Source organism: Melanerpes formicivorus, unplaced genomic scaffold, assembly GCF_026170545.1.
Source record: "Melanerpes formicivorus ecotype bairdi unplaced genomic scaffold, bMelFor1.0.p_v2 SCAF_75, whole genome shotgun sequence".
NCBI classification, from domain to species: Eukaryota; Metazoa; Chordata; class Aves; order Piciformes; family Picidae; genus Melanerpes; species Melanerpes formicivorus.
Genome location: NW_027142427.1, coordinates 2,422,440 through 2,566,618, shown reverse-complemented (window position 1 = coordinate 2,566,618; position 144,179 = coordinate 2,422,440). Strand labels below are relative to the sequence as shown.

At 41.0% G+C, this 144,179-nt stretch overlaps 1 protein-coding gene across 6 annotated transcripts; it reads right to left on the bottom strand.

The window, feature by feature from the left end:
• Positions 1-52,415: 52,415 nt before the first annotated feature.
• ELAVL4 (ELAV like RNA binding protein 4) lies at positions 52,416-136,418 on the bottom strand. 6 transcript variants are annotated; one of them, XM_068163896.1, is made up of 7 exons: positions 136,348-136,418; positions 96,767-97,007; positions 73,157-73,260; positions 62,872-63,025; positions 62,256-62,481; positions 60,439-60,477; positions 52,416-56,205 (listed from the first exon to the last, which is right to left on the bottom strand). In XM_068163896.1, the coding sequence occupies exons 1-7, from the start codon at positions 136,363-136,365 to the stop codon at positions 55,878-55,880; spliced, it is 1,110 nt and encodes a 369-aa protein (XP_068019997.1). In that variant the 5' UTR covers positions 136,366-136,418; the 3' UTR covers positions 52,416-55,877. The 6 variants fall into 6 exon arrangements, with proteins under 6 accessions (XP_068019997.1, XP_068019995.1, XP_068019994.1 ...); XM_068163894.1 differs by lacking the exon at positions 136,348-136,418 and adding an exon at positions 118,736-118,755; XM_068163893.1 differs by lacking the exon at positions 136,348-136,418 and adding an exon at positions 118,300-118,431.
• Between the last annotated feature and the right edge of the window lie 7,761 nt (positions 136,419-144,179).

The window sequence follows — 144,179 nt, the reverse complement described above, 5'->3', positions numbered from 1 at the left end:
TTGTGAAAGTCATCACAGTAACAAAGGCATTTACATACCTGTGTCTCCCTATTTTGGATTTTCTTCTTTGCTCTTTTTGAAGATTTAATTTACCTGCCTGAAGATCATTCTGAAAATGGCTGCAGGTTTTGCAGCAGAATCCTATATCCTAATTCTTGCATCTGCAAAGTGAAGCAGCTGTACATTTCTACTACTTTGCCTTCAGGCCATGACATCTTTGCTATTGGTAATCTTTAGGCATTAAACATATGGATAGATTAAAAAAGAAAATATATGTTTTTTTTCTGTAGATAGATACACAATTTAGCTTTGTGGTTCTGTGACTGAAATGGAGGTGTAATGAGTCCTGTGTTCAAGATCCTGAGCACTATTGTATGCAGAGGTCTGAGGATATGCTACCCTCATCTGAGTAGCTTTTAAGACTGACCTGCTTGCTTGAACCAGCTGTTATGAGTTCTGGTTACTGAACAGGGAAAGCTGAATGGTTTGCCCCATGGTGTGTGTGTTCATTTATATCCATATAAATTCTGATCCAGTCCCATTTTTAACTCTTCATACAGGTGCCAGTGATGTAACAAGGTGTTGGAAACCTGGCCTAAACTCACCAGCTCTTTTGTTTGTTTTTTAATTGCCTTCCACAGCAGACTTGAACAAGGTAACAAAATCGGGGGTTTGGCACATTTACTCTGCTGAAAGAATCTGGGATAGTGTACCACAGGCAAACCAGTCCTTGGACATCACCACTTGCAGCTCTGTGCAGTTTATAACGCACAGGTACAAGCCATACATGCTTACAGTCTCTGGCAGATTAGGCAAGCCAGGTCGAGTTTTCCTCTATGTGCAGGAGGAAAGGGGAAGGTTGCAGTTCCATTGCATAGGAAGTTGTTGCAAGCCTATAGTGCAGTGAAGTGGAAAGCAGGGGGAATGCACAGAAGGGAAAAATCCAGCAAGCAATATGAGGGCTTGAGGACAGCCTAATGAATGGGAAATGGTCTAGGGACAGGAAACTAGAGAGACAAGCAAGAGCTGGACCCTTCCTTTAGTGTTTGGTTTTGCTAATGCCTGCTTCTGGAGATGAAAATCCTGAAACTAAATTCCAGATCAACTGAACTAAATATATGCCCAAATCAAACATTTTTTGAGGTCTCTTCCTTTGGTATCTCACCTCTGAACTTCTTCCACTGACATGCTAATGCCCTTACATAACAAGCCTGGGCTGCATAGGTGCACTTCTGCTTGGAGCTGCACAAGTGACCCTGCAGTCCCCGGGAGCAGATGGCACCTCTGGGGCAGTGTCAGGTGCCTGGCCAGGCTGGGTCCTGTGTGTCCGGGAGAGCTCTGGTGATTTGCAGGAGGTTTGTAATTACAGTGTTTTGAAACAAAAGGCTTCTGAGCAGGAGCATACAGCTGACTCCACCAATTGAAATTCAGGTTTTCAACCAGCAGTAATCTGATACTCTTTGCCTCTGCCGTTCTGAGCTGCTCCAGCACGCACATCAGAGCAGTATACAAAAAAATCAGACAGAAACCAGCTTCTCAGAAAGCTTTCTTTGTTCAAAGCTTTTTCTGTTTATTTTTCCTGCACGCAGTGACGATTTTAGTTAAAATAACATTGCATCATTTGGTGCAGGTTACCAGATAATTGGGGAGTCTTTAAAGCGGATTTTCAAGTTGAGAGTAATGGAGACAATTTATAGTAGAACAGATGGTTGGCCTTCATTTGCCTGTTGACAGGTAGCGTGTTGTCAGCACTTCAGGTTGTTATCATACAGAGAACAGCAGTTCAGAATCTTAATTGGGACCCAAAAGGATATACTCTACAGCTTTTTTTCCTGGGCATTTACAGGCACAGGAAGATGTACAAAAGAAAATGGGGAGAGGAATGAAAGCTGATGTAAAAATATGATTCAAATGCAAAAACGTTGAGTCTGTGCGTGATGATTTCAGCGTGCACATCTTTTGATGAGAAGAATGCAAGGACAGAGAGAATGAAAGAGGTCAAAAGAGTACTTTTTCCTGTGCAGGAGGTATTGCCAGGGTTTTCACATCCTCACACAAGTGCTTCCTATTGTAGCAACCACAAACAGTTTGTCAAAGCAGGCGGAATAAGCTGTGCAAGCAGCTATGCAGAGCACCTGGAAGAAATTTAGGGAAAAGGAGAGATTTCTGAGTGAATTTTTTTCCACTGTGATTCGGATGTTCACTACATCAAGCAGGAAGCAGATGAAATCGTGTTTTCTGAGGCAGCAACATTGTGATTACTTATAATGTGCTAGTCCTGGCAGGCAGAGTGTGCAACAAAATCGGTAGCACTTTTTAAATAGCAAGGTTTGCAGTAAGTGTTACAAATCTATCTCTGGCTTTGTTGTCTTCATAGTTTATTTTATGTATTTACTTACTTTACTTGTTTTGATAAACTCCTCCTGGGAGTTTGTGTTTTCAAAAAGTCAATGGTTGCAAAGAGTTTGAAGAAGAGATGCTTGTTTGGATAACTAAAGTACGTGCTGGCAGGAAAAAAGCTGGAGGTGTGGTCTGAAGGGAATAAGTTCCTCTCATACATGCTACCTAGAGAGATTGCTCTGAACATTGTCAACCTTTCCTCTTCAAATATTCTTTACCTCACACATCCAGTTGTGAACTCCTTTCACAACTCATTATTTTTGAGGGCTAATGTTGTGCTCAGCCCGAGTCACTAGCATGCAATTCCTGCTAAAGAACTAACACGCTATGGAGGACTGCTCTCGTTCAGAAATGAAATCAAAGTCTAGAAGCCCATCACATCCCAGCTGTGATATATTCCCAAGGAAACCATCTCAGTTAAGCATACAGCTGAGGCATATTCTCCATCTGAGAGGCACATGCTGCTGTATTATTTGGGAGGGGAGTGTTTTAAAAAGCTTAAATCAATCCTAGCCACTGCCTTCTCAGGTCTTGGAAAAAGAAAAAAAAAAAAGAAAAAAGTTAACACCCCTAATACAACTTTGTTTTTAAGAGTAATGAAACATCAAAACATGTCCTTATAAAACTCTTTGAGATGCTACAGAGCAGTACAACAAACACCTTGTGGTGGGGTTGATAGGGTAAGGCCAAAAAGCCTCCTCCCTCCCCCCTGAAAAGTAAAGGGAAAAAAAAATTGAAGGGAAAGGGAAAAAAAACTCACAGCTGAATTAGCAAAGCAGTGGAGCTGTATATTTACAAAGCAATGTAGGATATGCAGGGAAATATATACAGATTTACAATATTTACAATATATACAAAGATATACAATAAAGTAGCACAGAAATGAGAGTTCCCCCCTCTGCTGATGGGGTTCCCCACCTCCGCTCTCCCCCTCTCTCCTCCTCCTCCCCAGAGCAGGTTAGAAAGAGAGAGAGAAAGAGAAAAGGTTAGAAGCAGTTTTGTGTTAATTGGAAAGCAGTTAATACAGGCCTTTATCAGTTTTCAAGGCCAAAGCCTTGGCCGAAAGCCCAGGAGCTGCAAGCTGCTGCCCGAAGGAGAAGCGGAAGAAAGACTGAAGATAAAGTGCTGGAATGCCCAGGATACCCTCCTGCACTCCCAGTTCAGAAGGTGCTTCCTCCCAATCTACCAATGAAATTAGTTTAGATTGTTCTTTTCATTTACCAACTTCCGTCCACCATATTCCCTTTCTTAAGGGGACAGCCTCAACCGGTCACACACCTATTGCTGCAGACATTTCAGGAACATGTGGGAGATGCACGCAAGCTGGATTAGAAATAGAATCTCCTCTAGCAAGCTTAATTTCTTTTTCTCTTTTTCTTTTGCAATCCACAAATGATATTTTCATCCTGAAAAAAAGAAAAGAGGGAGGGAACTTTACACTGGCTGAGAAGCATAAGAAATTCACACCACTGTCCCTTGCTTTGCAGATACAGAGCTGACCTGTGCTTTCAGCAAGCACTGCTTCCTCAGCTGGGCACAACGACTGGACTTTGCATATTCATTCTACAGCAAGGTTTGGACACTCCCTCTTTTGCCCTTGCAAAAGATTATCATGGCCAAATCATCACTAAAAGCATATATTTAGTTGGCTTCCACAGACAAAATGTTAGAGGATTTTCTTCTAAGTCAGTGATATAGCTTCTCTTCAGAGTGTTTCTGGAGCAATTCTGAGTCCCCACAAAATTACAGTACAGTTACTGAGTTTACCGGTCTGTGCAAAATAAAGTGGGTGCCAAATTTTGGACTGAGAGCCATAGCATCAGTGCATGGGATCAGTGACACTCAGCTCTAGGCAGATGAGATGTACCATGAAATTATCAGGCTTACTCATACTGAAATCTGTGCATGCCTTGGTGTTTTGAGTGATTGGAGCCAAACTTGTGTTTTGATGCACAATGCGGGTGTAATAAAAGTACCTGAAGGGGGCTTACAGGAAGGATGGAGAGAGAGTGTGTACAAAGGCTTGTGGTGACAGGACAAATGGCTTCAGACTAGAGAAGGGCAGATTTAGACTGGATATCAGGAAGAAGTTCTTCATTATGAGGGTAGTGGAACACTGGAACAGATTGTCCAGGGAGGTGGTTCAGGTCCCTTCCCTGGAGATATTTAAGGTAAGACTCAGTGGGGCCCTGGGCAGCCTGGTCTAGCTGGGGATGTCCCTGCTGACTGAGGGGAGGTTAGACTAGATGACCTTTGGAGGTCCCTTCTGGCCTGGATCATTCTATGATTCTAAATAAAAACACTAACAACTGGTCTGCTCTTCCCCACTGCTGCATTTGTTTGTGCATCTGGAAGGTCATGAGTAGGACAAAAGCATCACTTATTTACTCGCTTTCTCATTCAGACATTGGAAACTTTGCTGAACCTGAACTACAGAAATTAGCTGAGCTCAGGTGATGCAAACACATTCTCACCAGGAAGCAAATGAAGGCCTCCTGATGATGTTTCTGAAAAATTGGGTCGAGATGAGCTCCAAAAGTGCTGTTGATTTTACATCCTTTATTGGCCTTTCTGCCATCACTGCTCTCATTCAGTATGCCTGATTGTATTAACCTCCTACACAGGCCCCCCCATCTGACACAAAACTGTGTATCTTGCAATCTTTGCCAAAAACTTGTTTAATTTTAGGCACCTCTAACAGCTATGTGCACAGTGTGATGAGGTAAACAGTTGTAGAAGTCAGATATATGGGAAAAGGACTAATTTCTGTTTTATGGCCAAGAACAGATGAAGGATCTGTGCTAATACTAAACACAGTTATACTAAACCTGTCTGCTTTGGCTGCTCTTAAGCAATTATCCTGTATCTGGTGTTCTATCCTTTGAGTTATTCTGCCTCAGCTGCAGAAGTATGAGCAGATGCTTGAAGACTACCTTGCTGAGAGGGATGAAAACACAGAGAGGGTGGTATTTGACAGGTAGCTCACCAAGAGTGTACCATTGAGTACTGTGTCCAGTTCTGGGCCCCTCAGTTTAAGAAGGACATTGAAACACTTGAACGTGTCCAGAGAAGGGCAACAAGGCTGGGGAGAGGCCTTGAACACAAGCCCTATGAAGAGAGGCTGAGGGAGCTGGGATTGTTCAGCCTGGAGAAGAGGAGGCTCAGGGGTAACCTCATTGCCCTCTACAACTACCTGAAAGGTGGTTGTAGCCGGGAAGGGGTTGGCTTCTTCTCCCAGGCAACCAGCACCAGAACAAGGGGACACAGTCTCAAGCTGCGCCAGGGGAGGTTTAGACTCGAGGTGAGGAGGAAGTTCTTCACCGAGCGAGTCATTCGTCATTGGAACGGGTTGCCCAGGGAGGTGGTTGAGTCATCGACCCTGGAGGCGTTCAAGGGGAGATTGGACGTGGCACTTGGTGCCATGGTCTAGTCATGGGGTCTGTGTTGATAGGTTGGACTCGATGATCCTCGAGGTCCTTTCCAACCTAAGTGATACTGTGATACTCATTTGCTACTGAACCTCAGGGACGACATAGAGCTCAAGGATTTGTGAGGGGTAGGAACGTAATACCTTGTCTGTAACACACCAAGCCCCTCTCAGCCAGTGCACAAGTGCCCCTGGCTCCCAGCTTCCTTGGGGAGCAATGCATGGAGTATGCTGGAAATGTGTAAGGTCAGAGAGCCAAGGGCAATGCTTCACATGTCCTTGTGCCCCTCCTGCACTCCAGGCAAGTCAGGTATATTCTTCGCCCCAGTTATCCTCAATTAATAATTAAGCAGTTTTGTTTGTTTGTTTGTTTTTTTCTTTCTTTCTTTCTTTTTTTTTTTTCTTCTTTTTTAAAAAATCCAAATGTTTGTCTTTCCCTTCCATTTTCTTTCCTTACTGTAACATTTTCTCCTAATAGTGGAAAGCATTTCTTCATTGTTTGGACTAATTTCCAAACAGATTAAAAACTGTTGTAGCAGTCAAGCTTCAGTTCCTTCGTTTATTAGATTCAGAAGACAGCAAATTCCTTAAAACACAGATATAAACAATTATGGTAATGCCTTCTGATTTTATAATTAGTTTTCATCACATGAAACATATAGGTTTGGGCTTAGATTATTTTTATTTTAATCTCCTCCTCTCCTCACAGCTTTGAGTTTGAAGTTCACACTTTGCTTGCTCCCAGTCCTTTGTGGACCATGTAGTAAGGAATAGAAACTTTCAGTGACACCACGACATAAAAGAAAAGGTCACAGGTGCTGAAACAGAAAATATTTTGCTGTAAAATGCATGCAGTGTATCTGGTCATTGGTTTAATTATGCATCTTTAACAATAAAAATTAAAGAGGAAATTGCATAAACCTTGGACTGCCTTCTCAAAATTCCTGTTCTCATTCACAGCGAGACCAAAGCAAGAGCGAGGTAACTCACACAACCATGCAGAGTCCAGGTGAAATCATTCACAAATGGTACTAGTGTCTGGAGGAGAAGACAGTTGCTCTTTTCACAGTGAGAGATAGAGAAGAAGGTTTTGCCTACGGATATAAATATGAAATTCTCAGCTACTTCATGGTGAGCCTGACCTTGCCCAGCTAGAGACAGTGAGATATTTGCTAGTGACTTCTGTGGGCACAGAATCAAGCTGTCAGAGCTTTGCTGAAAGCTGAATTTGGACTCTTGTTATTACATACAAGAAGACCTTCTTCATTTTTGTTTTAATTACCTTTGTCTTGCATATCCAGAAGGATGGGAAATGAATTTTATTAATACATGGAGAGTGTAATGATCATTAAAGAATAAAGAAAGGATTATAGTATTCTGGTGCAGTCCTCCCACACGGAACCCCGAAACCTAATTGTAGCCCTTGAGGGTTTGAGCATTGCCCTGCTTAATGATAATTTGTGTCACTGCTCCAAAAAAAGAAGTGGCTGTTAGGGCAGAAATAAAAGCTCTGATGAACAATAGGAGAGATTAAATTAACATGAATGGGCAGAAGCCCCATATGTGATCATGGGATCCATTAATTCCAGGAGAAAGAGGGAAGTATTAAGACCATTGTACAAAACACTGATGAGTTTTGAGCAATCTCATCTGTATAATTCTCATCACTTACCTTCAATGAAACTGAAGTCTAGCTGAAACAGGTGCTGGAAAGAACAGTGAGGTGACAAGGGGGAACTGCAGAGCATGGCTGACTACTGGGAATATTCTGTGTATTGTGGTACAGCAAAGAAAGCCTTGAGCTAGCACCTGCCTGAGCTAGTACATCCAGATGGTGCACTCAAATGTGGAAATTGCAGCATCAGTGTAGCCCTGAACCTCAGCTGAAGCACCCTGCAGTGCAGGTGTGGAATGGAATGGAACGGAATAGAATAGAATAGAATAGAATAGAATAGAATAGACCAGGTTGGAAAAGACCTTCGAGATCATCAAGTCCAACCTATCACCCAATACCATCTAATCAACTAAACCATGGCACTAAATGCCTCATCCCATCTCTTCCTAAACACCTCCAGTGATGGTGACTCGACCACCTCCCTGGTCAGCACATTCCAATAGCCAATTACTCTTTCTGTGAAGAATTTCTTCCTAACATCCAGCCTAAACCTCTCCTGGCACAGCTTGAGACTGTGTCCTCTTGTTCTGTTGCTCAGGTGGAATGCTGTGCTGAAGCAACTTTCCAGCTGTCTAGAACTGGATGTGGCTCCTATGGAGGCCAGTTTGGACACAGATCTTCTCCTTGGGTTGTGGCACACCCTAAAAGCTTGCTGAACCTACAAGTCTAGACTGAATGGATAAATGGATATCATTTCTCTCTTTGTAAGGATATATGCTGAATTGTGTACACAAGCACACAAGGGTGAGTGAAGAATGGAGAAAGAGAACTAGTTAAACCTGGGGCAAGAATAAATGTATTTAAACTGGTGATGACAGCAATAGGAGCTCTAATTGGCAGAGAAGCAGTTTTACAAGGGCTTTACATTAAGTACATTGAATCTGGTTCACAGCAGATGTTGGCTGCCTTCATGAGTAAGTTGAAGAATGCACTGGCCAACAACTGAAGATTCACAGATTCCAATTCTGTATCCCTCCTTTGGACATTTGTTGGATAAAATAATCCACTTGGAAGTAAGAGCTGTGCAAGTGATGTCACATTTCCTGGGTAAATCCAAGTCCCCAGTGAGTGCCAGAATGCACAGTAAATTCCTTAGGGGCAAGAATTCACAGGGTCTCCTGGGTGGCATAGCAGGGTCTAACATACCCATTTGGATTTTTTGGCTGAATGCAAACAACACCTATCACTTTTAAAACATTTTATAAGCATATCTCAATGCAGCCTAGAAAGAACATCTGCATCTCGTAGATAAGACAAATATTTTAACCAGCAGGCACAGAGAAGTGAAATGACACAGCTAGGGCTGCAGAGCAGGCAGAGGACAAAGCTGGAAAGAGACTCCAAGTTTTTTGTGTTCCAGTGACAAGAGGCCAGTTGAAAACAGCATCTGCTTTGCACCAGCTGGCACTTGAGAGGGTAAATAAGGGTCCCACATGTCTGTGCCTTTTAAACACATGTCTGCACATGCAGGAGGCAACTACAGTATTACCAGTTACAGTTGTACAGTCACTTCCGGGAGAGAACTGTGAGGTGGCAGTGATTTATAGCATATGGTGATGTCTGTAAAGCCTGGACACAGGGAGTTCCAACCACCAAGCTGTGGTTCTGTGGTACACAGTCAGTGTATATGGCACAAAAAAAAAGTACAGTGTGAATTTCTGAAAGCTTCATTGAACTTATCCAGTGCATAGTATTACCTCTGGCTGATGTCTGCTGATGCCCTGAGATCTGCACTAGAGCACTGGTTCAGCATGAACTAAATCTCTCCTGTATGACTATGATCTGAACCCTTACCTCCCAAGTTGTCACTGGTCCTACATCTGATCTCGATTAATTTATGATGGGTTTGAATAAAAGTTCTTACAAGTACAGAACATGATAGCTCCTTATCTGTGGCAGTAAATAATCCTGCATAAAAGGCTGGTTAGTGTAACACTGTGAAGAACTGAAGCTCTGCTGATATGAAGAACTTTGTATGCTTGTGTAGGGCAAGGCTTACAAGGTGAGTCAGTGTTGTGCTGATGTGCATGGGGAAATAATCAGACTGGGGGACAAGACCCATCTGAGATCAACGTTAAGGTATGCTGAATATAAGCTGTACATGTTTAATCGCTACGCCAAAGGCAGTATCTATGTATTTGTTTATTTTGCACTTCAAGGCACTTTAGACAGACTAGAAGAGACAGAGACAGTAAGGTTAAATATTGAGGGTGGAGGTTTAGCTGTGTGGATCCTATTAAGGTTAATGGAAGTTGTACCACAAAGTCCCTTCATGTCATCTAGTGAATAGTCAGTAACCCTTGTACAGTATGCCTTAACAAGAGTTTAGTCATGAGCAGCAGCAGTGCTAGACATAAAACTCATTTGATGAGCTAAATGATTATTTTAAGGACATCAAGTTCTGTCATAATTGGTATTATGGTCAGAAACTGAGACAAATGAAGAGTTAAAGGAGGAGATTGAGTTTCTGTTTTCCCATCTGAGATAATTTTATAAGCCTTATGATGCATCAGTTTTCAGTATTATTCCTAGGAATATATAATCAAATTCTTATCCTCTCCTGTTCCAAATAGTTCCTGAGAAATGTAGGCCACCTTATCTACACTGAGAGCTAAAAATGTTGAACCTTTGGCACAACCTGTGCTGCAGCTGAAGTCCAGTTGGGATATGACTTTACCCTTAGATGTGGTGTTCTGAGGTCTTAGGCCTGAGATGCTGTTTCTGTACTATCTGCGTGCAAAGTATTCTCACATGCGTTGCATTGCACACTGGATTGTTAGATTTCTTTCTGGTGTGCCACAACAGAAGACACACAGGCACTTTTATGCAATAATCAAATCTCATTGGAATGTAATGAAGCTGCAGAGATCCTTGATTGAGCAAATTTAAATCCTCCAACATTGGAGCACCCATAGTTCTCCTGAGAATCTCTTCACATTATAGAACCCTTGCCATTTCAAAAGTGGCTTTTAAATTCTCTATTTCCAGCAACTCTGTTCACCTGTGACAAGATAAGGGTTAAAAAGCCTTCCCACCTGTAGAAGAAAACAGTAGATTATCAGCCTTCTCCTTCTCACAAACATCCAGGACAGAGGTCAGCTGAACCTTTATGTGAGTCAGGGCTCATTTTCTCTAACATAATCATATGTTTGTTGATGGATTCAAAGAAAATTGCCCAGTACTTGCAGGGTTAAATCACTAATAATGATGTTAGTAGTGATCTGGCTGGCAAAGTATAATTCCCCTGAGATCACCTTCTCTTAAGAAACACAACAGCTTGCTGTGGTGCTTTTTGAGTAGAAGGCATTATGCCCTGGTTTCCTTGTGGATTAGGTGACTGCTTCAGCATCTGACCCTTTTTGTGGCACATAAAGTTCACACAGCTTCTCAGTGAGGTGATAAGAAGGGGACATTTGCTGTTATCTGACTATCTTTTGTCTTTATTTGTCTTCATTATCAGTTTTTGGTAACCTTGGAGAAACAAGTTACAGCAACTATCAGCCCAGATGACAAATTTGCAAGCAGGCCAGTATGAGAGCTGAAGAATCTCATCTGAGGTGAGTCCCTGCTCCTCTTGAATAATGCACCTTTGCAGACTTCACTCTTCAGGATGATTTCATGTAGCAAAAAGGTGTGGAACAGGGAAATCCAGGCCCAGGTAATTCAGCTCACGTTTAAAAGGAGGTTTTGCTTGTTGATTAGGTAATCCTTCTCTAGGAAATGCACGGCACCAACTGCTTTTCATGCTAGATTAGTGCTCCTGTGGTCAATTTGCTTTTACTAATGTCAGGGCCCCATGGAGCAGGTTCATCTGTCGCATAGCAACTGCTTCAGCAGCAGTGGAGGTAGCCATGCATAAAAGATTACACATGATGGCAGGGCACAAGTGTGAAGATTTTCAAAATTAGATACAATCTCAGCATGAATATGAACTGCAGAATTGACATGGAAGGATTTTTTTTTTTCAAGTCATCAAGTTTCCATATTTACCAGGAAAAAAAAAAAGAAAAGAAGTGATTTAACTGCAGTGCATGTAAGAGGAAGAAAATGCAGAGGGCAGTAATTTGGAAAAAGCAGCAAACAAGCCAGACTCTGTATACAAATAAATGTAAACAGAAAGCCCCACATAGTTTCTGCCAACTGTGAAGCCACCTTCAGTTCCATGCCATGGATGCCCTCAGGAGAGGAGAGGATAGGATCTGCAGTACATTTCAAAAGGTCACACTCTAAAACGTCCCACATTCACTAGTAAGAACAGGTGAGATAACTTACATGACTTCATTTACAGCGGACCTCTGAGCAAAATGTAAAGCTCCCACATCCTGCTCCGGGACTCTCGTCTCCCTTGCTACCCTCTTCAGAGGAGCAGGGACATTTCCAGCTTTCACTGTTTGCTTTACACGTGGCTTCCACTTTGTCACACAGTTGAGCTTTCTTGGACATTTCTTTTCAGATTACACTCAATCTTTTCTCTTAAAAGATGGACATAGGGAGAGAGAGATTGATTGATTAGTCACTTTAAAAGTGGTATGTCAAGGACTGTGTTGTTTTGTTGTTAAACCAGGTTTTTCTTCTCTGTCTCTAAAATAGAGGAACAGTGAGAATTTGAAGATCTTTGTATTTGAAGAGCCTTGCTAATTTGACACACTGCTTTTGCAGGGAAGGTTTGTTTTTGTTTTGTACTCTTCTTTATGCCCTGTTACTGGGAGGACAAAAGACTCAGCTCATGCTGCAGAGTACTGTGGCTGATCCTTTTGTATGCAAGACTAGCAGACTTGCTTAAAACAGGAACCTTGGAGGTAAATCAGGCTAATGAAGCAGCTGTGAGAGGCAATGTGCATTATTTTGTATCCCACAATGCTTTTAAAGTCAACACACATACAGTACCAAGTATTTTGCAGCCTAAGATACCTTGAGGAGCTCCAAGAGAAAACTGTTCATCTAGTTTCCTCAGTGCTTTCGTTTAACTGATAGCAATTAACTCTCTTTTCATAGTAAGGAATGTAGGAGCCATTTCATTTTCTGGATAAATTTTATCTAGGCAAGAAATTGTATTATGACAGTTGCTATCCACGATGCTAAAATGCTTTTGTTAGGACAATTACAGCTCTTTTTACTCTAGGCTGAAAGAGAAAGTGAAGAGCTAGCTTTGAGAGAGAGAAAACAGTTTGTGAGGAATGGCCTTTTGCTGCAATGAGATCAGGGTCTTCTGGATTAATCTTTGGATTATACAGATTTTCCAAGGATAAGACAGCTAAGTCATCCTCCGTCTCTAAGGAAGGCAGCATTGTAGCTGCTTTGGCTAATCTAAGACAACAGCTTTTCCCTTGGAGGGTGCCAGTAATCCACAAGATTGGTAGATAAAATAATTGAAGTTCTCAGGGGTTAAGTTTAGAGACTGTAGCCATGTTTGCAAGAGCAGCAGCTTATTAAACTGACAAAACCACACTTCAGTACCCACTGGCTCTTCCTCAGCTGCCATCACAGTGTTATTTCCTTGGCATGTGTTTGGGGCATTATGAGTGGAAGGGAAGGCAGGAGCAAAAGGTTAGAGCCCTGTAACAGCCAAAATTCCTCCTTGACATGTAAGATTGATGGTACTGTACAGTTCAGCTGTGTTTACCTACTTGACACATCAAGGAACGTTCCAGACTGTGATGATGAGGGTTATCCTACTCCACACAACAGAAATGCTTTACTATCCTTGTTTCTAAGTGGGAAACTGAGTAGAGAGTATAGAGTATTTATGCTTCCTTTCATTAATTGCATAAGAGGGAGGAAAATTCCCAAACTTTATATCCCATTTTATACTTTAACCAGCCACAGCATTTTCTCTTGTACCTGGCACAGGACTTTAGAGTCCAGTAGCTGGCATGACTTCATAGGCAAGGTGATTTCATAGATATGAATAACTAACTGTGTGCTTGTGCCCATAGCCTGAAACACACAACATAAAGCACATTTGGACCACAGACCCAAGGGCCCTCCATCCCTCTTTGCAACACTGTCTTTGTGAATGAGCATGAGCATGCCCAGTCTTGTAAGCCACAGCAGTATTTCCTGTGATATCTGGTTTTTGACTCTTCCCTTGCATGCACCTCCGGAGGCCATGGAGCAATTTGCCTTGGGAATAGAAAACTATTACTAAACCAGCCATTTGTTGAGGTTTGGTCCTGTGAAAGGTGAAAGAAAAAGACTCTCTCAGGGCCCATCCAGCCCTGAATCTTTTTGTGTTCAAAGAACCTCATCATTAGCCTTCACTGTTTGTGGACATCTAACAAATTTAGACTATATTTTGAATAAAATACTTAAATAGTTTTCATCCTCTCCTTATAAGATATTGCCAAGGGCTTATTTTCTATCCTGCACTTGGACTGCCAGCTGTATAAGACCAGCTCTAACTTAACTCAGAGCACATTTGGCACTCAAGTCCTTCCCTGTCAGAGTGAGAGCAGAAACATGCTGCCATTTCCCTGTAACTATTAATAGGAGACTTATCATCATCTTTCTTCTCCTATGGGGAGGTGAATATAAGGATAAGAGTCATGCCTTGCTGTCTAAATCTATTTAAGTTCATAATTATTATGCTGCCACAACAAACCCCAAGTGCTTCTTAAATGTATATACATTGTACAAACACATGCAACATAGATGGATTCTTTAATTCCTCTTTAAACGTTCCTTTATTCACACACACAGAGGAGAAAAGTAGGAAATACCTAGACTGACTCATATATAGATTTACATTGTCCAGTCCCACCTTTAACAGCAATCTGTGCCAGTTCCAGAAGGGCAAGATGCTGTGACCTTTCCTACTAGTCCTGCTAGTTGAATGTTGGTGCAGGCTCTGAAGCAAGGTGCCTCAAAACCATTTAAAGAAATCCCAAACCAGCCAAGAAGCTGGACACGAGCCAACAGTCTACACTTGCAGCCTGCAAGGCCAACCTCATTCTAGTCTGTAGCAAAGGAAGTGTTCTGCGTGGAAAGAAGAGACATGATCCTGCTGCTTTACTCTGCTCTGGTACTCTTCATCTGGAGTACTGCGTCCAGCTCTGGTACCCTCAAAAAGAGGCATATGGACCTAATAGAGCAGGTCCAGAGGAGCACCACAAAAATGATCAGGGGGCTGGAGCACCTCTCAAGATGACAGGATGGGGAAGCTGGGGTTGTTGAGCCTGGAGAATAGAAGATGCTGGGGAGACCTAATAGCAACCTTCAAGTACTTGAAAGGGGGCATGCAAGAAGGGAGAGGGACTGTTTACAAAGGCCTGTAGTGACAGGACAAGGGCTGATGGTGTGAAATTAGTGAAGAATAGATCTGGGTTGGACATTAGGAACAAATTCTATACCATGAGGGTAGAGGAACACTGGAACAGGTTGGTTTTAAATATTTGCCAGCACACCATAATCCCTTTTCTGTCAAATTCTTAAAGATAATTAAAAAAATGTATTCTGTGTTCTTAAAAGTCTGACTGTAATATGAGTGCTACATGATGCTACTATCTTTTTCTTACAAATATTTCAGATCTAATGGTATGATCACTGAATTAGAATTATTCAGAACCTTGTTTGTTATTGATCAGCCTGGTTAATTTTTTGAAGCAATGTCCAGGACAATTATGATCCTTTCAGATCTCAAACAGGTGGTATGTAAACCAAATAAGTTCTGAAAGAGAGCAAGTTCAGCAGAAAGTATGCTTTTGCTCCTATTTCCCTCCCCCTGCCTCCCCCTCCAATAGAGTATTAGTATCATAGATCAACCAGGTTGGAAAAGACCTCAGAGATCATCAAGTCCAACCCAGTACCCGATACCTAACACCTCATGAGAACTAAGCTATGACTTCAAGTGCCATGTCCAATCCTTTTTTGAGCACCTCCAGGGATGGACTTTCCACCACCTCCCTGGGCAGCACATTCCAATGGCCAATTACTCTTTCTGTGTAGAACTTTCTTCTCACCTCAAGCCTTAACTTCCTCTGGTGCAGCTTGAGACTGGCCTCTTGTTCTGGTGCTGCTTGCCTGGGAGAACAGACTGACCCCCACTTGTCTACAACCTCCTTTCAGGTAGTTGTTCTTACAGAAGAGGGGCAAGGAGGCCCATGGACGACCCCAATATAGGAGATGTATTCTTCTCAAACAGATAAATCTTTTATTTGGGTAAAACTTGACCATCCTGTGTGATACATTTCTTTTGTTACCTGCAGATCTGTGTATATATTTATCTTCTGTTCTGGACATCTAGTTAATACATATAACTTTCCTCCTAGTTCTTCCCTCCTACTTTCTCTTTTTCCATCCTGCTTATGTCAGTGTTGTGAAATCCATCACTTTGACTGTTTTTTTTGGTCACTTTAATGGATTTCCATGATTTAGTCAAGTCTATATTATTTTGGAAAATTAATATTGTTCATTTTTTTGACTTCTTAATGCAAAAAATACAATTCAGGCAGTATACCTACTGTACAAAATTTGTTTCAGTACAGAAAAAAATAGGCTCTGCTTAATTTTTTTTATTGATAATAACATTTTCTTGCTGGAAGGAACAATCAGACTTTCCATTTTCTCTTACTTTGTTTTCCTCGTTATACTTTTTCAGACTAATAGTATTTTGCTATCACCTACTTTCACTTGAGATTTGATGCTTCCATTCCACTGTATATCCATCCAGTCCTGCAGTTAGCATTTGCTAATTAAAGCCATAATATTTCACTGTTAATGGCCACTGTAGCCTCTTCCTTTCTTTCTTCAGGTGCAGTTTATTTTTCTTAGTCTGCACTGTTTAAGTACCATGACAGGACTGTCTCAGTACAGATTCAGAGCCTTCATCCATCAGTGACAAACTGAACTGTTTGTTCATCAAAAATTTTTGCTTAACTCCTAGCTTCTTGAATGACTATAAGTGAGCTTGAACTCTTTACCTTTCCTCATCATCTCTCTTACTTTACCCTGGGGACTTAAATCTTGTCTTCAATGTCTTCTACCTGGTCTAAAAGCTGGTCCCCTATTCTCCATAGTTTCTATTTTATCTGTATGCTCATGGCTCCTAGTATTCATTTCATAACTCAGAGACATGATGGCAATGGTTGCTAAAAAGGTACCTAGCCTAGTTGGATTTGAGGCTGCCAGTAGAAACAATGGAAAGAGAAAGGCACCTCCAGAAAGCAATTAATTTTACCTGTTTTGGGAACAAGCCTGAGAATAGTCACAAACCACTGTGTTGACAGCATCTCTTCCTCTCTCCAGTGACCACAGTGGCAGCTGAGAGGAGTAGCTTAAAGTTGGTGCTTTGCCTGACCTAAGTTGGCTGAAGTGAAGTGAGATGAATCACACCTTTAGGTTCAGAGTATGAGATCCAAAGAGGATGCTGAACATGTTATGTCATAAATTGTCCTGTTGGCAGAGAGCTAGCCAGTCCATTTGGGAGCCATGTATTTAGCCACTATGTAGATATGAAAAGAAGCAGGCAGCTCCAGTTCTGAGTGGATATGATCTGAGCAGAGCAGTCTCTACCTACCCAGACTTCTGCTAGGAGAGGGCATTTGCTGCTGATGCTGTAAATGATCAAGCCTTCCGCTCTTACCAGTTATTCAAAGACTCTGTGTACCTTTATGTTGTAGCAAAAAGATTGTAATGCAGGTAGCTTATGCATCTAACTTGTGTACCACAGAGACCTGTGCATTTTGTTCTTCATCCCTTATTTCTGGTCTGTCAAGGAACTTCAAATTGATCCTCAAGCTTAATTTTATAATAACCCATAGGTAGTTTAAATATTTCAGTCAGTTCACCTCCTAATCACCTTTCCTTCAGGCTAAATAATTCCCATTTCATCATTCTCTCAGCTACTGTGTTAGCCTTCTCCAGTACATTAATCATTTTGGTTGCCCTCTGCTGTACTTTCTCCATTTTATTTACATCTGTCTTCCGCTCTCATGACCAAAATTGGACATTATATTCCAAATTTGGTCTATCCCCAGAGGGTCTTATAAAGTAAAAAAGTGAAAGTATTGGCTTTGTTACAGATATGCCTCTTTCTTGATGTGTACTGGCACCTTAGAAACCTTCTTCACTGCTGCTGCCTGTTGAACTGAGAGTGTGTGAGCTGGATTGATCAAACACACCGAAGGCTTTTTCCTCTCTTATGTTAACTACTTCATTAGCAACTCCTCTCATTTTAGTCTTAGTGCATGCCTTTTTTAACATCAACATTGTTTACTGTCTGTATGCATTGTTTTTTCTTTTTGTGAAGAGGAAAGGGGAGGTGAGCATTGTAATAGGAAATGAGGGTGCTGGCACTAGTCAGTAAACCTCAAATATCTTGTTGTGTAATCTTCCTAGGATATCTTACTACCTTATATTTACACTGATTTAGAATGATGGACCTTATCATATATCAAGACACTTTGGAGCAGTGTCTTGTACCATTTTAATAACAGAGTAAAGCAACAGAATAAAATATCATGCTGGATAAATATAGGGAATGGTGGGTGTAGCATACCATTTTCTTCCAATTTTCTTATTGGTTTAGTGACAAATGATTCAGGTAGTTAAGTTGTCAGGTTGGAACTTAGGAGGTTTGAGTTCAGTTTGAGTTCAGTTGAGTTCAGTTACAGGGCAAGTAATTTATCTTTGCCTCAGTTTCTCACTGATGTCAGATTCTGTGTAAATGCTGAATGCACTGGATACCATGGTCATAGAGACCATATGTAAAATAAAGGTCTCAAATGACAAGTCCATCCTCATTCTATTTCACTGGAAGCAAGAGCAATGCTTTTATGCAGCACCTAGACTTGATCTGCTAAAGGCCAAATCCTGAGATCTGGTCATTAGCCCTGACTTTAAATATGCTGGACAGAGGTGGTTTCTGGAGCATTCATACATCACTGAACAAGTTTGTTGGAATTATTAGCAGGAAAAATATGACATCCAGATTTCTCAGGAATCCTTGGAAACAAGTGAAGCCAACACAGTATGAAAAGGATTTACCAGGACTAAAAACATGGGCCAGAAATCTCAGATCTAAATTGTGACTGGGCATTGTATTCTGGAAAAATATCCTGTGTTCTCTGAGAACAAAACTAATGCTAAGCTTTTCAGGGGGGAAAAATATACCTTTTGTATGAAATGTTCCAGGTGAATTGGATTGTTTGGAGATGTAAAATTGTACAGTTTGATACTGTCCATCTTAAGGTCATTGTCTCCTGCTTTATGCTGTTCAGATTGCACACACTGCTTTTATTTCAACCTAGGTTTCATAGTTTTATAGTTTCATAGTTTCATTCAGGGTTGGAAGGGACCACAAGGATCATCTACTTCCAACCCCCCTGCCACGGGCAGGGACACCCCACACTAGATCAGGCTGGACAGAGCCTCATCCAGCCTGGTCTTAAACACCCCCAGGGACGGGGCCTCGACCACCTTCCTGGACAACCCATTCCAGGGTCTCACCACTCTCATGGTGAAGAACCTCCTCCTCACATCTAGCCTGAATCTCCCCACCTCCAGCTTCATTCCATTCCAGGTACCAAGATGTTGTCATTGCAAGGTGTTTTTAATGCATATTAAGTAATTATACTCATTTAATAGTTAGGGGCCAATTGATGCAATATGATACTTAACCACATTCAGGTGGTGGAGAATACCTGAGAAGTCCTGAAATCCTCTGCCTACAATATTAGACAATATTTCAAGAGATGTAAAATCAAAACATGGGTGCAACTGACTCTACATCTGACCAAGCAATGCTCGTTTACCCCAGATGAAGACTTGACTCCAGTGTTTAGACTGAATGCATATGATGGTATTTATTTTTGCCTAGGAGCAATCAGAGGTAGGATTTCCAAACAGAAATTGTACTGGCATAATCCATTTAGCTAGGATTTAAGGATTAAAAAAAGAGTAAGAGAATGACTTGGATGCCCATGATGTAAATAAGATTAGATAATGAATCATTTCCTAATGCGTTGAGAAAATAAGATTAGACTGTTGTTGGTCATGTGAACAGCTTTTTCACTGATGGCCAAATGCAAGCCTCTGAAAATAATCCTTTGCTTGTCCTCATCTCTTACATTGTATCAGTAAGATGTCCTTAATGATGATAATTTTAGACATCAAGTGTGAATACTGCGGTTTTGTGTGGCTCCAGGATATGATGACAGAGAGCCGGTGGTCCACAGTTTACTGCAATTTCTGTTGCTCAGTTTCTGTCATTAATGTTAGTTTATGAAGGTTAGAAGCAAGCTGAGATCACAGAAAATGATGGGGCTCTGCCACCAGTTTCAATACAGCCAGAGTTTACTTGGGAATTTTTGTGTAGCGTCTGCCTACCATATGTGGAGCTGGACTTGAACAATTCATTGTGTGACAATAACTAATAGTCCCAGAAAACAGCACTCATGTTAACCATCAGCTAAACCTGTAGAGCAGAAGCAGCAAATGCTTTATACGTTGACCCTCCATGTTTTATCCTTTTCAGGTTTCAGCTGTCATTAAACCCTTTTTTACCAAAGTAGTTTTAAATTACCACATTAATTTCAAAATCAAGCTAAGTTCCTCAGTAAGTGAACCATTTTCAGCAGTATCTGAAAGAATTCATTATAAAGTTGATTCACTAAGAGCTCTCAACTTACTATATCAAAAGAACATTACAATTTTCACAATTCATTATGTTTTTACAGCAGAGGTTAAAAAACATTTATTGAGCTCCTGGTATTGGGGGATTCATGTAAAACATTATGAAAGCATTGCTGAATTTTTCTGGTAGTAATTTTCTTCCCAAATACACATATGGGGCCAGTATGCCACGAGAGATTCATATCCAGCTGTTGTAAATCAGTACAGCTCTATTGACCTCCTCCAAGCTGCTCTAATTCATTGAGATCTGACCTATTAAAAATCTTTATTTCTGTGTTTGCATGTTTATCTCCTAGTCAGTCTTCAGTGATGGGAAAGGTTGAGATGAAGGAACAGATCAATGAGAAACCAATTGTTAAAATTTTAACTGTGTGCATTGGTAGAAATAAGGCTGTGTTGTTGCAAGGTTTATATAACACATAACACAGTGGGGGCCATTTATGAGATGAGCTCTCGTGTACCACCACAACACAAATAAAACGCTTCCTTTTCCCAGCTAGCAGCAGCAAGGAATAAAGGTGAAACTATAACTGTACAGCTGAGAAGGGAAACAGAAAGGGTTTGGGCAAGAGCTAACCCAGACTCTGAGGTCTGGGGTGATGTGTTTGCATCAGCCATCTTTTGTTGGTTGCTTTGTATTATTCTTATTTGGAAGGGAGTTTTGATGTAGTTTCAATTACCTGCGTCTGGCAAAATCGAGAGTATACTCTGTGGAGTAAACAGGAAAAATCTTGATACAGTCTTGTTGGGTAAATGAAATGAAGCCTTCAAGATGGTTGGTGTTGCCTACTGTGTTTAGCCTCATGTTAAGGTAAACAAAGTTAGAAAGTTATGCTCAGATCTAGTAAGCAGCTTTCAGGGAAATCTGATTTTGTGTTTGACATGGCAAAGTGACTTCACCAAAATAACAAAATCACAGTACTGCCTGTCTCACCTTTCCTTTAATAGAGCTTTACTATCAGAAAGCAGATGGGAGATACTGTTCCCAGAGATAGCCTAGAGGCTCCTGGCTTTAAAGATATTGGTTTAGACCTCTGAATATCCCTTTTCATCAGGTTTTATAGACAGGAACTATGACTTGTTCCAGTCTTTATTGGTAGCATGTTGCATATGAATTATTCCTTTGCTTCTGAAAAGCACGGCTTAGGGGAAGTTTGTAAAAGAAGAGTTTCAGAGGTTTTAATTCCTGCAGAAATTCCTTTCCTGGACTTTTTCATGCAAAGAGATGTTTAGTTCCAACAACTCCAAAAGCAGATCAGTATCTACAAAAGCAATAAAACACCTCAGCAGAAGAACAGCAAATGCAGTTTGAGAATGATTTGGCCCTGCCAGGAGAGCCTAAGGCAATAGAAAACTTGGTGAGAAGCAGTGGATCACAGTGGCACAGTATCACATACCCAACAGTGACAGAGCACAAAGGACCAGAGAATAGGGTACAGCCTACGGTAAAAGGCCTGATTTACAAAGGGGAGCCAGGTATAGAGCTATAAATACCGGGCCAAAAAGAGATGTTAAACCAAGAGTTAATGAATCACAGAAATTATCTGTTACTCGGTGCTCAGGATCTCCAGAGCAGTATTGCTTGGATGTCAAGTGCCCACGGAGACAGTAGATGTTAATTCACTCATCTGGCCTCTGGATCATCAGCATAACTAAGAATACATTTTGCCTTCTAGAAGAACTAATGGTCCTGACTTTCCTAATTCTCCCCAGCAATGCTGTACAACAAAACCTCCTAGTAAGTAACCAGTTCTTCCTGAAACCAGAGGTCTACAAGAGTCTCAATGTTGGAATCTTTTTTCAGTCATGTTAATAATACACTTTCAGATAGGACATCTATATGCAGGCTAGGTATCCATGTTTTGATATTCTCTGGAAGAGAAAGACCCAGGGAATTTGTTTAACTACTTGATGCCTCTGGTGCTTATGATTTGGGTGCACTGTGTGTTCTGACAGTGGGATATATACTTACAAAAACTCTCAGCTGTGAGAGCAGCGTTTGCTACTTTGCCTCCGTAAACAACTGAAAGGAAATGTGCAAAGTGTGCTATGAACCTGCTTTTAGAGAAATTATCAAAGAACTTTTGGGCTATTCAGGCTACAGAGATGAGTTGTTCTGTCACAGCACCTTCCGTGGGGAAGTCACCGCAGGTACGTTGCTGTTACAATACGTACTTGTGATTATCAGGAGTTAGATTAAAAGGGCTGATTTAGGGATTCTTCAGGAGGAGCTTGTACCTTCCATAAAGGTTAACTTTGACTTGTACAGAATGCATTAAAGATGAACAGTCTTCAGTACTACACTGGTCAGAAATTTACAGTGAATGAGCTGCATGTCATCGATTACTTACGGAGCGCTCCACACCATAGTAATTCCAAAGTGATACCAAGATATATGTATCCTGAAGCCTGTTGGAATGGAAAGAGTGTTACCAGTGATATTTTGTAAAGTAAGTACAGTATAAAGGTCATTGTAGGGAGGTGTAAAATTGCAGGATATCTTGGCCATGAAATTCAGCTGAAATAAGTTCAGAACTTATTAATCTGTCCTTAGAGTGAAATGATGCATTGGCAAATCTGCAGTGAACTGAATTTCACTTAGGTTTTTGTTTTAAGTGGAAGACTGAAGGGAAGAGAAACCCCAGCTGCACAAAGATTTTCGATTTCACCATGTTCCCACAGAAGAACTGCAGTTTTGACAGGGCTTCAGCTTCAACTGGCAGCACGTCCCATAAGAGATTTTTTTCCTTTCCTTTCTTAGACAAAGGCAGTGTTTAGTATTGTATCTCTGTGTGTTTGCCTGGAGCGATCTAAGGTACTATGGCTTTTCTAATAGCAGTTCACATTTGATTTTCATATTATGGCTGTTCAAGGTTTCCACTAGTGTTTTGGCTTTAATTTGACAGAAATTAATAAGGAGAACGCTATCATACATCAGCACTGTACAGTGCTATTGTCACACTTCCTAATTCATTAGACAATAAGAATAATCTACCACTTCCAATTTAGACTCAGTAAAATAAACACATGTATATTAATGATTTTAAAATATTTCTGTTCAGTCAAGCATGTCTCCTTCATGCAGAATAGCATCAGATCAATAATTAGTTGCCATGCATTTTAATAACAAGAGTTTTTGGTTAAGATTGTTTTTTTCATAATTTTGCATTTATGTTTGACAAGTTCAGGAACTTGTCTTATTTGAAAGGAAAAGAAAAATATATTAATGCAGAAATTGCTTCTCATTGTATTATTGCTTGCCAAATCTAATATGTAAATACCCAGTAGAACTCATGGTTATGTTAATGGGGAGAGGATCATAGAAATCTTGTAGGCAGAGTCTATTTGTCCCACTTTGTTCCACGCATTAGTATTCTCTATGGTACTTAATTATTCAGTGCTTTAATTTTAAATTAAAAATAAACACTCTACATGAATGATAATTTGAGTGAAATGATAGGAAAACACTGTCACAATGAAATGCAAGATGAGTTCCCTTACGGTGGTGTTCTGGCCAAAAAAAAAAGGAGAGTCATGAAGAACTGCTTGTGTATCCTAAATTTAACTCCCTGCTATCATTATGGATCTAAGGAATATGCATCAGTGGCTGGTTGTAATGGAGAAACGAAAGCCAGCTGAAACCATTGTATAGCCAAAGGCATAGTGAACTTGTTATTTAATACTGGATTTATTACTTCTGTGCACATTTTGTGGAGTATGAGGATTGTCACCTTTAGTTACAAAATTCATGCCTGGCATGAGAAGTAGTTTCTATGTATGGATCTTCTTTTGTCCTAATGGCTTTTCACAATTAATTAACAGCAAGCTTATAGCTGACAATTTTGCTAAGACTTATTTGACCTAAAGGGTTGCTCTGACTGTAGTTACTGGGCATCATGGTAGACTGCAGTACCAATATGAAACACGAGGAAGCTTTTATCTTCTGAATGGAAACGGGTGCAGAAGTGACGCTCTTCTAGAAAGCGGCTTTTCTGTTTACATGAAACACAGTGGTTGACAACACCACTAGGAAAAATAACATTGCTACAGATATGTGAAAGAGCTAAAAACTGATTGACACCTTTAATGTGATACCAGAATGGAGATGAAGCTTGATCACAGGAATAAGGAGCAGAGACATCTGCTTTCTAATACACTTTTGGCTTTTTGGCATGTCGACAGTGGCAACTGATGCTGATCAGTGCCATGAGGTTGTTGCACCAATATAATTCTCCTAATTATCCTGCTATCACAGTTATGGTGGCTGAAATACAACATGATCTAAGTATCAAAATTCCTCAGTTTCCATACTTAATACAGCAGGAGTAACGGTGCCTTTTCCACCTCTGCTTTGAATATAGTATTTAAGTAGTTGTAGCCTTCTGTGTCATACTGAAGGGAATACTGATTTGGGTCACCTTTTGATTAGAAACTGTATTTTAAAAAGTATTAATAAATTACTATTCAATATAATAAGCATGTTATAGATGGGGGTGTTGATAAATGCAATCAGATCTTCAATGGCTTTGAAATATCTTTAATTGCTTGCTGCTAGGTTTGAGAACATTTTAAATGAATCTGTCATGGAAATAAGGCTAGAAGTAGGAGGATCTGTATGGGTTGCTATCAGGATTTCAAAATATTCAGCTGTAAATTTAGAAGACAAATTCAGGTGCCAATTCTTTTTTAGAGCTATCATGTGCTTATTCTACAAAGCCTCAATTGTGTTTAGGTTACAGTATTGTTATCCAAGATACACAGACACCACACAGAGCTACAAGTGTTCAAGAGGGGATTGGATGTGGCACTCGGTGCCATGGTTTAGTAGTCATGAAGTCTTGGGTGACAGGTTGGACTTGATGATCTTTGAGGTCTTTTCCAACCTTATTGATTCTATGATTCAAAGTGATGATCTGTATGTTAAACCCCTTGCCTCCATCCTTCCTGAGAATGGAAACCTAGGCTCATTTGTAGAAGCAACATTATTTCACAATTACTTTATTTCACTTTCTCCCTCTCAGGTGCCTGACTTTGTGAGCAGGCTCCACCTGAAAAATGGGTGTTTTGTGACCAGGGCCCTCTCTCTCTTTCTCAGCCATGTTCTGACAGTTACTCTAGAAAGCTCTATGTTTTCCTTCTTGATTATGACTGAAGATAGTTTTCTTTGCTCTCCTTAAATTAGGAGCCATCTTGGAACTTTGCTTTGCTGTGGTTGGCATCCTTTGCTTCCCCAGACAATCTTGGACCTGCAGTAGCTTGAACCTGAACTGAGCTGTGGTTCAGTCACTTTCCACCTTATTCCTCTTCAACGCATTCCACTTCAACCACATTTTAAAACTCACCAGCTTGATAGCTGCTTTTATACTCATTGCATTTACTTTGGGGAGTTTGGAAGAGGCTCTCAGCCCTAGAAATACACAAACCATGTAAAATGACACATTGTTATTGATAATATAGTTCAAGTAAAAGTCTGATTGTTGCATTGTTAATTCACAATGGAAACAAGCAGGCAGTCCCATCTCCTGTTGTTACTGATTCTCAGATCATATAATCCTGTGCATTTATATGAAGCTGCATTTTACAGGCAGTTGTGTTTTTTCCCCTCACTATTCTTACTGGAAGCCTATTCTAGAACATCTTTGCTCTTATGATTAGAAAACTCCTAATTTCTAGTCTAAATTTATCCTACTTATACTTTTTGCCTTTAGTGCCAGCAATCACCTGTAGCACAGCTATTTTTTTCCTCGCTGAGGTGTTTGTCTTGTTCATCAACCAGTAATTTCCTCGCCTTCAGCTTGCTTTCACCCCTCATCCCTCCTCTTTCAATTGTCCCTTGCACCTGGTCAAGCTTTTAGTTCTTGGATCTGAAGAGCAGAATTATTCAGATTACAGCAGAGAAGGTGATACAGATTCCTTGTGCAGTGGTGTAAGTTCTTTGCATTTAGCAACACCTTCCTGGAGACATCCTAAAGTTGCATTTGTCTTTTTGACACCTGGTCAAGCTTTTAGTTCTTGGATCTGAAGAGCAGAATTATTCAGATTACAGCAGAGAAGGTGATACAGATTCCTTGTGCAGTGGTGTAAGTTCTTTGCATTTAGCAACACCTTCCTGGAGACATCCTAAAGTTGCATTTGTCTTTTTGACAAGTGCATTACACTGACACCTCACACTGTCTGCAGTCATGGGGGAGCACAGGCTGGCAAATTCAGCAGCTACTCTGACTAACCTGGGCAGATGCTGGCTGCCTGTGACTGGTAGGGATGCGATTATTTTTTGGTAATAAACCCACACTTAGCTGTTCACTTTGAAAAAGTATCTGTCACTTCGAATTGGTAAATTTTAATAGTTTGTAGGCTATAATTCAATAATCAACGGCTGGGACTTCTAAATGAAACAGAAGATGAGAATCAAAGTAGAACTCATGACAGAAAAAAAAAGATACTGCTTAAAGTCACATTACCCGAGTATTACTTTATTTTTGCTTTTGTTTTTTTTAAATCCATTTATTGTATGTGGCCATGTGGTTATCTGAGTTAAGAGTCTTCCTTCTGTGACAAGGATCAAACTGGAAATGTTTACTCGAAATGTCAAAGCGTGAGATACTGTATTATTTTTTGCCATCTTATTAACGGAAACAAGATAATTCTCAGTTTAGGAGAGCCACATTTCTTCACCTAGAGGCCAGTTCAATAAAGAAAAGGAAAGAAATAAGTCGCTTACCTTAGTAACATATTCCTGTTAACTGGGGCAGCAAATCAATACTGCAGGACCAGGGATACAGGACATAAATAATCCTTTCTAGATGTTAGGACAAGAATAGCCTTTTCTGTTGTACCCAACCTGGGATACAGCTGTGTACTACTAGAAAGATACTTAAAATTCAGACTGGAGTGATATTTAATAAGTTAATTCCTCTAGCACACAGAAACTATAATCTGAATTTCCAAGTTAGTTTTAAAATGAGTTAAAGGAATATATCATATTGAAGTGAGCTGTCAGTGTGCATGAGGCTGAAGTGGTGAATTCGGTTTGGACTTGGCAGCTGTATCTTGATCCTGTCCTCAGATAAATCATTGATCCTGTATGTTTCAATTCCTATATATGAAACCTGAGTATGACAATTATCTTCCATAAGATACCAACAGTTACAGTCAGACCTCATCTATGTGTAAGCATTTGAATTGCACAGATGTTGCAGCATACAATATGAATATGAAATTGCTACACCAAAATATTTTAGTTCTACCTAAATGTGACTTTTAATTTTACCCAGACATGACTTTAGTCTAACAGCGCTACTCTCAAGATAATCTTGATAGCTGTTCATCATACTCTTTAACACCATTGACTACCCCAGCCATGCCAGTTTTGCTGTGTAGTCATGATTTCATCTTTTACATAGCACTTGGGAAGTTCAGACTGTGCTTTGACACAGCATTTGATTGTGGATTTACATGATGAAATTCAGTGGTAGATTTACATTTAAGCACAGGCTTGAGACAATTGCTTTACCTTCTAGTGCAAAATGATACTGAATACTGAAAAGGAATAGGGGGATATATTTTTTACATATATAGTCCAGATGAACAAGTGGCAAATGATGGATCACCCCACAGCATGTATCATATATCCAGTATTAGGAATAGAATGGATTAATATTATGAACAGAAATATTGGATGTACTTTTGTTTTTCTGTGAAACAAGACCTCTACTGTGGTTGAGAACACTTGAAAATTTTTAGCCTACCTCTTATTTTGATATAAACAACTTGGAAATTCATGGGATTGCTTGTACGATGGGAAGAGCAGGGTGGTTCTTTGTGCACTGGAAAGGTATTTTCACTTCCAATACCTGTAAAGTTCCCCAACTCTGTACCTTTCTAGGGATGACTATATTCAGAGAAAAAGCTATGCTGATCTGGAGCATTGCAGTTTAACTTGAATGTTTGTCAAGTGTATATTCTAGAGAGCTGTTTTTCTCTGTCAACAAAAAACCCATTAGACTCCTCAATATAGTTTTAAGCTCAGAGCCCTACAAAGTAAGAATTACTATGGAGAACGTGGATGAATTGCCATATCCCTTCTGCAGTTCCAATTAAAAGGCCTGATCATCAAATGAACTCACACTTTGGGCTTTGCAGTGGGTCCCGAGTTGTCATTCACTTGCTAATTATGCAGTCTGGTGCTGGTGATTAGGGAGGAGGAAATAAAGGCAGAGTTTGATGGTGGATCTGCAAGTGAGCTTTCAAAGGTGGTGATTAGAGAAACCCTCTTTTGACTTGCAAACTTGATAGAGAGTCAGGGAAAGATTAAATCCAGATCCAGGAGCTTTGTTTTGACTGAGGGACGTTTCCAGCTGCAGCTACACTTTGCATGGTTACATTTATCCCAATCAATATGCATAGCGGGTGGGCTTTACAGAACCTGTGATATCAATTGCTTGCAGGGTTAGAAGTTTGCTTTCTGATCAGACGTGCATGTTAGCCCTCAGTAAATCTGCTGTACTGAATCTGTGAAGCAATGGTTTTCAAATGTAAGGCACTGTTGAAGTCAATAAATATAAAGAAATGGTTTTACACTGTATGAAGGATAATAACTGATTTTGGCAAGGCTTTAAATAAATGTTCTTCCGTTATTGTTCCACTTCAGGTAGTTTTACTGAGAGGAATTTCTGAGGTTTCAGAGCAGTAGGGTCTTCTAGGAATGGAAACAGAGCACCCAACACAAAACCTAAGATCCAAAACCATGGAGAATTGAAAATGAGAACTGAAGCAAAGTTAGAGCTTGCAAAAGAAGTTAAACCAAACAGTAAGTCTTTTTTTTTTCAGTCATCAGAATTAGTGAACAGCAAGGAAAGCAACAGTGAGGTTGGCTTACGGGAGGGTGAGTTTATTGGTTGGCATAGATGCTTTCCAAAAAATGTGATGATTTTTGTGCCTCAATGTTCAGTTTGGTCAATGGCTCTAAACTTGGATAGGAGAAAACTGGCTTTATGGGAATGAATTTGGAAGGATGGATATGACGCGTTTTGAGGCAGAAGTAAAATTCAAGGAGTGCTGTTTCAGGGGATCTGCGTCACAGCAGTCTGCAAGAATTGGCATTTGAAACTGCATTTCTACATGAAGGATATTTAGGACTATGTTAAAGTAGGAGTGTTATGAGAAATTTCAGATATTATTCCTATAGTTCACATAGGAAAAAAACCTGTGATCTAGTTAAACGTAGTCATATTAGCATGACAACTGTAGCATGCAAAGCATTAGAGTGCTTTTGGAAGGAAGAGTAATAGTGGAGCATGGCAAATGGGAGAAGCAGGATAACACACAGAATAGGTTTACTGAAAGCAGATTTACCAGATTAATTTGATAATCTCTCTTTAGATTATCCTGATCTTTGGAGACAAAGACCATGGCAATAGATGTGATGTACATGCACTGTGAGAGAAGCATCTGACACAGATTTTCATGGACAATTGTTTGATTGGAAAAGATGAAGATTAGACCCAGAATTGTAAAATAAGTAGAAATTGGCTAAAGGAGATAATAGCAGATCATGCTGAAAGAAGAAATCCCAGGTTAGAGGGAGCTAAAAGTGGAGTTTCTGAAGGCACAGACTGGGGACCAGTATCGCTTAATATTTTCATTAATCAGCTAGGCACAAAAAGAATAAGAACCTGCTGGAGAAAAGCGCTGATGTATGAAGGTGGGAGGGATTGTCAATAGCAAGGAGGATCACAGCACACAGAAAACCAGAATATCCTCAGGGACTGGGGATATATAAATGGGATTACATTCAACAGTTCAAGTAGCAAGGTCAGGTAGCTGGGAACTAATGACAGTTTTGAATATAAGGTAAGTCTTGCCAGTCGGACTGATACAGAAGAATTAGGCACATATTTGGCAATGTGTGAAAAGAAGCATTTCCAATTGATAGGGGGAAAAACAGTAATGACCTTTAGAAGGGTTTAGTAAGACTTTTTCAGGAATGTGGTGACCAGTTGTAACCATTTGTGTTTGAAAGAAATAAATTTAAGCTAGAGCAGAAGAGGAAGGTGAATAGTTTGATGGGAGAACAGGGACTGTGCCTCAGCATAGTAAAGAAGGCAAGGAATCAGCCATAAACACAGTAAGAGTGAAGAGGATACGTTTAAGCTTTGACAATATTGTTACATAAACAAATAACTGTGAACTGGCCATTAATAAGTCATCTGGAACAGCTTTGCACAGCATCAGTGGGGAGAACCCTTGTGACTAATTCTGATTGAGACATGTATATCTAGGGGCTTCAGCAGCATGTCTGCGTGCTGTAGCAGCAAACTGGGCTCTGTGATCAGCAGACTCTGTCCCATCATCCTGTTCTTACTCATTCAGGTCCCACATACATATAAATCCATTCCAGTTTTCACCCTGAAGTCCCCTCAGATAAACCCCCAGCGCCGCTGATCCAGAGCAGGGTTGTGCCACTTCTACAGCTTTGGTGAACAAGGGTGGCAAGGAGACTCTCCAGCCTTAGGAAATTGAGGGAAGACGGAAGAAATGATTTGCCTTTGGCCCTGAGAAATGAAGGGGAAGCAGCCAGCTTTCCTGAACACGATCTGAAATGGAGCTGCTCATGTATAAGAGGTGGCTTTCTCCAGCTATTCTTTTGCCTAGTCAGATCATCATTATTTTAATCCAAAATGATCAGCTCAAATATCAGCTTCTCATTGATGAAATGAATACTGTCCCCTCCCCCTGCCATTAGGGTTTCTGAGTTTCTGCTAATATCTTTTCCATTTTCCATATTTAATTTGTCTAGCAGAATGAAATAAAAACATGCTGACATTTTCAAGGAAATCAGATACTTCCCGTGAAAGTTTGATGGAAAATTTTCAAAGCGCCCTGAGGCTCAGGAGCTGGTTGCATCAGGGCGTGGCCAGCTAAATCTGCTGCCTGCATCAGTGGGGGCAATGCCTGAGCATCTCAGACCCTCCAGACTTTCAGGTGATTACTTCTAAGAGGAAAACATTTTTATAGCAAGCCACGTGCTCTGGGTGGCACTGACTTTGCTCTCGCAGCTGTTCTGACTGACCTTGATGTGACTGGTGCAGAACGCTGAGACGCGGCTGCCTCCACCCTCCCCTTCCTCCCCCTCACACTGCGGAGGCACATGAAAACTGACCACAGCCTAGCCCTAAATGTTTTATTTTTAACTTTTGCCAGACAACACGTGTATCTAAGGCCAAACATAAAGAGCCAGAGAATGGGGTGTAAGTGCTTGTCAATGTCAGACCCAATCATTGTCAAAGAGGGGCTGGATTCTGCAGCTCTGCTGCATGCGGAGCTCCCGTTTCCTTCAGTGGTGCTCTGAAGCCACAGCGATGAATGCCTAGAGAGATGGATAAAGGCAGACAGACATAGATACAGACTGACAGAATCAACCCCCAGATGGAGGTTGCTTGAATTTACCAGAAATTAAGATGCTGTATTGCTTAAGAAAGAGTTCCATGATCTTATTAAGTCTCTTTTAGGTCTCCCTTTTTATTTTATCCTTCACCCTCTACAAAACAAAATAAAACAAAACAAAACAAAACAAACCACAAAACCCACAACCTAAACCCCCAAGAACCCAACAAAACCAAACAAACCAAAAAACACAACGCACCATACTACCGACCATAAAACCCACCACCACCACCACAACAAAATAAAACCCCCAAAACTTGGCTGAATTAGAGGAAAATTGTCTAGGGACTAAAAAAAAAAAATATGTTTGCATTCTTTTGTGTTAGCAAAGCCCTTCATTGAAGGCTTCTGTTTTCTAAAGGAGAAGAAAATGCAGCAGGACATAATGTCATACATCCTAGCTTGCTGTTGCAAATCAGGACTTCTTAACATTTTTCCTTTTAAATAAAAATGCCATTTATCATTATCAAACGAAGTGTTAATGGAATCAAGTCACACAAACTCATGCATAAATATAAAAATAAATAAATAAAGATAATATACACATTAAAAAAAAACCCACAACCAAAAAAAAACCCAACCCCTCCTTGCTGCAGAGAATGATCAAGTACCTTGTCAGCAATCCATATTATATTCGTTAATTTGATTCCTGCCAAAAAATCACTTAAGTGAGACCTTCTGATTTCTTTCTTTAACGCTTGAGGCTCCTTTCATCTAAGCAGTGTTTATTAACCTATTTCTGAAAATCAGCATAAGCACAAGCTATATTTAATCTGTTCTTTTCACGTGCTTTGGTTTTGGTTGGGGGTGTGTGGTGGGTTTGTTTGGTTTTTTTTAATGTGTTCTGTTTTGTTTTTCATTTCTGTGTAAGCAGTAGAGGCAGAGCGTTGGTCGCTATTGGAAAAAACCCCACTGACTCAGAGCATTGACAGCTGAAAGGATAAAAACTGGGGTTTATTATGTTCATTTATGTTCTTTAGGGGAGACTGACTCTGCTCTCATTTCAGGACTAATTATAATGCCAGCAAGAGAAGTGTACCCGCTTGAAGAATAGCACAGTGACCGAAGACTGAGGTTTGGGGTACAGCTTCAAAACTCATAACATTCTTGCACTTCTCTGCATCCCCATCAGAGAGGTGGGTGGAAACTTATTGAACTTCTTGGTTAATTTTAAATCTGCCGATTAAAACTGTTACATGAGTAGATATTCCTGTTAATACTTTTACACTCTCTTTACACAGAGAGAGTGATTGCCCATTGGAATGGACTGCCTGGGGAGGTGGTGGAGTCGCCGTCACTGGAGGTGTTCAGGAGGAGACTTGACAGGGTGCTTGGTGCCATGGGTTAGTTGATTAGGTGGTGTTGGATGATAGGTTGGACGCAATGATCTTGAAGGTCTCTTCCAACCTGGTCTGGTCTATTCTATTCTATTCTATTCTATTCTATTCTATTCTATTCTATTCTATTCTATTCTATTCTATTCTATTCTATTCTATTCTATTCTATTCTATTCTATTAACTTAAAACCCCAGTATCTAATAAACTCTGTAGCTCCCAGAAACCAGATTCTGTTAGGAGATGAGTATTTAGTATAATGTTTATGGAGCTGGCAGATACACCTGTAGCTGTGTGGAAGAAATCCTGGGGGGGGTTTTACCACTGAGAAGAACATGCCTAGGATTTCACTCAGAGTTTTTAATATCTAGGCTAGAATAAGGGGCACTGGAACAAGGCAAACTTGTAAAAGCAAAGTAGCTCAGGACTGATTTGTGCATTCAGTCACAGTGTGGGTATACCTTCATTCACCAAATGCTCCACCTTGACAGTATTTGAGACAGATTTTTTTCAGCTCCAAGGAATTTCCCCTAACAGATTATGTGGTGATACTTTTGGTCCTCCCAGCTCTGCAGCCAAGGATAAAACACTTGCCAAACCCAAACCATCTCTTGTAAAGTTGAACGAGGTTTCTTTTGCTTGATGTAAGGTTGTAGCTACAGATTTATATAGGAAGGAGTTGTCCTGGCTGCACACCCCCAAAATTCCTACCAGGAAGCCTGAAACTTGTTTTCCAAGCTGCTGTAAGGAGATGATTGTGGTAGCGAGATAGTCCTTATTAAAATTATTGTAGTCTGAGAACTGAAGCAGAAAGGTACCAACAAGGAGCAGGTGAGAAAGTTATTTTGCTTTTTCATCCTCCTTTTAGACCAGTGAGTGCCCTCCAGTCAGGAGGCAGATGTCTTTGTGTCCCTTAGAGAGAGTCTTTTGCCTTCCCCATCAGGCAGGCAGGGAATGTAATAGGATAATTTGTTGAAATTTAGAGACTGAATCAACCTCATATTCTCTGAGAACCAAAAATAAATAAGGTTTGCTCAAGCCACTCAGTTCAAACACATTCCTGAAGGATGTTAAACCTCAGACAGTATCACTTGCATTTGTATACACTGGGAAACACAGGGGGCAATAAATCTTCTTACTATTTATTGCTCTGCCAATACGTATCTTGGCAATATTAAAATATATGCATGCATGCTTATGAATTTTATTTCTCTTCAAAGCAGCCAGCTCCTTGTGCTAACAACCACAGCTATGACTTGATAGACTCCTCTTTACCTGGCTTGCCTATAGAAAGCTCTGGAGAATTAGAATTCTCATTAAGTGCAGTGGAAAGCAGAATTTAATCAAATGCATGCCAAAGCTTGCTGTTAAAAATACGCAACTATAAATTGCACTTCTGTAGAAGTTGTTGCAGTCCTACAGTGACCACTGAAGTCTGTTTTATTTATTGTTCCATGAATACAAAGCAGATAAAATTAAATCCTTCATAATCAATGGCTCCCACTTACACACACGTTGCTTGTCAAAGTGACTTTCTCTGGTCCCCACAAAACGCTACAAAACGTGACACCTCGCAAGTCTTCAGGAACATCCGGAGACGAGTCTGAGAGATAAATATTGCAGTTGTGAGTCTTTCTGTCATGACTCAAATAATTTTAAAATTGCAGAGATGTGTTCCTCCAACAATGTTAAAATTGTTCTAATGCAGGATAAAATGGTAGTTTTAGTCTCTGTAATTTTTATAGCAGCTTGTAATTTCCATGCACTCGTTACAATTCTCAGATCAGGAAAGATTGCAAGAGAAAACGTTTCCACTGGAAAAAAATCTGCTCTGCTGTTCATCATCCCTGTGAAGAATGTGCCCAATATTTAGAGTCTAGGAAGGCTTTTATGAGTTGTTTGATGCTGTAAGTGTCAAAGTTAGACCCTTTGATTTGGATTAGTGTCATTTCTGGAGTCTGTTAAAGGGATAAGTACGAGCCCACCTCCTGGTTTCTCCTCAAAACACACTTGATGCGCTCGTTTGGCTCTATTCTATTTGAGGCCACTCGCCAGCAGGCTGGGAAATGTTTGAGAAACATGAAATGTCAGAGTGAAAATTTTGTGTCCTTTGCTTCAGCTTTGAATTGGTTTTAAGTCTCCAAATTAGAAGAGCTGTGATTACCACAGGAGGGATTTTAGATGAAGCATTTGGACAGGAAAAAAACAAAACAGCACAGAATGTGGGTACCTTAAGTGCACTGAGGTCTGATGGAGTGCTGTTGAGACCTGTGACTGTTATTAAAGACACTGCACTGGAACTTAGGACTGGTTTGGTGGTATGTACCCCAGCAAACCTTTCAGGCTGCCTTTGGCTTAGGGTGCTGCTGTGACTCTAGCTGTGACAATATGATAGGAAGAGCAGATATTTTCTAGATAAACTGGCAAAGGAGGAGAAACAAAACCACCCTTCGGGCACACACAGAGGTTGGAAGAAGAGGAGGACAAGGTGTACAGAGAGAACTGTGATGTGGTTGCAACAAGTCGTGGTGAGTTTGCATCATGAAAAAGTGTCTGTGGATGTTAATGCTGTGTCAGTCTGGATATCTACAGGCAGCGTATCAAAACATGATTTTCCTTTGAGCTGCTGCTGATAGGTTTTGGAGAGGTATGAGGAAGAACCTCTACATGGGTGTTTTGATACATGTCTTCACATGGATGGTGCACAACAGTGTTGCTCCTGGGAGAATTCAGGAAACAGTTTGGGCAGTTCAGGAAGGAAGAGGCCTTCTGGAGACCCACCAACATACAGGGGAACATTTGGACTTTGTATACAAGGTGACAAACAGGCAAATTGCTTGTCATGGGAGTGGGCCAGTAGCAGTGTGCCTCTCTATAACTTTGGGAATGTCTTGGGTTTCTTAGATGGTGAAGGGACAGCTATGTTTCATGTCAATGGTTGGTAGAGAACTGCCTGCATCCCTCTTCCCTCTTATATATCCCCATAACACAAAAATAACCCTGCACTTTGAGAGGACAAGACCTTGCCCACAGAGCAAAAAGGGCAGACTCCACAGAGCAGAATGTGGGACCGAAATGGCACATCCTGTTCTGTATCCTTCAGGCTTGAGTTGAAGGGAGGTACATTATCATGGTCTATACCTAGCTGAAGAGAGCTCCATCTAGGGATTTCACATTGGTGAGGGGATGAATAATGAACACTAATTACTTATGTTTGACATTGAGAAATGTTTTGCAGCAATGAAGCATATTTTGAGTGGCTTTTTATTTGAGAGGGTTTTTTGAGATTTTTCTCTTTTCCCCCTCCTTCTATGTTGTGTGTTAAACCCTATTCTGGTACCTGAGCAAGGGTGGTATGAGATGGGGTTAAGACCAGACTCTCTGTGCAGTCTTTGGCCCTTTGTCATTCTCTGGCAGCCAAGACTGGCTGTCAGGACACAGGACACAGAGCTCTAAATCACAAGCCTAAGAGAGGAACAAATCTGGCCTAAAGCTGCCTGTGCCTTTATACCCTCAACTCTGTTTGAAGCAGAGCCCAAATAAACACCTTTATTTTTCAAAGGGAAATTGCTGGAGCACCAGTGCTGTAGTACCCGAGAGGGCAGCTGGAGTGAGTGCTCAGTGCTAAACCCAGCCTTTTGGTACGAGATGATATCTTTTTAACCCATTCTCCCCATTCTCAGTGCCTGAATTTCTATAATCACAAATGAAGACAGTGGCAAACACAGACTTTTGTGCCAGAAACTGGAAGATAAGCCTCAGTCCCCTCTTAAAACTGATGCTCTCACGAAGAGCTGTTATTTTTCTCTCATGAAGAGCTGTTGGATACAAAATCACCTCAACTGTAATGAAACAGCAAAGAAATTCCACGTTGGGAAAGATTTTTCTGAGGGTATAGTCTCAGTTCCTGCTGAAGATTAAAAATAGCCTTCTCAAGCAATAAATTGGTTGAGACAGTAACAGGACAAAAATCATAGTGAAATCTAGTAATGAAATATTAATGCTGCCATGTTAAGCTGGGAAAATAATAAAAATTCATTTTGCAGAGCTGCGTAGATCACAATGCTGGTGTCCCGAGCTGGCTAAGATTTCAATGTGCACTGCTTTCTGCTCCTCCTATATACAATTCCTATTAGCAGAAAAGATGACCAAACTCTCAAGTCATGTAACTGCTTCAGGAAAGCAAAGAAACCCTGTTGGAGTACATGGCAGTTAGCTCTCTAGAATTAGAAGGCATGTTGCGAGTGACACAAAAGAGAGCTGTCAAGTACCTGGCGCTTTGCTTTGCTGCTCCACTGAATGGCCATTGTGGAGCTGCTGCAGACATGTGGGGAAATTTCATTTCTAGGGCAACATTATTTTGCGTGAACCTGAAATTAGATAAAAACTCGCCGTAAAGGCATGTTTGAATTTCAGTTGGCGCTTGATCTTTGTACGCCAAAAGGACCTCCCCTGGATAACTCAGTCGAGCTGCAGGCCTTCTTTTAGGTCCTGGAACCCGCAGCTTTCAGAAGTCAGGCCAATTTAAACTGTGTAGATTTTGCTGCTTTACATAACCTATTTGAATTCGGTGGGCTTAAAAACCTGCAAGGTAAATAGGTACATTCTGCATATGCCTGTCCTACTGGCTTAGGAGGTAGCTTTAATGTCACACAATTAAACAAAGTGGTGAGAGGCAGCCTAGCAAGATCTACCCACGTGGCATTAACTGCGCACGGCGTTTTCCCCAGCAGAAGGGGTGAGTGATTCACTGTCCAACCAAGGTTAACTCCATTGTATCAGTGTCCCTCATCCTCCAGCTTGTGTCAGCTATGGTCCCTTTCTGACACACTGCAGAGCAGCTTGTGTATCGTTAGCAGTGTCTGTAGCTCAGCTGGGGGTGACTGCATTAAGCTCGTGGAAGTAACGAGGGCTGTATTTGTTATATTTTGTTCAGCAGGTTGGAAGGAGGCTTATGAGGCTTATGAGCCTTGCAATCAAACTGGCTTCCTGTGCCCATGAAAAATGACTCCCAGAAACACCCTTGGGCACACTGAGGCACTGAACAGAAGAGCACAGGCAGCTTCCCATGGAAAGAGATGTGCCCTTCCAGGGGTGAAACGGCAGTCACAGCCCTGGAGCAAGAGCAGCTGGAGCAGCAGACCTCACCAGAGTCCATGCCTGATGTTACTGGTGGGAAGACAGAGGCATGGTACCACCAGAAAGTCAATGTTGGAAGCCAGGTGCTGAGCCTGTGATGGGGGTGGGGGTTGTTATCAAAGGAGCAAGAAAACCTGCAGGTCCTAGCCTTGTGTTCAGGACAGAAAGGAAGACCTGTAACTAAGCAGCTCTAAGGAAAGGTGTGTAAATACCAAAGACTTCTTCCAGTGGCTTGCAGAAATTCTTCTCCTAGCCTCAGGCTGGGGTCTTTCCTAATGGCAGGTAGCCACTAAGTTTCAAGGTTGAATTAACTCCAGGCCATAGCTACTATGCATTTCTTTTTTCCCTTTAGGGCCTGAATACTGTAGGCGTTTGCTCCTCTTGAAGACTCAGAGGAAGGTTCAGTCAAATCAAATACAGAACTGCTCTGCTGCCTGTGTGCCGAGGATAAGAAAGAGAAAAAAACCCAGCAGCAGCTTCCTGGCCTAGCCTGCCTGTAAGCATCACCTTGCAGCCAGGTCCCTCGGCACACAGACCTCGCTGTCCTGAATTTTGCCTGCCCCTTTGCTGTGCACATGAGCCTTGCAGAGCTGCCAGGGGACACTCCAGGGTGACTGCAGAGTGCGGAGTGCACGTGCCCTGGGGCAGCCCCTAGGCAGGCCAATCCCACAGGATAAGTACCAAAACGGAACAGAGAGCATAATCTGTTTTAATAGATTCTTCTGCTGCTGCTGAACAGCTCTCTAGTTCGGATTACTTTTGCTGCAGGCACGATTAGTCAGCAATTGACAGGGCAGGGGGTCTCGGTGGGGAGTCCATAGCTAGCTAAGAATATCAACCAAACAAACATTATTTTCAGACTTATTGGGAGAAAAACCTGCAGAGAGCAGAAAGTTTGTCCCTCGCTGTTTTCCTGGGTAGGGGTGCAGTCTCGAAGGTGATGAGAAAAACACTTGAGGATGGCTGATAGCAGTGGAGTGCAGAATAAACAAGGAAATGATACTGAATCCCAAGGCATATGAAAGAAAAGAAAAAAAGAAAAGGAGAGAGTCCTGCTAAAGAGAGCTCAGTATCAGAGAGTGGAAAAGCTTCCTAAAACCATGTAAAGTCACTAAAACAAGTGTCTGAAATGATGCAGAAATTGTTCTCACCTCCTTCCACCTGAGAGAACCTGGTATGTTCACAAAACGCTTCTTCAGCGTTGGCCTTTGAATAATGAAACAAAATCTAATGGTCAGTAAAGTTAAACCATTAAGAGTAATTCAGTTGTGTTTCCAATGGAAAGCAGCCTGGAGTACCCTGTAAGACTGAAGCCATCTGTGATTCCCACATGGGTTTTGCTCTCTGAGGCGCTGAACATCCAAAATCAGCAGGCACCTTTGTGTGCTCTCGCAGCCACATGGAGAAAATAGATAAAAGCCCTCTGGGTCCTCCGGTGTGCCTATGTGCAGCCTCACCTGTGTGACACCTGGCTGCGCTCAGCACAGAAATAAGCACAAGCAAGCTGGGCAGCCTGCTGAATCGGCATATTTGCTGTGGAGGAGAAAATACTGCCAGGAAGCTGTGACCTGCCTCTTTTCTGCAGTGTACTGGTGTGCAGCATCCCAACAGGAGTGGCTTTGCTTTGTGCCAAGCACCTCTGAGGCAGAGAAGACCGTGCCCAATTTGGAAATAAAGAGCAGCCTCCTCTTTCTCATTATTTGATGTTCTTGTGGAAACTTCTTCCCGTGAGCCACTGCAAAAATGCTGTTTTCGCTTTTCAGGCAGCTTCAGTTTGGGCTTTTCCAAGAGAACATACATGTCTAAGTGCCTCTGAACGCACAGAAGATTTTTCAAGGTACCTGAGGTTTCATTGCACCTGGCCTTGACCAGGCTGGTTCTTTCTGAGGGAACCACAGTGCTGGTTCCCTCTGAGGCAGCCCATGGCCCTTTGACAGCTGGAAAACCCACTGGCTCCATTTTCTCCATCAAGCCAAGTGACTGAGCAGCACATGGCAGTTCTTCCATCCCTTCTTTAATTAGACACTCTGAGAAGTGAGAACAGCATCAAATAAGGTGAGGTCCCACTATTAATAACCGACAAGTGACTGTATATATAGACACTTAAAAAAAACCCCAAATACAAAGTTGTGAGCTTAAGATCAGAGACAAAAAGTGCCTTTTATCTTTCTGAGTCCATCTGACCTCTAAATTTGGGGAATGGCTCCACTTCACAACATCTCAGAGCCATGCCCAAGCTCTCTCTAGCCTTTGCATTCAGCATTGCTGTAACTGATTGCAGCATAAATACCATAGACCTAGACAGCAGTGATTTGCCTGCCCCACTGTGCAACAATGTCCCCTAGAAAAGCCAGTGCTTTAATAAGGGATGTGGGGGGCAGCACTGAACCTGTGTGAACCCACCTTGCCCACAAAGCACCTGCAGAAGGACAGGTGCCTGCTTCTTTCACAGAGGACTGAGTATGTTCGTTGGTGTGGAAAGAAAAGCATTGCTCCTGCTGCTGCTCAACCCCTGGGACCTCCCAAGAGCTGCAGACCCCATGTCCTGCAGAAAGCCACAAATGTCGCTGGGAGATGATGAAGTATGAATTCAAAGGTTAGCCTATTTCCCCCCCTAAGCTCTAAAGGAGGGAATCACTACCTTCTGAGATGGATAGTATCATTAATCAGGCACTGAGAGTTCAGTCCCTTGTACAGTGCCAAATCATCTGGACTTTTATCTTCCCAGCTCTGCACAGAAGACAAATCCAGACCTGCTAGTGCTCGGGAAAGGGGGTGGGGAAGACGTTATTAGGGGGAAATTTTTGAAGCATAAACAAAAATTCAGCAAAAGGTTGTTCCTGCCATGACACGATTATAAATGAGACAATCAGCCACAAAGAACAGTATTTTTTTTGTGGCTTTAGCAAAAATGATGCTTCTGCTCTAATGGTAGAAGTGAAAAAAAAAATATTAAAGGGAGAAGGAGAAGGTTCCCTCAAACAATTCCAGGTATTTTAATTAATGCCAATAGCTTTAAAATATTGTGGCTGGTGATGCTTATGAAAAGTCTCTTTTATTCACTACATTTTCTAGACCCAGCATAATTAGAATTCTTAACATTTGTGATCTCTCAGAATTGGCTTCCAAAATTAATGGTGTCTGTAATTTCTTACAGCAGATGAACTGAGTTTCAGAATAACTGTATTGCAGTAATAAATATCAGCTTCCTATAAAGGCAGGATGTTCAAAGACCACTTTGGAGAAGGAACTCCCTCCATTTTCTCTCTCCTGGATTTCCATATTCAAAGGACATAATGAAGGATTGTAAATTCCTGTACTCAGAATTTAGGGAATCCCTGAACAGAAGCTGCCTGCACCACTTGCGCATGCAAATCATGCTGCAGTTCATGTCTCATTCTTTCTGCCACACTTTGGTATAGGGGAGAGACTGGTGCTCAGGGTGAGTTAGGAGGACAGGTTAGCAAGGGATGCTGGTTTCTGTAGGTGCCTGCTTAATTTGCTTGGGGAAGTTGAGAGGATTGTGATGGATGCAGCTGGGCACAGGATGCTGTCTTGGTTCAGCTATCTGAATGGTGCCCTGCAGATCTGGGTTCTGCCAAAAGCCTGCTCTGTAAGCCTGGGAAGGTAGTTTAACCCAGACGTTTTGCAGGGGGTTGCTAAATGTATGCTGTTCATTTTGGCATCTGATTGCCAGAGTGCAGAGCACTTCCAGCTGCAACTCCTGCTGCTGGGCTGTGAACCCAGGAAGAGCCACACCAAGTTAGGAGCTGTAAAACCTGCTGCTTCCCACCAGCACAGTGGGATCTCGCAGCTCTTTCTGGCAGCCTCCTGATGGTTAGACTCCAAAACCTGAATCCCATTCCCAGTCCTGGAAAGCCAGCAGCTCTGGTGGGTACAAATCATTCTATCCATTCCCCTGCATCTCATCCTCGTTTCAGTTCTGTCTTGTTTTACTCTTTGCCTGGCTAGTCCCAGTCCCCCCTGTTTGGTTTGATTTCCCAAGCATCAGTCCCCTTCTCTGTTCAGCACCAGTCTTCCCACATCTGTGCTTCTGCTCAGTCCCACCATCAGACTTGTCTAAATGTCTCTTCCTTCAATTAGAGCTGCTGTTTCCACAGGATCCTGGCCCAAGTCAACTTTCTTCTGTGCCAGCATGGTTGAACTTGTTCTCCCAATGGTCTTGGAGCCAGAATACAGCTGATCTTTGCATCCATGGCATGATGATGGGGAGCTGTGACCCTGTGTCTAGCCAGGCATTAACACACACCCAGAAACACATGGTGGTGAGTCTGTGAGCCTGCTCTGCAGCGAGTGCTGCAAAGGGAATTAGGTCCCTGCTGACAGGCCATGGAGTGGAGCTACCTCATTTTGGATAAAACAAAGGGCAACACAAGTTCAACAGGACAGTTTCCTCAGAATTTTTTTGATTCCCACTGGAAAAAGACTTTGCTGAGGAAGTTGGATTGTATTTCTTTTGAAGTGCTTTCATTTGGCCATGTTTGCATAGGGTTTTGCTGCAGTAATGAAATGGCACATCCTTAACACAAAGGTCACAAGTTGACTAAAGTCCTGCTCCCCTATTCCAACCGTAAGGATCTGTGTTGCATCTTAAAGAAGAGGATGTCAGTTCTTTTTCCCTTTTACCAGTACAAAACAGTGCATTGTTCCCTGGCCTTGCCCTTGGGAATAGCTATATTGTTTTGGCTGAAGCTCTCCAAAAACAATTCAGCCTGAGGCAGATGCCCAGGATGGAAAATGACAAGTTACTGGTCAAAATATGACAGTTATAAGCAGCTGAAAGTAGAATCTTGTAACTGGAAATGTCAGATGGTCTTGACAGTAGACAGTGCTACCAGCCCACCAACCTCAGGAAGTTTGCTCAGGGTTTTATGTGTAGGTAGAATCAGTGTGTGCACCTCCTGGTAGTCTCAGTAATTCTATAGATGGCACAAAAAGGAGTGACTAAGTTTTCTGGGTGTTAAAGCATGGCAGAAACTGTGCTTCTGTTGCAGACCACTTTGTCATCTATTTGAACACAAGCTGGAGAACCACCATACTGTCTTAGCACAAACCTGTGGCTACCTAGAATCATCCTACAGTCATCCCAGAATGGTTTGGATTGGAAGGGACCTTAGAAATCATCTTGTTCCAACCTTCCATGTGAAAGGCAGGGACACCTCTTACTAGACCAGGTTGCTTAAGGCTCCATCCAACCTGGTCTTGAACACTTAAAGGGTTGGATACTCCACAGTTTATCTAAGCAACCTATCCCAGCCTCATGGGGAAGAATTTCTTCCTAATGTCTAACCTTAATCTGTCTGCTTCCAGTTTCAAGCCATTACCTCTCATCCTATCACTACATGTCTTTGTAAAAAGTCCTTCTCCATCTTTCCTGTAGGTCCCAGTCAAACACTGGAAGGCTGCTATAAGGTCTCCCTGGAGCTTTCTCAGCTCCAGGCTGAACAACCCTAACTCTCTCAGCCTGTCTTCACAGGAGAGGTGCTTCAGCCCTCCGATCATCTTCAAGGCCCTCTTCTGGACCTGCTATAACAGTTCCATGTCTTTCTTGTGTTGAGGGCTCCAGAGCTGGATGCAGTACTCCAGGTGAGATCTCATGAGAGCGGAGAATCTCCTCCCTTGATCCAATGGCCATGCTTCTTTTGATACAGCCCAGGATACAGTTGGCATTCTAGGCTGCAAGTGTACATTGCCAGCTCATGTTGAGCTCCCAAGCTCAACAAGTCCATTCTCTGTCTAGTCTGTATTTGTGCTTGGGATTACCCAGCTTAGGTGCAGAGCCTTGCACTTGGCTCTGTTAAGGTTCATGAAGTTGGCACTGGCCTGCTGCTCAAGCTGGTCAAGGTTCCAGTGAATGGCATCCCTTCCCACCAACACACTGACCACACCACACAGCTTGGTGTCATCCGCAAATTTGCTGAGGGTGCACTCAATCTTGCTGTCTATGTCACTGACAAAGATGTCAAATGGCATCAGTCCCAGTACCAACCCCTGAGGAACACCACTTGCCACTTGTCTCCACTTAGACATTGAGCCCTTGACTGTTAGTATTGACCACTTCTGGGGCCAGGGGGAAGGCTCTGGAAACAGAGCAAGCGCTGAATGTCCATTCGTAACTGAACTTCCCTCTAGTTACGGTTTTCTGAGTGGAGCCGGATTCCCCAGCACTCAAATTGCAAAGCTGAAGACTTCTGAGGCAATTTTGTAGGGAGGGATGGGAGATCTACATCCCCAGGCCCTATGAGCACTGCTCATGCCCTCAGCATCTGTCATGTGGAGGTGTGGTGGGTGCATTGGAAGTGCTTTGCATTTCTGTTCAGTTCTGTGTCTGACATGTGCAGGGGCCAGGTTTGATTCTTACAGCCTTCTGACTTCAGCCATCCATTTGACTTGAGCTGAGGAAAACATCAGAAGGCTCCAGCCACCGCTTGCACTTGAAGCAGCCAGTCACTACCTGCCTTCCAGACACCTTCCCGGGAGAGAAATTCACCTTTCCCTGGGGCAGGGGCAACCATCCAGCCCTGTAGTCACTCACTGCAGTTTCATTAAGTTTTATATTTAACTTTCCCTCAGCACCTGGGACCAGAAGGAGTGTGTTAGTGTCTCGGAGCTCGAACACTACATTGAATTACCTTGTTGGTTTATCTGGTCATAATAGCAAGAGAGATCCCAGTGCTACAGTTAAGAGCCTGTCAGCATTTCCATTATAAACCTCTTATTCTCAAGAGGTTTTAACTTAGCTGTAAAAATCAGTTCCATTGCACAAACTTAGTTTATAACATGGTGTAGAGCAACATTTTATCTTTTAATATTGAAAATACACACGGAGTCAGTTGCTATTGAAATATGTCTGTGTGTAGCCACAGACATCCTGGGTCTAGCTAGTGAATAACTTGTTCAACATCTTCAATTTAGCTGACATGGTACTATTTCTCTGGCTATTTTAATAGATCAGATACTGTGGTGTGACAATCTCTTCCATTACTGGCACATGAACTCCTCTAATGTATGTTAATGTGATCATTCACAAGTGCAGCAGAGTCACACTGTGAAGGAAATGCAAGAGCTTTGGCACAAAGGCTGCTTGCCCTCCTTTTCCTTTCATTCTAGACACTCATTCAAGGACACTTTGCTCACACACTGAAACAGCAAAGCAAAACCTTTGACCAGCTGCCTGGCAGGAAGGATTTGGCAAACATGTCATCATGATTCTCTCTCTATTATGGTCTGCTGGTCAAGAAGGCATCAGCAGCTGAGGAATAGTCTCTTCCAGGGACCCCTTTCCTGCCTGAAGTGGTCCCCAAAGGCCTTTTCTCCCCACCATATTCTTGGTGTGCCAGAGACTGTGGACAACAGGAAGAAAGGTAGTGGAGAAAGCAGCAGCTACAGACTCTGGATCTCCAGCTCTCACAAGGGCTGCCTCTGAATTTTGGTTGTGTTTCTTTAAGCAAACATGTCTTGATTTCCTAGCAGAAAGCAGCTGGGTCAGTGTCCTTCAGAAGAGCAATGGCTGTTTGTCTCACCTCAAGATTCAACCAAAGGACAAAATTCCTGGGTGGGAGAGTTTGAACTGAATGACAGAAAGCACAATTCCTATCTGCTGCATGCAGCAGGACACAGTAAACAGGTTCTGATGCTTGCCTTTTCTCCAGACACAGGCTGACATGTAAAGGAAGCTCCTTCTCCCCAAACCTCTAGCCCTCCTGAGAAGAGGTGAAGCTTGCAGGACGCTGGGTAGATGAGCCATGTAGAGATCCTCCACAGTAAGTGTCAATAAAACGTATCCCCTAGAAATGTTCCCTTGGTTTATGGACAAATTGTTCTTTATGTGCTATGGAAAAACACTTTGTCTTTTTTCTTTTTCTTCTTCCTCCCCAGCCTCTCTGACTTTTGTAAACTCATGGCAAGGTCATGGATGCCCCAGAGACTTAGAAGTGCTCCTGCTCTCCTGGTATGGCTGCACCGGTGCTACAGTGACTTCAAGATGCAATTTTCTGTTACAGAAACTGCCTGACTGCTTTTGCTTTCCATCCCCACCTGTGTCACACGCTCCTGCTCTTTCCTTGGTGATGCTGCTGAATTTCAGACATGGTTTTCTCAAGCTGGGCTCCACTTTCTGTGGCTGCTTGGTGTGGCCAGGAGTCACTTGTTCGAGGTGGCTTCAATATTTCCTCGCTCACAGATTTCCTAGTTCTTCTTCTAATATCCGCTTCCCTTCTGACACTTACTTTTGGACTCCCTTCTCATACACACACTTCCACCCCTTTGACAAGGCTCATTTTTCAGGACAGAGATTCTATTTCTCATAAAATGCTGGCAAAGATAAGGGCTGTGCAGGTCTGTGGGCCAGCTGATAGAAATTCATCTAAATCCCACGCTGGCACTTTGCCATCGATAGCCAAGGCTAGGCAGGCACGGCTGTGAGCCCATGATTCAGCAACTTTCACTGATTAATCAAGTCACTTGATTCTTTATGCATGCAAGTGTGCCCAAGGCAGCTGTGTTAAGTCAGCTTCTAGTCAGTGTTAGCAGCGCTGAGCCTGTCAGAGGGGTCTCTGATACTGATATAAATACATATATATATCTGTGTGGTTTTCTGATGAGGTGGTGGTTTTAGATAGTCTTCAGTGGCGTTTGTTCAGTGGGTAGAATCCTGTCTGCAAATTTACATGCAGGTTGTACCTCTGATGCTGCATTTCTTAATTACAGATACACTTTATCTGAGTTAAACATGTAACAGGCCCTTAGCATAAATTATACTCGGTGTGTGTGCACTCAGAGCACTTCCCAGGTGTGTGAGAGGATAAGTACATGTTACAACACCCTGTGCATTGCAGAAAAGGTTCAGGAAATGTTTTTATTTCCCAGCAAAAGCCTCGGCTAAAACCCTTAAGGACACCAACCCAAAGCAGTTTTGGGCTGTGGCGGAGGGATGCTCTATTTGTATTTCCTATGCACCCTCGTGGCTTTGGGGAAGTGCAGGTAGAGTTCCAGATGTCGATAGGCTTGGTAGTGTGTGTTGTGGGACAGAGTCTTTTCAGCTCTCTTATTGATAAAAGGAAGCTGTTACCAGAGAAAATGTCAGCATGTTTTCCTGGCACCCTATTTGAAAATAAAGAGAAGGGCAGATGTTCTTCAGGGATCACTGGTATGGCTTTAGTCATCCTAATGCTGCAGAAGACAACTTTTTTTTTGATGTACACAGCTGGTGAGAGCACGAGGAGCAGGTCCTGGGCTCATTTACAGCCCGCGGCTGCCAGTGTGTGCTCGGCAGTCTCGGTGGCCCTGCGAGTTAATGCCAAGCACAGAAAAGACAGCGGCTGCCACTGTACAGCCTTGCTTCCCCTCTGCTCCAGCCTTCCCACACATAACCCACACAGTTTATGGGCATCTACAAGGTCAAGAGACTTTATTGCCTTTCTTGGCTATGAAGATTCATAGCCATCTTCTCGGTGCAGGAGACATGGCTTGGTGTTATGTGGTTCTACTAGGTGTAAAATTAAGGGGACGTTTCAAATCAGTAAAATTAGGAGGCTTGGATTCAGGGGAACCAAAAGGACACAGATATTCGTGTTTGTTGGAGTTTTCTCATGGCAGCAGTAGTTGTTGATATTTATTTTTCCTCACTTTAGTGGAACAGTGTTTGTTAATAATTCTAATAATAAAACATACAGAACAATTGCCAGATTTGCCATTTTTTCCCCAGCACTTTGGCTAAATGGAACATTTAAAAAAGAGGAATTTATATGGTGGGGTTTTTCCTCCCCATTTTTTTCTTTCTTTCTTTTTTTCCCCCTCCCCTAAACATAGGAGACTGAGCCTAATGTGTCCATACCTTTTGGGGGCACCTCCACAACTGACTTTGTTCTGGCCCAGAGAAGCGCTCAAAGACATTTGCCACAATTGGCATTGTGAGCTGCAACAATTCTTGCAAACACACCAATATTAAAAAAAAACCAAACCACCCAGCTAAACAAAAATCCAACTCTGCTAGCCCTGACTCACAGATGGACAAATTTGTTATTGTTTTCATGATCTTTTGCAATGTGTTTGCAGGTTTCCAGAGCCTTGTTTAAATTCAAGCGAGGACCTTTTTGCACCAACTTTGCAGGATTTCATTTGTGAGTTGTACATTTAATTCTCCACAGCAGATGGTGATGTGTGGGTGTACTGCTGTATATTTGCAACAGATTCCTTATTCTACAAAATTAATTGTCTCATGTGCTGATTTAAAAAAAAAACAACTAAAAAATCAGAGTTGTATTGTTCGTAAAATGCTAATTCTTGCATAGAATTGTGTCAGGACCTGTGCTGTTCCAACAGAGTGCAAGGGAAGAAAAGTCTAAGTGCTGCTGCTTTAAAGCAAATGGATCGTGGCAGCTTCAGTCAGTCCTGACATGCAAACTGAGGAGGTAATGATCTTGTGTGTTTAAAAGTCACTTAGATGAAATTAAGTATTTTGAGCCTCACTGTCAGGTTCCCCAGATGCTGCCATGAAGAATGTTGCTGGGACAGTTTAGCCATACTCATAGTTTCATTCAGGGTTGGAAGGGACCACAAGGATCATCTAGTTCCAACCCCCCTGCCATGGGCAGGGACACCCCACACTAGATCAGGCTGGCCAGAGCCTCATCCAGCCTGCTCTTAAACACCCCCAGGGACGGGGCCTCGACCACCTCCCTGGACAACCCATTCCAGGGCTTCACCACTCTCATGGGGAAGAACTTCCTCCTCACATCTAGCCTGAATCTCCCCACCTCCAGCTTCATTCCATTCCCCCTAGTCCTATCACTACCTGAGATCTTGAGAAGTCCTTCCTCAGCCTTCCTGTAGGCCCCCTTCAGATACTGGAAGGCCACAATTAGGTCACCTTGGAGCCTTCTCTTCTGCAGACTGAAGTGATACACAGTACTCAGTGATACACAGCAGACAGGGCCTCTGCATTAAGCTTCTTTTGCTTTTGTGAGTTCTCCTCGGCATGGATTTATCTTTTAAGCAATCTTTCAATGGCATTGCTGATGTTTGCTTGCAAAGTTTAGGAGAGTTTAATTTTTCTTTCTGCCTAATTTGATTGAGTCTTGTGTTACCCAGGCTGGGTCTTGGAGGAGAGTGGAGGATTCCAGCAGGAGGTGGGCACCTCCAGAGTCACCAGCTCCAGGTCACTGACCGCTCTGACAGCCTCCCGTGGCACAGAAAATAGGGTTTCACCTAGGACAGGGTCCACATCGGTGTCCCTGGAAGCAGGGGGAACCCAGAGACTTAGTGGTTGTGGTATTAAGCCAGGGGTCAGGATGGATAAAATAATGCCTGAGTTACTTGCCTGCTCCTCCTGCCTGAGTGAAGGCTACTGTGAGACAGGGGCAGGTTAATTGAAAATGAAATTGAGGAAACTTTGTTCCTTATTTGAAGTAATGGCTCATTGCCATAGTCCTGTGTGTCACATGGGCTGGGTAGGACTATGACCTAATAGAGAGTCCCCTGTGTGCTTCTCCTGTGCCATGGGCATTATCAACAAACAGTTCTTCTTGTCCTTCTGCTGCAAAGCTGGGTAGGGTAGGATCACCCCGCAGCACCGAGGCTGGCTACATGTTGGTGTAGCTCCCATGGTGAGGATGTTGACCTTACCATATCAGACAAGTGGGGCTGGCTGTGGGGGCTGCCACCTGTGGTAGGGATGTGGGCTAGTCTGGGCAACAACAGCGCTGGTGACTGAAGTGCTTGGGGACATGTTTTGGGTGACAAAGGTCTCACCTTCATCCCAAAGCAGTGTGCAATGCAATCTAGACTTGGTGGCAGGCCAATCCTACGTGTAACACAAGTTTGTTTTGTACCTGGAGGGGAAAAATATGAAACAGCTTTGGGTTGTGTTTGCTTCTGAGTAAGTAGCAGTAGTCACTCCAAACAGCACTGATTTGAGCTGAGTACTGAGGTTTATTGTGGAATGGACAGGACAGAGATTATAGGATTTTATTTTTGCCACTTCACAAGAAATAACTTGCAACCCCATAACATTTAAAATGTGAATGACATTCAAGATGAAGTCTTTTAAGTCCTTTAAAATAGGCTGGACTAATGTTTAAAAGTACCAGTGATACCTTAAGGGGGGTGGTAAAGAAAAACTTCAAACCTTGTTTGAAAAGCAGCTCTCTAATTGTGTGTATCTATGCCCCCACCTTCCCAGTTTTTTCTACTGAAAGACCAGTTCAGAAATTTGCTAAACTGCTAGTGAGGGAGAACCAGTCCAATTTCTTGGCTTCAGGTGTGGGTGAGTGGAACGAGCTTGCCTTTACACGACCCATGGTTTTGGTTGCTTTCCTTCCTACAGCCCTAATGCTCACCTCTGGTAAATATACAGGGAACAGCTTTTTTGAAACACTGCATTTGGGTTTATGGGCACAACACCAATTTAAACTCCATGACTCTTTTTTTGTAGAGTAAGTTTCCCTCCTGCTGATCCCCCTGGTACCTCAATGCTCATTTGAATTTTCTGAGCATACCAGGGTGGCATACTGTGTTTCTGGGAAAAGCCTCAGTAGTGCTTGTCACAGCAGTTTACATGTTCTCCAGGTTGCTGAAGGTACCACCTCAATGCACTGGGATGGCAGTGATAGCCTCAGCATGGGGCCAGGCAGCAATGCCCAGGAGTAGCACTCCACTCAGATATGCGCCTGCATCTCTGTGTGTGGCTCTGGCATTTATCTCCTTCCTGCACAAGTTCCTGTTTGTCTCCAAGTGATTTGCCTCTTCACCAGTTACTGAAGCTCAGCTGGATTGGCTCCATCACATCTTCTGGGTTTAAGAAGTCAGATATTTTTAGAAGAGAGATGCTGGATTAGTGTGAGATGTCAGAGCTTTCATAAAGTGATGCTGGATTTGATCTCCTTTCATTTTGCTCTGTATGCACAATGAATTACCTCGGTGCAGTGAGCTCAGTCTGTAAGATCTCCAAGGCAGGGAGCAAATCTTTCCTGTCACCACACTCTGACCTGGCTTTACCTCTTCTGTGGCTGTACATGAGACATGTAAGTTAACAGACTTGCCTGTCTCTGGCCCTTGGTGACGGAGAAAAGGGCTCCCTAGAAAACCTTCTGGGTCTGCCTCTATCCCATCAGTTATCCTGAAGCTTATTCAAGTATCCAGGGAGCAGCCTCTCTGCTAGATGCAGCGCATGCAGGGCCCCAGCCCAATGCCCAACCATCCCCATAGACACCACTACCAGCACCAGAGTATTTGCACTTTGCTTGCTACAAACTCAGTACCATCAGGTTAAGCCGACTTCCCACAGCAAGAAGCCCAGAGTAGCTCACTGCTCTCTTGCACGTGGCACCCCTCACTGGCAATGTACGCTCCCCTCTCCCTTCCCTGCAAGCCCATTACTGTGCCCAAGGTAGGCTGAAGTGGAAGAGGAAGTGAATGCACTTGAAACACCCTCCCCCAGGTGATTTTCCATTTATGCAGCAGTCTTGCTAATTGCAGAAAGAGTGATTACCCTTTCAGGGAAGAAATATAAAACTTGATTACTTTGAATGACTGTTAGTGAAATTTGGTTCTGATCCCAGCTGGGTAGAAATTGTGGTTCAGTTAAGACTTTCTAAAAACACTCACACAGGATCAGCGCAGGGAAAGAGGGGCCCCGTCTGTGACCACTTTGAGCCAGCATACATTGGAGATAGCACAAAAGGGGACTGAATTTTACCGTGGCAGAGTCCTTTCTTGTGTTACAAATTTAATGAGCTTTCATGCAGCTCACTGTAAGCTCACTCACATGAGCTGCACAGAATGGAAAAATAGGTACCTTACATGAATGAGATGGAAAAGAGCAGCAGCCACACTTGAGGTGGAAGAGGAGAAGTGATCTGGATCAAAACTGGCCTCTCTGCAGTCAACAGCAAAACACCAGTACGTATAGTTGTATTTCTATCTTAAAAGTCTAGGCTGCATGGTGATTCTCATCTCATTACTGTTCTGACAGGGTAAGGTATACAGAAGAAAGGACAGGAGAAAAATTAGTTGAAGAACCTCACAACTGCTGCAACATAGATAATATTAAATAAAGTACCTACTACAGTTCTTTCCTCAATGCCAAGTGTAGTTTGTTTATTTTCTTAAAGTGGGCTGGCTGTGAAGTGTATGTATGTATGTATATCATCAGAAGTGTGTGTATATACATATAGATAGATGGAAGAATGACCTTGTTCAGAGTCAAGTCTTTGAACAGAGCAAATAAACATTTTACTATGGCATGGTCATGGTGGGCTTGAGGATGAATTAAGCAAGCTGCGCCTTTAAGAACAAACTCATTCTGTGGCCTGAAATTATTATAACCAACATGGTAACTTCATCTCACAAAAACACGAGTTTATTAATAGGTGAAGGAGCTGAAGAACCACACAGTCCATACAGCCCTGATATAGTTCTCCTAATCTCAGTAATGAAATTCAATGCTGCAGTTTTACAAGGTACATATTCTCAATTAGTGAATGTTACAGAACATAAACATGAAGTGAATATTTCTCTTAATGGGATTCAAACAAGTCAACTGAAAGTAGCATCAGCTCTAGTTTATAACACATGGTGAAAAGAATCAGTTTGGAATGTGACCATATATACTGTTGTACAGCAGATATGTACACTTCGATATTGCATGACATTCATAGCATATTCATAGAAAAGTCCAACTAAATGATGGTTTAAAAACTATTAATGCTGAAATTTGCTCGCTGCTTTTGTTAAGTGTCGATATTGACTGAGTTACTCTTTTCGTTGTGTAAAAATACTGTATATAGTAGAAATCCTTCAGTATCTTCCACATTCAAATAAAGTTACAGTTACAGTTGGTATTTGGTGTTCCAACATCTGAAATTAAACGGCCAATTCTTTCTACCCTTCAGAAAGACAGACAGATAGGTAATGAATATGCTCAGTCTGGTTTGGCTAGTACGCTTCTCTTGAAGACCTTGCTTCTGAGACCAGACTAACATCTGCCTCATTTTGAGGTGTGGCTGGGATTACTAAAACATCTGAACACGGTTAAAAAGGTGGAAAGTCCATAGCCATTCTACACACTTTCATTTATTGTCTGGACAATTAAAGTACAAATAATTCAAACACAACAAGGTTATGAAAAAAACATTTACAATACTTTCCCTCAGAAATGATCTAAACTAGCAAGGTTAACATGAAGTCATTCATTATAACTAAAGTATACAACTGCCTGGTCCTAAGAAAGATTTTTTTTAAATTATTATTATTCAGATAGTAAAACACATCGTAGAGAAAAGATTCTGACATGCCTTCCCCACTAATGCTTAGCAAATGCATCAAAACTTTCCCAGCAAACTGCGCTCATTCATAGCAGATGATGTATAAAGGTTTCCCTGAACATTGAATGAGTGTTCCTTTAAACTAAAATCTAACATTGTTAAAGTAAAAAACTGATAAAATTATGATGCAGCCTTTTGCTTCAGTTATTTGTCTACTACAAAAGTTTGCCTCTTCAGTGTGGAAAAAACAATACTTAGTCTACATGCAGTTAGTGGGTATAGCATGGAAAAAATGCACAAAATAAGCACAAGTTATAAATAACCATAACGTTTTATTACCATTAAGACTAAACTTGTATTGAAAAGATTTTATATAACAAGACAAGAAAAGCAATAGCAAATTTAACTATCAACTAGATTATGCATAGCGAGTAACTGTTTCTAGTACTCAGGGAAGAGCATGACCCTTTTTTGTTTTAAATATATAACCATACAAAGCACAAACATACTAAAATGATCAGTGCACTGGACATGGGAGAGCACCCCCTCAGTCATTTTGTTCCCTTAGCTCTGTTTTCCCCAATCTGAATTACATTAAAATAAAGACCCAGTTGTTTTCTTTTCTACTGTGCAGTAAGAAAAAATATTCACAACAAACATGACAATATATCAAACAATATTTCTACACAAGTTACCTTGATACCTCTGTCACTTAAGTATCATAAGAAAACATTTTAAGACATATACAAACAAAACTAGCAAAGTGTTACAACTTATAATAAATTAACCAAAAGAAAAAAATAACTTTATATATATATATATTTATATTATATATACACATACACACACAACAAAATGACACAATAATATGCTTCTTCCCATAGTTTAAGTAAACAAATAAGTAGACTAGCCAAACTAGCTATATTTGATTTTGGCCATATGCATCACATCGGCAATTAAATAAATAAGTGTTTCAAGCAACATAAACAGTGTTCCAAATGTGCCAACACAGCCCAATTATATTAGCTTGGGCTATAAAGTGAATTTGAAAATTCTTAACAAATTTTAAAGCAAATGTATTTTTTTTGTTGTTTGTTTGTTGGTTTTCTAAACACATTACATTTAACTATGATACTAAGATATGTAAATAATTTTGTAGCACCTACCGCTCAAACCAAGGAAGTTTTCGATCAAACAAAACAAAAAAACCAAACCAAATTAAACTTTTTCAAACTTTTGTTCTGCTGATATCCCATACTGATGACTTAAAGAAAAACCGTCTTGCAACTCATCTCCTTGCTTTTGGGTTTTGACTGTGGGTAACTGCGTGCCTGGGAAGAACACTCTCCCGTACTGTAGTTAATATTTTTATTACATGCTATGAAAAGATACGAAGATCATCTGTTTGTAGCCCATCCTTCAAAAAACAATCTACTAATCCAGTTTAAAACACACATCTTGATCTCTAAAAAGTTACCAGTGCAGTATGAACATGACAAAGTTGTCAATTTCCCCTAAATTAGCCAGTCAAAATATTTTTTATTTTTTTTTTCTCAAATCCAGATTCTCTTGTAAAAATTCTTTATACTTTATAAAAATAGATTTTTCTTGAAACCCATTTTCAGCAAAGAGACCACCTCTTTGGCAACATTGTTAATGTTATTTAAATTGTTATGTCATCAGGTATCCCCCTGCAACCCCGTTCCCTAACAGAAGACTGTTTTTTTAGTTCACATGATACAAAAGAAAAAGGAAAATTCCCCTTAAAAAAAAAAAAAAAAGTTGCAAAATTATCTTCTTTTTGCAAATTTTTTTTTTTTTCTTTTATTTTTTTTTCTCCTCCTCCCTCTGCTCCTCTTTGAAATTTACCTGGGGGGTTTACCAATCTAATTCAATGTTTTGGAAAAAAAACAAACCAAAAAAAAACAAAAACAAATAAATGAAAAGAGAAATCAACTGAAAAAAAAGAAAACAAAACAACCTGAAAACCAAAAATGAAAAAACCAAAATCTTTTATTTTTTTTTTCTCTCGCTTTTAATCCCATTAGCTTGTAAAAATTGTTCTCTTTTTTTTTTTTATGTTTTATTATTTTTTTATTTTTTATTTTTTTATTATTTTTTTTTTTAATTATTTTTCAAATGAGTGAATGGTCATCTTAAAAAGACCCACCTTCAAGGAAGGTAGTAAAACTAGCTGGCCGGGTAAAAATCCCTGCACATTGTTATCTATGTATATTATATTCAACAACGACAGCTATGAAAGAACATTCAATGCATCAAAGGTTTGTTTGTTTTTTTTTTTTGTGTTTGTTTTTTTTTTTTTCCTTTTTTCTTTTTTTTTTTCTAAGCATTATAAAATCCTTTCCTGTTCCTCACAGGATATCCAATGTTTTAATACTTAGGCAACACTGGCTTATAAAGTCCATGGTTGAATATAAGCCTTCAAGAGTTTTTTTTTTGTGGTTTTTTGTTTGTATTTTTTCTTTCTTTTGTTCGTATATATATTTATATATATATATTTTAGTAAGTAAGGATATGAAATTCAGGACTTGTGGGTTTTATTGGTTTTAAAGGAAACTTGCAATACTCTGTCTCCTAAACGGTATCCATTAAGGCTGGCAATCGCCATGGCGGCTTCGTCGTAGTTGGTCATGGTGACAAAGCCAAATCCCTTGCACTTGTTGGTGTTGAAGTCGCGGATCACCTTGACATTATTGACCGCTCCGAAGGGACCAAACAACTGCCACAGCACGCTCTCGTCTGAGTCAGGAGACAAGTTGTAGACGAAGATGCACCATCCCGTCCCGGTGTGACCAGGGATATTCATTCCGACAAGGCTCGTCATACCATCAATTGTGATCGGAGAAAACCTACCAAGTAAAAAGAGGGGTCTATTCTAAATATATCTCTTGGCATAAGCTACATGGAACCAAGACTTTGAAATAAATAAGCCGATGTCAGTGAAGCTTCTTGATCCTACGCCTGGAAGTTGACTACAAAGCCACCCTTGGTCTCTAGAGCCTACCGAAATGAAGGGGAGCTAGACTAAACCAGATCAAACTCAGGCATAAACACGTCTCCTTTCATGGATAAGCCCTAACCAGAAGTCTACAAAGATCTAAGAAAAGAAACGCTTAAGGACAATGCAAGTCAAAGAGGGCCTGTACGTGCTGCTATAAACACAAGTTCATTTAAAAAGGCCTGTAGGAATTTGCCACTTATTCCTATCACTAAAATAACAGTTTCAGGGCAATGGATGTTTTACCTATTACTAGTTTGCCGTGAGAAAACCCAAACAAGCTTCAAGACTTATTTTAAAGATTAATATGAAATGCCACTGTCAGGATTCAGATGTACCAGTAGCATCTTTAACTAAAAATACTGTTTGATTTAGAGAGACATCTCCTGACACAGTCCTTAATTAACATACACTGGGGAAAAAACCCAGTTAATGAAGAAGTCCTAAAGCTGGCCACATATTAAAGATTTTTGCAGCAATTGTAGAGTAAACAGTGCATAACTACAATAAATAAGCATGTCAGCTAATATCTTGACACTGAGATGTCATGCCCATGACAGGCTCTCAGGGTCTTCAGATAGTCAAGGTAGAAGGACAAGCTCTTAGAAATCTGATAGAGCACCCTAACTTCCCCTCCCCCGCCCCCCATGTGTCTTTTGGGACCCGTTTTTTAACTTGAACATCTGAACTGGGAAGCTAAAGCCTGGTAGCTGTTTATGAACACAGAACCACCATAGAATATAGGCTGGGCCGGATCTATGGAGATCATCCGATCAACCTCCTGCTCAAAGTGAGGCTAACTTCTCAAAGTAGATCTGCTGCTCCTGGCCTTGCAGAAAAGCTCTAAGTGTCCCAGGACAGAAGCCCTTGCTCCAGTGAATGATTTTCCCCTACACTCAGTTAAACTTCCCATGCTACAAGCCGTAACTGTCATACTTTTGGAGCTGACCTCCAAGAAGAGCCTGGCTTCATCTTCCTTCAAATGCCCCTTGTAGGTTGAAGACAGCAGGCAGGGGCTCAACTATACATCTGCCTTCGCTGAATTTCACCATGCTCCTCCAGCATGTCAAGGTCTCCCCAGTGGCAGCTGGGGCAACAGCCCCTGCTCCCTCACCAATGTAGTGTCACCCATTAATGCAAGGAGGGCACACTGCAGTCCATGACTCAGGTTATTAATGAGGATGTTAAGCAGTATCAGCCCTCAGGATCAACATAATTTTCCTTTCATCAGTTTGGAAAAAAAAAAATGACATGCTTTCTGCAGCTACACTTTGGGACAGGTTTTAACACAACTGCACAGAGGAAACATCTTCATAAAAATCCAGTTTCACATGTACCTTCGATATGATGTTTAATATCACAACTGAGTAATTCCTCAGGATTTTCTGAGTGACAGCTGAGCGAGTGGATGGGTTGGATGAGCTCTTGTGTTCTCCTAAACTCCTTTTACACTGGTAATATTTTTACACAGATCCAGCAATCTCAACAATATCCTGCAGTGTAGATTAAATAACCGTAAGAGAAACTAGACCCTTGACGGCTAATCACCATTCTGCTGGCTCCTGACAGCACTCAGGTCGTATATTGAAGTGGAAAAGACACTTGGAATATGTATCTTAAACTTAGAGGCATCACTGGAGTGTAGCTATGCTGTAAATGAAGGGTTCGAATGCTCACAGCGTTGGATCCTCAGACCTACCTACGTACAGCTTTGCAGACAGTTGATTAAAAATAGGTGGCAATTTTCCAACTCATCTTAACTTCTGCAACATCTTTCAGTGTCTCTCCCACATACTGAAACTAGTAACATTATTACAATAGTTCAGTATGCCTCTAAGCTTCCAGTATTTCCCCAGCTGCTGGGAGCAGGGCTGGATGAGGCCAGTTTACACTGCTCCTTCCCTCATACGTGGAATTGTAAATCAGGAGCCTGGGCCTGAGAGCTTGTTCAACCCAACAGCTTCCATTTATTTCAAAATTTGGAAGATGGGACTTCAAACCCATTCCTCTCAACTGCCAACTGTGCTAGTATCATATGTAAGCCAGCAAATGCTCCTTTCCTGCAATGTTTAAATTTAACCTGGAGCACAACACTAACATACACACTACCCCGTAAGTGATGTTGTTGTAAGATCTGTGTAATGCAGAGCTGTGTGTCACAGCACATTACAAAGCTCTGCATTTTTACTGAATGCTGTACTGCAGCAAAGGGTTAAAGCTTCACAGTTCACTGGAGAGCAGCCTTTCTCTGGAAGCCTTTAGGAACTAGGGAGCTTTAAACTATTTATGTACCATGAGCACAGGAGCTGCTGTAAATCCAAGAACACACATGAAACTAGTGCAAGTGTATTGACACAAATGCAAGAACCTATTGCATAAGTAGCTTTGCTAGTAGCAAGTGATCTGAAGCTAGCGTCAATAAAACCCTTTGTTCCACGTCAGCACATTTCATTCTCCATCAGCACCACATAGAGGGAAAGAACCAACCCCTAAACTCAGCAACGCTACGCTACAGAAATTTGTCTCAATGTGGTATTTTTTACACTTGTAAATGGAGGGTTTCCTAGTGCGAGATTTGCTGGGAGGAGATGCAAACTAATTTTAGCTGCCTACAAAGCAACTTAAGCACTGTCATGATTCGAGGCTAATACTTCAGACCGACTACTAAGAAAGCAGATATGTAACTTAAAGGCAGGTGGGGTCACCCTTTCCTTCTGCTGACCGCAAGACATCAGAATTCAAACCTTCACTAATTCTGACTAAGCCCTGTTTGTCTCGCATCACATGCTAGTGCAACCATGGGGAAGCAGCAGCAAAAGACTAGGAAAAATTCCCAGAATTTACCCATCCTTCTGACACTGACTTGTACTTGGAAGATACTTGCGGCTGAGAGTTTTGCCACAGCTTGGGCAATGTATCAAACATGAAAAGAGAACACAAGAAAAGCAGTATGTGATAGAATCAAGTGGTAAGTTCTGACCCCTCGTATCACCATCACCACTAAGGATGTTGCAGCTGTAACAGTGTACTAATGAACACCAGAAGCAGTGCTTCTGGGAAGACACGCTGTCCGTTTTGACTTGCTTCTGTAAGCAGTCTTAAGGTTGGCGATTTATGACAGCTAAAAGCACTAGTTAAAACCCACACTACTGTCCACCACTCACTAATGTTAAGATACTTACCACACCATTTTACAGGGTGGGCTTTAAAGAAAAGCTCAAACAATATTCAAGTGTGGTGAGAAGAGCATTTCAGAAGCTTAAGTAGTACTTTCTCATCTTAATTGAGAGAGGTGGCTGAACATCAGGAATAAGACTACACCTGTATTTTGCTGTAAGGTTTTGCTTTTGTTGATGTGTGCCATTAGAAGAAACACTAACAACATGTCAACTCATTTTAGCTATCAGACCAAACACTGAACACACTCATGAAACAGAGCTCAGCTGATTTGTAAACACTTATGCTATCACACGTACGTGCACATACATGAACACACAGAGCTATTTTAAACAAAGAAGTACCAAGCATCGAGAAAATTTCAAAGTATTAAACCTGTAACAAAAGAAACTCAGGGCTGATTAAGGTGCACACAGCTGTATTTCGGTAAAACTTGAGAAACCAAATGCAGGAGAAGGGTTTTAACACTGAGATTCAGACAACAGCAGCGTAATTCTCTGACTGCTAAATTTTCCACGATCAGATTGTAGATCAGTTAAAAATGCGATTTAATAGTTCTGATTCTGGAAAAAGTGCCATTTCACAGGGTGACTGCACTTGAATGCTTGTAGCTGTTGCACCTAAACCATTTGAGAAGCCCACCTGTAAATAAAAAAACAAAAACCAAGCTGGGGAAAAAAAGAAAAAGTAAAAAACCCACAGAATCTGCATGTGTGGCCTTTAAAGTAACAAAACCAACTGAAGTCCAAACTTAAAAAGAATTTGACATGCTGGTGGAAGAAAAAGAAGGAATTAAAGAAAAAAAAAAATTAAAGTTAGTGAATTAAAGGAAAAAAAAATAAAAAAAAAATTGTAGCACCAATCTGTGCCAACACGGACATCTGGCAATCTGTGGAATTCTAATTACCTCTTTACGCCATAGGCCATATTAAGCAAATTGTCCAGCCTGAAAAGAGAAGGAGGGTCTTTGGGTTAATGTCTCACAGATGGCAAGATTGCTCAATGGAACTATTATTAATAGCGTTCCATTTTCAAAGAAGAAACGTTCAACAAGTTTCCCACACATCTAAGGAGCCTAACAACTCCCAGCCTGCTTTGTTAAGTCTGAAGTTGTGCTTAAATTTCCACCGCCGCCTTTAAAGCCGTTTTAGACTCGCCTACGGCCTCACAGAAAACCTCCTTTTTCAGGATTTATTATTTTCAATCTGCTTTTGTCTTTTTTTTTTTTTTTTGGCAACATTAGTACAAAAAGTTTTTCCCAAATAATTCAACTGTTCACCGTATTTACAGTTAACCTGGAGACAGAAATCTCTCAGTGCAAAATTAAAGCAAACTGCAAATTTCAATTCTTGATTCCAAATGCTTTCACCTATGATAATCCAACTGTTCACCTTAGTTAACTTGAAGATCGAAATCTTTCAGTGCAAAATCAAACTGCAAATTTCAATTCTTGATTCCAAATGCTTTAACCTACAATAATTCAACTGTTCACCTCATTTATAAATTAACTTGGAGATAGAAATCTTTCAGTGCAAAATTAAAGCAAACTGCAAATTTCAATTCTTGATTCCAAATGCTTTCACCTATGATAATCCAACTGTTCACCTTAGTTAACGTGAAGATCGAAATCTTTCAGTGCAAAATCAAACTGCAAATTTCAATTCTTGATTCCAAATGCTTTAACCTACAATAATTCAACTGTTCACCTTATTTATAAATTAACTTGGAGATAGAAATCTTTCAGTGCAAAGTTAAATCAAACTGCACATTTCAGTGCTTGATTCTGAACACTCTAAACCTCCCACATTCTCCTATTACATATATTTAGCATTAATCCTTTGTGCTATGTCCATCTAAATGGCTACTGAATGTGCAGAATATAATCATCTGCTTTCCATGGGAGTACAATAAAATCCTTCTGTCCATGGAATGATTTAGAGATAACCTCAGCGGACACAGCTGTGCTGAAGACAAAAACAAGTGTAAATTTAATGTATCCGAGGACTGGCTTTTTAAGTGGATTAGCACTTTTCATCACTGAAAAACTTAAACTAATTTTGAATAATTCTCTACAGCCAGTATGGAATTCAGTTATGTGAATATATCAAAGCCATCTTTTTTTGAAGACAGGTTTTGAATGCTAGGTTGCCTGAAAATTAAAGTAAATGGAAACATGACATTTCAGAGAGAAACACTGAATTCCGAATGTAAAGGGTAAAACATTCTCAAAAGTATCTGAAGAATCACACCAAAGACTCATACAAGGTCTCTTTATACTAAGAGCAGATATCAGGCTAATAAATTTAATGATACTGCTGCTGACTGAACAGACTCAGCTTTTTTCCTCCTACCAATCCACTGTCATTAACATCAAAGTCTAAGCTGCATCAAAACTGTAATAATATGGCAGAAAATAAAAGCATTACCAAAAAAAGAGAAAGAACAGGATAGTTGCTGCTCATCTGATTACCAGAGTAACTCTATTCTGTCCTCCCTTTTTCTGTGAGCCTTCATAAGATCTGATTGTACAGTACTTCAGCTGTTTAGGTAAATACAACATGACTACTGCCGTCAGCAGATTTTCCTCCTCATTCTCCAGGAAAGAATATTTAATTTTACAAAGAAAATCAGGTCAGCCTACGCAACTAAAGCATATTTTCCTGTGCAGCACCTGCCCCACACTGTCGTCGCTGGTGGAACTTCATTTCTTTTCCAGGTAATTACCTGAATCTCTGAGCCTGGTGGTGAAGTGGTCCAGGGTAGCGTCTGTTGGGAGACTGATACAGCTGTGAAAGGAGTGCCTGGCTTGTTTTCTGGCTGGGGTTATTGGCAAACTTCACAGTAATTGGTTCTGTAGCACCACTAGGCTTCTGGCCATTTAGTCCCTTTATGGCTTCTTCTGCCTCTATTCTCTTATCAAAACGGATAAATCCCACACCTCGAGAAACCCCTGGGAAGTAAAAACACAAACAGATGAATATTTGTAGCAAGAGCCTCAGTATGTAATGAACAAACAGACTGTTGGGTTTGATTTCACAGAGCATGTGGATTGCTAATTGAATAAAGTCCTATAAAACAAAAAAGACTCTTCCCCATCCATCTGCATTCTCCAAAATCAGTCCCTACCTTATTTATTACACAGATTAAGTAAACCACATCCTGCATTTTGAGATCCCTCCTTAAAGATGCAACAAACTCTTACTCTTATAAACAGGCTTATAAAGAACCAGGCAGCTCATTTTACAGTAGTCACCCACTGTCTTAAAACCCAACTACCAGCAAAGAATTTAATCATTTCCAGAATAACATGCAGGTATCAAGAAAAGGTTTTTCTTTTAACCTGTGACTTGATCAACCAGAATCCTTGAGGTGATGATGCGCCCGTATTGTGAGAATAACTGCTCCAATTCTTTCTGGGTCATTGTTTTCGGAAGGCCGCTGACATACAAGTTTGCATCTCTGATAGATGCTGAGCTTGGACGGGCATATGACACCTATGGATTGAAGAAAAGGAAAGGCAGATTAGCAATCTAGAGCCACTCTGCATTTTAAACAGGTTACTTCACGGCTATTGCTTGTGAAAGAACAGAGAGTTCAGACACTACCTGCTCTGCAAAATCAAGAAAACCAGGAAAGGCTGGAAGAACAAAGCTAGAGAAATCTTAAAGATAGACACACGGGTTCTTTAAGTGCACTCATAAAATAAACACTGTTCATAGGTAGATGAACATGCAACTTCCCACATAGATTTACCCCTATGGTTTGTGGGTGTATGGATGACTTACTGTATCCAACATGTAATAACCTCAGCACACACTTAGCACACTGAAGTTCCAGCCTATTTTTCTTCCCCCCACCCCTTCCAAGTGTCTGAAACGGATCAGGTTATTTGCAGAGTGATCTTTTGTGCTATCTCTTTGTGTTTTCATCCTGAGCTGGCAAGATCTGTTCTGGATGAACAGTGAAGTACTGGTAAAATTAGACTAAATGAACATCTGCTCAGGGAACTGTATACTGACACTCATTGTCGTATCTGCAATTTATCACAAGAAGTTCCCTTGCACTCTAAGCCCATAACTAGACCATAAAATATTATGGCCAAGCAAACAAGGAGATCTGGCAGAGGCACTGCATGCATGCTGTTGGAAAATTATTAAATCAAGACTCCCTTAACCGCTCTTCTACCTATGAATCATATTCGTAATTATAATACATACATAAAAAGCCTTCTGCACTTCAAAAATAATACATACATTTAGAAGACACACATTTAATGTAATAAAAATACTTCTTGGATAAATCCTAATGGCAAGTATTCAGCGTGGACCATGAAGAATTACTCTGCAGCACATCTGAAATAGCACTGCATCCAAACCTCAGTATCTTGCACTTCATCTTGATTTATTTAAATATAAACAGATCAGTCCATTCCTGCATTATGTTGTAAAATGTGTCTTGGAAGGAAATGGGGTAAGGGGATCACATCATGAACACAACACATTCAGTAACTGTCTTCTCTTCCTGAGCCTTAGCCCAAACACAAATGATGTCAAATGGATGCCTTTATGTGTTTCATGTGTCAAAGAGTTCTCTTGATGTGCTCCACACCTAAAAATAGATGTTGACTCAACACAGAAAGTGATGTTAATGACTAATATTTGCTTCCCCAATCTTCTCTGCATAATAGCAGACAAATTCTAAAGATGCCTGGTTTTAAGGTTTTTGGCAACTTCTTTACAACTTACACGTTTGTACATAACCTTTTAAAACTAGCATTTACAGAGAGGAGGTGGAAAAAATTTAGGGAGAGAAATGTGAAAGAAGTTCGATAAAACATTTGCATCAACTGAGGCAAGCTCAGGCACAGCACAAAGGCTCAACAGATGCCGGGAGCAGATAAACCTTCAAGCGCTAAGATCAGGAGAAAGAGAGAAGGATATCAGAGTGGAAACCATTTTGTGCCTCAGTGATTTAGGACCTCACAACCCATGATCTCCTGACGGGGTGCAGTGCTTAAATCACTTAGTCACTGGTCCCAAACACCCCTCTGATGCTCCAGGACCAGAACATGCAGGGCATCGCTTGGTACTTATGTAACTCAGATCAAGCCAGGCACCTGGGGAAAGCTGGTATGACTATGCTGGGCTTTCACCTACAGATACGATGCTGAAGGTCACAGGTTTTGACTGTGCTTGGTTTGGTAGTCTTATGTCAATGGCTCCTCAGTTCCAACCCTGCGCTAGACAACTCAGAAAAAACAGACCCTCTCCACACTCTGCAAATGCTTTACCTTGAAAGGGTACTGTAAGGGTTTAGACACCTACAGTTTAAATCACTTTAGGAGTAACAGTTTAAAAAACACTTAAGGGCCTCTCTGGAGTAGGGGCAGGGACCTTACCTATTCCTCAAAACTGAGAGCTGCAAAATTAATAAAGTTCCTGGGAAAACAGCCAGGGGTTTCCTTTGGGTTTTCTCACTATGGCACATTCATTAACCAAATGCCACATTACAGGGAAGATGAAAAATACTGGGATATGCAAAAAACCCACAACTTCCCAGAGCAGCAAGTGCCTGACATTCTGTATTATATACTTCCACATACAGGAAATGCTCTGCACTTGTGGGCCATGCAGACAGGCAGTGAAAGGAGACTGCACACACACACAAATCCATCTCCCCACAGCTCCTGTAAACACCAGTCGTCGCTAGGGTCCAATTTTTATTTCCTCCTGCAATCAAACATTCAGGTTGCAAGGGAGCCTGGGCCAAAGAAAGAAGCTGCCAAAAGCAACTCAGCCATCCTTTAATATCAAGGAGAAAAGGTTGCGAGCTGAACGGACTCAAGGCTAGTAACGTCAATTATTTATCTGCTTTTGAATCTTTTTCATCTTCCCTCTCAGGTCAGCCAATGACAAATCAATTGGTTAGACTGTGCCATCCTGCTTTCAAGCCATTATTCAGTTAGTACTGAGGATTGGATGTCTTCCCATGCATTAGCTATCAAAGGAAGAAATCATCCACCCTGACCACCAGACCAGAAGTTCCTTGTGCAGTCAAAGTTAAAATGCCAGTCAAAAAGCAGCTCCCCTTTTGTCACTGAAAACTGCAAAGCGTGAGGATGCTGCATTAATTCTTTATATTCACTATAAGGATTTTTATTTTTTAATAATGAAAAGGTGAATTGAAAGAAAAAAGTACATGCAAACACTAAGCAGCACAAAAAGATTCAAATAAATGAGCTGGAGCACACCAAACTGCTGTTTGATCCAGGCTCTTCCCAGCATTAAAACATTTGTCCACTTCCGTGGCGGCTGGAGGTCGAACGATGGTGTTACACTTCACTGTGAAAAACCATTTAGGAGCTCTTTGGTCAAATTTGCAAGGAAGAGAATAAAATACTGTGCAATTCATTTTATAGCTTGCTGGCCTCCAATGTTGGTTCCTATAAATAGATGGATAGGAACTAATGTGAAAAACCATTCACTATGATATTTACCATCTGACATTGAACCCTAGCCTGCATAAGGGCTTCTCTTCAGCCATCTCATGTGTCTGCACCGCTGTCTCCAAACTCTGCCGCAGAGCCATGAGGTCCAGCATTCCCTACCTTCCACGAGAATGCACATTTTCCTTCAAGAGCACAGAAAATATCTCCAAGTTAAACTAATTATCCTCCCTATTGATTTCTTACCTATTTTCCTATGTAGAAAACTTTCTGAAAAATTTCTAACCTCAAGACTCCGCAGAACATAAATTGAAGCAGTCTGGTCTTTCCAAGCCAGAGCCCAAAGGCACCCAGAGGCATGAACGCATCCCATTTGTCTTACAGAGGCAAGGCGCTGGACAGCAACCATTTAAATATTGACACTTAACCACCTCACTGCTGCTCATCTTAAAGGATGCCTTCAGCTCATCTACTAATCCTGGACTTCTCAAACACTAAGACCATTTCTAGAAGCCTCCTCCTATGATTCAGCTCCCATCTACACCAAAGAGGAATGGCCTTTTCCTTCTGTAAAACCTTGTGGCAGAGGCACTGTGCCCTGGTCAAAGCATCTGCGGACAAGCAACCTAGCAGCTTACATGTTTCAAAAACTAAAACTTGACCAAGGAAACATATGTCTTGCTCTGTGGCCAGTGTTACTCAGCTGAGAAATATGAGAAGCTAGTTGCTAAGTAGCCCTTGATCAGAGTGCTGCAGAGCAGCACAAAGCATACAGAAGCCACCACCAAACTACCCATCCCGACGGTACCTGCAATCCCTGGGGCATCTCCCTGACCACAAGCAGCTAAGGTGCAACTGGTGATAAGAGATTTCCTGGGGACCTTTCAAAAAAGTTTGTATAACACTTGAAAATAAACTTCTTTGTGACCTTAATTCTGAAAGACATCACTTTGTCTCTCTGCATGACACAGATACAGGATTTCTTGTATGGCTTCTGGGGTGAGTCATTTGACTTTTTTCAGCCCATTGTCCAAATGAATAAAACAGGAACAATCCTTCCCTCACTTTCTGCCTCTTATTCCACTGCTATGTACTGGAAGTGCTTTCACAAGACCACCCAAAACTAACACGTGCAAAGAAGCATGCTTGTTTTACGGACATACCTAACTAGAAGAAAATCTGCTCAATACCAAAGAACAGGCTACAGCCAGAAGAGCTCTTTCCCCACAGCCAGTTACAAGCCCTTGTCTATATATCCTACTTTTGTGTAACAGACTCAAGAATTCCTCCTGTGAAAGCTACATGCCTGTCAGAACAGGCACACAAAAGCTGCCTGCTCTAGAGGCTAAAGACCAGAATCTGGAATATTCTCACATCTGCTGCTTGTATTGCTTTGTCCTTTCTCATCTCCAAGCTGTGGCTAGGGGATGGAGAGCAATGAAAATGCACATTATTGTTGAGCAATTCAATGCCATTTTACTGGGATTAATTATGACTGCAGGTAAGATACAATGGTCTACTCCATCAATTCAGAAAAGACATGCATAGATAATAACCTAGAAGCACTCTGGCAATATCAAAGCAAGACTAAAAGAACTAATTGCAATAGCAAAACTGGAGCAGTTAAACAAGATCTCTGCTACAAGAAGGTGCACAAACTAACAGGTAAAGACTCTGGTGCTTGCTAAAGATGCAGAGCCAAATTTGAACCTTCAAACAACACTGCACGGCCTTTCAAGCCACAGAATCACTAGAAGCACAGAGAACAAAGTAGGATGTGTCAACAAGCACTACAAAGTCCAAAAGGTTACACAAACAGAAGCTCCTAAAGAGCAAAAACCCAAGTGAACATATCTGGGGCCTTCCAGCCCCATGGCGTCTTTACCATTTCCCGTCCAAGGCTTTGTTCCAAGGCTGCAGCAGTCACAACAGATGACCTCTCTTGTGACTATCCACAACAGAGCAAGCAATTAAAACTTAAATCATAGAACAACTACACCCCAAATCTGCAGCTTGAAAGTGCCTGCAATCTGAGTTTTCAGAGAAGGAAAGTAGTACGCGCTCTTTTGCACCTCTGTCCTCTTCAAAGCTTTACTGGAGCTCAGGGGGAAACGGAGCCGATTGTGTCTGAAGGCGAGCGATAAGCTGGCAGAGTGCGGCACACACCATGTCCCTGTGCACATGGGGGCACAGTACAGTTGCCTTCAGGGGAATCTTAAAAATGCAAATCCCTCTTTGCCACTGCCCAGCAAGTTTGGCTTATACCAGATCTTCCGCTCCCCGTAGACCTTCCATCTTCTCTTCTCCACAGAACACCTAAAGGACCCTCTGGGCCTTCCTTGCTGTATTTCACCTTCCCCAGCTCACTTACAAATCCAAGCATCCCCAAACTCTGCATATCCTCACTCTACCAGCTGGCCTTCCACAACATCCTAAGTCCTCACTGGGAGAAGCAGCTGTAAACAGTGGCCTGCAGCTCAGTGGCCAGTAGCCCCTGAGAACGCTATGGGAAGACAGGAGTGGAAAATGCAGGGTCTTTGGCAGAGTTTCGTGCCAAGGGCACCAACATCAGCGCTCTGCTACCACAACTATCAGCAAGCCAGTACTCCCTGGCTGCAACTCAAATTGTTGGATTTAACTCTCCCACCACATCCCGAGCAGTTCAGGATGGGATATAGCTCTCTTCCCCATTGCTTGTTGCTGCAGCCTTCCTCCTCCCCTGCCCTGTGCTTCCCACACCTCCTTTGCTGCTGAGCACAACTGGAAGGCAATCTTTTTGACAAATGACTTTGTAGGACAGAGAAGTCTGAGGTTGCTGTTATTTGGTTACCCTACAGTGACAGGATAGTTTGTAGTTTTGCAGACAACTACAAGAATTAACATGGACAGATTTAGAGCCTGAACTTTGTAGGAATATGCCATTTCAAAGAATGCCAGAGAAAAGATAAACAGCAAGATTTTTGAGGAAAGAGGCTTTCCCTCATAGCCTTACTCTCTGTATTTAGGACAATTGCATCCTATTGATCAAAGAGAGTAAAGAAGATACGTATTTTTAACTAAAAATAGGAAGTGTTAATATAGCAGTAACAAAATTGTATGTTATTCATTGACTTAATTGAAAATTAGAGAAAGCCTCTGACCAGAGAGCAGTGTTCATCTGTTTGGTATTTTAGCATTTTGTATGCGTGACAGATGTAAAAACTAAAAGGTGTCAAGGGCTCAGAGAACTCAGATTCCTTCTCTTCTCACTGGAGACTTCTCCCTTTGCTCCAATAGCATCACAGTGTGATATCTGCTCCTGTGAGGGAAGAAACAAGCCCACCTATTCTCAGGCAACAGAGAAAAGGAAAGAGGAGGACAAGATGACTGCGCTCCAGGGGGTCATGGGCTCTGTTTGAGATTTCAAGCTTCCTTTCAAAACTCTGTTCTGCCCATGTTCCAGCATCCCCCAACATTAAGTCAGGTCACCTGAATCCATATGCAAACTGCTAAATGCTTCCTTCACATCCTTTCAGACACTGTCCTTTTTCCAGGGGGAAAAAAGCCTTGCACAGTTTAAACAATCTGTACCTCATGCAGCACACATCTTATTTTCCTTCCAATATTTGATGCAACTGAATTGCCAGGCAATCTTCAACAGCAGCAGTGACCTTTCATATGCTTTTATGGATGGGCAAATTTATTTTCTAAAAATAGGTTCAATTTCTGGAATATATATATATTTATTTCAACACACGCTGCATCTTCCCCTCATTCTAAGCTGTTTTGTAGAATTATGTCAAGCTCTAGCTGTAAAAATAAAGTGAAGCCCTTCTCCCTCACAAGATGCTGCTGCTGCTGCTACGAAATGGCGTAAATAAAATATGCACTATGATCAGCTGAGGAGGAACATAACGTGCATCACCTATTACCAAACACATAACACTTCCTTCACTGCTCTCCCCAAACAAATATTCTGTAAATAGTCACCTCTCCACTTGGACTTGAAAGGGCATCATTGACTTAAAGAAAACACACAAATATTTTAGTTGCCACAGTGAAAAGGGATTATTTATCGTAACAATGAAATAATAAAAAGAACATTTCTGCAGTTATTTTAGTCTGCACATCTGAGAGCCGACTGTGCCCGGCTGTTTTGCTGATCCTGCTATAACACCAGTTCCTCCCATGACTGCACGGCTGTGTGGCAAGGCATCAGGAGAGAAACAACATTAAGCTGCCCCAAAAACGTTACCGAAGTGAAAAGGACAGAATCTAGGGACACATGCACACAACATATTTTTATTAAAAGGAATTAAGCCTTGTGGAGTCAAAGAACAACTGAAAATATGATCTCCCACAGCCAGCCTGTGTGCAAGGGACAGCGGAGCCCATGACTGGGCAAGGAGGTGGGACACAGCCAGCAGGACCAAGGTGACCTTGGCAAGCAGAAGTAATCTGCTCCCATAAAAATGCTTTCACAGGTTGTTCATTTGAGCTTTCCATACAAGCAACTTCTAAACAAAAGGTAGCCAGAGAAATACTACCTGCAGGGCTAGAGCTACCCAGCATACACGAACAGAGATCAAGGTGCAGCCTTTTCATCAAGGAAAACATTATAGGTTCACTCTGGGGCATGAAGCCCAACCACATTCCTCAAGAAAAAGTAAATGCTATTGTATTTAAATCTGTTTTGGCCTACAAAATTATGTGCCACCAAACCCTCTTCTGTATGATTTGACACAGATTCATTTTGTCAAATGTACCAAAAGTGCATTTTTAATAAATATAAAGGGCATCTACATTAATCTGCTCTGATCATTAAATATAGTAACTCCAAGAATCAAAATACTTCAACTTTATGATGAATCATAGTGGGATGCTGGAAGGGGGCATATGGGGGCAACAGGCAAGCTAGGAGCTTTCAGCAGCACCGAGTTGGGCTTCTCATCACTTTGCAGCCCTTTGGAAACTAGGGACATCTCCAGCAACACAGGCGCCGCCGGGAGCACTAAAAACATGATTCACCACTCAGCATGAACATCGGGAAACCTCCATTCACATCACACAGAACCAGGAAAGCAGATCTAATGTAAGATTTCTAAGAGCAAAATAACATACAAAACCAAACAAGGAGACAAGGCAAGGTGAGGCGATTCTGCAATTAAAAATTGGGTTGGAAACTGACGATTAGATGCCTGTGTCCCCAAAACTTCACTGTTTGAATAGAAGGCTCCCTTGGGTTTCTTTCTGGCAACCGCACTAATACTTAACTAAACCAAATTCTGTTTTAAAAAAAAAGCAGCCCACACATTTCCCCAGTCAGTGAAGAAATCATGCAGGTAGGCTAGGTAAATCTCTTGGTGTATTAATTTTGTACAGCTCTTGAGCTCCACAAAATGTCATGCATTCTACAAAAGACTACTAGCAAGAAAAACCCAGACCAAATAAACTCACTTGTATTCATAAAATTTACACCAGATTATGGAAGAAAAAGCTATCTACACTGATGTTTTAGCATGGGAAGTTATTGTTAATGGATATCTTACTCTACATATTAAAAAGTTCATTTTGTATGTGAGAGAAATGCAAAATAAAAGGAGTGGGACAAAGTTTCTGGAGACCTAAAAACCTCTTAGATGCTTCCTGTGACCTTGGAATACTATGAAAACAGTAACATTGGTCTGGTTCTTAAAAATCCATGAAATGCAGGCAAAATAACACAGGTGCTCAAGAAATGTAACACCTTTGCTAACACTGAATAATGCTCAAAAATGTAAGACTGCTGCATTACAAACTGATCTACTCTTAAGTTCTACTGAGTTGAAGGTTTATTTTATAAGATAGGTTACTTGCAGAACACATTTCTCCTTATAATGTGCCTTTCAAGGCAATTTGGGGAGCAACTTATTGCTCAACTTTTCACTGCAAGTGGAAACTGCTGAGTCCAAGCACATACTTCCACCTGCAGCAGTAGATAAGACAGAAGATTTTGCTGCTTTGCCTTAAATATAAACACCTTGGAGGAATATGTAACTCTACAAAACCATGCTGAGAGCATTTTGATATATGGCCCACTACATATCTATGGGATGAAATCTGGTTGGTCTCAGGGACATTTGGAAATAGCCTTTATGTAATCCATGCAGCTACTCCTCCACTTTCATAATCCTTATCTTAGGACTTCGGCTCTTCACTAATCAAGCAGATCAGGAAAACAACTTGATTGAAACAATCCTTGGAGACACACATGAAGGCACAATGTTTTTGCTTTAGGGAATACAACTTTGTCTAAACCAAAGCCTTTAGTGAGAAAGGGTAAGTACAACTGAAGTATTGATCACACATTATCTTTCTGGCAAGATATGAAGATCACTGATATTATTTGTACAAGTGTCTTCAGAAGTAAAAAACCCTATTTTTAAATTAACATTTTTGGCTTTGAAATATGAATTCAGCACAGAAGAAAGGAAAGAAAAAGGTACAAATCAGAGACCAGGATTCAAATACGATCAAAGCAGTGTCAGATAAATTGGAATCTGGCTGTTCTCCTTCAATTTTTTGATTCACAATCCTTAAACTGTAGTATTTGTCAGAATTCAGGATGTGGGAATCTTCCATAAGCTGTTTCAAAAAAAGCTTTATCAGCCAGGCAGCAGAAACGTGACAGTGTAGAAACTTGCTTTCCTTGTGAGACCACTAAAGAAGGCTGTTGAATAACTAATGGTCTATTACAACAATGAAATGAGAGACTCCAGTAGGATCTTTAATCCCTCTAGCTTTTATAAGAATATATCAAGTGAAGGATGTGGAAATCAATAATAAAGTTTGTTGTTTTTGAGAATGATGTATTCCAACTTGACAAAAACTTTCACACTTGATAATGACATGTCACTAAAACCTTCATGTCAAGATACTTCCCATTAAAACAACAAAAAGTGCAGCTTATGAATACATCACCACGTACTTCACTGCTGTTTATGGATGCCTCACTACAATGCCTCCAAGAACTTCCCCCCCTTTAAGGATAGTAATTTCAGAGAGAGATTTCATCATCTGCCTTCTTCCCATTGTTCCAAGGAGGAGTTCATTAGCTGAGCGCACCTTACAGAGGTTAAAACAGCGAAGAAGTTGCCAGAAACCATTTCATCTACTCTCTCCACTTCCTGAACTGAGCAAAAGTCATTTTGTGTTCTCTTACCTTTATGGTTTTGGTCTGGAGTCTGAGTCCATTTAATGTGTTAATGGCTTTCTCTGCATCCTTTGGATCAATATAGTTAACGAATCCATACCCTAAACTCTGCCCTGTTGAAACACAAGAAACAAAGGAAAAAAAGGACTCAGTATTTTTTTGAAGCACATGAAAAACTTCCAAAAGTGGGAACAGAATTCTCTTACACTGCTCATTTCATCCCTGCTGTCCCCTATGGTCTCTACGCTGCTCTTCATTTCATTATCTCTTTAGTACAGTGGAAGCCAACATAAATTTTAAATTGCTGCTCTGAAGATCCTGCTTTGAAAATAAAAAGCAACCCCCCTGTCTTCCCAGGAGTTTACAAAAACACATGTACAAGGCTTGACAGCAGCAGAATTGTGTAATAGTTCTGTGCTGAGTTCCTAATAAATGTAACTGGCTGACCTGCCAGAGCAGTAAATGAGGCCAGCTCTTAAAAATAAAACCTGCACACATGTTAATTTTGCTGCCCCTTTATAAACAAGTTTAAGTGTTTAAAATGCACAAATTATGAAACAGTGTTTTAACACTAACAATGAAGCCACTGAAAAAAGGCAACCACCTTTACATCTCTATTGCTCAGTGAGCAGCCAGTAAATAGGAAGAGAAAGGACAGATCAAAATTGCAGTAGGATAAGACCACATTAAAGCTTTCTTCCCTGTATTAGAGATGACAGCAAAACCAAAACAGTACAACAACTGCTGCTGTGCATGGGATGGCAGAAGCCCACTTCAGCAGACAAAATCATTTCAACAGCTCCTGTTTCACTAATAAGATCTGTGTTTGCAGCAGGAAGAGGAGAGCTGGCTAATAACTAGGATAACAGACATGGCGCTGGAGAGGCTGTGCTGTTCCCACTACAGATCCTCACATACACGGAACAGTGTTGGAACCGTGGGGCTGCAATAGGCTGTGAGAACCTGTACCAGAGAGGTACCTTCTCCCCATTCCCAAGAAACATTAATTCTATTAATGCAATGTGACAGCCACTTCCAGATCCCTTCCTTCAAGCCTCCTACGGAAGTCATTTGGCACATTTAGAGAACAGTAATTCTTACGTTTCTTTAAGGCACATGCACAGACAATCAAATTTCAGGGATAAGCAAGCCCAAGCAGGCAGGGAAGCTGTCCTGTATTTCAGCCACTCTCCTCCTCATACACCCTTCATGGTATCTGTAGAACAGCAAGCTGAAAGACAACCTGCCTTTGGGCGCTGATGCACAAGGGATCTAAGTGCTCCAGCTCAGTGTCAGCTAAAAAGGAAACCTGTGAAAATCCCTCCCAAGGAGGGCAGCACTTGTGGAATACTTCCGTCTGCAGGAGCAGAAAGCAGCAACCCAGCTCCTGCTCATCAAGAGAAAGTGGAGGTTGGGAAAGCAGCTGCACACCAAGCGTCTTGATGTATCCCGGAGGCACAGATCCTGCCTCCCAAGCACAAAGCTTTGTTTCTTTGTCTCCTGGACTACAAAAAAGCATCTGTGTGTTTCTCAAAGTCAGACACCACCAAAAATACAGCGTTTGCTGTAACACAAATACAGGGAGCACTTCTGTCTTACAAAATCAGATCAAAGCACTAGAAGCTGCTAACTATGCAATGGAAGACCTTAAAAATCCATGGAAACACTGCAGTTCATATGCCTAAAATGCCCACATGCAGTAATCAGGATTGAAAAAGAAAAAAGGCTGTTTTAATCTCCAATATATTCAGGGAATAATTCCATCCATAAAGACACATCTAGCCTTCCTGAAGAGCTGATTTAATCAACAAAAACATTCTTACCCAAGTTACACAACATTAACCAAGAAGAAGTTGAAGTCTGAGCATGAAGCCTGGAGCAGAAATACTGCAAAGATACTTTCCATGCTATGTCTTCCTCTTGTCATCTACCCGAGGTACTTCTACAGCCCCAATCCCTGTGCCTCTAAATGTACCAAATCCTTAAATCTATTTAATTCTTAATGGTGCTAGGCAGAAAGAAGCCATTCTCTAAGAAACAAGCCTCCTTTAACAGAGGAAGTTATTTGTCCAATTCACTATCCACGGACCTTCAGATGTACGTAGGTAACAGGTGTAGCTGATACCAGGCCCTGAATTTATGTCAGCCTGAACAGACTTCCACATCTAGCCACTGTTACTCTCAAAATACATGGACTGAGGACCCCTAGAATATATTACAGTAGTTTTTAATCATCTCTCATAGAAAGATTTTTACTCTGTAACAACTTCTGCATGGAAGAAACCAGATAACCTGACAGACAACACAAGCTGTAGGTAAGGACAACAGTGACAACAACAAGAATAAGAACATTTCATACACCATTCACTCCTTCCCTTCTGGTTCTCCAGTAATATTAAAGTTACTTAGATCTCATTCTCACTACTGCATGGAAACAAACTACTTTCTCCAAGGTGGAAGATAAGGAACATCAACACAAAGCTGTCTACATAACCTGCCCACAGAGAGCCCGGCTTAAAGAACACACTGTCATGCAGTCCTACTTAGAGTAACAAGTACACAGAAAAAAAGATTTCTTCTTGTTAACATCTAACTCCTGAACATCACAACACATATTCTGCCACAGGTTTTCTGTAAGGCCGGTTATTCAAGCTAGTAGGTATGATTTTGTATTAAATACAGTAATTGCTGTATTACCTGCATTACATCCTCACAAAAAAGGGTGGGTCTGCTCATTCTAAACACTGAGTTCCTATTAATTCAAGAAAAGCGCCTTCAATCTTAACCTCCCCCCAAAACCAGCAAACAAACCCAAATCTCAAACCCCCATGCCCTTTACAGCCCAGCAAAATCTCAATGCGTTTGTTTCCATCAGCAAATTCCTGTTGCTGCTTTTCACCACATGCCTCACATTCAGTAAAGAGCTTGCCACTAAGGGTTATATTTCGTTTGGTTTACGACAGTGTTTTCAAGCATATCCCTGTAACATTTAATGAAGACAGACACCGCCCCTCCCTTACCCCAGTATCTCAAAAATATGAAAACAAACTAAGAAAAACCCCCACAACTGTGAAATGCTTTGAGTGCTGGTAAACATCATAAAGTTCTAGCATGCTAAACATTTATAGCTAAGAAAGCAAAGAAAAAATAGATATATCCAGCTAAAAATATTACCTTCAAATTACTCCCAAGAGCAATATACCTTAATGTCAAAAAACACTCTAGATCCAAAATAACTAAGTGATGCCACCAGTAGAGAAAGAAGGATTTGTTCAGAATACAGGGAGGCAGTAGCCAACTTGCCTTTAATCAGGTGCTCTTACTGCATGTATTTGAAAAAGGGTAACATTTCTTTGGACGTAATCTGGCAGCATGAAGCAAGCAGCTGGACCTCTCAGTGGGATCCCTCACAGACACTGAAGTTCATTCCCATGCTACACTTCCCAGGAACAGCACCGTAAATAGTAAATATTTTCTGTGATTTGGAATCCAATAGTACATCACATGCTGCGAGTCTGTAGGGCAGGGAAGAGGTATTTCTAGATGATCCTAAAACAGCACCTTGTCATATTCACTGTTACCATTGCTCTTTCTCAACATTTAGTCTAGCTTGCAGAGAATGTGTGGTAGACCTTCTACGATCTAGTAAAGCAAGCAGTAACAGGGTTAAAAATCATCCTGGACTCCAGTCTTAAACCCCAACCGAGTCTTCAAAAACCCCAAGCACGAGCTGCTAATGTGGATATTTTGTATTTTAGAAGGCTCCACTTCAGAGGTGAGAAATAACCAAAACTAAAATGAACTGCAACGAAGAGTAAGAAAAAAAAATCACTATGAAATGTTTGTAACATTCATCCATACACCCCAAAACTTAAGAAAAGGGTCATGGCAGTTAAAGGCCTGTACCTGCCTTTACTTTCATGAGCCAGGCTGCTCAGGCCAATTCCATGTTTATATTGAGATAAAGGGAAAACCAGCAGCACCCAATACAGATTAGAATAGAAAAACTGCAGCAAATAAGCAATAACCCAGAAAAAAAGCCAATGACCTTTAGCTATAAAAAAGGTCAGAATAACAAAAGCTTTTTTTTTAAGACTACAGAAAAAACCCTTAAGAGTCATGCTGACTCATCATCAGATAGTAACAGTACAGGGGGCACAGATGTGTTACATGCATCTCAGGAAACAATATCAAGTATTAACTAGCAACCCCAAGTGGAAGTTAAATAGGAGCTCCTAAAATTGTACACCTTTAAATGATTACTCACACAGAAGAGCCTCCAAAACAAATAGCTCTTGCGATCTTTTTTGGTCATTCTTACAGCACCAAAAAAATTCCAGGAACCTGGAGACAATTTTGCACTGGAATTTGTAGTGGGTCTGGCTGAAATAGAGTTAAGCTTGGGGGGGAATAATAACCCTGGGATTGAAGCTGTATATTGCAGGAAGTGACACATCAAGAATGACCTGAACTGACAAAGAGCGAGTTTCACAAGGGGTAAGAGTGCAGCAGTGACTGAAACCAAGCTGGTGCTGGTGCCCAACAGCTACTGCTTCTCCTGTCCTGAACAGTACAGTGTCCAAGTAACACCTGGAGAAATGAAAGAAGCCCATGGAACGTATGAGTAGTGTCTCTGTATTAAAGGACTGGGAATAGTAGTTGATCAAAATGTATAAATCCGTCTATTGGGTAATTAAGATGGTTTAAGTGTACAAGTTTAGATTACAAGTGTTAGCAGGAAGGGTGTTGAGTCAGCACTGAGATGGCTATGTGTGTTCACTTATGGGGAACCTATGCACAATGCAAATGGTATGGAGTAGCGGGTGGAGATTGTATTGGGTTTGGCTGAACTGGAGTTAATTCTCCCCAGAGCATCTTTCATAGTGCTGTGTTGTGCAGTACTATAGCTGGGTGTTGATAACACACCAATATTTTGCCTACTGCTGAGCCAAGCACCAAGGCTGTGCTTTTCCAACATTTCCCTCCCAACAGTAGGCTGAGGGATGGGCAAGATCCTGGGAAAGAACACAGCTGAGCCAGCTGACCCAGACTGACCAAAAGGACTATGACATCAGCACAGATATAAAGGCTGAAGTGGAAGAAGGAAGTGTGGGGGCATTTGATGTTGGCATCTGTCCTCCAGAGCAACCACTATGTATACTGAAGCCCTGCTCTCCTGAGAGTGACAGAGCATTATCTGCTGATGAGAAATAGAAAATGCTGTCTTTGTTTACTCTTGCTTCCAAGCACAATTTTTACTTCTGCTTTTCATCCTATTAAATTGCTTCTACCTTGACTCACAGGCCTTTGGTTACATTTTCCCTCTCCCTCACCCACCTAAGAAGGGGAGTGATAGAACAGAATAGAATTAACCAGGTTGTAAAAGACCTTCGAGATCATCAAATCCAACCTACCACCCAACACTATCTAATCAACTAAACCATGGCACCAAGTGCTTCAGCCAGTCTCTTCCTGAACACTTCCAGTGATGGTGACTCGACCACCTCCCTGGGCAGTCCATAGATAGAGTGGCTCTGGTGTGCATCTGGCCCCAGCCCAGGCCAAACCAGCACAAAAAGCAGGAAATGAGGACTGGATGACCCAGCTAAGTACAGGTCCATGAGTCTAATGCTGAGCAAGGCAAAAATTACCAAATATTTGATACTGGACACTAATAACAGAATTAGAGGGGGCTAATAAAAATCAATCTAATTACATCTAAGGAAAATAGATTCTGTCAAACTAAACTGACATCCTTCTTGATGAGATTACAAGTTTAACTTAAATTTTCAAAAAGTCCATTTAATAGCATTGATAGACTTGGTCTTTGGTACAGCACATGATTTATTACTGCTCATTAATTGACTAAACCAAAATTAACATAGCACATTAAATGGATTAAATAAGTAATCAGCCAACAGATCTCTAACAGGGAATTGTGAAGAAGAAATCACCAGAAAGATGTTTTCCTACAGGTCTCTCAGGAAAGATCTTGGTCCTAACTGTTTATTTCCATTGATGAGTGGAAAAACACCAAACTCCTTGCTCCTGAAGATCGTTAACTGCAGAAATACAGGATAAGGGGATAAGGACAAAGAGTGTAAAGGTACAAACAAATTTTAGCTCTTCAGCAAACTACAAATACATACATGCAGAGAACACAAACCTAAGATTGTATCCCAACAATCCAAGTTCACGTGGCATACTTGCAGCACAGGAAATGAAGGACTCGGGTATAGCGTGACAGATCATCAACCACACCTCAAGCTCGTAAAGCTGCCAAAAAGCGTTAAAATTGGTGTTCTTGGCATAAAACCCATGTACCTAAAGAACTGCTGCTTCTCATCTAGCTATGTACATCCATTACCAAAGCACTGAGCCTGGTTCTGGTGGATGTGCTTCGAGAAAGATACTGATGCCTTGGCAACGATGCCATAAGAACACAACGCCGAGAATGCTCTCTCAATTGAAACATCAGGGTCAACCTCTTAGGGTTAAGTTGAACCTTAACTCTACTACTTTAGTACTCACAGGAAGTACAAACTAATTTCTTTTTAATTATGTCTACACAGCAGATAAAGCTTGGAATTACATATCCAAGCTCCTACTACTTGGTGGTGATATCAAAAGAAACCGGACCAAAAAAAGGCAAAAGCTGTTTTCCTGGGAATGCATTTGTTTTGGTTTTGACACCAAAGGTAACATTATTTTAACTGCCTACCAACCTTGTTGTCAGTTTTGCTACCACTGGAAATTCTCAAAGTTCAGATTTATTTCTTCTTGAAAGCTCAAAAGGAAATTAATCCAGATACCTTTTTGGCAAGGTATCTTAAGTCCTCAATAATCTTTTCTACTCAAGCTCTTCAAACACACTGTTCCTGCTGGTTTGTTCTCTATATAGTTCCTAATACAATCATTCCCACAAGGGAAGTAGAAGCAAAATGCTTTCTCACAGAAGCCTTTTTATCACTGAAAACTACTCTAAAATCAACTTAAATATATATCTAACAACACAACTTTGAATTGCTCACCTGTGACTGGGTAAGTTTAAAAAGGATAAAGATATCCTTCTTACCTGAAAATAAATTACTCTAGAAAACCAAGTCATGTTAAAGGACTATAATCCCCACTACAGGCTGTCACTCATGCAAACAAGCACAAAATGAGACAGCAACAATGCAAACTACCTTAAATTGTGGTTTTGTTGTACCCTGCCCAAATATAAAACCTAATTAAGGCTGCCCACTTGACAGCTATAACATGAACGCCGGCAAGCACCGATGCTTTTCTCCAACACAATCCCTTCCTTCGGAAGTAGGCCATGTCTGACAGCTCATCTTGCATTAGCCAGGCAGAGGCAGTCAGACTGTAACAGCCTTCAGTTACTCGGGGTTTGGTACCAAAAGACAAAATAATGCTCACCATGAATTGCTTGAGCCTCTGAGTTCAATTTTTCCCTGTTCCAACCTCAGCAAACATTTAGAGAAGCTGCTGATGCCAGGGTGAGCTTCAACTGAAGCAGCTGAACTGAACTTGCTGTCTACCTGTGACTCTTCCAAGCAGACGTTCCCCAGTGATTCTCAAACTGGGTACATTCCTAATAAATGTCACCTATGGGTGGCTGTCAAGGAAAGTGGAAAGCAAGAGAGATGGACTGGAATCATCATGCTTTCCTTTTTCTAAGTAATAGTAAGAGAAGAGAGGTACTAATTAAAAGCAAGCCCTGCTCCAGCTGGCAGTCCCATTTCAGAGACAGCTCCGAGAGCCTCCAAACTGTTTTAAACACACTCCTTGAAGGACAAAGAATGGCAGCATCTTGTATGAAAAGCTGCATGAAGTAGGGGCTTTTGGAAAAGGTTACATAAATACTCAAGATGATGCATTCAAAATATACAATGAGGGGTCAAGTGAATTGCCTGATACTGGGTTTTTTTGTTTGTTTGTATGAGCTACCAACACAGAGCTGTCTACCTAAAAAAAGGTATCAAGCTATGGAGAGAAGATTCAGATCAAATGAAAATGCAATCTGATGAAACTGGTTCAAACTCTGCTCCTTGCCTAGTGCTTTTTTTAGACCAGTAACATCAGCCCTGTTGATGCCTCATCTCTTAATCGAGGAGAAATCCCAGCAATACACACTGCAGACAGGAGAAACAAATCAGGAGGGAAACAGCCTCCGTGCACAGTGCTCCTGGGACCAAAACTTCAACCTAAGTCTCCCAGTCACAATTCACTGTAATCCAGCTATGAAGGTAACCTGTTCTGTGCTTAGTGCAGCTCTTTATCACTCTATCCACCTAGTCTCCATCCTATTTGGAATAGACTCCTTGTACAAACCAGGATTTATTTTGCAAAAGCTCTCCATAAATAGTAAGAAATATTAAAATGTAACTACCAATTTTGCAAGAGTTTAGGGGACAATGTGTAGTCACTGAAGGAAAAAAGTAAGAGAAGGATAAGTAGTAAATAGCTTAGGTTTTGCCTTGCAGGAATGCGACTGGAAACAAGTTTTGTTTGGGGAAGTCTTCCATCAAATCACTGCATTAAAGGCACCCTTGTCAAGTCTTTTGAGAAGATCCCCCTTCTAGATTAGGAAAAGTCAGCTATATTTAAACTGAATCAATTTTAGAGCCCCCTATAAGCTTTGATGCTGCAGTGCATTAAGGAGCACAACTTATCCTTAGTTAAAAATAGCTATCAGCAAAATTTAAGTGTCAGAATATCCCTTAAGTTCCTACCAGAGAGGAAAGCAAGGTTCCAGAGTCACACTGGCATAAATCTTGTAACAGATGCCCTCCTAAAAATCATGTTTGCAGTTTCATAACAAATAAGCAAGCAAATCTAAATCCAAACCTCAGGGAAAATTCCCATGTTCCACATGCTGAAGCTCAGCTCTAGCTAGAGCACCTCCAAAGGCATACATGCTGACAAACATGCTCAGATGGGACAAGATTCCCCAAGCAAATTCTTCTCCCTAAGGCATCTAGAGCCCTGATCCCCAAATAGCAAAGGCTGGGTCCTCCCCATAGGAAGTCTGCACAGAGAAAATTCTTATCACTACCTTAATCCTGGCAGTGCCAGAGAGACTTAGATAAAAAGCTCATTTGTGCAGCAGACAAGCCTTTTTAGGGGGCATGGGGGGGTGGAAAATCAGGAATTGCACAATGAGCTCCCATGGGAGCTCTAGGCACATAGGATTTAATACTCCAGTCCAAGTGGAAGGGGCTTCTTTGCACCAGGCCTTCTCCAACGGAGACACTGCTACGTGATTAAAAAAATCCCCCAAAGGAAGCCCTTGCAAACAGTGTGCTACAGCCCACGTAAAACTCTCCCTCAGGGAGAGGGTAAGAAGGAAAATGAACCAGACATTAAAATTGAGTGAGTGGTGTCTATATCTGAATGGGAAGTGCCAGATACCATGACAACAAGCTTAGATGAGAGGATAAAAAAAATAATCCACTGTTGCCCAAAATGTGAAATAAAGCCTTTAAATTTAGCTGAAATGATCAAATGATTAGTGCTAGCAAGCCAACTGTGACCCCATGACCTTCACAACTCTAGAAAAAAACCATCAAGATCTGAACACGGTGTCCTCAAAACCAAAGCAAGACTCCTAAACCCAACTGCAAGCTCCCCAGAAAGCAATATAATTCAGCTAGCACCTTGCCAAGTTAGAAAGCCTCACTTAACTAGGCATTGCCAGGGGAGATCACAAGTTTTGTCCTCCCTCCTCTGTAGTTTTGACAAATCTCTTAATGCAAGATGGTGTAATTTAACATCCTGATTTCCAGCAATGCTGAAACAGTAGCAGTTCTTGTGTAAATTAAACAGCAATTGACAGAAGCTGCTATTCCTTAAAGACACAGTAGTGATTCCTCATTCTGGAATAGCCTCACACATCCACACAGACCACAGAACAAGATGGTGCATGCCTTTACAGAGCCTGCTGCTGCCCAGCACAGCTAGATGATTCAAAAAATCCTACTCCCACAGAAATTTGCAGAGGACTTTCAAAAACACCCAAAGACTCCATTTTAATCTTGACCATAGAGGCAAGAAACATGCCTACTCTTGCAAACAGCGCTTCAGTCTCTTAAAGGCTCCTAGCATTTCAGATGCTCTGCATCTCACCTGAAACAAGACTTGGCTTTTACCCCCATGCTACAGTTTCAAAGTCAGCTGTGTGCTTGAGGACACGGACTAATCTGCATGCAAAGCTTAAGTGGTAGTTTGAGACAGATGCTGCTGACTTGGCTGGAGTCTCCTGCAGTTCCCATTACTGTAGCATGGAAGCAGTTTATCTCTGTAACACACCTTTCCTCACTAACACCACTGATGAAAGTGCTTCTATTTCTGTTTTGGAGCACAGAAACAGAGAGGCATCAAGATTCCCAGGGTGAACTTGGACAGAGTAACACAATCACTAGAACAGGGACCTAAAACTGCTTATCCTCCACCCTAAGACAGTAACCTTATTATTGGACCATTGTGAGCTGTGTTGGGCTGGCAATATCTTGTAAACAACCACCACGTTTCACGCCGCAGATTTATCATCCTCCCTTGTTTTCCTGCTTTATCAAGCTGCTTTAACTGCAAAACTGGATTTTAAGCATGGTGTGTTCATACTACTGCAAGCAACTGATTAAGTATGTTTTCAGAAGTCACTGTTCCTGACATAAGACAATAGCATTCCATTTCTGAACAAATATTTGGATTTCTTCCCTCCCTAGTTGACATCTCTTGCTTCCCTACTTTTCATCTTCTCCTCCCCCTTCCTTCGAGGAGCACACAGCCTCTGAATTAGCAGCTGTTCTGAGAAGAGCAAGGCTGCACTCCTCCCCGCTTTGTCCCAGAACAGAACAGGGACTGTACTATAAAAATCCAGTGTTCTGGGGACAGGCATGAATGGACAAGAAACAGCCATGACTTGTCTAGCCCAAATAGACAACTCAGTGCTGGGGAAGAGAGAAGTTGAACACAAGAACACAGATATTAGAAACAGGCCAAATTAAAACAGTAGTAAGAAAGTAAGAAGTAATGAAAACATATACACCCAGGAAAAAGGGGGGGGGGGGGCCAGAAACAAAGACTGACATACTGGCACATAAAAATTGGTAAGCAGCAGAGTGAAAAGAAATCTGTAACAGGAACTTCAGAATTCACTGCATCGCATAATGTGGTAGGAAGCTGCTTACATTCCGAATAGGCAATGTCACATCATGGAGAGGAGACGTGGCATCCCTGGACCAAGGGTAAAGAATAGCAAAGACTGCACTCAGCTGTAACAAGGAATGTATGGACTGGAAAGTAACAAATGGAAAATAAGTTTCAGCAACCACCGGGTTTTCAAGTCAAGAATATCTTCATGCTTGAGCATGACTTAAGATGCAAGATTAGAAGTGTCCAGTATTAAAGCATTAAAATGTGCTGCCCTTTGGCTACATTGTCTCTGAAAGGGGATGCAGAAGTCTGTAGATAATTCAAATGTACAAGGACCAACTGGATGTGAAATACTACAAATGTGCTACTTAATACTTACCCATTAGAGAGAATAAAATTAAGAGGGTGAAAATATTATATGGTCTGAAGGCTAAGAGAAAAGGCACTCCACTGAGAACCAGTAGGTCATGGGAGAGGTACAAGCTTCATTACAGCATAGTTATCTTCCCCTTCCTGCATCCATTCCCAACGCTGGTGCTTCTGAAGTTTAGATGAAAGTGGAAGGCAACTAAAAATTACTGAACAGTAGAGCAGAAAGTGAAAGCAAGCCATAAGAAACAGCAGTTTTTCACTGTCAGGCTTCAACCAAAGGGACAGTAAATTCAGATCACAGTGATCCCATGCAACGCACACAATTTTGGCACAAATATACCAAGCGTCTGCAAATTTAACAGAACTGCTGCAGGCACCCAGAGTCAGAGCTTATGAGAAAATCCACCCCTCCAGAAGACAATGGGACTGGAGTGGCAGAGCAATGGGGAGAAGAAAGGCTGAAGGACAGAACCACAATAGAAACTATGCACTGACTGAGGTTTCCATTTTCACTGTGGGTCTTTACTGCACGGGCAGAGTGAAAAGTCTGTTGTGGTTTAAAGTAACATGCAACTTGTTTTAGAAGGAGGATCTGTTAAAAGGCTAAGGACACAATCTCTGTAAGAAGAAATATGCAAGCAGAAAAATGGGGTAAGGAAAAGGACAGCTAAGATATGAAAGTAGAGTGCATCCTCAAACCTAAAAGCATTTTATGTGCAAACAGTGGCTGTAACACTTCCAGTCAAAAAGCAAATGGTAGAGACAAAACTGGAAGAAAAAAGAAGGTTTGTTTTGCAAAAGAGGAATGTTAAGTAGGACATAACATACTGCAGCAACAATATTGGAAACCTGGTTGACTGCAAATTCAAAAAGCTCTGGTAGTTTTGTCATTAAGTGATTTAATTCATCAGCATTTAAGATTTTGTACCTCAAACTGTCAAACAACAAAACCCAAAAGCCACACCACCACTACAATTTTTACAGTAATTCTGAGCAATGACTCAGAACACCTATTTTGTCTCATCAACAGCCTACTAATTAAACTCTGAGTTCCACTAACCAGTTTTGCCAGTGCACAGAGGAAAGTAATTTATTACAGACCAGAACACAAAATTTAGTCTTAACAACACAACCTGTGTCAGCACCACTTTTAATCTGATCAGCAAGAACAAATAAAAGCTGCAATCTGACAGCTAAGAAGGTTAATCTGTTGTAGCTAGATTTATGTAGATTAGATTACTTCACATAGCATAGGGAAAGACGCTGAAAGTAAAGCAACTTGATTGTATTCCAGAACATGCTGCCTGTAAAAATTTTGCTACCCATCACTACTTAGACTGCAGTGAGCCTACTTCACAAATTTCCTTTGGCTCCTGAAGCAGAACTTTCAATAACTTTAAAACAAGAGCAAGAATTGAAGTATGTTTCAAATGTTCATTGCATTTCTTTTATGTACTTGCAGGTAACAGACGTAAAACTACTTAAAGGAAAAAAACAGTATGAGCACACAGAGTGGTAATAAATTCTATCACAAATTTCTTGATAGTTTTGTTGAAATGAGTGTACTCCTCGAATTTTCTCCTCTTAGAGGTGGCAGATTTCATTTGTACTGACCAACACCCTCTCCTGTGACATGACCCAAGTGTATGGCACTGGATGTACCATGAACAGATGTTGCTGGGTGACCACCGCTGAAAACAGCCCAGGTTTTGATACACATTTCGTGCAAAAAGGCTTTTCAGTGTTAAACACGCAGGTAAATAAATATAAGGGGGGGGGGGGGCCGCAAGAGACCACATTTTTCCTCCTTTTATTTTTCCCCCCAATTTGGTCAAGTACTTAAACATACCTTACTTGAAGCAAGTATGTACCATATGCGTACCAATAAGCCATCAAGGTAAAAAAAGTAGTAGAAAGTACAAGGGATGATGTTATCAGTCAAGCTCCCAAGCTGTTCCATGTTTGACATGGGGTTTCTTTTGGTTTAAGACAAAGTAACTTCCAGAGCAGGAAAATATTTAGAGGGGGAAAAAAACACCCCCCAAAAAAACAGAAATGGAAGAAAGGTGCATTGGTAAGTACAAATGACACAGATACAGCACAGAACAGAGGAGTCTAAAAAAGGAACTGCTAGAGAATACTTCTTGTTACATGTCCTATCTTCTTGTGCCCTACCTACCTGCCTCACAACAGGGAAAGGCAGAACACTCCCTACATCTAACCAACAGCATCCTAAGGAAGAGGAAGGTGACCCCGTTTTGTGGGTCCCAAGAAGCTGCAGCAAGAGGAAGCCTGTTGATATCTAATTTAAGGTGCTTTACAATATGTGAGCACAGACAATTATCTGTATAGGGCAGCAGGCACATGAGACCTACTGCAGGAACAGCAGCCCCTCCAGTACAGCAACAATTAATCATACTGGCAACGCTGCCATTTGTTTGCTTGCAGGTGGGTATGACGCAGCTTTTTGTCCATCTGCTTTTGCAACACCCCTAAAATAAAAAACCAAAACACCTAACTGAAAAAAGCCTAGTCTGGGCTCTTGTGAATTAGAAGTATTCAGTCCTCCTGTCCCCCACCCTCAAACTGATATATTCCACTTATTAAACAGATGCTGTGAGAGTCATCAAAACAGCAGTACCAGGTCAGAGCAAAGATCTGCCTGGTCCACTATCCTACCTACAGCAGCACCTACATATCATTAACTTGCACTGAAATTCCTGTCAGGGACAAGTAGGAGGATTTGCAAAGTCAGTGACAGATCTTGCACAAAAGAAATAGACAGTAGCAGCTAAGTCCAACAGATCCTAGCAGTGAGTCAGCCAAAGGAGAGCCAGTGAGTAAAGTCAAAGAAATGGACTTGAGTGACACGTGTGCTTCACCTCGTTCTCTAGAATCAAAATCTCACAGGGATGAAAGACCACAAGATAATTTTACCACAGAAATAAGAAACATGGCATGTGGGCAAAAATCTGTCTAAACAGGCACACAGAGGTGCAGAAGGACCTGAACAAGACTCAGGCTCTACCACAAATGATTTAGAGTTAACAGCTGCAACACCCTACCAATGACAGCTCCAGGAATGAAGTGTAGGACATGAAGGATGCCGCTGAAATCCAATGCTGTATGCAAGTCTGTTGGCCACTTCCACCAGCCAACGCATTACCAAGAGGGTTGGTTATTACTGCTGACTGTAAATGCACAACTGTCAGTGAACTGAACACGAAGGTTGTTGGATTCCCAATCCAGTCAGGAAGAGAATCTGCTCTTTAAGTAGGACAAAAGAATAAATAGTGAGCAGTGTTAAGGATGGAACTGAACCTCTGAAGTTTTCTGGAAGCAAAGAAGGAAAGGACTTGAGGCCAGGAAAGAGCTCCATGCAGTAAGCATCTCCAAAAGAACTTCTCTCTACAGATGGTATTTCATTTGTCAAATACACAAAACCCAGGTTGGCTTGAAAGGGATATCTGAGTTCAAATCACAGTCAGAACACCTTGAAAAGCAAAGATCTGAAGGATGGTGTCTGAAGAGGTATTTTGTTTCATCAGTGTAGAGACTGCACAAACTGAGCAAGCGCAAAACAGAATGAAAACAGAATGCTGAGGACATACACTCCCATGGACACTGGATACCAATACTGAAGGTCTCTGGTTGACTATTCCCAAGTCACAGTAAAGACATCTTGCAGAGATCTGGCTGTAGGGAAAAGCACCTGCCAGCTAAGAAGTCAAGTGATGACGGACCATCTCTGCAACAGAGAAAGGACAGAAAGTTTGTGGCTCACAGTCTGAGAAACAGCTACTGCAGGCAGGTCACATAATCCTGGTCACAGGCTTACTACTTGCCATCCTAAAGCCAAGAAGCGGCTCCTAATGAAGTGTTGGTAAAAAGCAGTCTTACAAAAGGGAAAGCAGGGATAGGCCACTTTCAGAACCTGAAAGGTTTTTCACAGGTCACTTCTGCTCTCGGACAAGTTGTCTAGCAAGAGCACTGGAGAAAGAGAGGCAGATGACAAATGTAGCACAGCCGCGCTGCTCCTAGGTATGGCAGAAGGGCAGAAGGTGTTGAGTAGCAGGGAACAGATGTATGCTGGGAAAGTCAACCTCAGAGCCCTGACAGGTATCTCCTGGTGTGTTGTCTACTGTTTCCCCAAAAGACCCCGCTAGAAGCTAGAGCATTGTTAGTGGACAAAGCTGGCAACATCTTAGAGATTTCCTGGAACTCTCACTCCTTTTCTCCCCTTCCTCCTTGGCCTCCTGGGGCTAAAAGGAAAGAAAAAAGGGTTAGGGACAGAAGCTGTGCATGAGTGGTGAAGCAGGGCAGAACAAAGGAAAAACAATGTAACACTTGGAAGGTAAGGCTGAATAGTCAAACAGTTGCACCAGCCCAGCTCTTCTACCTGGCTTTTCACTGGTAGACAGTTACCTTCAATACAGATGATATGAAGGATGGGAGGGGGGGCCAAAAAGGCTCAGAGCAGGGCAGCAGACACTGAAAAGCCTTATAAATAAGCTTTTGTCTGAAAGTCAATTTCAGGTGCAGATGTGCTTGTGCTGTTGAGGAAAACCACACTGCTAATCCTTCCTCAGTAGACTTGAGGGGAAGGTGCTGTGATTTACTCAAAACAAGCAGTTAAAACTGAAGAATAAACTAGATGCACATTAAAGGCATTTAACACACTTCAGAACAAACTCCGAATTGAAACTGCTGAAGTTAATTAGAAAGCTCTTCCACAGCACAAGGGTCATGCCTACTTGCTTTCTGCCTATTCGCCCCAACACTCATTTCAATTGCTTTTTTTCCAATAATCAAGAAATCAAAATTCTTTTGTTCGCCAGCACAGAGCATGCACCAGACTGCAGAGAGGCGATAAAGAAAAGGAAGGATGCAAACCTGACCTTCTTCCTCAGCATTTAGAGTAGGCAAACCATACCAAACACATTTTAGAAACCCAGCACTAAGACAATCGCTGTTTCCACATTCCCTCCTCACCACTGCTAACGAATTTAGTTTAGATACTTAACACAAGCATTCATTTAGACAATAAATATTTGGAGATGGTCTTGAAGCTGCAGTTCTTCGAACACGCAACACTGAAATTTGGTTTCTCTGCTCAAGAGGAGAATGTACTACAGGAAATAAGCTATAAAAGTAACTAGGCTAACAATTTAAAGATGACCTTATTGAGGGTGTTTAATGACATGCAGTGCCATGTATTTAGTCTGTTTTGTTATGTCCTCTGTTTGATTCTCTGCATGCAACTGGAGGTACCAGACAATGATTATAACCAAAAACCGAAGCATGCTGTGTATTCTGATTCACAGAAAGAAATTCCTGTTAGAAGCTATAAGCCACATGATTTCAGGCTTCTGCTTTCACAGGCACTTGTCTTTCAGCTGCAGTTATACTACTCTATGTGACCACTCTTTCCTCACTGCATTTTGCCCATGCACTCAACACGAAGTAGTAACTCCCCTAAGAATCCCCTGTACCTACAAAAATCCAGTGAGGAACATCTAAAAGTCACTTCCCGAAAAACCTGAAGCATTCACCTAACTCAGTGTTACTCTTCAGACAAAAGAGCTCTAGCAGAATTCTCTGCTACAGAAATGCTTTTCCCATTTCAGCAAACAGTTAAGTCTTTTGCTTTCAGGGAAGTCAAATGCAGAACACTGCACTGCTTCTTACAGAGATTCCCTATACAGTTTGAGGAGCACCACTAAATAGGGCCTTTAAATGCAATCAAACCAAATGCCACTATTATTTTGTAAATGGTGAACAGTAGTAAGTTCAGGTGTTTTTACCCTGTGTTAAAGGATGTATTAATTCTCATCTACTACCAGAGCAAAGCAACTGCTTCTAACAGTTTAAGAACAACTGTACCAAATAAATGATCAGGGACTAGTTATCACCACTCTATGGAGAACTACTAAATCCCCCTTCCAAGTCAACAACAGAATAAACTACCTGTACAAGGTATTTTTCTCCTAAACCCTGTTATTAGGTGGGCTTATGCCATGAGGCATAAGTGTTTACATACTTTCCAAAGAGTTTATAGGTCTTATCTAACATAATCCCTACATTCTATAATCCTATCTGTTTAGTGTATTTTAAGTGGGGAAAACCGTTGGAACCAGTAATATCTCAAAATTGAAGGCACTTTTGAAGCACAATCAGCAAATTGGACATCACACATAAAAGCGGTTTACACTCAGATTAGACTTCTAGTCATTTAGGATCAGGCAACTTAATGCTGGCTTGCATAGTAAGCTATATTTATCTGCATATGGGTCATTTTTTCTTCCACTACAAAACAGTTTTGTTAAAGGGCATAACAAAACTCCCAGAGAAAAACACATACAAAACACTGGTAGCCTTTCCATGTGAAATTTTAAGTGAATAGAGGTTCTGTCTGCAGCTTCTACACATGAATAGTTATGAACTATTTCCCTTCAATAAAAAATATTTTCACCCCATGACAAAGCAGTACAATGTTACTAATATGTCTGCAATTTCCAGCCAGTCTTTGAAATGCTGACTTGACCATGCAGTGGTAACCTATTGGCATGAACCACATTAGCAAAAGGCCTCTTTTCTATAATGAAGTTTAATCATTAATACTGGTTTTGCTTTGTGTCTTTCTACTGTGATAAACTAAGTCCTTCTTCAGTCCCAAGATGGGCACCATGACCTCTTATTTATCTACTCTATCAGCCATCCAGACCTTCCATTCAAATATGTAAAGCCTAGCTGTTGTCCACTGCAAGCAGTGAACCAATACCAGAAGACTTCTGCTTAGCAAGAAAAGCTTAAGTAGCTTTTTTGTGCAGCTGCACATTTACCATGAGATTCAAGAGCTTCCCTCCTGGAGAGTCATTTTATTGTTGGGGAACATGATCATACCTGGCTGCCTTCCCTCCTGCCTCTTAAGCTCACCACTACAGTGTGCAAACGAACAGCTTCTGCTCCTGAGGATACAAATCTCCTTCATCCACTGCTTCCAAAACAGTTACCAATTACCATAGACTGAATTCAAGCCGGTTAACTAGGTGCCCCTGAGTTCAGGGAACACCAAACATGCAATCACTGAACATCAGTTTGGTGCCATCTTTCAGTGAAAAACATGGAACAAGATCTGAGTCGTGGGATTTTACAGCAGCACCTCTTCAATGTGTGTTGCTAAGCTGCTCATTATACAGGGAGATAGGGGAAAACAGCTCTTTTAGACAACAGAACACCAACTTAACCAAGCATGGACGTACTCCCTGACCAGGAGGGATTTTCTGATTTCAGTGGAAAAATGACCACTGAACACTGCTCATATGAAAGATATTTCTGTATTCTCTCATAATGCTTCATTACTTCTGGCTCTGCCATTTTGCTAGCTTGCAGTTCTTGGATCATATGGCCGAACATCCAAAAAGTGAGGAACAGGCAATCCGTAACTTCTGCGGAAAACTACAGGTAAACCAGCCTATTTTGTTCAACATGTGACAACACAGATGCTAGTGTTTTGAGTCAGTAACTTCCCTGTCCTCAATTTTCACTGGGATCATCAATATTTATGCGATACTTAGATTAAAACTGCAGTTTAATGGCATTGTAAGACTGCATCAGTCCTATTACGAATACCTGAAATTGAAGTGAAAAACAAATCTTTGTGCATGACCTTAAAAAAATTGCAAATTCTAAGGGAAAAATTTAATAATAAAGTTGTGTTTTGGGAAGAGCAATGAATTTCCTGATTCTGCTTGCGAAGAACATCAAATTGTACCACACAGCAGGAATATGCTGGCTGTGTCCTAAGTTAACTGACACACAGAAATCCTGTATCAATAAATATTTGCTTTATGGCATGCCTGGATCATGGTAAGACAAAGGATTTGAGATCCAAAGACTTGCAATATTGATCACTGGACGATTTGGAGATGAAAAGCCCTAAGTAGATCACAGAGCAACAAAAGTAGAATTCTTCAGAGCTCAACTAAGGCCACCAAATGAACAAAAAACCTGTTAACAAACATTTCTTCTCACACAAACTATGTCAACAAGGACAACTCGCTTGGCCACCAGTAATTACAGTGTCTGACGGACACTACACTGACTCATCTTCTGTTTTCAAAACATGGGATGAATAAGTTCAGGATTTCTTCTCAAAAATCAGATGAAATTGAGCCCTCTCCTTCCCCAAGCAAGGAATATACGTATATATCATTGGCTTGTCTTCGGACTAAAAAGACAAAGAACATCTGCCATATTATGTAGCTTAGCACCACTTATCAGCTCTGAGCCTCACATCCATCTGAAGCTGTAGCCTTCCTCCATGAAGTCACCTTCCTTCACCTAATTCAGCTCTAAAATGCTGATGCCAATTAGTTTGTTGGGTTTTTTTTTTAAACTCAAGTTCCTCCTCATTTTTTGAGAGCAGCTGATTAAACCTGAACAACTGGGTTGTTGGACGAAATATGCTGTAGCTATGAAATGGTACAGCAGGGACCAGTTTCACTGTTAATTTAAAATGCTAGAATTAATTAGGTAGTGTAAATGAAGAATTTAATAAGCACACTTTACAACCACAAGTTCTGCTTTTATTAAACACCCCTGCCAAATGAAAGCAACTATCTTCGGTCTGTTTTTCCTTGTCTCATTCCCTTAAAGTCTCTGCAGTGAAAGAAAAATCTTTTCTATTGCAACCCCTCCCCCATAATTAAAATGTATGCCTGACTTCCATCTCCTCTTTCAAGTCACTAGCATCTCTTAAAAATACTACTGTATATCCTGCCTGTTCTGAGAAGGCACCAAACAAAACCAAAGTTTACAATTTTGGTTTTGAATACCAAATTAAAGGCTGTCTTCGAAGCTGTCATTCCTATTCAGCTCAGTACGGTGTACTACCAAATTAGCATATTTTTTTAAGTCAAGGAATATGCCTGTTTAAACATGTGTCTATCCAAAGCGAGGGGTAACATCACGAATCAATTCTCTTAAAAACCCTACTACCTTTCTAAGGCTGCAAAATGACTTAACAGCAGATGACAATTCCCGACGTACCTTGTGGAATCCATTCTGAAGTTAGGAAAAAGGGTTCCTACCATAAACTCTCTCAAAGGGGCTCTGTATGTTTAACAGACTGTTTAGCTTTCAACTCCTTCAAGAAAGTATTTTGGGAACCACAACATTTCAGAAGTTCTGCGTAATTCCTTAATGGGACAGGGGAAATCAAATCTTCTACACAGACCAATTCAATCCTATCTAGCCTCAGAAATACATTGGAGATTTTCTAATAAGGTTTTGCCAGGGTAACTGTTTAACAAAGATGATTTGGTTCATGACCTTTTCTGTTTCTTGAAACCACCTCTCTGCAGCTAACATTTTATTCTTTCCTCTATTTACCTCAACAAGGACAAGACAGACTTCCTATGGAGGCAACCCTTGTTTTTAATGCAGGAGCTCCAGCATTTGTTTAGATACATTACAACAGCACACATCTGGCTGGGGTTTATTAAACACACAGAATTCTGAACAGAAACAATGAAACAAAACCTATATTGTTTCCACCTAAATGGCACTTCACCAGGTCAGCAACAACAGCTTAAGAATTTAGTTTCTTCTGCAACACAACTTTCATTATCAAAAAACCTACATTGACTTGTAACAAGAAAAGCAGAGAGCCCCTGAGAAGTCAGTCATTCCGCTAACAGCCAGCTGTCATACTTCCACCCCTCTACTCCCTCATCCCCCCCAAATATTAAAGTTCCAAAAAGCCTCATGAAACACACACAACAATCCAGAAAGATGAGTTGGGTATGACCTCAGCGCATTTCCTTTTTTTACTCTCAATGTTCTGAGAACCTTTGAAAACATGGACTGCTTCTGGCAGAGGACTACATTCAATTTACTCACTCTGAATTCAATGTGAGGAATGAACACACATCCTAAAATTTAGTAACACTGCACAATGCCTTGGTAACAGGCCTAAAAACCTTAGCAGATTAAATTCTGCTTTAACAAAAAAAATGGCACAGGTTTGGGAGAACAATTCTTCTTGCGCACTTGGTTGTCTCGCACTTTTATCACTTCAAAACAACATGTACGCTCCTCCGTCACTTATGGGTCATGTCCTCCAAAGCATCTAAGTTCTTTACAAAGAATATTTTAAGTATTTTACTCATCAAAAAGATTTATGCATTTTGTATGGAAAGAGAAAACACAAGCAAAAACACTACCCAAGAATCACTCAGAAGATAATATAGCAAATTTCTCACATCTTAAAGCGCAGAGACAACAGCTTGGAGATGGAATGAAACAAAAAGAACACTGTTCCGAGCTGATGAAGTAATGGCTCTGTCCAAAATCGCCAATTCTCTTGGAAAACAATGCTGACTATCTCAACTCTTCAAACTATCTTGCAAGGAGAACAGCCACAAATTTGAGGGATATGAAAAGCAAAAAAGCTCATGAAACAAGGCCTACCAAGTCAAGCTAGGCACACTACACTCCTGCAGATGAGGGTTAAGTATTCACTACTGCCTGAAATAACTGAAGCAACTTTCATCCTAATTTCACAGATTATTTTCAGTGTAAAAGAAAAAAAATAATTTGGAGCTAAATTAGTTTGGTGACAGGTATCAAGGCTGGTATGTCACACTGGCATATTGGGCCAGTTATGCTTATAAAAAACCAACTTCAGCTATTTACACAATTTTCGGAGTGGGAGAGTAAGTGTTTTGTAAATAGAAAAAAAGAACAAAGAGTTAACTCAATTTTTCAATCTTCTTTAATACCCCTGAAGCTGTGGTCCAATCAGAAGATAGATTGAAACAGATACATCATGGTCAACATGCTAAAAACTGTCTGCTGGACTATACTTCTGAGGACTTGAGCTGCCCTGCAGCTACTGCCAGTTGTTATGTGCCTTGTGTTCAACCAGAACATTGCTATATGTCAGGAAGTAAATAAAGAAGCAGCACTGCACGTTTCAAAGTACTAAGCAGATCATCCTAATGCTGCCAATACAATGGCTGCCAGGCTGTGATAGAAAGAGATATGAAGATTCACATTTTAATTCCTCCTCTTTACATGGCGACTCTTTTCCACAGAGCACGCACTCAGGTTGCCAGGAGCGCGTCTCAGAGGATATGGCTCCTTTTTTGGACCTTTTTCCTTCCCAAGGCTGCTGCTCTGTGCTAAACATAACAGTACTGGTGATGCACTGAACAGCAGAGAAATTTCAGCTGTTCCCCACCTACGGTGTGAGTAGACACAAACCCTATAAAACTAACCTATAAAGCAAGCTATAAAAGCTGATGGCTTATCCCATCATCTTGTGCATCGGTGAACTCCTGGCTGTGGCAGCAAGGATACAGAGCAGGTTAGGTTTGTCTGCACCCATCCACAACCCCCTAGCAAGACAGCAGGCCTCTCCTATGAGACAGTATTTGAAATGGGAGACACTACTTATTCTGGAAAGAACTACCAATAATGGATGTTGCTTTGTACAGAAAAAAAATCATGTCAAATCACGATATTTTCAGGGAACAGTGTTCATTAACCGATGTCTGTAAGTGTCCAAATGAGATCCAGAGCAGTGCCTTCCAACTACAGACCACTGCTGTTTGAGAATGCTGTGGTGGGCACAGTCACCTTGACTTTACGTTACTATGTGGAAGTTTGATTAAATGCGTGGCAAGGTTCAAGGGAAATCATCAGAATTGGGAATGGTCACTTGGCACAAGTCATTCAGACTACCCTCCAACAACTTCAGGCTATGTTTAATAACAAGCAGAGCGATCAGGAAAGCCATGTCATCTAAAATCTGCTGGAAGAAGCTGCACTGCTACATGCAGACCGATAATGTTCGTACCTCCCTTCAGATCTGCATGGAGGCTGAAACACAAGGGGCTTGTCCTACAGTGATACTAGATCCAGTGTATGTCACTGAAAACTAAAGGCTCACAACCAGAAGTAGTTTATCACGGTACCTACAGTATTGCCTGTACTAAGTGCTTACAATACAAGCGTTGAGGTTTTGCTGACCCTAACTGCGAGCTGCTTTTGACGCACGTAAAGTCAACGTGAAGCGCTTACCTGTAATTTTGTCTCTCACGAGCTTGCAGGATTCGATTTCACCAATGCTTCCAAAGAGACTCCTGAACTCCTCCTGGGTCATGTTCTGGGGTAAATAGTTGACTATGAGGTTGGTTTTGCTGTCATCTGTAGCAGCTCCTGTCTGCATGGGGGAAGGGCAGTTTCTACTGTTGCTGGAGGGTCCATTGGTTGTATTGGAAGTAGGGCCATTCGACACCTGAGGCTCCATGGTGCTAATTATCTACATCAAAGTAAGAGGGAGAAAAAAAAACCCTTAAGTTTCATAGATACAATAGCTATTTTTAAAGATACTTACAAACAAGTGAGTAGGTAGCATTCATGGCCAATTTAGATACTTCAACTAAAACCCGGCTTGATTCCTCTGTTATTGTTGCAAAGTAGGTCATGCTAGTCTTTGGCTGTGAGCATACACTAAGAAGCAGTTAAAAAAAACCTCCTTTTTTTGTTAATGCGAAGCTGATTTCTGCTTTCATCACACAGCCATTTTCACAAATGTAAATTTAAACCACATAAATTTAATTATAATTTAAGGTAATAATCATAATTAAAATTATAGTTCCATTAAATCAGATGAAGTAAGTGTATGGCTCCATAGGAAAAGGTAAAATATTTTACCTATTTAATAACTGTATCACAGAGTGCAATGACAACAACATTAACCAGGCAGAGTCAATCTGCAACGTGTCGTCATTCAGACTGCCTTCAATTAATAAACTCTGTGTCCCAAGACATACCATTTTCTGGTTTCAGTGATGACCTATATTCTCCAGTTATATTTTTCCACTAACTAACCGACACCTCTTTAAATAATAAAGCCCTGGATTTGCAATCTTCAGAGATACAAAGGTCTTAAGATATTTACTGAAATCAAAAAAGGTTTAATCAGGGAAAGGCTTAGCAGGCATAGGCACAGGCTAGAATTTTAACAAGCACATCTATCTTGATATGTGAAACGCCAATTTCTCAGAGAAGAGGCTCAAACAGACCTTTCCAAAAAAAATGATAAATGAAAATCCAGCATGGGTAAGTGTGTATAGGACAGAAGCCCTATTGTCACCAGTGCCACTGGTCACGAGTAAAGCTGCCTGCATGTTTATCTGCAGGCTGAGGACTGAAGAATGAAAGTTTTCATCTGAAAACTGCACAGGCAGACAAAGAAAGCAGAACCACTTAAGTACTTCAAGCCTTTTCTATATAGGTATTTGCTTATACTATCACTTCCAGCTTGTCTTCACTGTTACCAGTGCTGACAAGGGAAGGACATCATCTTACTTTCAAACGTGGATAAATTAAAGCAATGTAAATGGTGGCTTCTGCTGTCTACTGTGACGTTTGTGATGTGCAGCTTCACTAGTGTTTCTTTTCAGAGAGCACCCCTCACACGGGCTTAGCGTCCCTCCATGGAAAATTGAGTCAATGATGCAAACTGCTGCCCCAGGCAAGAGACTCCACTGCCCAGGGCCAGGGACAAATGCAGAGAGAACGGAGGGCTAAGGCACCACACACTGAACCTTGTGTTCATCCCATACTACAATTATTATAATTACTCAAGACTTAATTTGCTTTCTTTTTTAAATCCAGGGAGGTACATGTTGTGACAAATTAGGCCTGTAATTCAGGAAGACTGGAGGACACACCAAGAAAAGGAAGAATATCTGTTCTAAAATTAACTGCCTGATGGTGGCTTAAGTCATTAAAGAGGTCATATTCTGGTAAATTATTATTTTTTAAATTATATCTTTAAAATTGAAATGCTTCACTGTTAGTTTAATGCCTCATTAAGAAATAACCCCTTTTTTTATTCCCATTGATAAAGTTCTGAATTACTGGTATTTTTACCACCAAGTCCAAGAATAGCTACTCAGTTAAACAATTTTTAAATCAGAAGATGCCTTGCCACAGCATTTAGCAGAAAGGCCTCAAACCACACAGCAGAATCATTTTTGAAAATAAACTCCACAAAAATAGTAGCTTCTTGAAAGAAATTGACACATCCAAACCAGAACCCCCCTGCCAATTTTACCAGCCATGCAGCACCAAGCTCTGCTAACATCCTGTCAAGCTGTACCAACCCCATTTACTCCTCAAGACTTGGCTTTTTACCCACTATCAAGTTCCTTTTTCAATCTGATTTCATACATGTATTTACCCACATATAGTACTACATGCTTCAGATGTTGTTATAATTGTTTAACTTGGGATTCCAGCTGTCCTTTGATTTCTGCACCTTCATGACCCCAGAACCAAACACCAATGCCAATTCCAAGCTTCACTAACAGCCTGCTGTAAGGTTGGGGTTTTGTGCCCTATGCTAGTATGCTTCAGCTGAGCACAGTGTGCTCACCAGCACCATGTCAGCATCAACTTCACTGGAATTGTGGGGAGAAAGATTCCAGCTCTGACAATAGGACACAATGAAAAGCTGAGGGAAGCTGATGATATGGTTAACCACTGCTTTCCATATGCATTTAAACCATCTGACCATATCCCTTCCAACACCCCCCCAACAACAAATGTAAACTGCAGTTTCAGGAACTCATCCTGCCCTTCTGAAGTTGACAGGAATACGAGACCACTGGTTCCAGTTACAGCACAAGCAGGACTTCAACACAATGTACCAAGGAAGGTTTATGATCTATAATTAGCAATAGACACAAAAGCTATCTATAGTATCCCATTATAAACAATAACCCTGGATCTTTTAAAATCTGTGAAAGAAAATGAAATTTGTAACTGGCTGGTGTCCTACTTACTCATTTTGCAAACATTTTCAATATGCTTACCCTTCCACACCAAGCAAATAAACAGAACTGAACAGGATATTTAATGCTTTCAGAACACAGAGTAAGCTGCTCTGTAAAAGCCTCCTCTTGAACAAGTGCATTTCCTCATACAACACATGAAAATATCTTAGCATAAACTGATGTTACACCATGTGCCAGGTTTTCCTCCTAGATACTCTCAAGTCCAATTAGATTTCCCTGAATTTTTTTTTCCCCCCTACTAGTAGAATGGAAAATTAAGGCACTTATTTGCCCTTCAAATTATTGCAGAGTTGTAGGTTAGTGAAAATCGATTTGCCACATAAAAAGAACAGATAATGGATAGAGAGAAATGCTGAAGAATTATTTAAAAACATTTCTGGTAAGTATTTCAGATGTGATTTTTTTTTTTTTCCTGGCATAATTTTAAGTCTACATTTACAGAGTGATTTCTCTCCAAAAGCAGTTATATAGCAGAGCTTCCATTTAAAGATCTCAGGAGCAGAGAGGAGTAATATTTATTTTAGATGTACAATGATTCAGGCCCTTAGTAAAGGCTTAAATTATTAACAGTAACAAACAGGTAAGTCTTAGTTCTCTTTTCCACACCATGTCCTCTCCTCTACATGCCTGAAGCTCAAATTCACATCAGTGTGTATGCACTGGGACAGTTATTGTCGATGACCGTTTTTAATATTAAGTAGTTGCTGATCCCATGTCAAATCAGCACATTACATAAGAGTAACATTTATTCAAGTAGATTTTCACATGCCATTGGCCTTTTGTTTTTAATCTATCTATCCACAATGCTAGAATTGATTTTTGAAATAGATACGCTCATTTCCTGGTCACAGTCATTAATTATTCCTCGTGTTTTAATTACTGATAGGAACTTCTTTTTAAAACACAAGGAAGTACTGAGCTGCAACTCAATTCTGCAGCAATACAGGAGCATCTCTCAATCAAGGACTTATTTGGATAGAGACAAAATAAATGTGGGAAATCCAAGAACCACTTAACGACAACATTAACTTTAAAACAAAATATACCCTTATGCCTTGAAAATTTGTATTATATCTCTATACATGCCACTCGAAATTAGCAGCATCTCTCTATGCTTTTGCAGACCTTCTCTGACCCAATTTAGGCAGCTATTACTGGTCTTGGAAATATTGGAGTGCAAATGTCATATGGGATGACATTCACATGCTACTGGTATAGAGATACTTTGTTTTGGCTTTTTTAGCAACTTGCTAGACTCCCAATACTACACCACCATGTTCTATAAACAGGATTAACAGTACCTTTGAAGAATAAACTGCAGTTATGGTTGATAGACTGGTAATTTAGCCATCAAGAGTTAGAATATTCTATTTTCATAAACACTGAAAAAACACTTGGCGACAGTATTTATAGACAACAGTTTTGTAAGTTAAAGGCAACTCATGTTTGAAATTCTGGATGAATTTCATCAGACTGATACTTTAAAAAATGCCTTCTTGGTGTACTAGTTTGCTCAGTATGGTAATGTATCAGCAAAGTATGAGGTACTTTAGTTTGACAGATTTCAAAGAAAGGCTTTGCTGCTCAGGAAGATAGCATTATCTTTGCCAGTGTTTTGCAAAACACTGCTTACCAAAAGCCTTGGTATAACCCTACAAAATATCAGTGACAAACATCCATTATAGTAACTCCTATCACTAAAAATAATGCTTCAGAAATACTTCTGTCACATCTTCATATAGGGTTTTTTTTTTCCCTGCAATTAACTCAATCGATTTCTATTTCTTCCTGCTGAAATATTAGCTCCCGAAATAATCCAAGGAATACCTGCATGTATAAACAGAAGTATTACAATGCTTAAACAAGCTGGAGTAACTGACATTAATCTTCAGTTATTACAGCAACTATGTGACATTCATCTACCATCACAATGCACAGTTAATGAATCATTTAGAAAAACTACCCACAGACTAAGACAGCCCTTATCTCCCTACTGCATGCATAAGCAATAGCCAATAGCTCCATGACTATAAATATACATGCTTTATATTTACAAAATTTTCTTCTGCACAGTCTAAGAGGTCTGCATGTTGAACTGAAAAGACTGTCAAATACATACACTGCAGAGTTTTTCTTCAGGAAATCAGCACCCATTCTTACTATCTGGGCTATTTATACTCCATTGTCCATACTCCACCATATACAGAAATCCATTTGGTATGTATGGGAAACAGTAACAATTAAAAAAAATAAATCTTAAGTTTCTTTTAGGAACTTAAGAATTGTTTTTAAGCATACCACAAATAGTCTTTTACTAAACCCAAAAATATTCTGAAAGCTGGAGAACTAATGCAGTCAAATCCATCTGGAGGACTCAAAAGGCAAAAAAAGGTGACCTATGAATAATGAACTGTTCACAGCAGCTAAATGCAAAGAAAAATGACCACAGTAAGTTAAATTTTATGAAGAATTCACAAGGTCTAATTTTGTATTATTTCTAAGTGTTCATCAATGAACAAACTCAGAACATTCTCCCATAAAAGCATTTAGATAATGCAAGCATCCTTATCCAAAAAAAGCTCTTTAATTAGCATTGCAAGTTGTTTGCTTTCACAAATGAAAACAAATGGTGCCATGGCAGAGGTCCCACAGCCATCTCCTGAACAATGATGACAAAAGGACAAACAAACAAAACCTCTTGAAGAAAATAAATGTAGTTTCACAAAAGCTTTCCTTCTAGAATGAGAAATAGGCTTTAAGTCCAGGCACATCTGCTCTTTTGAATGGAAGTCAGCACAGCACAAATGTTTGTTCCTAAAAGAAGTTCCCTGCAGGTGAGAAAACCCCTATTTACAGGACCTGCCTGAATGATCCGTCAACAGCCCTCCCATCTGCTGATCAGGATGTGAATAGCGATTCCAAAGCCAGAAGGTCAGTCCATAGGTATGAGCAAAACATACAAATACATTCAAGCCCAAGTCCCTCAGACCCGAACCAGCACCTGCATGCCCTCACCCCATTTTCAGATGCAGCCGCTGCAACTCACTTCAGAGGGATCAAGCACATGAACACTTCTATGCCATGAAACACTAGATCATGAAAGTCCTCATGACAGATGTCATCTTCCAATTCAAGTGCTAAAAAAGTGACTAAGTATTTACTAGCTCAAAACCACAATACTACCTAGAGTGAGAAGCTGGTGTGCCCAAACCATGCATATATTTTTATGCGGGCTTCTTTCTAAAGTGACCTTAGGAGAGGCAAATGATACTGTGTGCAGCCCCAGAACTGATTTTTCCTCTGTAACTTAACTGTCAAATCTCACTGTCAATTATATTTTTATTAAAGCTTATGTACTGCACAACTAGACTTTGCTATTATTTACCTAATAAATACATCATGAGCATGAAATAAAGAAGGAAAATGAAGTTTTTGAGTAAATCTGCCTGGAGGCAAATGCAATATTCTAGAAAACGAATCTTTATCTAACCCTCCATATTTTGACATGCTCCCCACTTATATGCACTTCTACATGCTCCATCTTTACTTCCTTAGAGTAAAAGTAATATTTAATATTTAAAATATAGACATAGCTCTGTCTCAGCTCAGAAAACTGACATTCTGTGGTTCTTGTGACAGGGAAACAGTCTTCTCAAAACCTTGGTTTTGAAGAACACTGCACTCAGGTTGAAATGACATTCAAACATTTGCAGCAAGTTCACATTTATGGATACCACAGTAATTGTGCTGAGAACACAAATGATCCAAATGGAGAAGACAACAAATGCATTCATTTTAAGAGGCAAGCTTCAGTTCAAATAAAGGAGGAAATTATTTTCTTTAATAGCTAAATTTATCCAGATCTAGTCCATTATAGGCTTCTGCTTGAATGTGCTAAAACAAAACATTCTGTCCCCAGTCTGCAGTGAAATGAATGCAAACTTTATTGGCAATATTACTTGTTATCACAGCAGTGCCTGAAGGATAAAACCAGTACCAGCACCAAGTTGTGCTAGATGCTGTACAAATGGGTAGTAAGGGCAAGGAGTGCTGCTGTACCAACACAGCAAACAGAAAGGCAAAACCTGTTATTTTTATTCCAAGTTTCACAGAAGGGGAAAACAAGAAAAATAATCAAACCAGAGGGAAATATCAAGGCAAATTGCTGAAGTTACAGAGCTGTCACAGCTTTCTCTAATACAACATCATATCCTGAAACCTGGCCAAATGATAAGGCCACCACTAAAAACTTTTTACAGAACAAGCACACTAGCATTATGATGCAATAATTACCACCACTCCCACACACACTTTTTTCCCTGTTGGAGAGTCTGAGATAAATGTCTTCTGTTCCCCAAAAGTATGGGCTCCAGAATTTTACATTTGATTAAAGACAATGGGGAATGAATGGGGGAAAGAAAGGAGGCAAAGTAAATCATCATTTGAACTTTACTAAGGTATCAGTAAAGGAAGCCACTCAGAACTACATGTCCAATTAACACACAAGATAGAAAAAAATCACCACATCACACACTTCATATGGTCTCTTGGAGGAGAACTACAACGAGCATACATACAGCTTAGCACTCCAAAGCCCATAGAGAGGCAGATGACTTGAAAGTAATGTGTGGACAAGCACTCCATGCACAACTATTTCTGGAAAACAACACAGTAGTGCTGCACTGCACATTTATAAGGACAAAAACATTCTTCCAGAACTAGAATATGTATTACCTCTAGTCACAATATTTGAGATTAAGAACTTTCAGTGGGCTTTGTTTTCAATCACTTTTCCCAGCTTCCTCCCCTTGCAAAGCCTACAGAGCAATTATGCATGTTTGAAACCTCAGAGGCATTTGTCCCTATTCTCCAGTGTTCAAGAGCACTAAAAACAGTAAGAAAAACAAATATAATACATGATGGCCACAGAAGTTTCCTTCTGTCCCTGTTTATCAGTGTCATCCTGTTCAGTAACACAAGCTGACTTCCAGAAAACCAGCCAGATAAACCATTTATTTCAACTGGTTTCACTAGAATTCACTTGTAATTGTTTCTGCCTTTGAACATAATTTACCTATGAAGATATGAGACAACACAGCTTCAATTTCACAGCATTCAAACACCTCTGGAACAGAGCTTCGGAGAAAGCCAACATCAAAAACAGCTGGACAGGAAAACAGATGCTTTAAACTGGTTACACAATTAGCTGAGGTTAAACCCCTTTTGCACCACATGCCATAGGTTGCAACAAAGGCTGGTGCCAGGGAAGTGTCCTACTTCCACACCAGGACATGGCCATCAATTGCTCCTGCCCATGAACATCCCTGGGAGTTGGCAGCCACCTCTGCTCAAAGGTCTGTACTGTTTTCGGACTGCAACAATGGAAACGCGGCTGGGCTCTGCCTTCTGAAGGAACATCTATTTCCTCTTTGCTCACCCTTCTATTTCTGCCAAATTTGTACCAGGCCACTCTGCACCTACAAGTTCACAAAGGCCTTATTTCATCATTCTAGATCGATCCTTATGCCCCCCAGCTTTTCATCCAGATCTGCTACTTGTTCTTTCAACATGCATATGAAGGCTAAAGGAGTCTAAAACACAATCCCCTAAGAAGATATCTTTGATGCTTTAAGCTAAAACCTGATGAAAACATCCGTTGTCCAAAGGTTGTGCTTTACTGGACAGATACCACAAAGAGAAGAGGTCTCCTGCTCTGTCCATCCTGCAAACCAAACAGTGCCTAACAAAAACCTTATTTAAAATCTGTGCTAATGAAATAGTAAAAAAAAACCAAAACACCACTGAACACAGCCAGTATACAAGGCAAACCCTGAAATATTGGAGGGGGTTTCTCAAATGCCTAGGTATTAAGTAATCACAGAACTGGCAGTCACATCATCTAAGATAGATCCGCAATCTAAAGGACAACCTAGAAATATGCTAAAACATAAGCAAAGGAAATTCAAGAGAGTCTTTATATATTTTCAGTTACTTTCCGAGTTTTAGTTCAGTTTTGATTCCTAATCACTACCTATTATACTGACAATATTAGAGTTGTATATTGCTAATCTGTAACTGAATTGCATTACTGACTTGACAGCATGTATGTTGCACTGTGTACTGACACAGATTCCTATGGGTACATACGTGTGTATCTAAGAAGCAGACAGCTGCAAGTCTTCAGCTGTTATAGACCTGTCACAATTCCACTTCACTTTTCCCGTTGAGAAAATAATCTAGAATCATCTGCAACTTGAGAGTTTATATAGTGAAAGCTGTATTACAAGCCCTACTGAAGCCTTGAAACATCTACTTGCCAAAAGGCAAAGCAAAGCAAGGACAGAACAGGCTCTCTGTGAAGCCTAGGAACATCCAACCCCCACTGCTGTTACTTCTACTGAAGTTCTAAAAAACAAGAGCTACAATTTTCAGCAACCCTTAAGCTATGTAAGATTCATTAAAGCTCACTGCAATAGAATCTATGTTCTTCTGAAAATGTTGCCAGGTATATTTTTCTGGGCAAAGACAGGTTTTTATAAGGCAGCAATGGACAGCTTAATAAAACATGTGGTATCACCAAGATGTTTTAAGGGTCTGTCCTCAACAGTACCCTAATGAAGACACACTGGCAAATGCAATTAGGAAACACTAATCAACGTGTGTACATCTTGACTGCTGGTAACAACATCTCTATGGATACTGCTGCTTGCAGGTCTAAGAGACAGACCCTAAAATAGGACTTTGCTGAACATGTTTTTCCCCCCCATCATAAGAAATGTTAGCTTACTGCACAGTAACAGCATATTTCTTTTCAAAAGAAAGCAGATCAGTAGTAAAGAAGAAACTTGGGTCTTTTCTACAGTTCATCTGTAAGTCTACAGCCCTGTAAGCACACTAATATTTCTTCTGGAAATGATCTTTTTATGCAATATAGGCATTCTTGCTTCTGTAACATATCTATGGTAGACAAAGTTGCAATGAGCTACTCGAAAGTAATACAACCATCACCATCTTAAAGGTCATGAACAAATAATGAAAGTTGAAAATCTGAGAATTTTCTGGTGGAAAAATGATCAGAGATGACCTAGTATGCAGAAGCAGCTATTTACTCTGATAGTCTCACAAAATATTTATACAATGGCTTAAATGAGAGTAAGTTTCAGAGTGCTCTAAAGGCTAAGTATCTTCGTAATACTTAAATTCAAATCGTATCATGCATAAAAGCATCTATGCTGAGATTGAAGGTTCATTACTCTGATAATATATTATTCATCAATAAGTGACAACACATGAAGTACATATATATGCATCTGTCACAGGTCAAAACAAACACTTTCCTTATTCTAATTCCTCAGAGGCCTCCTAAAAATCTCAAAATTAAAATTACATTCAATTTCATCAGTTTGTTATTCAAGTAACTAACATACCCTGAACAGTAAGAAAAAAAATTTTTCAGAACTCCTCTTAAGACCACCAGACCTCATGAATAATGCCTGGTTAAAACATGATTTACTAACAGACCCAGCAGGAGCCCTACCGACATTGGCCCCTGCTCAGATACAGGTACATGTGGACAGGGCAAGATCCAGACCACCCCATATGTCCTGACTTAAACCCCACACATAATATGTATTTAGATGCCAATATGCAAGCAGAAAAAAGGCAGAATTGAAGATGACTAGGCAGAAGTGTCTTAACAGTCCAAAGAGAAGAACAGCTTGCTTGAGTATAAAGGTCAAAACAGCCAAGTTACTGTCCTTTGTACTGACTAGTTTTCCCTTACTGAACTCAGCAGCCATAGGTGGACTCAATTTCAAGCTGGATCCACCCTGTCTCACCTCAAAAGAGGAGAACTTAGATCACCTAAGCATTCCTGACCACAGAGGCATTCAACCTAGGTGTCCTGGTCCAGCTTAGTGCCAAAATACTGCAGAAGAACATGGCTCCTACAGTGGTGGCAATGGCTACGTAACGCTGTAACGCTCCTTGATAACCACGAAGAACATCAAACAAACAGTGCTCATTTTTGCATACAGCAGGAGACTAACAATTGAAATTCAACTCAATTTCTATACCAGCAAAAATCCACATTTGTGAACACTTCTTTCAGTAGCTGAGTAATGACAAGCACAGACAATCAAAAAAGGATTCTAAAAATATACTACTCTTCCCCTCCCCGATTAGTGTGTCTACAGTTAAATATAAACTGTGCTCTATAAATTATCAAACACAATGTCAAATTCTGAAGTGCACTCCGAAATCTCTCACAGAGCACACAAAATACAGAATGATAATTTTGTCCTGGCCCAGTTAGTCTAAAGAACAATATGCTACCGTGCTGGATTATGGAGTTAGCTCTCATCAACAGACACTAAAAAACGGCCACAGCTACCACTGTAGGTGTGCACTGAATTTTTCAGGACCCTCTGCAGCTTGCAAAGGGATTATTTCCCTGAACAGCTGCTCTCACAGGAAGGGAATCAACAGCAACATTGCCACGGTATAGCTGGCACACACACATTAGGAAGAATTTCCAGCATTCACACTTTCTGTTAAAAAGACAAAAACCCACAAAAAAACACACCACTTCCCCCTACTCATCTACTGCCAGTAACTTCATTTGGAACAAAGACACAAGTGGGAACAGTATTAGAACTATTTTTGGTTAAGGAGCACTTGTTTACATGCATTATTACTTCTGTGGTGTCGTGACTGTGCTGCCTTCTCTACCGAAACAGCATAATGAGCCTTTTCGCACAAGTTCTCCTGCATATAGTAAAGCAAAAAGTTACTGATGACCACTGAAAGAGAATCTTTGGCTGGTCATCCTTTATATTAATAGTCACACTTAGAAACCCTTCAATCAAGCCAAAAAAAAAATCCATACATTCCCAAATACCTTATCCCCAGCACAAAATCTGTTAACACTTCACCACAGTACAGCAACTTAAACATGGGTTATTTCATGCTGTTGAGTTGTGAATTTCATATTATCTGACAATTGCTGATGGCTATGGGAGTCTGCATTTCATCTTAGGAGGACTGAGAAAATGCATGGCATGGCCTCCTTCCCAGATTAGCCTACAACTCAGTAGAAACATTTGCTAGTATTCTGACTGTGTGGTTTGACCCTCTCCAACCAGTACTACTACAAACAGGTTTGAGCTCCACACACACCCTAAGCACATCACAGACTTCAAGAATTTAAATTAACCTATTAAAAAAACTCAGTGACATTTTCTGAAGAAGTTTAGTCTAGCAATGACAACTGAAATCACAACTACTGGTTTTGCTTTTAATAGTAGTAGAGAAACATGGACTTCCGGCAACTGTCCTGACCTGCAGCAGGAACGACAAGAGGGGAATAAAGGGACAGTGTCAGCACCTGGAATTCCATGTCCTCACTGGCAATCCAACATAGCATTACTAGAGAAGTTATATCTGCCTTAAATTATATGTTTATTGCTGTCTTCACTACTTTTCTAGTATGCAACGGTAAGATTCAAAACAGGAATAAGCATTAAAATGCACAGGTTTCTTTCACCCCTCAGCTCCTTAGAAGCACTCAACTTGGGAGTAAACACAGCAGAGCATTCATAAGCACTGGTGACTCCACAACAGCACACATGCAATTAGAGGGCAAACACACAGGGCCCAAGTGTAGTGCAGTTACCTGCTCCAGCAGCAATCTTTTGCTCTCTACATGGAGAGTCAGACGCTATGTTGCCACCCAATGTCCCGCAGGAAGCAAAAACCAGAGGGAGGTGTTTGGTTTTCCTTCCACAGCTTGGTGAACGCATGGGCTAGACAGCAGAGCGGCTGGATCTGAAGAACTTAACACTACTGGGAAGGCTCCGGTGGCATTGCTGCCCTCTGCCAACACCAAAAGTCGCTTACGTGGACAGAGACATTACACATGGAACCTTCTTGAAGCACAGCAAATGACAGAACCACCTCCCATAGTAATTTTGTTTGTTTCAAAATAAACATAACATCATACCACCTTTACCTCCAAGGTAATACTCAGCTGCAACCAAATACACTACTAGCCTGACTGCAAACAACATCAGTGCGCAATGCTGGACTGGGAAAAATAGCAACTGTAATTTTTAAGAGGTCTACAGTAATTTTTAAAAAGTTTAGTATTAGGAGAAAAACCTAAGTGTCTTTCTCAAGAATTCAAGGACATACGATTTCCCCATCACAACAGCACCACTGATGCAATTGTGTCTTAGCAACAAAGGTATACCACAGAACTTCACATACATTATGCTTTAAAATGCTGTCAAAGCCAGACTTGCATTTTCCTGTGCAACAAAACATCTTGAGAGATGACACAAGGGTTTAGGTAATGTTTTTTAAATTAAAAAAAAACAAACCCAAACTTAATTTTCTGTAAGTCTCTGTCTCTTCATCCCATTTAATTGATGATTCCTAACTTCTACAGATCTACTTCACTGAGGTGGAAGTCCTCACATCAAACAGTCAAGGGCAGAACAATAGGTAAGACACTCCAATTCCTCTCCACTTTTGGAGGCCCTGAAGTAGTGAATAATGCATTTGGAGATCTGAAACAATTAAGGAAAACAAATTGTAGTGACAACAAAATAAAAAGCGACCCAATGCTGGGTCTATTGAACCAATTCTCAACAAATTCACACAAACACTACAAATAAGACAATGTTAGGTACTTACAAAAATTAACTGCATTCTTATCTCATCTTAAAGTATTTAATTTCTAACACTTATATTCCAATGCTATTGCAAACTGTCTGAATACTTATTTAAGTAAACAACAAACAAAAGGTCTCATCTTCAGTGCCCCAAGCTATCATCCAAAACTGGTTATAATTAAAGGTGTGAACAACAGAGTAACAAACCTGCAAAGTCAAGGTTCTGAGAAATTAATGGGCATCACACCACTGCACCAGTTCGAATTTATCACTCATTATCTCCCCGACTAGCACAGTGCTGTTTCACACATTAGTGCCTCCTCCTCTTTCCTCCAAGCCTTTCCTGCCTTTTCTAGATGGCTAATTTTAGACAATTACTGCCTCTGACACATTGAGACCTTTTCTCCCTCCTTTCTTTTTCTTGCTGTAAAGCTAGTGACCTACAAAACCCCCCTGCACCTAAAATACTCCAGTATTTTAAAGGCTGATCATTGGAAACTAAAAAAGCAAGCTAGCAAACACCCATTTCTCCAACATCCTCACTTCCCATTATCTCAAATGGTTAAACATACACAAATGCAAAGGCTAAGGCAAAGGGGACAGGTTGCAACTGCACACTTAGCTCTATAGTACTTGCTGAACTATTCCTCTCCTCTTCACAAATTTCCTTAGAAAATAAAAAGCACGCCTTGTTTTTGAAGTTACTTGGAAGTCCTACGCTGATGGTAACTGGACATTCGCACGAACAACTGGAAAGCATTACATTACACAAGTGTCCTTTCCCTTCTCACGCACATCCCAGCATTTTCCTTAACACCCATTCAGATGAGGAAGATACACACACGAACACGCAAAAATACACGCGTACCCATTTCTTGATCCATCCTACTGGGGAAGATAAGGGGATAGAAAGGAGCGCAGTGGGGGAGGGGGGACTTCCCAGCACAGATAAGCAAATTCTGTAAAATCTGGCCCATCCTTTACAGAGGTACCTTGCTTCTTAACATTGCCTTACTTGCAAGACGACTGTTTGTGCCCACTTCTCCCCCAAAACCTCAATGACATTGAAAAAATACTGCATTGCAGTATTTGACAGTGCATCTGAGTGTATCCAGTTAGATGTCCCACAGAAGCAAACGTACATTTTCATGTGTCCAGGCATGTAAATGAGCTGTCTAGTGAACACGGATTGCCAAAACAGACAAATGCATTTGTCAAGTTATCTGCATCTCTTCCTCTTGCTATGATATTCTCTGCCACTGTCCATTTCTTGCCTGCTGAAATTATTTTGAAAGTGTAAGTTCTCAAAGAAAACCAAATTCCCCTGCCAGAATGAGAGAAAGTCATAGTTTGTTTCTTCTTCAACAACCGTGTGGTGTGGAGTGGCTCTAGGTTATGTACCAACAGTATGACAATTACACAGAGAAAATAACCTGCATTTAATTAGTACACTCCCAGCATACCAAGTAGGAAGGTTGAGGGAAAAAAAAATATCACTATAACCTAGAAGATATTATTTAAAAGAAATATTAGCACATTAAATATGTAAGATCAATGCAACTGATTTTCTTTCAATGGAGTCACAATATTTAACAGGACCAAGTAAAGATGATGAAGACTATTCCAAACCCATTCAAATAGGATTTTTAAGTATACCCCTTCTAGCTCATTGTAACCATCCTTTGTCACAACAGCTCGGGCTTACCTAGAGAGCTCCAAAGGGTGAAATTAAAGAGAAAGCAAAGGAGGCAACCAAGCCAGTCAACAGTGGAAAATCATCCCTGTATCTAACATGGGAACTTGATCTATAGAGTACATGGGATTTTACTCATGGCTGGTAGTCACATAGCATCAACATCCAGTTGTGAAATTTCATCCTGACTAGCAGTCCACCAAGGAACATGCAAAAAAAGTTAGATCTAAAACCAACTACATTTCTCTGCCTTTTTGTCTGAGCAGAAGGAAGTTTTGTGTTTTAACCTTCCTTTAGTATTTGTAGCAGTCTTAGTGCAATGTCACTAACTTCATAGATGGTTTTCCAGATGAGGATTCACAATGCGATCTTTTACACACAACAAGAAAATGTCACTATGTACATGCAGGCTGTATTCATTAATATAATCTTAAAACAAAAGAGGAAGATCGGGGCAGGAACACGTGCACCATAAAACAAAGATTACATTATTTTTATATCCTTGCAGAAACACCAAACTGAACAGAAAATGAAAATGTAACTACTAGCTGATGACTCTTAAAGCAAACAATGCAGCTGTGTATAATAAAAGGCACCCTTATTTATTGTCATGACTAAGTTAACAGATTTAGAACACAGTATCTCTGTTTTGGACAGAACAAAAATCATTTTGCTCTCACGTACAACTACAATGCATGTCAGAATGCATTTCTGCACATGCATAGACTGTAACCCACGATTTTACACACACATACACACCCTGAAGATTTTTGCTCCCCTCCACATCGTAAGCAGCACAGTTTTCAGAGGACCATTCAATTACTCCTTTAGAGGAAGGACTGTAAAGGCAATATTTGAAACAAAGCAAATTAAAAGGGGGATTTCATTTCTTTTAACACATGTTTAAACTAAGCACTACCATTCCTGCTTGAATTCGTATTCAAAGTAACCCTGCTTCAGAGCAAAGAACATAAAAACATCTGAAAATCTGGAGACAGAAAGGTGTGCTCTCTATCCTTGCTTTCCTTCTCTTGTGCCTCCTGATGTGCAGCAGAAGAGCATTTTCTGGGCAACAACATTCTTTATAGCTTTTACGCTACCGTCTATCACTTACTAGTCTACTATGCTTTTTAAACACTTCTAGCACCAACAGCTATTTCCCATTATTGTCTGCCACTACAATAAGAGACCATCACAATTAGCAAGATATTCAGCCTCAGTTGAGAAAGTCAAGTTGCCACAAAGAGCCTGACATTGGAAGTGGATATTGCTCCAGCAGATATAATAGACTGTGGCTAAAGGTGGGGCTGGAGACGAAGAGAAGAATAATCTCATTATTTTTGTAATTTCTGCTCACACAAACCCCAGGATATGGTGAACTCCCCTGAACTGATTATTCTGCCATATAACCATCTGATTTTGTAAAAATACCAATATCACTTAACACAAAATCACTGCTTAGGGTAAATTCATTCTACCTACTGTTCTCATAGGGACATTTGCTGGAAAATTCTAAGAAATGATTTGCAGAAGCTATCAGCTGTGGGAGTTCACTATTATACCTCTGTCAACTTCATTCAATATAATTTACATTTTTTTTTAATACTGCCTCACAGGATTCCTTGCAATTTTTTGCACGTACAATTTCACAGCAGGGAGGGGGAAAGAAAAAAAAAAAAAGATAACCCTCTTTTGCAGAGGAGAAAGAACAGATGCTTAAAACCAGATTTCTAGAAATCACTGTAAGCTTGAGCCAGAAATGTAATTAACACCTATTTATAAAGAATAATTAAAGTTGTGACTGCCACAAAGAACAGCAGAGATAATCGAGGTAGCCCCTGCTTTTTTTTTTCCTTAAGATTTTTTTTTTTACACTGTTTGCAGTATTCCCACATGATTGCCACCTGCTCCCCCACTCAGCTTCCCCTATGCTCGTTTCCCCGGCAACCTTTCATTGGCTTTTCCTCCCAGCTATCGCTTTCAGTTCGGCTGCTCAGTCTAATCTTATTTGTTTTACACCCATCAAAACAAGCAGCTAGACAAAGACAATCCTGTAAGAATGGGAAAAGACCGTCGCTTTGTTTCCCGGTTATAATAAATATCCACGGCAAAAGTCTGCAAAACGTTAAATTAAGAGAAAGGGGGGAAACCTCACCCCCCCACACACACACCTCCCCCTCAGCATCCCGTGGGGCTGGCAGGAGGGATGGGTATTGTGCGGGTTTGGTCCCAGCCCCCACCCCGGGTCGCCCCGCTCGGCACAGCCCAAAGTCCCCGGCAGTTGTATTTGATCATGCCATTTTGCACAATCTGTAAGGAAAGCACAAAAGAGAGGACGAGACGAGCGCACCCAAGCTCCTCTGCCAGGAGAATATAGTCTAAAAATAGAAATACTATTTTTCACATAAATGGCTTTGACTTCTCCCGGCATTTAAAAAAGCACAAAACAACACAGCTCCCCCCCAGCCCCCAACCCGACACACAAAAAACACACCCTTCCGTCCATCCATCCATCCTCTACAGCAGCGACTCCATAGGAAACGCAGTACCTGGATTTTAGAGGCGATTATTAGGTTTGTATTTAAGGCCGGTGTAATACCAACGGAGATTAAACGGCATCATTGGCCGCCTGATCCGCCAGGCACATGCAGTACAATGACACCGTGACTGTCAGCAGCAACCATCCTCGCTCGACTGAAATGCAACGTTCAATGGAAACGCCGTGAAGTGCCATCACAGTTACATACGTTAAATAGATATACAGATACATATACGCGCACAGGCAGACATATCCCACAATAAAACAAACAAGGCTCTCTAATTTTATTTTATGACTCACGATCCGCCACCCCGAACAAAAGAAAATCGCGAGGCACACGAGAAGCGAGACAAAACCCCACGAGCAGGCTCTCCCCATTCACTTACCATTTTCAAGCCATTCCACTCCATCTGTGATCACAAAGATGGACCCTTACAGCCCCTCACAGAGTCAGAAGCAAAAAGAGCGTTATGTAAAAGCTGACATTCCTTCTTACAGCGCTGCTGCCCAACGATGCAACAAAATCGACATATACAAGGCGCTGCAACACATACAAGCCTCCTCCTCTTTTTATGAGGTCATGACAGGAAACTCTTTGAAATACAATATGCAGCATTTACCGAAGCTCATATAAATCACCCTCTTTTAAAATTACCATACCTATTGCGCAGTCCACCAAAAGAAAATTACCAATCTCGAGGCTTCCCCCCCCCCACTAACCCCCCCATCCCCCCCCATCCTCTCCCCCCCCCAGGATTTTGCTCTGCATTTGTATCTCCAAAATGTCAATGTGGAAATTCACCCCCCCCACACACACACCACCACTTAAAAAAAAGCCTCCTCTTCCTTATGCATTTCTGTTAGCCACATACCAGCCTCGCATTACCAATGAGCTTTTTCCTTTATTCTGAGAGAAATCGCAATTACCTTAAAATGACAAAGTACATCCTTTATTAAAGGATATGCACACATTAAATATGAAAGAGAGAGCAAGAGAGAGGGGGAGAGAGAAGAGGGGGAAGGGAGAGATCATGTACAAACAAATCAGGAGCAGAAAACTAAATTCATGTGAAAACACAGACTGAGAATGATGCACATTCGGGGAAAATCTGTATGTTAGCTTCTATATCTACCTCTACATAAACCCGCTACGATCAGATTTTAAATCTACTAATACCTACCATAACCATTCTTAATGGCAAATATTGGGTCTTGAAAGGCTTCAACTCTTCTACAGATTTGCTAAGGTTTCAGGGAATTATTTTATTATTTTTTTTAAAGATCCACAAAGCACAGTGCTAGACGTTTGTGCAGCGAGAATAGTAAGGTTAATAATAAATATATTCTAGGACGTATATATTTTCTCGGTGCGGAGCGCTGTCCCCGAGCGGCAGCCCCGGCGCGGCGGCGGCGGGAGGAGCGGCTGGGCTCGGCTCTGCTCGGCTGGGCTCGGCTCGGAGCCCTGCTGGCACTGCCTGCCGCCGGCTCCCCTTTACATCCATTTATGGGACCATCTGTCAGCGGCGGGCGGGCGCTGATTGGCCGCCGCCGCGCGGGGAGGCGTTGCGACATCAGGTGCTATTGAAATTAGCCGCTGCCAGATTGACAATGTTAATGATTTGGTGACCTCTACAACAACAGAGACCAGATTTCTGAACTGCTGCTTGTGTCTAGTAATTAAGGCCCGGTTGAAGAAACAACACGCATCCCTCTATTTTTTTAATTTTTTTTATTTTTTTTTTTTTTTAAACCCACCTCTTCCCACCCCGGCAGCACAGGAGCCCTGGGCCGCAGCGATGTCATACCTCGGCCATGCTTCAGTGCCTACATCTTCTTACCTCCTGCACGCCCAGCTCGCAGGTCCGGCGTATTTTAACTACCTTATCTTTTTCGACAGTTGCTTTCCGGAGAAATGCATATTTAATGATCTGCCTCTAGGCTTAAAGGCACAACAAAAGCACTTCGACAAGCATTTAAAGCCGCGTTTATTTGCAGGTACTATTGATTTTAATAATCAACCCATCTCCTCTTCCTTCATCCCTGTGAGGTTTGTTAAAATATGTATTTTTAGAAGTGGATTCGATCCTGCCGCCACTTGCCGCTGGCTGAGGCACACCTATTTACCAACAGCACTCCCCCTGAACGACAGTAGTATTTGGGAATTATTTCTCCTCCTTGTTTCACTCTTCTCCAGCTCTACAGGAAATGAAGCAACGGCAAACTTTGAGTATTTAAAAGATTCCCACCCTCCCCAGCCTTAGAAAGGAGCATGCTTAACGTAACAATGCACACTCATTAATCCTCCGCTCGCTGCCACCGACAAACTAGCACAACTTCACTTCCAAACAGCAGTGTTTTACCCTCCTCCCGACCCTAGCAAGTTTAACAGAAATCCTCCTAAGTTAGGCAGAGTTAGGAGTTTTCCTACAGCACGTTTTGGCTAAAGTAACAAGGCATGGCATCCTGCAATTGCAACTAACCTTGAATTTACGTTTGTCTCAACCAAACCCACCGAGTATTACTCTAACTTGGGAAGGAACCATTCAATTTCACCATTCATGCATTCATTTCAACAGCCAAATGTGCTTTCAAAAAAATTCTTTACCATTGCACATGTTTTTAAACACAACAGCTGAAAACTGGGGAAGCTAGGATGGGCCACATTGTAAGCTCCCTCAGCTCCTTCCTAGAGAGAAAAATCTGGTTACTAACAAGCAAAATAATTTTCCAAAATGAGCAAAACACCCCATTATTTTCCAAATTTTTTTTTTTGGTGAAGTATAAGCATGCTCTTTGAACTGCTGAGCTCTGAACTGACATTCTGTACAATTTTTTATTTCTTTTAACCACAGGCACACACACTCAAGCACACCAATAAAAAAATAATATGAAATATAGCAAGCTTATTTTAAAATCTTGCTAGAAAGACCAAGCAAGGAGGAAAAAAAAAAGCACATTTAGAAGACATCATACAATCTGTGGAATGAGCACTGAATCCAATTAAAATATGAACAATGTGAAAGGCTGCAGAGGATTTCTCTCACCATACATCTGAGCACGTTTGTAGCTCGGTGAAAACTAGTAAAGGTAAAAACTAGCTCCTAAGACAGATTTCCCAACTCAAATATTTAAGTGACCTAATAGACTGAACACACAGGCATCGAAATGCTACAGAGCTAGTATATTACCATACATTCTTGTGCAAATATACATCGAATATTGAAGTTACATTTGTAATGCAAATTTTCACTTAAGGTCTCTTCAGGGGTTAATAACGCCAAAGAAGGAACCCAGAAATCATTTTTAAGTCTTTTCAACTTCAGACTACTTTGTTACTATAAATTTGTTATGCACATGAAAAGATTCAGCCATTTTTCTGAAACAGTAATTGCACGCTGCTCCTCTCAAAAAAATTAGCTATCTTATCCGTCCATAAATCCAGGTACTCTGCACACCGACCACTTTCCCCAAAAGCACCCCACACATGCAGCCTTTCCGAGGAACACTAAAACAAATGCTCAAACGTCCTCAGAGGCCTCTCTCTAAAGACAAAGGCAGAATCCTATTGTCGAAAAAGTCAACCTTATTCTCGTGTTTCCAATAGTACCATTTATCTTTCAGGCTAAGGGACTGACCACCGCATCATGGTTGTAACATTTGTAAAGCATCAGAATCTCAATACAGTCTCTCCAAGCATCAGCCAGCAAGCCCCTGAGCAAAGCATATTTTTAATGCAATCTTCCATCCCCACAAAAAGAAACTTGTCTTAAACAGCTAATCCAGTATCAAAATGAAATCACAGGGTTGTTTCCCAGCCCCCCCCCACCCCCTCCTCTCCTTACCATAAATGAGCAGTTTCTTGACTCATTAATGACAGTTTCCCTTAAAAGAAGTGATCTCATATCACTGAGCCCCTCTCCACCACGCATACATCCCAAAGGTTGCGGGTATCTTAGCATCAGTAGCCGCTAGCAAGCTCTCTCATACAGAGCCCAGATGGACTATACCAGAAGCCAATTCAGCGTTAATAACTACCTACTCTGTGCAGTTTAGAAGCCTTACGTGGCATAATGTCCTAGGCAACAGCAGCCGATTGAAACCACAAATAAAAGACAACCCAATTCTCCAAAAGCATCAAGAGGAAAAAAAATAATCAATTGAAGAAGAATTTTTGTAAAAAAATAATCTTACTTTTATAGGATTAAACTGAATTCTTCACCAACATGAAAAAGGAGAAAAAACCCCAGATGCTGCCCAGAAAAAGTGACAAAATATTACCTCATTATTTAACAAAGCAGCATTAAGCGTCCTGCTGATTTCAAACATCTTGCTACAGATTTTTTTGGTTAAGAGAAAACAGAAAGAATCCTTTGCAAGCCCTCTGTCTGCAAAGGGTTCTTCAATTTTCTTGCGCACAACAGAATAGTCAATATGTTATTTCCCTAGAGTTCGCACATTAAAACATCTAGTCAGTGAGCTGAATTTCCCCCCTTATCACACTGTAGACTCCTGTTATATGTACTGCTCTCTTAGCAAGATTAGCCTGCCCCAAACATGGCTGTTGTTTAAACTATTCTTTAAAGTAACAGTTCACTTCATAACCACCAGGTGGGCAGTGTACACAGATTGAAGTAACCATCTTAAGGATGTTTTTTTTTTTTTCTTGGAATAACTGCTGGTTGTGATATACAGCATAGATACCCCCCCCCACTTATCAGGCAAGAAGGAAAAAAAAGAAAGATTGATTTGCAGTTTTATGCCTCTTCCGCCCCAGAAGCAAACCTATACCACAGAGGTTTTTTTCCTTTTTGGTTGTTTTTTGGCTTTTTTTTTCCAAGGGACAAAAATTTATACAGGGGCATTTCACTCCACAAAAATTAACTAAATGTTCAAATTCAACAAGTTCTGAGAACTAAGTGTAATTAAGAGGGAAAGCACACCCACACAGGTGGCCCGTACAAAATTTGAATCAAGTTCATGACAACAACATTCGTTCATGGAAACATTCTCCAAGTGAATAGTTCGCATGTGGGCAGAGTCTGCTGGGAAATATGAGCTACACATTCAAGAAAATGCTAAGACAATTTGGTAAGATACTGCTGTATTTTGGCTTAAACTCATCTATGACACCACTGTTGCATGTATCAGAGCACAGAACTGAAATACTTGGAGAAGATCCAGTTTCCAACAGCATGCCCAAGCCTCCCTAACCAAACTCTCCCTTTTCTTACATGTCTGCAAGATATTTTAATGTCATTTTTTCCACTTTAAGGTCAAGCACCTGAAGGAATACTTCTATTGCTTAAAAAAAAAGTAAAGAATTCACTCAATGCTCTACAGCAACACCCAGAGGCTCGAACAAGATTGGGATCTTGGTGCTGGGTGCTGCACAAACATTTGAAAAGTCATCTCACAGGGAAGAATTTACAAATAATATTTACAAGACTGAAACAGAACAGAGGTGAGGGATAATAAACAGAGGTGAGAGACAATAAACAAAGCATCACAATGTCTTAACTGGCTGGAATGAATCACCAGAGAATTAAGGCATCTCTGGCAACTACCTGTGCCAAGGCAAAACCCAAAAGGTTATTTAACTGAGGTTAAACAATGAAAGCATTATATGGACAAGGGCTTCTTTAGATTTATCACCTACAAAGTACCATCACCTAGTTCTCTCATTTATAGCAATCCTTGCTGAGTAAGTATATGCAGAGTAGTGATTTTCTTTGTTGGCCTTTAACTAATATTAAAGTGATGCAGTAATGACTTAACCTCCTTGAATATGTATTGAGTTTCAAGTCATCCCTTTTTATGAGGAGAAAGGTTATTTGCATCGATTTCTGTTTGCATGAAATAAGCTTATTTTCTCATTCACCATATGCCTTGAACACTAATTAAAAGTGTCACTTTCTTCTAATGTAAAAACGTAATCATTTAGTAAATAAGTATTCTTGGCTTTTTGGTCTTTGTGATTAGCTATTTAAGGACTTTATTTCCACATAGCTTCAGTAGTTTTGATTAGCACACACTCCTCTGATTTAAAGAGATGTTTTACAAACAGTTCCCCCCCCCCAATAAAAAGGAAAAAAACAACCACAAACACAAACCAAAACTAGAAGTGCATCTGTAAGGACCCACACTCCTCTTACCCTGAGGCAAATCCATCCAATCAATATGAAACCATTCACATGCCACCATCTGCCAAGCTGTAGAGCAATGTGGCTGGAACAGACCTCTTATGAAGCAGCAGTGGTCTCATTTAGTCTATTAGGGAAAGCACCAGAGCTCTCATGTGCAAGGACACAAAACTCCAACTCAGACCCTCTCCCACCAGTTTCTCCATGCACTCTTGCAGAACTCTTCATTTTTGCTGCCTGAGTCTATGCTAATCAAAGCAAGAGGGAGGAGAAAGTGATCAGTAACAGCCTTATTTCACTGCAGTAACAAAATAAAGAACTCAGTTTAATTCAATCCTAATACGATTACAGCAAACCATTTAAATGCTGCTGCCTGCAAACTACAACCTGCCATTTTCCATCACCTCATTTTCCACTCTTCCAGGGGACTAAACATTTAGGCCTAAAAGTGTTATTCTTCTCTAAGACATTCCTATCATAAAGCTAGTATTTAAGTTCTTCTAAAAACTCTGGGTTTTTTCAGCAGATGAGTATGCAGGTGGACAATGAACAACAGAGATGCATGTGAGGATAAAAGAGGGATTTGAACTACAAAATTTAGTAGAAAAGACAATGGGCCGGGAAAGGACATTACACAATGCAAGCACTAGGGTTTGCCCTATGCAGTAATTCAAGAACCTCTGTGGAAACAAGTCTCCAGCTCAAGATGTCACATCAACACTATCGTTAACAACCCTGAGCTCACACATTGCCTTTCCATCAGCAGATCTCAAGTTAAAACGTCCTGCACTACCTGAACCACTGGCAAATTCACTGCATGAGTAAACAAAATAGAGCAGTAAGAGAAAAAGGGAATATAAAGGAGTGTAAAACTTCTTACAAATGTACACCGAACATGATTTTAAAGTTATGCATGGAATGACAAGAAAATGTGAAAAACTAAACATGCAGTTCAGCGATGCTGAAAGTCACCAGCTTCGGTGGAATAGCTAGGGCCCAACTGCTCAGCCCCAGATTCCAGAAAACAACTAAAAAGTATTTGGTGTAATTTAGCAGACCACCTTTCCCCATGTGTGTGCAGGACACAGGGGGGACCAAGATGGTAGACAGGAAAATAATATAGTTAAACAGGTTACTTACCTGTACAGAAAGCTTTTTCCACTGTTATTTGAACAGCCTACAATCAAATGTGTATATATAAATAACAGTTTAGCTGCTGAACAGTTAAAAAAACCAGGCAGGCAGCAAAATAAAACACCCTTCCAACTGCCCTGTGGAAATCAAGCAGGAGTGGTTGATGGACACTGTAACATTGCATGACACTGAAAACATTCTTCAGGCAACTGCTCTTTAAGGTTAGTGAATTCCTATTTTGGAGAAAAAGTAAATTTTTTTAAGCCTTCAGTACAAAATACATAACTGTCACAATAACTGAACACTACCCACAAAAAGGCTGAAATACCATACAATTTTTTTAGGTGAAAAAAGGTGATTGATGTGGTTTGGAGCCTTTATTAGTTTATTTTATTTGATGATCCTCTTGGCAATGCAGGAAGCTGTCCCTGCCTCAGACCCCTCTGACAAGCTGTATGAGCTCTGCTGCAATGTACTATCTGGTGCACTGAGATTCCTCCTGATGCTGCAGAGATTAAATACGCCACAGATCTACCTGGAGAAATTATCACCTTTTTGATCTGTGCCCAAAAAGGGAAAAAAAAAAGAAAGTAAAGATCAGCTCTAGCTCTTTGAAGAAGCCTGGAATGAAAAGACATTAGATACAAAACATGATGAAAAAAAATCTTCGATATACTTACAACCCTAAATATGGAATTTAGATACATGAAGCTCAGGCAAGTAGTCACAGTTCCCACAGATATCACACTTCAGCTGCTTTTGCACAAATATGCTATTTAATGTTGCTTGCCCACTTTCTTTTCCATGCCTTATGAGATGTGTAATTTGGATGCTGCATAGCTGCTCAAAGTATTACACACCAATTTTCCAAAGACGTGTGTATTTGCAAATCCCACTGTGGATACTTATGTTTGAACACTGGGAGACTGGAACAAAACTCTCCAGGGCACACCAGAGGACAGAGGTAACAAAATGAGTACATGTAAATAGCTCTGATGGCAAGGGGAATCGCATCCTTATTTTCCAAAACGAAAGCTGAGCATCCATGCAGATTTAGGCATGCATGTAGATTGGTGAAGAATATCAGCAGAGGTTTCCTGTGAATGTCAGGGTACAGGCCAACCAGAGAAGTGGGCTAGTATCTCTGCTATAATGCAAGAAGGATTTGGAGAAGGTGATTCAGCACCTTTCCAGTGTGTCCAAAGGCCAGCAATGTCCTTGGCACCCTGGCACCATGCTGCTCTCCTGGCTCCTAACTGATGCTTTGCAAAACACAGCAGCTACTCAGTCACACACTGTGTCTTGCCTGGCCTCTTCTCAATTCATCTTAAAGAACCCACAGGCACAGCTGCAAGTCTGAAAAGCAAAAGGCAGCCTATATACCCAGATAAACTTGTTAATACACATATCGGTCATTCATTTTTCCTTCTCTTTTTTTTTTTGCTTTTGACTCAGGTATATACATTTCAATGTTTCCAGTCCCGATTGTTTTCTTCCTTTTACATTTACAGATGTTAACATTTGCATTCCACATCAAGCATCCTAAATTCTACAACATTCTTCCTCCATCACAACAAGCAGAACTCAGCCCTACCTACAGAGAGAGTTAAAACATTTCTACAATGCTGTCGATTTTGCGTAATACAGTTAGCAAAGTTTCAACTGAGCACAAATGAAGATGTTCTCAAAGATTTATGACTGCATTTTTAAAATGTATTTACTTGTAAATAATGAAAGGACCTAGACACTGAAGAAGTCTAGACTTACCAGGGAGATTTACATGAGTTCAGCCATTTTTAATGTGCCTATCTATGAGCACAAAAACCCTCATAAAAAAAAGTGAACAGGGCCTTCTAACCAGCACTGCCTAATTTTAGAAGAGTTGATGGATTTGCTAAACCCATCTGAAATACAGTGTGCTATATGCCTTGCACTCAGGCCAAATAATATCAATAACAAGAACAAAGATAAAAACCTGAAAGGGGAATTAATGTGCTGATGTTTCCAAGCTTTGAGATGGCGATCAGAAAAAGATCTGGGGAAGTGTGTGAGGTGGCCGGATCAGAAGAGAGGTACAAGAGAAATCAAAGGAGACTGATAAGCAGCATCCAGAAAGGGTTAGGTCTCCTGCAACTTGCAATTACACAAAAAGGATACAGAACCAGGAAAGATCCAACAGTAAAGACAATAAAAAGTGTCAAAAGCTATTAATTGTCCCAATTACTTCTTGTTAGAACAGCTGGCAGTTACACAGAGTATTTTAGTAGCAGTAGGCAGAATGCGAATAAATATTACTACTGCATATACAACCCCCCCCCCAATCACATCTGGGTCAGCCCTATGATACAACTTATCCCCATACCTGGGGTGATTTAAAGGAAAAGAGTTTAATAGGGCTTAAGTAACTCAAGACTGGCTCATGCTCTCAAACTTATACTTCTATTTGCAAGTCTCAAGACTTCCTGTGTATATCTACTTCATTCTATACTTTGACAAATAAGGGTTAAATAATATGCCCCAGTAAGGTACCCAAAAATTCAGGCATAAACAGCTTCCTCGTGAATATAGTTTACACAGCTCTTTAGTGTATAATCTGGAGTACAGAAACATTTTTATGAAAAGAACAAAAGGTAAAATACAGAGGGTAAAAGGTAGAAAAAACAGAGCAGATGGAATATTTAAGAAAGGATCAATGTTAACTCTGAACCATTTGTACTGACAGAAGCAGGAAAGGGCTGAAGAAAGGCAGCTAAAAAATAAAATATCTGTAGCTTCTCTTCTTGCTCTCTACAGTTCATGGAGCTAGTGTCTTGGGATCTGGACAACTCTAGTCAGTAAGCCCAAAGGTTTTCCTATTCAATTCTCATTTTCAGTTTTCTTTAACTTCATCTTTGCAAAATGTCAGGCATTTTAACAGATGATTTTTAGCTTCCTTTAAAGTAGGGCAGATGAAGAACAATGGGTATTTTTAGCACTTCTTGTAAAAGAAGCCCATTCAAAAATACATTAGTAGCTATAAAAAGGGTTTGAAGGCTAAACTTCCTAATAAATAGCTGGTTGTAATTACTAAGCAATAAATATTTGGTGCTTGGGTTTTAAGGGATCTGTACAGCTGAGCTGGAGAAGCTGGCAGGTAAGAGCCAAAGAGCAGGTTTACCCCTGCTCTGAACTGCCTCTCTCAGAGCCACAGGCCATGTTTTCTTCACTACTTTAGACTGACTTTTAACTCAAGGTGCAGGTAAAAGACATGAAGCAGTAGCCAGGCTCCATTTCCCTAACACCCCTGCCATGTGATAAGGTGAAACCTACCAGTCCTGAGGTCCCATGGTTAAAATGACCTAAGGTCACATACCTGCAGGGGGATCCAGTCTCTCCAAATCCCCCTTCGTAGAGGCAGTTATAGGAAGTGGTCACCTCCCCGGAACAATTCATCTGTCCTGCTATAGAAACCTCCTTTAGAACACCACAAATCACACTTCTAACTTCACTGGCTATGCATTAAGGAGGTACCCGGTGACCACCCAAGGGAGCCTAGTTTAGGGACAAAGTGCATCTTTAGTCAGACCAAACGAGTTGGCCAGTTGATGCTCATCTAAATGCAAATTCACCTCAACTTTGACAGCCCTGGTGACTTTTACCACCACAGTCTGATCTTGAGTGTATCTCAGCATAGCTCTTCTTAAATAGTGGTTCAAAGAAGGCAAGCTTCAGACAGTTCAGAGAAGCAGATCAAAACAAGACAGTGTCAAGACTAAATGCACCTGCAACTGCTACACAAAGCAAATCTTGCAAGACTGTGCTGGCCCCCATGTGGGAAAAGGCTAACATCCCTGGAAGCCTGTAAGCCACATATGTATCAAAAGAAAAATGCCACTAAGGTTTATTTAATGAACTCCAGGCTAGATGATCTCTCTTTAACAGAAGCTTTAGTTCTGGGCTCCAAACAGATGAAGCCTCAAGAAAAAGGGTTCCAGTACATCCAGTTTATGACTGTTGGGAAAAACAACAATCGCATCAAAACAGCTACGCTGAAAACCTATCCGGCTACAGGCCATCACCCTCCAGTTTAAGAGTATTTCACTCCATTGCTTGAACACATTTATATTCTCCCAGGCAGTTTTCCCGATGTTTTATAAGGATTCCCCAATGCAACAACAAATGATCTTTCTTTTAATAGTATCACTGGATGTGTTGTAACCTGCATCTAGGGACACCCTGCTCTGCTCAGATAAAACTTAATTGTTCTTCTGACATAGAACAATGAAGGAACTTTAAGCTCACCTAATAAATGAAATGGGCCCCTATTTTTAACATTTTCCACAGCCCAATGCCTACAGGACCACATATGGAGTAAAGAAAATTCACTTAAAATGTTTCAGGAGAGCACAGACAACCAATGTAGACCTAGTGAGCATATTTACTGTTTTAAATGGTGTAGATGAGGATATGAGGTTTTACTCTGCTGTGGTAGAGGTCCCCCTTCTGTGGGTAGAGTAAAACCAGTGATCAGCGATGCTGTGGAATGTTTTACAAAGAAAATTTCAACTACTAGCAATGCCTGACAAAATCCCTACAGCACATCCACACTGCCTCTTTCCTCAGATGATTTCCTCCAGCTTCTGTTGCCTAAATGATCTTTTGCCTTGAGTACTGTGTCCAGTTCTGGGCCCTCAATTTAAGAAGGACATTGAGACACTTGAATGTGTCCAGAGAACGGCAATGAAGCTGGGCAGAGGTCTCGAGCACAAGCCCTGTGAGGAGAGGCTGAAGGAGCTTGGGTTGTTTAGCCTGGAGAAGAGGAGGCTCAAGGGAGACCTTATTGCTGTCTACAACTACCTGAAGGGAGGTTGTAGCCGGGTGGGGGTTGGTCTCTTCTCCCAGGCAACCAGCACCAGAACAAGAGGACACAGTCTCAAGCTGTGCCAGGGGACGTTTAGGCTCAAGGTGAGGAGAAAGTTCTTCCCAGAGAGTGATTTGCCACCGTAATGTGCTGCCCAGGGAGATGGTGGAGTCCCCATTCATGAGGGTGTTCAAAAAAGGATTGGATGTGGTACTTGAAGCCATGGTTTAGTTAGTCATGAGGTGTTGGGTGATAGGTTGGACTTGATCTCTCAGGTCTTTTCCAACCTGATTGATTCTGTGAAGATTTCAGATGGTACAGGTATACACCACAAAACATCTTTTGTTAATGCAACATTTCAGTACATGACCTTTTAGGTTAATGGCACCACTCAAATTTAAGGCTCAATGAAGCTATTAGCAAATCACTCCCACTGACCTCACTGGTAAATGCAAGATAGACAACATGGAGTATGAGGCCACCTACTTAGGTGTTATCTGTTCAGGAAACCAGCCTTCTCAGCTAGTTCCAAGACTATCCCAGGCTGGTGGATGATGACATGGCTTTATTTATTCCTGCCTTTGTCACTTCTCAGCTGCCATATGCCAGGGCACAAAGACTTTGATGCTTAGGAAACTCCCACTAGCACAGAATGCTCCTCAGCAACCCAGATTACACACCCCAAGCATTTTCTTTAGCTCCTTTCACTGACATCAGCTAAGACTTAAGTTCAAGACTCCAGCCTTCATCATTGAGAGCCTCCATACGCACACCCTGCACCCATGACAGACTAGGAAAGCTTCCCTCAAAGCCTGAAGCTCAGCACATATTGCTGAGAGATGCAAAATTTCAAGACATGAATCCCCCTTAGTGAATAACCACTTGCTGTTCCATGTGGAAAGAATGGCCAAAATTCCCCCTTGGTATCCTAAGACTATAACATTTATTAAAAAAGAAAATATCTGTCAAAACTAGATGCTAATGCATGTTTCATAAGTTTTTAAGTAATGAATGAAAGGAAAAAAATCTACATGCTGCAGACAGTCACATCAACTATGCAAACCAAAGTAAGACCAGACACTAAAAATGAGTATTTGGAAAGAAGCATGGAAGTCTATGCTTCCACAAGACCCTGACAGAATTCATTTTTAAAATGCTGCAATTAAGCTTAATGAGGGCTTTATATGGCCATTTATGAAACTAGAATAACTTCACAATTTCTACCCAAGAGACTGCCTGGAAGGTTCAGATAAGGATGGACAGGCCAGATGCTCTGGTAAATCCAATTTGCTCATCAGCACTTTTCCAGCCTGTCCACAAACTCAACCTAACCATTCTGTTACAGCCTGACTGCTGAGCATCACAGTTGACAGGCTAACAGAAAGGAGAAAACACACTCAGCCAGCAACAGTGCCATACTACAAGAGGGTCCCAAATGCATTGTTCAGTGCTACATAAGCAGCATAACCTGGCAAAACTTCAAACAGGATTCTGGTAACATGATCTGTAGAGAGCAGCATGAGATTCAGGGAATCAAACAAGGCAGACATGGGGCTATGCCACTGCCAGGTGTGCTCCTAGGTCTTGACTTCCCTGATCACCACCACCCCCCTGTTTCATTTAAACAGTGTTGGCACCTGGAGGGAAGACCTCTAGTTCTTCACATAGTAAGCAGACCACTATCCTTGAGAAAGTGGATGAAAAAACAGACAACAGGCAGCATACCTCAAACTAATCTCCAACCATACATCTTTTGGGTATGCAGCTGGGATTTTTGACAGTCAAACATTCGTAGGGTAAGACCGGTTACATGCTCTGAAATGCACAAAGACCCCAAAAGTGTCTGTACTACATGCAGCATCCTAGTGTTACCAATAATTCCTTTTAACTATGTGGTTCCATAAATGGTAGGTAGTTCTGGGTGTTAATAACCCTGATTCAGAACTCTGTTCAGCAATGTACTCTCATTAGCTAGACCATCTGTGTAAAAGGAACAACCTACGCTGTCATAGCACACACAGCCTGGGGCTGACCTTAATATCTTCCCCCATATACCAGCAGAGGACAAAAGAAGTCTGGCATCAATTTCTTTCCTATCTGGGCCAGAAAGCAAGTTCCTCACCCTTCCAGTCACATCACCAGCTGTGGGAAACATGGAGTGGCAACTTCCATTCCTCCTAAGGTCCCACTGAAGTGGGAAATTTGATTGTCCTGTTAGGGCTAAGTTTCCCAGAACTCATAATGGAAAGAACAGAGGCTTCACAAATCACATGACAGAATAAAACCTCCTGACATAATTCACAATCTAAATTATTTGACAGAAAGTGACCAACATGACACAGAACTTCCCCACAAACATACTGCATTTGTGGCTTTTGATCTGCGTGCTTGTTCCTCTGTCACACGTCTGCTAAGGCAAGCCTACTACACACTGCTGCTTGGACATTCTTACAGGTTCTTCCTACCTACATATAGGTCCTACTCAGGACTCAGATCCCTTAGCTGACTACTGAAAGAGCAACCAACACAGATGACTTATGCAGATCAAAGGGACCACAAGACAATAAGGACATATCCTAGCACTGAGTAAAGCATGCAGTTGTGCTCAAGACACTTTCCTTCAAGTGGAAAGTTTAGTGCCTTCTCCTCTAGAGCACATTCTTCCAGAATCATCTTTTTTGGTCATATACCATACTCTTCAGAGTAGGAGGGGTGGTGGGGAATCAAACCAAACCACCAAACCCAACCTGCTTAATGCGCTAACCAGAAGATGCCATCTTTTCCTTCTCTACCCATCTCTTTTAACCTTTGAATGAATTGGAATATTTCCATCTTTTCTTCCTTGACTGCTTTCATCTATTGTAGTTAAGTACATCTGGCTGCCACCACATTACAATACATACATGGACAAGGTCTGGTGCTGCTATGAGATGCTTACATGCTGCCATGCTCTTACATGAAAGCCTGAGAAAAGTTGCAGTAAGCGAAGGATAAACCATAGCATGGAGCACTGTGCAAGAGGAAACTCACAAGGAAAAGGATTTGAATGACTCTTCCAGGACAAAGCTCAATTTACCTGCTTTAAGAAAAACATCAATGAGTACACTAACAGGAAGGCTACTACTGCAAATAGCAGCAGACAACAGGTATCTGTTCAACCAAAACCTAAATCGCCTGGATTATGAAATGCTACCTAGGATGTCAATAAGCACACACCAAGTGCTTTATCTCTTCTCAATCATAGCATGAGAGAAATAATCTCCCACATATCAAAGCTGCTAGCAGGACCCTTGTTCTGCAGAAACAATGCTTTCAAGATTTCAACATTCAGTTCTACTGCTGTGCAATTTCCTTTTATTTAAGGGATAAGCTCAAATTAAAGCTTTTTCTTGAATGTTCAGTTTTGCAAGGCTTGCAGTAGTTTAGCATCTCCAAAACTTCCAATTTGTCATCCATGCAGGACTTGCCAGTGGGGTAGAAAACTTAAGCATGGAATACATGACCAGCAGGCAGACAGGCTAGGATAAGGGCTTTTCTTTGAAAAACAGAAACAAAACCAAACAAAAGCTATTTAAAAACACAGCTACTTAAATGAGAAGCAACTATTAAAAACTGTTGGCAAGTGACAGATCTGGAAACAGAGTCTGAGTATCAGATCAGCTTGCTATCACAGCAGCTTTATATCAAAACTTCTGTAAATGAAGCTTGCTAATCTCAGATCTAGAAACAGTAATAACCTCTCAAGCAAAGGCACAGGTGCTTAATACAGCTTTACAGCACAATCTGAACCGGTGCAAGCAAACCCTGTTTGCACATCCCCTAAGCAGCACAGCAGCCACCCTTCTGCAAACCCACAGGAAATTGCATGCGGCCAGCTACCGCACAGCTCATCATATCCCTTAACAAGCTGAAGCAGATGAGCTGGGGTATTATTACTTCCATAAATTGGCATGTGTGAGGAGGTGAGGTAAAGCTTCTATAATCTACAGCTAGGTCTACAGCAGAGGATAGGCTTTAGGATCCTGCAGTTGGTGGAAGACTCCTTCCAGGAAGATGAGGTTCTGAAATTTTAGTGGGCAATGCACACAGGAGATGGGCAAGTTTTCTTTGCCTCAAGGGTGCCAGGCCTTCTCTTTTGACCTAGAAAGCTCCTCCAATAAAAGTATTTTTGTTGAAGGATAACCATTTAAAAACACCTTAGAGACTCTGGAGTTCTGCATAGGCAACGAACAACGGCTTAGCCAAAGGTAGCTTCACACAGGTTACTGCAACTGAAGATGTCAGAATGAATGCCTTGGGGTGCAGAAACACTAAAAAAAGAGTATCAGTAATTATCCATCCATAAGATAAAGTAAAAACAAAAGGATAAACAGTGAACGTGCTTGTTGGGGAAGTCAAAGTTTGCTGTTCATATATCACCCAGAAAAAAGCATCAAGGGCAGATACTAATTTTATAGCAAGCCAGTCTGCCTAATGGGGAAAGACCTAATAAACAGGAGAAGAAAACTTGAACAGCAACAAGATGCAAAACCTCCCTAGCTATATATTGCATGGAAGTATGGAAGACAATGGTTCAAATAAAGTCAACTGTGTTGGAAATAGTGCATGAAATCCCAGAAGTGACAAAACTACTAGTCAGTGGAGAAAATGAAAGGAGCCAAGTGGAAGAAATCAATCAAGAAGAAAAAGTAAGCTTTTTTCACAGAGGCAGGCAAGGGGCCAGATAACATAGATGGACACACAAGCAAAATACCCACCAAAGAGTGTAGCTTTATCTAAATACAGCAGGTTTATTTGATAATAAACTAGGAAGCAAAGATGAATTTACTCCAAACTAAGGGATGACAGCAAGCAGTGAAGGGTGCAAAGAATTTTTCCTGTACTGGGAAAAAACCCAAATCTTCTAATGCAAATGGATGAGCTGATTAACAAAGCTTGCAGAGACTGTTGTGAAAGATGGGTGAACGGAGAGAACCCAAGGGAGACACTAAGAGCGTGTAAACCAAATCAGGGAGCAGCTGACTGCATTCAGAAGGAAGAGGCTAGAGGAGCACTTAGAAACACGAAAACAAGAATATGACCTAGGCTGTATGAAGCACCAGTAAACATACTGAAGTGGATGGCAATAGGAGGCATCTGTTCAATGTATTCTTGAAGTGGAGCGTTATCAGCAGCTTCACAAACAACAAAACTTATTATTACTTCTTGACATGCGAGATGAAACATCACAATGCTCATTTTTACTGGAGCCACAATGAAACTCACAGAAACTACACTTGTTTTTCCACTACTAAAACACAACTGTTGAAGGCTGGGAAAAACGCTTAATTTATGGAAATCCTAACCCAAATCTCCCATGTGTTGACTTCAAATCATTATGGAAACAAAGGCTGTGTATTTTCTCCATTGTGAGGATACAGAAGTTACTTTTTTAACAACAGTTTACTCTGTCAGTGAAATTGCAGATGCTTCTGTGCACTTCAGGGACTTCAAACATTGCATCAATTATCTGAATAAGTAATGAAAAGGCATTGTGAATAAAATGGTTCACCAAGTCTGGTTCACAAGTCAATTGCTTTTTAAATTCAGTAATATACTGTAATATTTGATGTGTTACTTCTTTTCACAAGAGGTTTAAAGTTCTCCATCTCTCTATGCTATACTTGCCGCTAGTGGCTTGGAGGAAAAAAAACAAGCAAGCCAAAGAACAACAAAAAAGGCTGCAAGAACTGTAACACATTTGGGTCCTCCACTATAACCCTCTTTCCACACCAGAGAACCCACTGAAACTAAAACTCTGAAGCTGAACCAAAGGGGAAACGTGGAAATCTCCCCAGCAGTCCAGGCTAGTGATGAAGCACTTGAATGCTTTAAAATTCAATCTTTGACAAACTGCACTAGGTCACAGTATAACACAAAACGTCTGTTTGTTGAGCTATCGTTTCCAAAGAGTCTCTCTTACTGGCACCTGGAAACAGTACAAGCATAAGGCTGATTATCATTTCTGTAACCCCCAAGGAAAACGATCATGCAAGATGTTTGAGTAAGAGCAACGCAGTTCGAAAGCAGCATTCACAAACAGAACAAAGACTAAACAAAAGGCTAAACAAGTACATCATAATTAACAACTACAACCAAACTTTTAATTAAGATATGTAAGAGGAATCAAGGAAAGCTAATTAATAAAACACCAGCGTATATACTTTCTTAGAAATCGGTACTGTGAAGTAAACAGGCTAATTGGAAGTGACCACAATTATTTTGTCACTGTTACTGAGTTCAGTCATGATTTTTCAGCTTGCTCTTTAATCCTAGATCTTGCATGCACCCCTTTGTTGTTTGAACACAGAATTCTTTAGCCCAAATTCTTCAAAAAGTGAGCAAACGTGAAGAAACTACCGCCAAGACTTAATTTACTATGATAGACACATTTTATCATCAATTTTGAGATACTACTCTCTTTTCTGCCTAGGACAGTATTATTCTTCGTGCCAGAATAATAATTACTGTACTCTCCCCCTACACATTCTGAACAAACCCAGAGTTACTACAAATATACCGCTACACCAATAATGCTGCACTCAACAGGCTTCTTTTATCCAGGCAGCCAGATCAGTAAGAAAATTTGACATGATTTCACACAGATTTTACTGTTAGGTACGAACTCCCCTTAAGGCCAAAAAGCAGTTACAGATAATAGAAGTCTAACTGGCAGCATTAAGGTTTTACTTCTTTCCCCTTATATACTACCTTTCCACAAAAATACATCCATTCTCATTACTCCTGCCATTCCTCAAATGGGTTACCAGGCTGATTTCTACAGTAATACTTAGTTAATGCTGATAGAAACAAGCAGAAAAAAAACGCAGTCAACATAACCTGGAGTTAAGAACTTAGCTGCTACACATCTTTTTCCAGAAAATTAATGAAAAGTTGCTGACTCCTAGATATAAAAAAAACCCCAAACATCTAGGTATACCCAGGCAAAATAAAAACAGGTAAAAAAGGAACTTCCACCTGCAATCTCAGAATGCAAACAGTAAATTATCTGCTATTAACTTCTGCCTCCAACCAACACAATGTTGGAGTGAAACCCAATGCCCTACTGAGATGTGCATTAACTGTCCCCCGTCCAGCAAAAGCTTAGCAGGAACCATCATTTGGGAAGTTATTCCTAGAGCTATACAGAACCAAAGTTCTATTCTTTGAAGCATGCTTTTACCCTTAATAGAAATTGACATGCTTTTAAAAAAAATAGTCTTTTCTGATATATCACAATACATTAGCCCAACATAACCCTTAAACTACCCCTGAGAGTTCACTGCCCATAGCAATGCTTTCTCCCACGCTCAGTTTTAAACTTGGAGGCTGCAGGGCAACCACTTGATTGCTTGCCTGCTTGTAGGTTTCAGGCTATTGTGGCTGTAGGGTATCACTTTTTTTCCCCTTCTGCAAAACGAGGGTGTCCTGAGCCTGTACAGCACTTTTGTCTTTAATGCTGAAGCACACAATCTTTCTTTGTAGTCATTAATTTTTAACTTCTAAATGGGAAGCATTTGTTTCTTTGTACGAAGACAAAAATACCTCAAGTCCTCCCTGTATATGGCTAAAGTAGTTAACTGGGTTTCAAAACCCCTTTAAAATTCAGATAAAAACATGCATGCCTGTGCCATGCATCTCACTAGCAACACTGAGCTGGAATGGTGCAGGAATCTCCCTTCCCAGGCTTCTCTACCACTAAAGCTAGACCAGCACTTTCTCCTTAGTCTACGTTTTTCTGTTCAATAGGTGGAATAAAGTAAAATGCTTACTTCTGTGCAAAGGCTTTGCATAGCAATAAGCCTCACATTGTAATTGATTTTTTAATGTCATTTAAATGATTTTGATATGATTTCTTTCTCCTTTTTCCTACAACATCTCACAAAATTAACAATGAAATAAATGTAGTAATACTCCAACATCTTCAAACATTACCTAATTTAACAATCTAATTTACTTTTCACCATTTAGGCTTCCTTACTATTGCATATGTCACTCAGCATGGACAACAAAATTAGACTATCAGCTTCATTTTTGCTTTGAGTATGTTGCAGGTTCTGCTTCTCGACCATTGTAACAAGGTTCCTGTTTTGAAGTTTCCAGTATTGTTCCGGATAAAATAGGAAGAGCTTTAATTTTATTATACAAAAAAAGCCCTAACTGCTCTCTCTGGCCCTTTTTACAGAGAAAGGCCAAACGCTGGCACAAAACTAAACCTCCCATGTACCTGTTAAGTAGTATTATGTGGCCATCTACTAATACAAAGAGACAATAGAAGTCTTAAATGGTGCTGAGGGTGCCATTGTGTACAGCGACTTCCCAACCAACTCAGTGGGAGACCTCCTTAAGAGCTGATAAACAAATTGAACAAGTAATGCAATATGAATTATGCTACTCTTGCTTTGGTAAGATTTAGAAGATGATTTATCACAGTGGGCAGCCCTCCTTCCAAGTCTCCACAGCCTGTATGTCTACACTTCATTCAGTATGTGCTATGACACGTAAAAAGCACCCAAAGCATTCAGAGAAATATATTCTTCTAAGGTGTATTTATTGATCACAATTCAGTAAGGTTTGGGGTTTTGGTTTCATTTTTTTTTTGTAGCACATGGAATAGCAAGCAAACAATCTTTAATTGTACCAGTTATTAATCTATTACCTTAGAATACTTATTAGCATCAGTCCACTGCAAGAAAAAAATGCTACTAGCACAAAGCCAGTGCTAACTTCCATAGTAAGTACTGCGCAATTAAAACTGTACTGTCATGGGTAAAAATTTTAATTAAGAACACCTTAATTGTGCTAATCGGGATAAACTACATAGAACCTGAAACTCTTGAAATTCGCCAGCACGCACACAGGCACTGAAATAAAAGGAAACCAACTGCAGAGAGCCACGGCACCGGTGAATTTAACCTCCTCTTCCAGGTTCTTTCACACCTGATGCAATCAAGCCCCTACACCTGCTCGGCCACGGCAGGTCCGCGACTGCACCAACAGCATTACGCCCTGCGGCCGCACTCGTCCATACCCCACCCCCCCACCGCCTCCGCCCCTGCCCGGGGAGTGCCCTTGCGACCTCAGAGCCGCCGAGCAAACTACCCTGGAGACCGAGAGCGTAGCTCAAGTCCTGCGAATAGCAGTTTCTTCTAAAACCCACTAGTTTAGCGAACACAATCGATAATTATCCGCACTCCTTCCCCCCTTTTTTTCCCTCCCCCTCCTTTCTTTAGTGCCATTTCCCGAGATACGGAAAAAACGCACCTGGAGGGGTAAAAGGCAGACAGCCCGCGCCCTCGTTCCCCGCCAAGCCCAACCGGACAGCGCCACGCTTTGTCCGCGACCCGGGCCCGCCCGGAGCATGGCCTCGGTCCGGGCAGGCACGACCTGCCGCCGCGCCCGGCCCGGAGGGACGGCTCCACTCGACGCCCCAAGGGAGAATGTGCTTCCCCAGCAGCGGGACGGAGAAACGGGGGGAGGGAAGTGGGGGAGGTGAACCGGAACCCCCCGGCCCACACCGGCCGGCCGTGCCCCAGGAGCATACAAAAGAAAAGGTAGAACGGCACCGGTGACCCCACCCCGCCGCGATGCCGGAAAACCACGTTTTCGCCGTCGTTCCGGGAGCTGCCGGTGCGGCGGGGACGTCGCGCCCGTGTACCCTCCCCCCGCCCGCTAGCACTTCACGGCCGAAGGGTAACTGGGACGGGGGAGGGTGGTGGTGGCGGTAATTTTCTCACCGGGTCTTGGACGCGCATCTTCTGCCCCCGGGAAAGCACGAGACGCGCGCGACCAAGCAGCGCGCGACGGCAGCACGTGGCAGCGGCGGCCACGGGGTCTCCCGCGCCGTTGAGTGGGGCGCGGCGCAGCACTACGGAGCGGCGTGAGGCGGCACCGCCATCTTAGCGCCGGCAGCGGTCGGGTGGAGGGGGCTGGGTGAGCGGGGAAGAGGTTTTTATCTCGGGCCGGCGCGCTGACGAATAGGCGGCAGCTGGGGGAGTTCGTGAGGGAGTGTATGAGGCAGCTGGGGTTGATGAAAGGACACTCGTGCGGGTCGGTGAGCCCCACGGATAGGTGACCCCCGTGGTGGGTGCGTGAAAGTAAGCAGCGGAGCCGGGGTAACGTACCCAGCGAGTCTGCACAGCTCTGCTCCCTCTCAGGGCTGCGGCGCATCCAGGTGCCTCACGACTTGGCAATGAAAATAAAAGCAGTGCAGCGGACAGGATGGGATTTATTCCGATCTCCTGCTTGGAGGTGCTTCCCTTGTTTTTGACCAGGTCCGTGACCCGCGCCGATTAAGATGTACGAAGAAGAATTTCGAGTAGGTTAAAAAGCCTCTTTTTCAATCAATGCTCAAGGAAAGGATAAGATGATGTGACACAAATGTATGATCGTGTGCCACAAATAGAACATTGTGGGAAGCTTTCCCTTAAACATAAGCTTTGTCCTATATTTTTTCAAACAGTTTATTTCCTTGCTGTGTAGGTCATTCTTAACATTAGGCTAAATTTAGCTGAAGATACACCACCAGCAAAGTTAGACTGTCTCAGAAGGCTGAATTAGACCCACAGACAACTGCCTGGCCTGGTCAGGAGGCTGGATGTAAAAAGACATTTTTACTGCCGCTCCCCCTTTCCCCCCCTTTCTTTTTTCTTTCCCAAGGAGCTTGGTTAAAGGTACTAAAAAGCCATTTGAATAAAACACCTAATGTCTAGAAAATGGGGTGTTTCGTGTGGTACACTGTCACCCTGCATGCCTTGTATACAACGTGCAATAATTTCAAGGGTATTGCTACCACAGTGAGGAAAGACTGTAGCCCTAGCATCTCAGGTGTTTTGAAGATCTGTGCTCGAAACTTCAAAACAGTGGTCCAGTCTCTGCTCCCAGCAAGGATGGCAGAATTTGCACTTTGATTTGCAGTTCTTTGTGTATAAATTTAGCTGTGGGTGGAGTACCCTGAGCCAGATTTCTCCCTATATGCTATACATACAGAGTGACAGAAACAGGATTCTGTGCTAGATTGACAATGAATTCCATTTGCTAGCAAATACTGGATCAGAGCCATCTGTTTCAGAAATTAGCATAGCAGCAATTTGTTTGTTTGGCTTCATCTGTCTATTAGTTTGGTCAAAATCATCATGTTTTAGAGACACACTATCACAGGACGGACCTGTAATATACTCAGTGCAGTATACCCTTAAAAAAATAACTCTGAACAGTGGAGATAGGAAACAATCCAAAGCTAAATGAAGTTGGTTTGTGTTGGGTTTTTTTCCCCCAAAAGAAGTTTGACTTTGACAATGCACTCCACCTTGTATTAAGAATGCATCTACTCTTAAACCCCGTATTAATATCAAAATGCTTCTCTCTGAAGCAGTGTTGCTCCACTTGCAGGTGCACTGTATCGTTTCTTTCTGTGTATTTTGACAGAATTGCCAAAATCCTTCCTGACTTAGAGCCTCTATAACTTTCTTTTGAAGAGGTGCTGATATTCTTAAAAATTGAGAAGTCTAGCTCCAAACAACAGTCAAGAAAAGGGCATCAATCCATTAAATGATAAAGTATAACCCCATTAGAAAACAGCTTTTCTAAAAGCAGTTCATTTTGAAGCTCTGTACACCTAAAGAAAATTGCATCTTTTACACAACTGTTTTACTTGCAGCACACTGGGTCTGCACCATTCAGTATTTCAATTATTTGCCAAAAAGTTTTAGGTCTCTGGGAAAAAAAAAAAAAAAAAAAAGATTAAAAATTCTACTTAATACTCCATGAACTTGTAGCTACCCTTTTATAGTTCCTCCTGCATCTAGTTACAGTGCAAATATTTCTCCACAGGCGCAGCAAAAGGTCTGCATTTGTTGTACGACTAATGATCATTATGTGGCATTTGCTTGATGATACAAGTTCAGATTCAGATGATATTCCTAACTGCTGTTTAAAAATATAACAGAAACTAGTTGCAGGAAAGGCTTCTGTAGTCTTGAGAAGTGTAAAACCTGCTGTTGTTACTCTGTAAAGAGAATTCTAGGTAGATCTGCTCAGACATGAAGAACTGTGAGCAGAAAAACATTCTTACAAACGTATGCTGCTAATGCATGGTTTAGTTACGTACTATGAAAAGATTTAGTTCACGTTACTTAACATATTAGTTACGTGACAAAACCACCAACAAAGATGCCTTCTAAAATACCAACTTACGTTTCTCCTTCAGAAAAAGGAATCGTGTGTTGTAGACAATGCAAACGTTGTGAAGTCTCAAAGTCAGAGGACGTGAGCGCTCATTCTACATGCGAGTTAGGACAGCACCTGTATTGCTTTGTCTATGTGCATCTGTCTCTACCTGAGCATCTAATGCACGTTACTCCTCCCACAAACCGCCCTGGTTCTTTGTCTAATCTCAGCAAGCAACAAAGGATGTACAGAAGTTTAGAAACCTGGACTGAATGGACAGGGTGTGATTTGCTGATGTGAAGTGGCTTACCTAGTTCTCTGTTAGATTCATAACACCTAATGCAGAATTTTGCTTGTATTACTTTATGATGAAACGGCAGAACCAGCTACAGTCAGATGGTGACTGGTAGTTTCACCGTGCTATTAGATAGCATAGTGATGAGACTGCCTATTCAGAATATAGCATTCTGAATCAATATGTTGTTAATGCATACCACTGTTTTGAGAATAAATAGCAAATGTTGTCAGAACTACATATTTGTGTATTTTAAGCAATGGAGAGAGAGTGTAAGTGCTTTTTCAAGGTAACTGCAGAAAGCCATTACAAAGCTTATCTTTGTAACTGACCTATAAAAGCTATAAACACATCAAAGGCTTTGAGGACATCAGATACAAACTTTAATTCTTCCCACAGTCAAAGCTTCCATGAAGTCAGTGTCCCAGGATCACAACTCCGAGTATGCTCTGCCATACTAATGGGGAACTCGAACTCACATGGGTAGATTCAATCAGATTTTTAATTTCACTCATGATACAATTTATTCAGAAAATCTGAATATGAGACAATACAGTTTTTTAGAATATAATTTCTCTGAGGTTTTATTATTACAGAGTAAAAAACTTACAAAAATGTGGCTGAAATGCTTCTGCTCCAGAACAGCAGCATTTTTTTTTCTTTAATCTGACAGGTTAAGAGGTTCTACTTGTGTCACAAGTAAAGGTGGCCAAAATTTCCAGGTAAAATTTGCAGCAATTTCAGGTCTTAGCAGCAAGCAGTTTTTCTCATCTCTTTGTCTTTTTTGCCCAGCTCTAATCATAATGCATTTAGTCAATTATAGCACTATTAATTACAGCTGATACGGCATTTTGATTTTTCTGAACGCTATGCAAAGATGTGCTTTACTATAAATACTTAACAAGTCATCCAGATATCATAAGCTGTCAAATACAGAGGGGATGAAAATGCCAGTGGATGCCACTGAATGATTTAGCCTTAAGGCTCCTGCAGGTTTTATTCAGATTCAGAATAGTAGGAGTGGGGAGGAAGAGATAAATAAAACATTTGTTTCAGAAAGTAGGTGACTTTGACAGAGCACTGATTTAAACCATGAAGAATCACAGATCAGAAGAATACTGTTAAGAAGCGAGGCTGGCGAAGAACACTCAACACCAGCCCCACGAGTGGCGCTTATCAGTTAACTTCTGCTTCGCTTTTAACTATTCTTGCACGTTCTCAGAAGTTCTGTACCTCATTTATTCAATGACTCCCACTGATGTATCACAGTCACTCAAACGTGTTTTTACACCGCTCACTGCACATGTCGCAAAAGGTCTAATCTCATTTGGATTTATTACGATTTAGCTTGGATTAAGCATTTATCTGCTAAGGATTATGACCTGTACTATGAGGTACTGATGAACCATCGGAGTTCAGGAATGTCTAAGCACATTAGAATGAATCAGCAATATTATTTTTTGACACAGACCTCACACATTATCTTTTTTCAATCAACTCTGCAACATTCATACAGATAAGTATCTAATTTTCATGTAATACAGGCATAATCTGGAAAGCTCTTAGCATCCAGTAGGAGCAAAGCTGCATTTAATTAGGAGCAGCTTAAAAGATCAGGCCTCTGAGCCACATGTCTTTGTAGTCGCTCTGCCTTCAACAGTATAACATCACTGATACATTTATACCAGTTTAAATAGCTGTCCTTCTTTTTGAAATGTATTTTGGTGACTCTTCCATTGCTACCCTAGCTTTCTACTTTTTCTGATTTGTGCAGCTGGGAGTGGAAAAGGAACATGGATAAAGGACAAGGATACTGTGTCTCCTTATTACCTTTCTGGACTTCTAAGACACTCTTCTTGTTTAAATAGGTTTAAACTGCTTCCTCTATTGACAGACACGGTACTGCACCTTGAGAGGAGTTTTGGATTTCTCGCAGGATTAAAAGAAGTTGGTCTTTGACCTTAGTTTGTGGCAGGGCCACCAATGTATGCTATAGCTGCCCTCAAAACAGGTTGCTAGCTATTTTCATGCTTAATAATTTTGAATATTTATCATATCTTAGAAACACATCTTATGCCTCTTTTAACTGCACAAAAGGCAGAGAATTCCATTGGCCATTTCAATTTTGTATGTGAGCTTTCCTTACAGCCTGGGCTTTTCCTTCATGATGATGTAACACAAGGTTTAAATACTTCAAGGCACTCTTTCATAGTATTGGAAATAAGACCTTGGATAAGAAACTACAGAATTTAATGTTTATGTACTCTTACTAAAGGAATTAGGAAGAAAGTATATGGTTCATTTTCAGCATACACTTCTGACATTTGCTAAATTCTGTCATATTTAGAATGTGCAATCATCTAACAAGTTAGTGTTCTATACTATTGTTTGTTCTGAGGATTGCCTGCAATGTCGTGCTAACCAGGGAGTTTACAGTGTGAGTGTAACTGTAAAGAGATGAAACCTAAGGTTGTAAGAGGATGCCAGTTACATCAAATGGAGTAATGTAATTACCTTTGGTTTTCATGAGAACAATTCAAAATGCACATTTCTGTATGGTGTTGGAATATAGCATGCTTACCAATTTGCATCACAGTTTCTTAATTAATATAAAAGTGCTGTGGACTTAAGGACACAGCAATGCTGTGAGACTACAGCTCATATTTCAGTTATGCAAGGAAAAGATTCAGCTGATGAAAAATTAGACGAAACAGAAAAATGAGAAATGGATGAGCATAGAAAAGAATTGATCTACTGTAACTAAAAAAATTGATGAATGAGCTGTAAAGGGCCATAATCAAAGGTACAATTACTTTCCAGTATCTTTTCTGTGAAGTATCAAATAGAAAATAATCTGGATTCAGAAGAGAAAGCTTCCATGAGACAATGAATTCGTTACCCACTTTTGGGTACATGTGCAAGGAAGGAAAAATAGTGAGTAAAAGGTATTTTCTGATAATAGGATATATTAAAGCTGTAGTGTAATTTCATATCGCTATGCACAGTACACTGATCTTAAACCTGTTTCTGAGATACTAGGATGAGGAGGATGTTAATTCTCTGTCTTTTGACATCAGCCCAGAACTACACATGCAAAGTGACAACCCTAAGCATAGGATGGATGGCAAAGCCTTAACTTTGAAAAGGCTCTTGCATGTAATTGGAAACATAGAATCATTCAGTTGGAAGGGGCCTTAAGAGCCTTTCTAGTGCAAACTCCTGCTCAGGTCAGGGTCCACAATGAAATCACAAGAGTTTCTTTAGGACTTGCTGCAATGAAGTTTTTAAAACCTGCAAGGATTTCAAACCTCTCTGCACTTTTCCAGTGCACAAATATCTTTGTATTTAATTATTTCCCCCTTATATCCAGTTGCCCCTCAGTAATGAGCCTATCTCCCATCTTTTTGATGGCCTCTTAAGTACAGGAAGCTTGGGTTTAGGTGTTTCAAAGCTATCTGTTCTCCAGACTAAAGAAGTCTGTATCTCTTAGGCTTTCCTCAAAAGGCAAGTACTCCAGCCCCCTCAACACCTTGGTGCTTACCTGTTCAGCTTTCTCAAGTTCATCAACATAATTGTAATACAGGGGTTCCAAAAGGGCACATAATATTCCAGATACTAACATAGCCTAAAGAATACAGAATAAAAGGCAATAATTACATCACTCTATCTGCTGTCTGTGCACCTGCCAATACAGCACAATATGCTGTTAGCCTTTGCTGCCAGGGCACACTGCAGGCTCATGCACTGTCCGCTCCAGAGGAACTGCTCCTCACCCAGTCCAGTGCTGTACCATTGCAGAGGGTTAGTTTGTCCCATGTGCAAGACTCTTCACCTGTCCGTCTTGAGTTTCATGAGATTCCTATCAGTCCATTTCTCCAGCTTGTGTACATCCCTTTGTCAGTTCTGATTGTCAGAGTGGTGATGGCGTCCACTAGTTTGATGCCTTCTGGAAGCCTGACAAAGTTATGCTCTGTGCTCTCCTCCAGGCCACTGATGAAAATACTAAATGGCTTAGGTGTAAGGGTAGGCTCCCAAGGACCACCACTTGTAAGCTTTCAGGTGGGGTATGAATCATTAGCCCACTGCACCTGTCAGGCTAGATTTTAACATTTCTAGCTGTCTACCCATTTGCACCATAGTGTTCTGACCTGGATACATGGGTGATGTGGGAGAGTGTGCTGAGAGCCTTGCTGAAGTCAAGGTAGGCAACCTCTGCAGCTGTTTCATCACAGAAAGTAATTATGCTTGGTCAAGCATGGTAAACCTCGGTAAATCCGTGCTGGCTACTGGTTCTAGTCAGCTTGCTTTCTCCTTCAGAAAGGGCTCCTGTGGAGTTGCACCATTATTGTCCCAGAGAGCAAGCAGATTCTGACTGGCCTGTAGTTCCCCAGATCATCTTTTTTTGGGTAGATTTAAGCATGAAATCAGTCTTTCACTTTACAGCTAAGAGATTTGACAGAGTCCATGGTTATATACTCCCTATAAACTGGGACTAAAATGTCTATAAACAGTTATTGATCTCCACATGCTACTAGGGAAATTTTCCAAGATCAGTGACAGCTTGAAAATCACTGTCATTTTCAAATTATAGATCACTGCTTCACTTTTTTGGCATTTACAATACCACATGATGGGAGTGAACATGCTAGATGTGTGCATAAAAACAAAATGCTTTTAGCATTTTAGAATTTGAGCAGTATTAAAGATGAGAATTTCTTGATACAATTCAAAATAATGGTTTTGTTTATTAAAGATATATATCTATTTAGATGAAGATGGGATGAGAAAAATGCTTGTTTGTGTGAAAATAGTATTTGTGTTCTCAAAAAAAGCATCTCCTGAGGTTTCTTTCATTCATACCTGAATACTTTAAGGTCTAAATCAAGTTTTAACTCCTGTTAATACTGCAGAATGCAGACAGTTATTAAAGAATAAAAGGTCTTTTGCCCTCCCAAGTCATGGTAAACACAACTCACAGTTTTTTCTGGTATTGCTTACGATGAAGAGGTTTGGTTTAAAGTAATTGTCCTGTGTAAAGATTGTCAAAGCCTCTGTGGTTGGCCACTGAACTTTTGTTATAGAATAGAATAGAATTAACCAGGTTGG

Bases quoted from the DNA above. Each gene is read 5' to 3' on its own strand.
- ELAVL4 (XM_068163893.1), bottom strand. From the start codon at position 118,416: ATGCTAAGATACCCGCAACCTTTGGGATGTATGCGTGGTGGAGAGGGG. The intron at 63,026-73,156 runs GTAAGAGAACAC...TTCAATCCATAG, and splicing joins TCCAGACCAAAACCATAAAG to GTGTCATATGCCCGTCCAAG. The intron at 60,478-62,255 runs GTAATTACCTGG...TTCTCTTTTCAG, and splicing joins CACCAGGCTCAGAGATTCAG to GCTGGACAATTTGCTTAATA.